The 144,179-nt window shown below is 49.8% G+C and overlaps 4 protein-coding genes and 3 pseudogenes across 5 annotated transcripts; 4 read left to right on the top strand and 3 right to left on the bottom strand.

Annotated features, from left to right (window-relative positions):
• The first annotated feature begins 34,650 nt into the window (after positions 1-34,650).
• LOC147986174 (uncharacterized) lies at positions 34,651-68,733 on the top strand (annotated as a pseudogene).
• Positions 68,734-84,726: 15,993 nt separating this feature from the next.
• On the top strand, positions 84,727-87,583 carry LOC125539101 (protein RETICULATA, chloroplastic-like). The gene is made up of 8 exons (XM_087544529.1): positions 84,727-85,211; positions 85,285-85,383; positions 85,490-85,710; positions 85,916-85,985; positions 86,111-86,190; positions 86,384-86,448; positions 86,842-87,037; positions 87,254-87,583. The coding sequence occupies exons 1-7, from the start codon at positions 84,762-84,764 to the stop codon at positions 87,033-87,035; spliced, it is 1,179 nt and encodes a 392-aa protein (XP_087400655.1). The 5' UTR covers positions 84,727-84,761; the 3' UTR covers positions 87,036-87,037; positions 87,254-87,583.
• A 133-nt stretch (positions 87,584-87,716) lies between these two features.
• Positions 87,717-91,896, top strand: LOC147986173 (wall-associated receptor kinase 1-like; annotated as a pseudogene). The gene is made up of 4 exons (XR_015617073.1): positions 87,717-88,692; positions 88,845-89,315; positions 89,845-89,991; positions 90,112-91,896. The product of XR_015617073.1 is annotated as a wall-associated receptor kinase 1-like (transcript).
• A 1,251-nt stretch (positions 91,897-93,147) lies between these two features.
• Positions 93,148-95,678, top strand: LOC125537466 (uncharacterized; annotated as a pseudogene).
• Positions 95,679-99,951: 4,273 nt separating this feature from the next.
• Positions 99,952-103,406, bottom strand: LOC125533748 (putative metal-nicotianamine transporter YSL13). The gene is made up of 6 exons (XM_048697108.2): positions 102,624-103,406; positions 102,095-102,258; positions 101,885-101,982; positions 101,660-101,794; positions 101,337-101,526; positions 99,952-101,264 (listed from the first exon to the last, which is right to left on the bottom strand). The coding sequence occupies exons 1-6, from the start codon at positions 103,096-103,098 to the stop codon at positions 100,152-100,154; spliced, it is 2,175 nt and encodes a 724-aa protein (XP_048553065.1). The 5' UTR covers positions 103,099-103,406; the 3' UTR covers positions 99,952-100,151.
• A 5,648-nt stretch (positions 103,407-109,054) lies between these two features.
• On the bottom strand, positions 109,055-109,718 carry LOC125539100 (histone H3.2). Its single transcript, XM_048702468.2, has one exon. The coding sequence runs from the start codon at positions 109,623-109,625 to the stop codon at positions 109,215-109,217; it is 411 nt and encodes a 136-aa protein (XP_048558425.1). The 5' UTR covers positions 109,626-109,718; the 3' UTR covers positions 109,055-109,214.
• A 1,862-nt stretch (positions 109,719-111,580) lies between these two features.
• On the bottom strand, positions 111,581-115,745 carry LOC125539099 (putative metal-nicotianamine transporter YSL13). Its single transcript, XM_048702467.2, has 6 exons — positions 115,097-115,745; positions 114,444-114,607; positions 114,266-114,363; positions 114,040-114,174; positions 113,101-113,290; positions 111,581-113,032 (listed from the first exon to the last, which is right to left on the bottom strand). Exons 1-6 carry the CDS (start codon positions 115,545-115,547, stop codon positions 111,920-111,922), a joined length of 2,151 nt encoding a protein of 716 aa, XP_048558424.1. The 5' UTR covers positions 115,548-115,745; the 3' UTR covers positions 111,581-111,919.
• Between the last annotated feature and the right edge of the window lie 28,434 nt (positions 115,746-144,179).

Here is a 144,179-nt window from a genome sequence, read left to right as displayed (position 1 = left end):
CTAAAGTCTACAGTAATGAATTTCACTCTTTCGTCCTTGAGGAAGTTCTTAAAATCCTGGCACTCAACATCGGCATAGCATATGTGGTAGAACAAGCACACATTATGTAAGCAAACCTGGATCACAGCGGGCTTCCTCTTCTCTGCCTCCATTAGAATCTTCTCTCTTTCCAGGACTGTGGTGTACTCAACATCTAGCCCAGTGACCCACTCATCCTTTGAACTGTTGAACATGCATAGGAAGCGAGCAAAGCATGCTTTCACTGTTGCGGATCCACGTGTGTAGATGACGATGAACTCATCACCGGTGATGGCTCTAACTTGGTACTCAGCGGCGACCATGGAGATTTGGGAGGCCATGGATTTTGGAGGAGGGTTAGGAGAATTTGAACTGGTGTAATATGAAAGGACGGGACGACTGGGAGCGAACTGTTGTAAGGTAGTAGTAGAAGACGGGGACGAGTAGGGCGTGCGAACGGTGTGGGGTTGTTGGCTTGCCCGGTGGATAAACGGCTGCAAGCCCCCAAAGAGTTCTTGAGTACTATGCGGGACCCACTAGATGTCATGTCTACTAGACCCATATCATAGGCATGACGGTATAGCTTCTGCCTGTTCGCACGCCATGCCAGCACGTGGATGTAACTTCACTTAATTCCGTCAACCGTCGCGCCTCCCATGACCTTCGCCTCCCTCGCGCGGTCGCGCCCTTTGAGACTTCGACCGGCTATAAATGAGCAATTTTTTTGCCTAGTCCACATGCATCATACTCCCTCTGGTCCTTTTTACTTCCGTCAACCGTTTGCAAAGTGTTTGACCAAATTTATACTAAAAATATCAATATCTACAATACTGATTATAATGAGTATAAGAACTACGTTTCATAATGAGTATAAAAATATTGATTTGACATTGTGAATGTTGATACATTTTTCTATAAGTTTGGTCAAAGTAGAGGTACATTGACTTCAGACAAAACTTAAATGCACAATGCAGACTAGTTCCTCCGTCTAGGTGTGTGCCATGTCCAATCTAGTCATCACAACAAGGTTAGCTATTAGAGTACTACTACCTCCCTTCTACTTTAAAGGGCTCGATTCAAAATTTTCACCTACTCTTACCAAGATAGAGGCGGTGGAATAGTTTTTGTAGTATGCAAAAGTACTCAACTAATGCTGCCATTCTTCACCCCTTCTACTTTAAAGGGCTTGATTCAACATTTTCACCTACTCTTACCAAGATAGAGGCGGTGGAATAGTTTTACTCTAACCACCCTCTCTTCTTTAATTCTTTGCCACATCAGCATGTTTGCTATTTCCGTGTGCATTATACCAGCTAAGATACCACCATTATGGCCAGCCTTAATCATTGCATGCAATAATTTAGTGCACCTTGAAATATGAACATGTGTGGGGCGTGTATGTTTTTAATGACTTGAGACTATACCTAGCCCTGCATGCAAGATGACTTATTATGCACCGTTCCCCATACCTGCAGGAAGCCCATTCGTCTCCAAATCTTTTCCTGTGCATGTGTGAAAACAATATGCCTGATTGACTCTCCTTCTCCCTCCGGCGGTCCCACCACTCCACCTCGTGTGGAAAAAATCTGCATGCATGACTCTCCTTCCCCCGCGCTCGTCCAATCTGTTGTGACCAGCAATATTTCCACCCCTCCCTCCCCCGTAATTTACTCCAACAAATATGCCCACATAGTTGTTACGTTAATCTTGCAACATATCTTATGGGACGCTGCTTCAGTTACTTAACTACAGGTGCATTGGGTCACTGACATATGGGCCCAACAGGGGTCTGGCCCACATGTCAGTGACGCAACTGGACCTGTAGTTAAGTCAGTGCAGCTCAGTCCATATCTCACGTAGGTGTGCCATTGCTCGCTATAAATACTGCGCCTCCCACGACATTCAGAAGAACGCTCACGTTCATCGCTATCTCCTCCCCCTCCCTCTCACGTCGACCACCATGGCATCACCCCTCCCAAGCCCTAGGCGCCCCTCGCCGCACCGCGCGGATGGTCACGCGTCGCCATTCCGTTCCTCGCCGCCACTAGTCGAGGAGGACGCATCGGTGTTCCGCTCCTCACCGCGACGCGTCGAGGTGGACGCGTCAGCATTCCCAATCTCGCCAGCACGCGTGTCAGAGGAAGCGTCGGCTCCCCGCTACGAGGAGAACGCCGCACCGCCCGCCGAGCCCCCCCATCCTTGAGGAGCTTTGGAAAGAAATGGATGTCACCTTGTGGGAGGCTTTGCCTCTGGCAGAGCGCGCCAAAATAGAGGTGGAGAAGAAGGCCGAGGAAGAGAAGTGCGCCGCGGGACAAGCTGCCTAGCAGGCCTATGTCGCGTCTGAGAGAGTCAGGCAATTTGCTCTTTGGCAGAAGGCTCGTGCGAGGGCCGTGAGGGTGGCGGAGGACGCCTATGCCAAAGCCCTGAGTGCAGTCGGGCCCAAGCGCCTCATCTACGCTTAGCGGTATGTGGACCGGGTGCACGCTTCTGAAGGAAATATGCCCTAGAGGCAATAATAAAGTTATTATTTGTTTCCTTATTTCATGATAAATGTTTATTATTGATGCTAGAATTGTATTAACCAGAAACATAATACATGTGTGAATACATAGACAAACGGAATGTCACTAGTATGCCTCTACTTGACTAGCTCATTGGTCAAAGATGGTTATGTTTCCTAACCATAGACATGAGTTGTCATTTGATAAATGGGATCACATCATTAGGAGAATGATGTGATTGACTTGACCCATTCCATTAGCTTAGCACTTGATCGGTTTAGTTTACTGCTATTGCTTTCTTCATGACTTATACATGTTCCTATGACTATGAGATTATGCAACTCCCCATTACCGGAGGAACATTTTGTGTGCTACCAAATGTCAAAATGTAACTGGGTGATTATAAAGGTGCTCTACAGGTGTCTCCAGTGGTACTTGTTTTGTTGGCATAGATCGAGATTAGGATTTGTCACTTCAATTGTCGGAGAGGTATCTCTGGGCCCTGTCGGTAATGCACATCAGTATAAGCCTTGTAAGCAATACAACTAATGAGTTAGTTGACTTGCCGATAATGAGATTAAGCTAGGTATTGAGATACCGACGATCGAATCTCGGGCAAGAACATACCGATGACAAAGGGAACAACATATATTGTTATGTGGTTTGACCGGTAAAGATCTTCGTAGAATATGTAGGACCAATATGAGCATCCAGGTTCCGCTATTGGTTGTTGACCGGAGACGTGTCTCGGTCATGTCTACATAGTTCTCGAACCCGTAGGGTCCGCACGCTTAACGTTCGGTGACGATCGGTATTATGAGTTTATGTGATTTGATGTAACGAAGGTAGTTCGGAGTCCCGGATGTGATCACGGACATGACGAGGAGTCTCGAAATGGTCGAGACATAAAGATTGATATATTGGACGACTATATTCGGATACCGAAAGTGTTCCGGGTGATTTCAGAGAAAACCGGAGTGTCGGAGGGTTACCGGACCACCCCCCCCCCCCCCCCGAGAGAAGTAATGGGCCACATGGGCCTTAGTGGAGAGAGAGAGAGGGTCGTCCAGGGCATGCCGTGTGCGCCCTCCCCCTCTGGTCCAAATTGGACTAGGGAAGGGGGGCAGCGCCCCCCTTTCCTTCTCCCTCTCCTCCTTCCTTTCCCCCTCCTAGTAGGAGTAGGAAAGGGGAGTCCTACTCCTACTAGGAGGAGGCCTCCTCCTCCTGGCGCGCCCTGCAAGGGCCGGCCGGCCTCCCCCTTGCTCCTTTATATACGGGGGCAGAGGGGCACCCTAGGACACACAAGTTGATTGTTCCAAGCCATGTGCGGTGCCCCCCTCCACCATAATCCACCTCGATCATATCGTAGCGGTGCTTAGGCAAAGCCCTGCATCGGTAGCAACATCATCGCCGTCATCACGCCGTCGTGCTAACGGAACTCTCCTGTGAAGCTCTGCTGGATCGAAGTTCATGGGATGTCATCGAGCTGAACATGTGCTGAACTCGGAGGTGTCGTACGTTCGATACTTGGATCGGTCGGATCGTGAAGACGTATGACTACATCACCCGCGTTCTCATAAGGCTTCCGCTTATGGTCTACGAGGGTATGTGGACGATACTCGCCTCTCTCGTTGCTATGCATCACCATGATCTTGCGTGTGCGTAGGAATTTTTTTTGAAATTACTACGTTCCCCAACAGCTTCCAGCGAGGAGGAGTACCTGTTGGCGCCGGATCACCACAACGGTGAGATTGCGCTCGCCCCCGGCAAGCCGCCAATCAGCACCTCGCGAGTTGCGAGGCTGAGGAAGAGGTGTTGTGTCGGTGCGCTAGGAAACAGCCGTGCACCAGGGCACTCGTGGCGCGCCGCAAGCGCTCCTGCGAGCGTCGTGGCTTTTAGTAGGAGTATAATTTAGTTTCGTAAGGCGATCTCATTAGTTTTGGGACGCAAATGATAAATCCCAAATATTTAGGAATTATTATCGTCCATAATTAAGTATGTAAAAGGGAAAGTTTGGAAACCTTGTGTATCCGTACGCATTTTGTAAGTACGTGCATATAGCACAAACTTTACTACTCGTATATACTATCGCACTACACATCTCTCTCTATATATGCTTGCAGACTGTGCTAGTCCCTCCGTCCATGTGAGTAAGTCATCTTTGGTTGTGCACCGTGACCAAGAAGGAGGGAAAACTTATACACCTAGGCGGATGGAGTACTACTATTACTTATGTACGTGCAAATGAACGTTTTAACATTACGATGTGGTTTTTGTAAAAGTAGAAAAATAGCACTAGTCAAGCTTGTGAAACGATTCAATGCAAAACAAATGCAAAAATGCTTGTTTGATTGTTTACCTTTAGCTTCCTTCTCTGTGGTTATTTCTCTGTCGTACTTTGTACGGAGTATCTCACTGGTCGGAAAGGCATGCAAATTCCCAAACCGCTTCCTACACCCTGTATCAAATTTGTTGCCTAACAAGTTGTGCCGTGCAATTGGAATTCCAACTTGAGTACTACTACTAGTAGGAGTACCAGGGGCCAGTTCTTTTAGGCTTCTAGATTAGTAATCCCATAACTACTACCTCCGTCCTGGTTTATTGGTCCCCATTGTAATCTGTGTCAAATTTTGATCATAAATTTAACCAATGAAATGTTAGTGCATGTCACATGCACTAACATTTTATCAGTTAAATCTTTGGTCAAAATTTAGCACAAATTACAATGGTGACGAATAAACCAGGATGGAGGTACTAGTAGTAGTTTAGAGGCCCAAATAAATGAGTGATAGAGGCCCAAATAAATGAGTGAGGTGCCTTAGGGGCTGTTTGTTTCCAGGCACTTTTTGGTGTGGGGACTAGAAAAAGTCCCTCTTAGAGACTTTTTAACCAAACATGAGGGACTACTAGTGACTAAAAGTTGCTTCTTGGGACTAAATGAAGAAGACTCTCAAGGAGAGTCTTTTTTGGGACTTTTTGAGACTTATCCAACAATGCCCCTCCCTGCACCCATTGCCCCGCCAGCCCATGGTGTTGTTTGGTTGTTATTTTTCTGTATACTAGGGGTAACATGGTCATTTAATAACCTCCACGGAGGGACTAGGGACTTTTTAGTCCCTGGAAACAAACATGGAGGGACTTTTTAGGGACTAGGGACTTTTTAGTTGGGACCAGAAAAAGTCCTAGGACTTATGAACCAAACAGGGTCTTAATGTTACTCTCCACTATGACTAGTCTCATGGGAAAAGCCGGGGAAGAGATGACTTATTTTTTAAGCCGCCAAAAGAACTGGCCCTAGGAGTAGTAGCTAGGGATACTAGGAGTAGTAACTAGGGATCGAGTGTGCGAGATGAACTGGAGAAAGTAAATGTAGAGAGATGAAATGCAAAAAAGACGGAGGGATGTGATGGTTGCTTGTCCATTTATTTTACCAGGCCACTTATTACTAGGAGTGGTTGGGTTTCGTGATATGACGGCTTTACTGTTGCACCACGAGCGGGGTGAGACTTGCGTGCAGCGCCGCCCTCTACACTAGTACTACATCGGTCGTGCTTTATTAGTCCCCCATTGAATTTGACTGAAGATTTAACTAACAAAATGTTAGTGCATGTCAACAAAAACTATATCGTTGGATTCGTATTTGAACATAGTTTTCAATGATATAATTTTAGGTGACATGCATCAGCATTTATCATACTATATATAATGTTAGTTCCATTTTTGGTCGTACTAATCTATAGTAAGGTGCCCGTGCGTTGCACGGAACAGTGAAATGCATTGATCGGGGAGTTGTTTATTTTGACAAAGGATGTGGGGGTCATCTCATGTGTAACGGGTATCGATAGGTTTCTTCAGATATTATTTAATCTCTAGAGCTCACAAACATCCGGGTGAAATAGATTAAAAAGTATCTTTTGCAAACAAAAGTGTTCAACTGTCCAACCTGCATCCAAAACTTGTGAAGAAATAACACTTATTGTGCTTTGCAAGAAATGATCTTTAAGAATTAGTTTTTGAGTATCGATTGTTATACATGTTGGCTACAGATGACATGGCACTTTCTTATAGTCAACAGTTGGCTATACTATTAAGTCTTAACCATGCCCTTATACACCTAGACAGAGGGATTAAATCAGGATGACTTGGAAGGGGGCAGAGGAGATGTAATAAATGGTTCATCATAAGTCTTTCACCAGTATTATAGTAAAAAATTCATACATGGAAGATTCTATACTAAACCATAAATGGATACACTTTTATTCATGCGCGATACTCCAACAGAGCAAGATCGTGCATGGAAGTCTCCACATACTTAGACAGCGGATTACATTGAGCGAAGACTAATGATCAACATTTAACTTGGTAATGCATATGTCCAGGTGAACCTCCTTGGAGTCCCCATGCACATTATTGTGGTTCAAATCATGCCATGCGTCTTCCATGTCCACATCGGCGGGAAGGTCCCAGCTCAGCACAGTCCTAGTCAGCTTGATGTAGCCAGTGTCGCCGCCCACGTACCTCCGAGGGGTATTAATAGTGAGCACGCACCCATACATCGGCCTTGTGTCAGTGTCAGTGTCAGCGGCGTCGCCCCTGACGCACACTACATAGACGGGGCGACGGCCTGCGCGGGCCTCGCCGGTGCCCACGATCAAGAGGAAGATGCTGTCGTCCTCCTTCGAGACTAGCAGGCAGCGATGATCCTCCAGCGACTCCGACATTGTGAACGGGTAGCACGTCTCGTACTTGATGTTCTACACCGCGGGCCAGTAGTGGTAGACGGATGCCTGCATGAGGTGATGCACGAGGTCCGCCAGCGAGCCCCAAAACGGCATCGGGCACTCATAGCAGTAGACGAAGGGCTCCTTGGAGGCATCGGCCAGGCCGTCCATGAAACGGGAGTGCTTGTAGGGGACGGTGTGCCAGTTGAATATATGAGCAAGTTACTATGAGATTTAGTCTGAATAAGCACAAAATAAATCATGACGGCTATAACAGAGATTAAACTAATCATGTGGACTAGCATAGTAGATGAACAGATCGAATCTAGGACACAGACTAGAAACATGAATTCTACCACGATTTCGAAGAGGAAGGACAGAAACACATACGGTGCAACGGGAGCAGGACCGTTGGCATTGAGGTTGTTGCCCATGTCGTTGAGGAAGAGGTTGCCTTGGTCGGGGAAGAAGTCATCATCGGTGAAGTCATCGCTGCCAGCAGTCACGAGAATGCGCTCCCCAAATTTCAACAGCGCCCGCCGAATGGATGCAAGAGGGAGTGGCTGTAGGGGACGTTGCGGCCGCCGAATTGAGCATAGGAGTAGCCCACGAAGTAGTAGATGGTGCTCCTCCCTAGTCTCTACAGTGCAAGAGATGAACCTTTATAACAATGAGTCCGTCCGTTGCAACGGATCCAAACTAGAATAATACATATTCACAAATTTGAAAGAAAACAGTTTAGTTTTGATATACATATCACTAAAAATATATTATGTTTCACTCAAAATATATTATTTGGGATGTTTTACTAAAGTAAGGAAGGAATGTGGTTGGTTTCAAGATACTAAGGGGTTTTGTGTAAACTGGAGCAGAGAAGTGGGAATTGTTGCAAAAGGCCACAACTTACATCACAGCCGTTAGATGCAAATCTAATGGTCATAAATGGCGGATGGCAGACACACCATCATCACCAACTGAGTCTTTTATAGGAGTAGGAGTAGAGAAAAAACGAGTTGGTGATGATGGTGTGGCTGCCATCTTATAATATATACTGTCTGATCTATATCTAACGGATAGAAAGCAAATAATGACAATTTTACAAAAGATACCCGCACCTCTCTCGACATTTACAGATAAGTCCTTGCCTCGTTCATCCTTATCTCCCACAACCTCATTGCTGGGCAACTAAAAAAGGAAGTCTCTGGAACAATCTGGCATGGTGGCCGCTGCCGGCACCATCCATCCCCATGCCTCCGCCCAGTTCGACCACCAGTCACCACCACACCCCACTCCTCCTCACCTTATCTATCATCTTTCTCGAGATATCATTTTTTCGATGAAATGGTCGACATACCATTTTCCGATAAAATTCTTAAGATATCATTAGTTTTTACACATGGGATTACTCCTGCATGGGTCAATCACAACAGGTGTTTTGTAAAAAAAATGCATCTTGATGTTCCGTGCAATGCACGGGCATCTTGCTAATTTTTCTGCATATAATTCCAAACACCACGTAGACATAGTCTTTGACCATTTTACAACTATGTTAGTATCATTGTTAGTGGTCAGCCGGTGCAAGTTATAGCCCCGGGTGTTTTAACCTTTTTTTAGTAATGATATCTGGCGATTGTTCGCCACGAGCTCAATCCTGGCAAATCCCATGTAACCGTCAGATTTCCATCCGACGGTGGACTGTTTTTAAGCCATAGTATTTGACAGAACCGCTACCCTTACACATGTACTATAACTGCGTCGCGGGCGTTTGCAACTGCCATATCTCCCAGCGAACGTTTGCTGGGGATTGGAGTTAGCACCGATGGCGGTTCGTAGTTGTTCCACGCTCGGGCATTGAACTTTGTAACTATTTTAGATTAGAATATACTACTCCTCCAGTCCTACCCCACTACTACTCTACTCAAGCAAGTTAGGGCATAGTAGTAGGTACTGTAGGGAGTACCAGTACTGTGATCACTCAAGCAAGTTGTCTGGCATCGATATGACCCTACGCTGCTGGTATGTGTCTCGTAAGTCAAGCGACATGCTCTAGTCATCATCACCTATCCACTTCCAGCAGCACATATTCGCTTCTCCATCTTTGTCCGCACATAATCTCGTCCAATCTTCCATCCCCGCTAAGGTGTCTCCCCCCCCCTCGTCTGAAACCGAAGCACTAACAATGGCAAAACCAAGCAGTGTCCGACGAAAGAGTGGCTGGAGTTCGCTCCCCACAAAGGTAATCAAGCTCATTGTTTTGCGTGTGGACAATCTCAGTACCATGCCGCTCGCCGCGTGCTCGTCGGGGCTATACCGTTTACTCAAAGCCCTCAGGCTGGAGCTTTTTAAGCCAGCTCCTTGCTTGCTGATGCTGCCTGATCTTCAGAAACGGCGTGTCACGCAGCATAACGATCATAGGGTGGCGATCATCAACCCCCTTGACTGCGATCCGATCCCCATCACGCTCAACTACATTAACGGTATGTACGGGGTCGGCATGAACACGTCTTGGATGGTGCTCGTTGGTCGCGGCAGCTGGATGCTCGTGGAGGTCTACACCCGGCGATTGATCCCCCTTCCTTCGATTAACACTGCACTGCTTTGGCACCGCGGCCCAGAATACTCTAAATCTTACAGTAGCCAACATGATACCAAGTTTGATTTCCTCAAGGTTGTAATCTGCCAAGTGGCCACAAGATCTGCGAATTATAAAGACTTCAGGCTAATTGCGTTCTTCAACCGCGGTCTCGCCTATCTGACAGGTCACTGCAGTAAGTGGATAAATCCGCATGTCCATCACAGGATCATACATCATCCATGGTTCTCTGATGCCATTGAACACAAGGGCTTCATTTACACTGTTGACTCCTTCTATGGCTGGACGTATTGCTGGCCTACTCCAGTCATCGCTACAAATGGTTGTTACAGTAGTATGTTACTTTCCTATGATATCATGATGGCCTGCTGATATTACTGTCAATATTTACTGAAAAAATATTCATGCTCACAACATGTTGTTCTTAAGATTGACTACATTAAGAGCCCTTTTTTATTTGACTCCAACTTGATATGATGTTGTAGGCCGCCTGGTGTCCCTACCCTTCCTAATCCTAGAACATTTTAAAGAAAAGCGGCATGGCGGTTGCAGGTGGTTCCTGGCTCGATCAGACGACGGCGAACGATTGATGATCGTTCGCACGTACCGGACGTGTTGTTTCGCGGAATACAATCACAATCACTGCAAGGTCTTTGAGCAGGATCCCCAGCTTCTCTGAGCCTTCGGGAATTTTTGACTGGAGGCTGGTAAGTAGCCTTGGTACACGCTCTCTGTTTCTCGGACTGAATTATCCGATTAACCAGGAGATAACCGACGGCAAGGATCATGATGGCAGCGCGGTTTCATTCATCAGGCAATACTGTGTGTACACAGCGTACCATGCGTCTCTGCATGCACCATACCCTGATATGTGCCACCACGCTCTACAGCCCAAAGTAGGAGAGAGGGGCGCAAGTATCACACTTTGACCTGCTAGCTGCAGTTTCCCCCGTCAGGCACCCATCTGGTTCAAGCCGTCAGCCAATCTCTACAGCTTAATAAATAGTAACATCTAACTGAGCCAATTAGTTAGATGCGTACACTTGGTGTAGTAGGATCTTTATTTAGTTTGATGCATACACTTGTTCTTTTTTGGTAGCCCTTTTGTAGTGATGGCTAATGTTTGAATTGGAACAGAGAGCTGCAGCTTTACCCTTCTGGTCTGCTTACAGCTTATGTTGCACCCCTAGCCTTGGTTGCTGTTGCTGCTATTTTCAATGTACAATCAGTAGTATATTTCGTCTGTTGGTTGAATAAATGTGTTGTTAAATGACAAACACAATGTTTTGGAAGTTGTTGCACGGTCCGATCCTTTAGTGCCCCGTACCATACGTAGAGCATACTACTTTTGGTACGGAACACATTTTCCACTTGTTGATAACATGCAGCCCACTGATGAAGGCCTAATAGAGGAGCCCATAATTAACTGGAAGGGAGGCTCTCACATGAATCCGGCCCAGGTACATGCTCATGTTCCCCTAAACATAAATAAGTAAATAAATAAATAAAGCTGAATGCTCATGCACCAGTTCTTTAAATTCACGATTTAACAGGAGGATGTTATTTCCTATGATAGTGTCGTTACATTCAGTCGATATTATTCTTAGGCAAATATAGCGACCGGTCTTCTTTCTCCCACCATTTTCTTCCTGCAACCAGCGGACCCATACAAATCGTAGTCAACGTCGTAAATAGTTCCGGTCCATTTTTATTTTTCAATAAGAATGTCCAACCCAGCCCAGCACATTGGCGACGGCACTTTACCCTCCGCCTTGGTGCGCTCGCCGCGGCGCCGCCGGCCGGCCCTGTCAACATAGTGAGTCGCGAGAGGACTGTAGTTGTGAGTATGACAGTACGGACCCACCAAGTGCACTCCTGAACACAAGCAAGCGCTTCTTTTACTACTCAGATGCACCCCTCGTTTTTTACTCTAATCCACCCTGCTGATATCTGGGACCCACATCATTTTCAACGTATAGTCAATTAATGACAGAATTGCATAACTTTTTTTTGAGTAGTAATTCGAAGGAGCAGGCTATAAACTGGGTTGTGCGGTCTCTGTGGCCCGTCTAACAACATGACCAACCCAATAGTTTTTTCTTTGGGAAAATAGGTGGTCCAGCATTTCTTTTTGAAGAGTACCCAAACTAGGCCTATTTGTTTTCTTCGACTTACTCGGCTGCAAATCTTTCAAGACGAGGAGGGATGCATTCCGGCCTGGCCAAAGAGTATGGTCAGTGTCTGTTAAAAGTAATATCAAAGGGGTTGAAAATTCCAAAAAAAAAGCAAATGGGAATTAATTTCTTTTTTGTTTTTGTTCTTCACTGATATTTTATACTTCATTGGATTTAACATGACATAGTACTAATTTATTTTTAAATTTGCTTTAGTATGGCTACTAATTTTTGGATTAAGAATATTTTGTTCCCTAGCAAAAATTTGCGAATTTTCAAAATTTTGCACATATTTAGTTCATTTTTTTAACGCTGGTACTGACCAGAAAATGGGCAGCAATTCTAAAAATGAAAAATGGGCTGCAATAAATTCCATATGAATTAGAAAATGAGTAAAAATTATAAAAAATAATAGCAAATGGGCTGTATACGCCACATATTTCGAAGCTGGCTTGTTTACGCAAGGCTTTGTCAGTCAACACACGATTCTAGCAATAGTGACTATTGGATGTCCATCCAACGGCCGACGTGCTTCTTCAATCTCTGATCTTCCTGCTCCAGCCGCCTAAACTAGCGCCGGCGGGACTGCCTGCTCCCACCTCTTGTGGCCTGCTGTGATGTCGCGCAGGCTTCACCGGCCCACCCTACTCCCTCCGCTGGCCTAGCCGCACGCAATCAACTTCCTCCTTATTACGCAAAGAAATGATTCCTCCAACTGACATCTGGGGCACACCGGTTGGGAGGCTGACCTGTGGGCCTACTAAGTTGACGCGTACGTAGGGGTTGTCAACTTAGTCAACAAACGATTCTAGCAGCAGTGACTGTTGGATTTGAATCGGACGGTCCTACTGCTTCTTCAATCGCTGCTCTTCTTGCACCAGTCGCCCAAACCAGCGCCGGCGAGACAGCCTACTCCTGCCTCCCATGGCCGGCTATGCTGCCGCGGAAGCCTCACCGCCCCTACTACTCCCACCGCTGGCCAGGACCTGCGGCGACGGCAGCCTCACACCGCAGCCGAACCAATGAACCCTCGTACTCCTCTCTGCGTGGGCATCCACTGTCGCGTCTTCCCCGGCTCCGCGTTGTCCCCTTCCTAGGCCTCGCCGTCGTCCACTGCCCTGGTGCTCTCGGCGCGGCGTGGTCAACGTGGTCAAGGAACAACTTCCATCGGAAGAGTACTATACATGGAGAGGCTGACAGCTGGGTCCACAGCCGCAGCAAGGAAGTGCCTCCTTATTACGCGGAAAATAATGATTCCTCCACCTGACATCAGGGACCCACCAGACAGGCCACCTTATTTCACGAAAAAAACGTTTCCCCCTGACTGCTGGGACCCACCAGCTACATCTTCACACGCAAGGAAGTGCATCCATATTACGGGCAAAAAAATGAGTCACCCCCTGACTGCTGGGACCCACTAGCTACATCTTCGCACACAAGGAAGTGCCTGATAGTCGGGACCCACCCGGTCGAAGCGTACGTAGCATTGTCATTCTGGTCACGAACGTGTACGTGCATACTGGTCGATGTAGAGGCGCGCACGTGTGGTAGTAGAGGCATGCACGTAGCATGTACACGTACGTACAATGGTCAGGGTGCAAGAAAGTAAATACGGCCACATACGTACATACCGGCGGGGTCTCGAACGCCTACTCATGCATACGTACGACCAGGGCTCGTGTACATGGCTGGGTTGAAATGGAGAAACTGCGTCGTCATCGTGTTCATAGGGAGCCAACCGGCTGGGTGGGAACGGAATGCGTCGTCGTGTTCATCGGGAGCCAACCGGCTTGGATGGAACAGGCGATGGAAATGAGGCCTGGCGTATCGCAGAACGGAGGAAACGGCCTTGTGTTCGACCGGCCGCGGTGGAAACGGGATCCTGTTCATCGGGAGGGGTCTGGCGTACCGCAAAACGGAGGAAACGGACCTCCTACAGTCAAAACAGGGTCCTGTTGATCGGGAGGGGTCTGGCGTACCGCAAAACGAAGGAAACGGACTTGTGTTGGAGCGCTAAGGTCGAAACGAGGGTCCTGTTCATCGGGAGGGGTGTGGCATACCGCAAAACGGGACTCCACGTGATACTGTTCATCTCCACCGTCGACCTCCTCCAGCCTCCACGGGCTACTGTTCATCCACCGTCGACCTCCTCCAGCCTCCACCTGCGACTGTTCATCCATGGGCTCCTGTTCATCCAGCCTCCATCGCGCGCTCCTCCACCGGCTACTGTTCAACCAGCCCTCTCCACAAGGGTCCTGTTCAACCACCACTCCATGGGCTACTGTTCATCCAGCCCTCTACTGGCTACTGTTCAACCAGCCCTCCACCGGCTCCTGTTCAACCAGCCCTCCACGGGGTCCTGTTCATCCACCAGCTCGATCAATCGAGGTACTGTTCATCCAGCGGCAACGGCCTCTTCTACCACGGGTTCCTTTTCATCCAACCCCCATCGGGAACTGTTCATCCAAACCCCCCAACAACGCTCACTGTTCATCCAGAGGCAGCATCGATCGGCTTCAGTTAGCAGCAGTAGCGAAGGAATCACTCGGGTTCAGTTAACAGCAAGGGATCGATCGATCGCTCGGGTTCAGTGTAACGCGTAACCTGCAGTGCAATCGCTCAGCTTCAGTTAGAGCCTAACGCCTCACTCGGGTTCAGTTAGAGCCCAATGCCTCGCACCCACGCGCGTACGTGTACGAGAGAAACGCGCATGGCTCGGCCCCCGACCACCCACCGTAACCGGGAACTACCCGATATTTTCGCGCCCTCGCTTCTACCACGGTTTTTTCCATCATGGACGGCCCAAAGAATGTCATGCAGCTCCGTCTCCTGCCCGCCCAGGACGAAAAGCCCATTTCTTTGTCATAGAAGTAGGACCCCACCACATCTATGATGATACCGGGTTTTGTCACAATTATCGTCACAGAAATGTCATAAGTATGACAAAAAAATTCGTTCGTCCCAAAATGTCACGGATGTGTTTTTTTTTTTGTAGTGTTGGTGATAGTGACTAGAGAACTCTATCAATCACTATCTTATTTGGAAGATTAACTCCTACTTGATTCAAGCGATTGTACTACTCAGACATTCTTGAGTACACGCTCATTGGCTGAGCCATTCTCCTCCATCTTGTAGGAAAAGTACTTGTCTTAGGTATCATACCTCTCGATATGGGCATGAGTCTGAAATACCAATTTCAACTCTTGGAACATCTTATATGCTACGTGGCGTTCAAAACATTTTTGAAGTCGCGGTTCTAAGATTTAAAGCATGGTGCACTAAACTATCAAGTAGTCATCATACCGAGCTTGTCAAACGTTCATAATGTCTGCATCTGCTCCTGCAATAGGTCTGTCACCTAGTGGTGCATCAAGGACATAATTCTTCTATGCAGCAACGAGGATAATCCTCATATCACGGACCCAGTCTGCATCATTGCTACTGTCATCTTTCAACTTAGTTTTCTCTAGGAACATATCAAAAATTCAAAGGAACGGAAGCACATGCCATTGATCTACAACATAGATATGCAAAAACTATCAGGACTAAGTTCATGATAAATTAAGTTCGATTAATCATATTCCTTAAGAACTCCCACTTAGATAGACATCCCTCGAGTCATCTAAATGATCACGCGATCTATATCAACTAAACCATGTCCGATCATCACGTGAGATGGAGTAGTTTTCAATGGTGAACATCTCTATCTTGATCATATCTACTATATGATTCATGTTCGACCTTTCGGTCTTTGGTGTTCTGAGGCCATGTCTGTACATGCTAGGCTCGTCAAGTTTAACCCGAGTATTCCACATGTGCAAAACTGTCTTGCAGCCGTTGTATGTGAACGTAGAGCTTATCACACCCGATCATCACGTGGTGTCTCGGCACGATGAACTGTCGCAACGGCGGATACTTAGGGAGAACACTTATACCTTGAAATTTTAGTGAGGGGTCATCTTATAATGCTACCATCGTACTAAGAAAAATAAGATGCATAAAAGATAAACATCACATGCAATCAAAATATATGACATGATATGGCCATCATCATCTTGTGCCTTTGATCTCCATCTCCAAAGCACCGCCATGATCTCCATCATCACCAGCTTGACACTTTGATCTCCATCGTAGCATCATGGTCGTCTCGCAAACTATTGCTTCTACAACTATCGCTAACACATAGTGATAAAGTAAAGCAATTACAAGGCGTTTGCATTTCATACAATAAAGCGACAACCATAAGGCTCCTGCCAGTTGCCGATAAAATTTACAAAACATGATCATCTCATACAATAACGTATATCACATCATGTCCTGACCATATCACATCACAACATGCCCTGCAAAAACAAGTTAGACGTCCTCTACTTTGTTGTTGCAAGTTTTACGTGGCTGCTACGGGCTTCTAGTAAGAACCGTTCTTCCCTACGCATCAAAACCACAATGGTGATTTATCAAGTTTGCTGTTTTAACCTTCAACAAGGACCGTCCGCAGTCAAATCCAATTCAACTAAAGTTGAAGAAACAGACACCCGCCAGCCACCTTTATGCAAAACTAGTTGCATGTTTGTCGGTGGAACCGGTCCCATGAACGTGGTCATGTAAGGTTGGTCCGGGCCGCTTCATCCAACAATACCGTTGAATCAAAATAAGACATTGGTGGTAAGCAGTATGACGATCACCGCCCACAGCTCTTGATGTTCTACTTGTGCACATCATCTACGCATAGACCTGGCTCGGATGCCACTGTTGCGAAATGTAGCATGCAATTTCAAAAAAAAACCCTATGCTCATGCAAGATCTATCTAGGAGATGCATAGAAACAAGAGGAGGAGAATGGGTCCATGTACCCTCGTAGACCGAAATCGGAAGTGTTTGACAATGCGGTTGTTGTAGTCGAACTTCTTCTCGTTCCGACCGATCAAGCAACGAACGTACGACACCTCCCAGTTCTGCACGTGTTCAACTCGATGACGTCCCTCGAAATCTTGATCTAGCAAAGTGTCGAGGGAGAGTTTCGTCAGCACGACAGCGTGGTGACGGTGATGGTGAAGTGATTTGCGCAGGGCTTCGCCTAAGAACTACGACAATATGACCGGAGACGTAAACTGTGGAGGGGGGCGCCACACACGGCTAACAATGTTTGTTCTGTGTTCTAGCGGTGCTCCACCCACATATATATATATAGGTTGGAGGGGAGGAGAGGAAGCCAAGGGGGCGCCCCAAGTAGGAGGAATCCTAGTTGGGGTCCTCCCAATTCGACCTCCCCCTTTCCTATTCATATTCGGAGTAGGAAGGGAAGAGGGGAAAGGGGGAATCCTATTCCCTTTTTCCTTTCCTCCTTACCCTTTCCTTCTCCAATTTGGCCAGCCCATATGGGGGGGCACACCAGCCCCTTTGTGGCTGGTGTGTTTCCCTTCTTGGCCCATAAGGCCCATATCTTTTGACGGGGGTGCCCGGAACCCCTTCCGGTGACCCGATAAGCACCCGGTGCATCCCAAAACACTTCCGGTGTTCGAATACCATCGTCCTATATATCAATATTTACCTATCGACCATTTCGAGACTCCCCATCATGTTCGCGATCTCATCCAGGACTCCGGACGACATTCGGTCACCAATTCACATAACTCATATAATACTAAACCGTCACCGAACGTTAAGCGTGCGGACCCTATGGGTTTGAGAACTATGTAGACATGACCGAGACACCTCTCCGATCAATAACCAATAGCGGAACCTGGATGCTCATATTGGCTCCTACATATTCTACGAAGATCTTTATCGGTCAAACCGTTATGACAACATACGTTATTCCCTTTGTCATCGGTATGTTACTTACCCGAGATTCGATCGTCTTCATACCTAGTTCAATCTCGTTACCTGTCGGGGTAATTGACCACGGGTACCCCGAAGATGGCGAGACAATAATTCAAGACATCGGGGCTAGCAAAGCCCCTCGGTCCGACTGCCCAGCCACTCCTGTCGGCTCCCCGTCCAACTGCGCCAACCAGCCGGCTGCCCGAAATCAACTACAGCCCGGTCGCTCCTGTCGACTCCTTGTCCGACTGCTCCACCTGGCCGGCTGCCGACTGCGCCAACCAGTTGGCTGCCTGAAGCCAACTGCAGCCCGACGCGGCCCCGACGAGACGGCCGTATCCGGCACTATGCACGCATCACCCCAGGCATCATGTACTGTGTCACTTGTCCCTGGGCACTATTTATGAAGTGACCTAGGGGACAAGCATGACACTCCCACCATGCCTCTAGCTAGCTAGCTACCATGCCTACATAGCTTACTTCCTAAGCTACCCCAAGCCTATATAAGCTAGCCATCCATCCATCCAAGGAGGAGGGCTCACGCATGCACACATGCTCATGCCCAGCCACAAACCCATTCGGTCACTAGAGCCTGCATGCTCATCCAGCCACCCGCATATATACGAGATCAGATGCCCGTGGCACTGATCTCAGATATAGCTCCAGGAGCACTATGTACTACAGATATACCACATACATACAGACATGCAGGAGGAGGGGTATTATCTCTCCAGAGAGCCCCAAACCTGGGTAAACTAGCGTGTGCTACTCGCATACCCATCCCTGGGTATTCCGGCAGCAGTCTTGCCCTCACACTCAAGCCACCTTGTGGCATCTGTCGTCCTGCACCCCCCCTGAGAATACCACGACAATTGGCGCCCACCATGGGACAAGTTGCTGCTGGTTTCGCAGTCCGGGCAGGACCATCTTCGTCTTCACCACCGCGGCGTCGTGCCGTCGCTCAGATAGCGGTCGAGGGCTCGACATCGACATGCCCTCTGAGTGGTCGCAAGAGGCGGTGCGCCCTCGTCGTCGGCCTCGCCATCTTCATCATCACCACGACGACGACGCCGTCTCTCCGGCACCGGTCGGGGGCTCAACATCAGCATGCCCCTGGCGTGACCGTGCTGCACGGCGTGTCGTCATCATCGTCTACCCTCGGTCTGCGCACTCGCAGCTCCTCTCTGCTTCGCGGCTGTCCCGAGCACCTCCGATCTCTTTGCATGCACGCGTTCGTGCATAGCTAGCTAGCTAGCGAACCCAATGGATTCGGCAGTAGCAGGCATGCGTACTAGCTTCGCTAGCTTGCTCAGTTCATGTGCGCGCATGTGACCCGCCGGATGCGTGAGCCTCGCCGTCGCTCCGGCTGGCGACTCTATCGCTGCGCTGTTTCCGCTGCTACCTACCACCTCCTGAACACTAACCATGCCATAGCCAAACCATCGCCCATACACTGCCAGTACATCGGTTGGATGCAAGCAAGACATGCCCAATACGCAGCCCATATGCATTATTGCTAGCCAATGGCTGTAAAACCATTCCATACACTTCTCTGATGTCATACAATGGTCGGACACCGCCCGTACACTGCTCGTATTGTGGTCAGACGACGCACGCGTGCACCCATGCATGTAGGCCCTGCTGGCACACTGCTCTGCACGTCCGCGTGCGCCCCGTCGTTGTCGGCCTTCGGCTCCCGACCGACTTCAGGCTCTGCGCCCCGTCGTCCGGCTTCACGCGCCGATTCTCGCTCCCCTGCCTCACCATCTCCAAACATGCAGCTCCGGCCCGCATTGCCGCCTGCTCCACGCCGACTTCGTGCCCGCTAGCCCCGAGCCGACTGTGGCCCCGGCCCCCGCTGCCTGCGCTGCTCCCACACCCGGCCGCGCCTCCTCGTGTCGTTAGGCCACCCCCGCTGCACCGCTCTGCCTCCCCATGGCCGCCGGCTCCGCTACACCACCTCGCGTCCGCGTGCCCGCGCGCTTGCCGGCTCTGCCTGGACTTTTTTTTGGAACGAAGGCTCAAGAAGAGCCCGACTTTGAATTAACAAAGCCATCAACCGGTCAGTATTACAGAACTGTCACTTACAACAAGAAAACAAAGAGCGGAAATAAAGACACATTGTGCTCGGTAGAACAACTCAAAGGCATAGAACTATGTCATCAAACGCCGGTATGCCGAAACTAGCTAACCTGCTAAGGCTATGGGAGGAAGGCACCACCGTGCATGTTTTGTGTCACTGACTGCCACCAGAGGGAAAACATGGGCAACACATGACCTGACTCCGCCTCCGCAAAGGGCCTCCACCCTTTCACCCAGGCTCGACGGGTGCCACACCGGCGGCCTGCAGAGTGGTTCACCCTAGAACCCAGATCAGAATTCCCAAGCAGCCAAAGGAGAGGCACCAGGAACAAACCCACGTGAAACGGGGAGCCGAACACCCAGTCACCATTGCCGGCAGCAGCAAGGCAGAGCACCGGACAAGAGTTGTCGAAACGAAGGCACTGAAAAAACCCGGAGAAGGCCAAGAGTATGCAGCACCACGCAGCGGTCAAGGATAGGATTCCCATAGCCCATGGCACGAGAGAGGGATCCCGATCCCCTCGCACCAGCGGCTGAAGCCCTCCACACCTGGACCCGAGCAAGCTGCCGAAGATGAAGATCAGACCAATACAATCCGCCGTCGAACCACCACCGACTCCACCACCACATGAGCACTTCCCTGACGACGCCTTCAGGAAGGATCACGCCACCAAGGTGTCGTCGTCACCATGAATCGAGGAACTGAGGCTTTCACCTGAGCTGCTTGGTGGGGTGGGAGGTGCAGGAAGCCCATCGAAGCCTTCAGCAAGGAAAATGATGCCCAAAGGCGACGCCTTCAATGTGGCAGCCGCGCCAGCCAGGGGTTTCCCCCGGATCCGCACCCAACCACCAGATCTGCACATCCGCCATCCAGAAAACAGCGACCGGAGCCACCAGGGATAGGGGGCAGCGCGGATCGGAGCAGATTGAGGTTGTGGACGCCGATTCTCCAAGGTACAACCGATCTACAGGAAGCTACTGTAGCCGCCGACGCCCGCCGCCTCCATGCCGCCCACGCGACCGGGAAGGCGACCCACCTGCACCCTGCGGCGCCACCCGCCGCACAAGCCACGCCGTTGGCCGCCGCCCCGGATGCCAAGGCTCTCCACGCAGGGTAGATCCGCCGAGGTCCCCGCCGCCACCTTCATGGGTGCCGAGCGGCCGCGCCACTGGCCACCTCTGGCGGCAGCGGAGGGAGGGAGACGGGGGGACTAGGTGGTGACGGCTAGGGTTGGCCCCCCGAGTCGCCTCGGAGGAGACGACGCGGGGGAGGGGGAGCACTCTGCCTGGACTCTCTTGCCCTCACGCCGGGTCCGCGGGCGTCGGCTCTTTCGTTTGCGCCGCTCCCGCGCCTGTCCGCCGGGTCGCCGGGGGCCGGCCTCTGCATCCGGTGTCCACGCCGGCTCTTGCCGCGTGCTCCCCCAAGACGGCTGCTCCCGCCGCATCCTTGCCGCCTGTCTGTGACGCCCCCGATTCAATCATACACGCAAACGTGTACGATCAAGATCAGGGACTCACGGGAAGATATCACAACACAACTCTACAAATAAAATAAGTCATACAAGCATCATATTACAAGCCAGGGGCCTCGAGGGCCCGAATACAAGAGCTCGATCATAGACAAGTCAGCGGAAGCAACAATATCTGAGTACAGACATAAGTAAACAAGTTTGCCTTAAGAAGGCTAGCACAAACTGGGATACAGATTGAAAGAGGCGCAGGCCTCCTGCCTGGGATCCTCCTAAACTACTCCTGGTCGTCGTCAACGGGCTGCACATAGTAGTAGGCACCTCCCGAGTAGTAGTAGTCGTCATCGACAGTGGTGTCTGGCTCCTGGGCTCCATCGTCTGGTCGCAGCAATCGGGTATAGAAAGGGGGAAAAGAGGGAGCAAAGCAACCGTGAGTACTCATCCGAAGTACTCGCAAGCAAGGAGCTACACTACATATGTATGCATTAGTATCAAATGGAATAAGGGTATCATATGTGGACTGAACTGCAGAATGCCAGAATAGGAGGGGGATAGCTAGTCCTATCGAAGACTACGCTTCTGGTCACCTCCATCTTGCAGCATGTAGAAGAGAGCAGAAGGTAAGTCCACCAAGTAGCATCTCATGGCATAATCCTACCCCGCGATCCTCCCCTCGTCTCCCTGTTAGAGAGCGATCACCGGGTTGTATCTGTCACTTGGAAGGGTGTGTTTTATTAAGTATCCGGTTCTAGTTGTCATAAGGTCAAGGTACAACTCCAAGTTGTCCTGTTACCGAAGTCACGACTATTCGAATAGATTAACTTCCCTGCAGGGGTGCACCACATTTCCCAACACGCTCGATCCCCTTTGTCTGGACACACTTGTCTGGGTCATGCCCGGCCTTGGAAGATCAACACGTCGCAGCCCTACCTAAGCACAACAGAGAGGTCAGCACGCCGGTCTAAATCCTATGGCGCATGGGTCTGGGCCAATCGCCCATTGCACACCTGCATGTTGCGTACGCGGCCGGTGAGCAGACCTAGCCTCCCTTATACAAGAGCAGGCGTTCCAGTCCAACCCGGCGCACACCGCTCAGTCGCTGGCGTCACGAAGACTTCGGCTGATACCATGACGTCGAGTGCCCATAACTGTCCCCGCGTAGTTGGTTAGTGCGTATAGGCCAGTGGCCAGACTCAGATCAAATACCAAGATCTCGTTAAACGTGTTATCTTGAAGTAACCGCGAACGCCGACCAGGGCCAGGCCCACCTCTCTCCTAGGTGGTCTCAACCTGCCCTGTCGCTTCGCCACAAAGATCCAGACAGAGGGCTGTCGGGAAAGTATGTCCTTCCAGCCCCCAATTCGTGAATCAACCGCGGGTACTCAACGAGCCGACCCGACTTTAGTCACAACATATATCATGTGTAATATGTATAGTATATACCCGTGATCAACACCCGACGTGATCACGACCCGATAGTATAGCATGGCAGACAGACAAGAATGTAGGGCCACTGATGATAAACTAGCATCCTATACTAAGCATTTAGGATTGCGGGTAAGGTATCAACAGCTGGAGCAACAATGACAGGCTATGCATCAGAATAGGATTAACGGAAAGCAGTAACATGCTACACTACTCTAATACAAGCAGTAGAGAGAAGAGTAGGCGATATCTGGTGATCAAAGGGGGGGCTTGCCTGGTTGCTCTGGCAAGAGAGAGGGGTCGTCAACACTATAGTCGTACTGGGTAGCAGCGGCATCGATCTTGGTGTCTAGCGAGAGAAGATGGGGAAGAAACAATAAATATAATGCAAACAAATGCATGACGATGCATGACATGACAAAGCGTGATGCTAGGTGTGCCCTAACGCAGTATGAGGTGGTACCGATGAAGGGGGGAAACATCCGGGAAAATATCCCCGGTGTTTCACGTTTTCGGACAGATGAACCGGAGGGGGAAAGTTGTGTGTTTGCTATGGTAGGAATGTGTGGCGGACGAACGGGTTGCGTAGCCGGATTCGTCTCATCGTTCTGAGCAACTTTCATGTACAGAGTATTTTCATCTGAGTTACAGATTATTTTCTATGAATTAACGAAGTTTATTGCATTTTTAGAATTTGTTTTAATTTGATTTTAAAAGGAAATTGCTAAGTGCACACAGCAGCAGCTTAGCTACAATGACTTACAAGTGGGTCCAGTGGCTGGGTTGACCCAGTCAACATTTGACTGGTCAACATGTGAACAATAGAAGTGGGTCCAACATGTCATAGGCTTATATATTTTTATTTGTTTTAACCTTTAATTATCAGCATGGTCCACATGTCATTTGGCCATACTTAATCACTAATTAGTCTAACCAGACTAAACTAATAAGCCGGCCACCACACGGCCATGTGCAAAGGCACTAGGCCATGGCCACGGTACATGAGGCCTGAATGTGCTTGCGGCCTCAACCAACAGCAGCAATAGCGATGGCAACAGAAGCAATGACGTGGCAAGTGCAGAGCAGCAGCTATCGGGAGAAGTAGCATGCAGGAAGCATCAGCAAAGCAACACCAACGGCGGTAGCAACTACAGGCAGCAGCAGCGACGCAATACTAGGTAGAGGCAGCAGCAGGAAAGGGCAGCAGCAACAGCAGTAGCAGAACAACGGCGGCAGCGGCAAGTGCGCGTGGGGGTAGCGCGGGCGGTGGCGCACGCACGAAGATGCAGGGGCGCGGCGGGGCGCAGGGGCGCAAGCATGGTTGGTTGGCCAGGAGCAGGCGCGTGCGTACACAGGAGCTCGAGCGCGACCATGGACGACGACGACCGAGATCGGGGACGGCGGCAAACGACGATGAATCGAAGGAAAAAAAGGGGAATCGGTAGAAGAGCTCACCACGGAGCTCGTGGACGTGATTAGAGAGCGCGGGAGTCGTCGGATGCGTTGCGCTCGTCGATGAGCGGTGGCGGCCGTGGCGAAAAACCGGCTAGATCCCGAGCGCACAACGCGGCCCAGCTCGAATCAGCGGAGGTAGGTGAAGGAGTCGTCGACGAGGGAGCTCCCGGGCATCTTCCCGTGCGTCGGGGAGGCCTATGGCCGCGATGGTGACTATGGCGTGATGATGGAAGCTTCGGCTCCTCTTCCAGATCGAGTGCGAGGGGGAAACGAGGGAACTGGGGGTCTAGGGTTTGTCCTCGGGCTTGGAGATGGCCTTATATGTTGGAAATATGAGAAAATTACTACGAGATTTAATCCGAATAAACAGAAGATAAATCATGACTACAGCAACAGAGATTAAACTAAACATGTGAACTAGCATAGCAGATGAACAGATCACATCTAGGGCACATACTAGAAACATGAATTCTACCACGATCTCGAACAGGAAGGATAGAATCACATACGGTGCAGCGGGAGCAACACCGCCGGCGTTGAGTTGTCACCCATGTCATCGAGGACGAGGTTGCCGAGGTCGGCGAAGAAGTCGTCGTTCGTGAATTCGTCACTTCCAGCAGTCGCGTGAGTGCGCTCCCCAAAAACCTGATCGCCCCTCTCCCGTACAGGATCACGAGAGGCGGGGTTCCGGAGGCCTGTTGTCCCTTCTCCCGGTGCACGCCGAAAGGAGGGATGGAGAAGACTTGCTTGGCGGCGCAATGATCTGGAACGGTGGTGAGAAACCATACGAACCGGCGGCGGCTATGGTAGACGTCTGCCTGACTATATAGTGCGGGCCGGGTAGGTCGTGGGAATAAACCCCACGTCCGAGTCGTCTCGATCCAAAAGAATCGGAATCGGTTCAGTAATTAACGCATCCGTTAATTATTAATTAATGACTCATTAATTTTCCCGAGCAGCAAAAATACAGACAACGTGCATAGCTCTGTCCTTGGCTCGGCTCAATCCCGCAACCCGCGGCCCGCCGTGACGAGGCGAGGCGTGGCGTGGCGAGGCGAGCGAGGAGGAGGAGCGCGCGTGTAGGTCTTCTCTTCTCATGCTCATACAAGTGGTAGAAGAGCTCACCTTATAAAGAGGTGCAACTCTCTCTCAACTTCCAGGGTGGGACTAAACTTTAGCCTCACTCACTCCACTCACATGTGTGCATGAATGGGCCAAGAGAATTTCAGAATTTTAGTTGGGCTTTGGGCCAAAGGCCTATTAGCAAAATTCCAACAATCCCTCACAAAGTCTCATTGGCACATCTCATCATTTAGTTCCAAAATATTGTTTATATACCAGTGCTTAGTGGAGACTGTGAAGTTGAACTTCCACTTAGAGATTTATGTTACACTAGATCACAACTTGAATAGTGGACTATGCCTTAAACTACAAGTTTTCTGCGAGACTAGTTTCACACAAATTCTTGACCGATACTTGGCTGCCGCAAGGCTTCCCCGCGGGTGGAGCGTATACGTCATACTCCAGGGCCTTTTCATGAATTTATTAGAGAACACCCAATTCTCACAGACTGTGACGTTAACAGTCAAATTCATATAGGTGTATTCCTCAGAAGATGTTCTGCAGGACAACATCTCTGCTTACCTGAATAAGCCACTTGGAACGCATTAAGATAAGTATCAACCTGCCATGCAGATCAGGAGAGTATTGCATCTTCACGGAGTGGGATAGTTAATATAGGGATACTCTCCTCCCAGCTGACCAACAGCTTGTCTCCCACTTCTACTTCACGGGATCTCTGATCACATAGAGTGGGTTACCACTATGGACAACTCATGTGGTGGGTCTCAAACCCATCTCCATCGACGCATTATCTATCACATTACGTGATAGACCCTTTGTGAAGGGATCTGCCAAGTTTTTCGACGTCTGGATATAATCCAACGTATTAACTCCAGAGTTCCTCAATTTTCTGACAGATTTTAGTCTCCTCTTCACATGTCTTGAGGACTTCATATTGTCCTTCGAACTGTTTATGTTGATGATCACAGTTTGATTATCACAGTTCATCAGGATAGGGGGTATTGGTTTTTCAACCATAGGTAAGTCCATCAAGAGTTCACGAAGCCACTCTGCTTCAACAGTGGCAGCGTCCAATGCTGTGAGTTCTGCTTCCATAGTTGACCTCGTTAAGATGGTCTGCTTGCAAGACTTCCAGGAAACAGCGCCACCACCAAGTGTAAAAACATAACCACTTGTGGCCTTTATCTCATCAGCATCAGAAATCCAGTTTGAGTCACTATAACCCTCTAGTACCGTTGGATACCCGGTGTAGTGAATCCCATAGCTCGCGGTGCCTTTCAAATAGTGCATAACTCTCTCAAGCGCATGCCAATGATCATCTCCCGGTTTTGACACAAACCGACTCAGCTTGCTCACAGCAAAAGAGATGTCAGGCCTCGTGGCACTCGCCAAATACATAAGCGAACCAATAATCTGAGAATACCTCAGTTGATCTCTAGCAATCTGTCGATTCTTTCGAAGCAACACACTAGCATCATATGGAGTTGGAGAAGGTGTGCAGTCGCTATACCCAAAACGACTCAAGACCTTTTCCACATAGTGAGACTGAAGCAGTGTGATCCCACCATTCTCATCTCTCAACAGCTTGATGTTTAAGATAACATCAGCTACTCCTAGATCCTTCATCTCAAAACAGCGAGATAAGAAATCCCTAACCTCCTTGATTAAATCAAGTTTGGTCCAAATATCAATATTTCGTCGACATACAGACAAAGAATAACTCCTTCGCCCCCACCATAGCGATAGTACACGCACTTGTCACCATCGTTTACTACAAAGCCGGCAGCAGTTAATGTTCTTTCGAACTTCTCATGCCACTCCTTAGGAGCTTGTTTAAGGCCATATAAAGACTTTAATAACTTGCACACCTTTCCTTCCTGACCAGGTACTACAAAACCATCTGGCTGATCCATGTAAATTTCCTCCTTCAACTCTCCATTGAGGAAAGCTATCTTAACGTCCATTTGATGAACGAGAAGACCATGTGAGGCAGCCAGTGATAGTACACCCGAATTGTGGTCAGTCTAGCCACGGGTGAGTAAGTATCAAAGAAGTCTTCACCTTCTTTTTGGGTATAACCCTTGGCCACAAGCCGTGCCTTGTACTTTTCAATCGTACCATCAGGTCTAAGCTTCTTCTTGAACACCCACTTACATCCTACAGGTTTGCACCCATAAGGACAGTCAGTGATCTCCCAGGTACCGTTAGCTAAGATGGAATCCATCTCGCTACGTACAGCTTCCTTCCAGTAGTCAGCATCAGGAGATGCATAGGCTTCTGAAATAGTCCTGGGTGTGTCATCCACGAGGTACACAATGAAATCATCACCAAAAGACTTTGCAGTCCTCTATCTCTTACTCCTCATAGGATTTCCATTGTTACCCTCAACAGGATTCTCAACGTGTTCCATCGCAATGGCGGGTTCAGGAATTACAGTAAATTCCTCACTAGATGGAGTAGGTATCTCCTGATTTGATGAACTCGACATATCCTTCATAGGAAATATGTCCTCAAAGAAAGTTGCATCATTTGATTCCATAATCGTACCAACATGCATGTAGGATACCTCAGATTTTATTATCAAAAATCTATAGCTGATGCTATAAAAAGCATAGCCCAGAAGAACACAATCCACGGTTTTTGGTCCAAGCTTGAGCTTCTTGGGAATTGGTATATTGACTTTCGCCAAACAACCCCAAGTACGTAGGTAAGAGAGTTTCAACCTTTTCCTTTCCCATTCCTCAAATGGAGTCATGGTCTTATGCTTTGTGGGAACTCGGTTTAGGACATGACACACAGTCATTAGCGCCTCCCCCCACCATTCCTTGGATAGACCCGAAGTGTCTAACATGGTGTTAACCATATCAGTTAGAGTTCGGTTCTTTCTTTCGGCTACCCCATTTGACTGGGGTGAGTAGGGAGGCGTCCTCTCATGGATTATACCATGTTCCGCACAAAACAGATCAAATTCATTGGACAAATACTCTCCACCACGATCGAACCTAAGCCGTTTAATTTTTCGATCAAGTTGGTTCTCTGCCTCAGCTTTATAGTTTTTGAAGAAAGTCAAAGCCTCATCTTTTGATTTCAGAAGATACACATAACAATATCTAGTGGAGTCATCAATCAACGTCATGAAGTATCTCTTTCCACCTTTTGTCAACACGCCATTCATCTCACAAAGATCAGAATGTATAAGCTCTAGTGGCGCCAAGTCTCTTGCCTCTGCAGTCTTATGGGACTTGCGAGGTTGCTTAGCTTGCACACATACTTGGCACTTAGAGCCCTTGACAGGAGAGATTTTCGGAATTAAATTCATATTGGCTAGCCGCGTCATGCATCCAAAGTTAATATGACAAAGTCGTGAATGCCAAATATCAGACTCATTATTGTGGCAAAAATTATTAATAACTTTAGTGCAAATATCTGACAAAGATAGGCGGAACAAGCCTCCGCACTCCTAGCCTTTTCCAAAAAATTGTCCACACTTAGAAATTACAACTTTATTGGATTCGAAAACTAACTTAAAACCATCTCGACATAAACGGGAACCGCTAACAAGATTTTTATTGATGGACGGCACATGATGAACGTTCTTTAGACGCACGGTCTGCCCCGAAGTAAACTTCAGATCGACCGTACCAACACCTCGAACGATGGCATGTGACCCGTTCCCCATCAGCACGGGAGAAGTCCCAGTGGCCTGGTAAGAAGAAAACATGGAGGCGTTAGCACAAACATGTACATTGGCACCGGTGTCAATTAACCAATCAGGGGATTGAAATACTGAAAGGATGGTAGGAAAAATACCATACCCTGATTCCTTCATATCAGTATCACCGATGACGACATTAGCGGACTTGCTGCTCTTCTCATGTTCGCGCTCCTCAAAGCAGTTAGGACACTTCGGAGCCGAGTGATTAGGATCACCGCAGACATGGCAAAGTCCCTTCCCCTTCTTATGAGAATTCTTCTTGAAGTTGGTAGAATGTGATGGCTTGTTCTTTGTATCAAACTTGCCTTTGCCCTGAGTTTTGTTCTTGTTATTTTTGAACTTGTTGGGCTGGAAGTTCTTCTTCTGTACCATGTGGGCACTAGAACCTCCCTCAGCAACTCGAGCACGTGTGTCCTTTGCTCTCGCCTTCTCTTCAACATCAAGAGTACCAATGAGATCCGCAACGGAAAACTCCTATCTCTTGTGTTTCAGGGAAGTAGCAAAATTGTTCCACGAAGGTGGAAGCTTGGCAATGATGCCCCCGGCAACAAATTTGTCCGACAACACACACTTGAAGTACTCCAGTTCTTTTGCGAGCGACTGTATCTCATGAGCCTGCTGTACAACAGCGCGCTCACCAGTCATCTTGTAGTCATAGAATTGCTCCATGATGTACAACTCGCTGCCGACGTCCGAGGCACCAAACTTGGCCTCGAGCGCAGCCCACATGTCCTTGCTGTTGTCAAACGACATATACGAATCCACAATTGAGTCATCAAGAACACTCAGAAGAGCGCCTTTAAAGAGGGTATCGATCTTCTCAAAAGCTTCCAGCTATGCTGGATTAAGATCGCCCTCAGGCTTGCCCTTGGTGGCCTCATAGCAGCCCATGGTCTGAAACTAGTAGACTGCTCTCATGCGCCACCTCTTATATTCCGCCCCCTTAAAGGCAGGCGGCTTCATATGCGCAGCAAAACCACTCGGAGTAAATTGCCTATAATCAGGTTTTTGGATTGTTGGAAATATGAGCAAATTACTACGAGATTTAATCCGAATAAACAGAAGATAAATCATGACTACAGCAACAGAGATTAAACTAAACATGTGAACTAGCATAGCAGATGAACAAATCACATCTAGGGCACATACTAGAAACATGAATTCTACCACGATCTCGAACAGGAAGGATAGAATCACATACGGTGCAGCGGGATCAACACCGCCGGCATTGACGTTGTCACCCATGTCGTTGAGGACGAGGTTGCCGAGGTCGGGGAAGAAGTCATCATTCGCGAAGTCGTCGCTGCCAGCAGTCACGCGAGTGCGCTCCCCAAAAACCTGATCGCCCCTCTCCCATACAGGATCACGAGAGGCGGGGTTCCGGAGGCCTGCTGTCCCTTCTCCCGGTGCACGCCGAAAGGAGGGATGGAGAAGACTTGCTTGGCGGCGCAATGATCTGGAACGGTGGTGAGAAACCATACGAACCGGCGGCGGCTAGGGTAGACGTCTGCCTGACTATATAGTGCGGGCCGGGTAGGTCGTGGGAATAAACCCCACGTCTGAGTCGTCACGATCCAAAAGAAACGGAAATGGTTCAGTAATTAACGCGTCCATTAATTATTAATTAATGACTCATTAATTTTCCCGAGCAGCAAAAATATAGACAACATGCATAGCTCTATCCTCGGCTCGGCTCAATCCCGCAACCCGCGGCGCGTCGTGGCATGGCGGGGCGAGCGAGGAGGAGGAGCGCGCGTGTAGGTCTTCTCTTCTCATGCTCATACAAGTGGTAGAAGAGCTCACCTTATAAAGAGGTGCAACTCTCTCTCAACTTCCGGGGTGGGATTAAACTTTAGCCTCACTCACTCCACTCACATGTGTGCATGAATGGGCCAAGAGAATTTCAGAATTTTAGTTGGGCTTTGGGCCAAAGGCCTACTAGCAAAATTCCAACATTATACACCTCGGAGGCTCGCCGGATGGTCGACACGGCGGCCATGGAGGCGTGGATGTGCGCCACGCACAGGTCTCTGTCTCCTGTACAGAGGAAGATGGAGAAGGCCGTGGTGGGCTGGGTTGTGTTACTGCAGCCACTTATGGCCCATTAGTACCCTAGGTCTTTAGCATTTTCTTTCTTTTTTTCAATTTTTGCCACTGTTTTCTAATTGAATGAGTGTCCAAACAATTTTTTGCTAAATATTAAACTTGGTACATAAATTCTTTGGAATATTCTGAGGTTGCTCAAAAAGTTTGAGGCCAACTGGAAAAGTTTATAATTGCGTTTGCATTTAATTGGACCACTTTAAATGATGTTGGTACATTCTACGATTAGTTAGGGGCATTTGAGAAACTCTCTCAGGTGGGGTTTCTTCATGAAAAATATCAGTGGATTATTTGAAATATTATGAACACTTCTGTTTTGCAGTCTGAAGAAATGATTTATTTGATTTTACTTTAAAATTTGAATCTGAAATCGGTTTGGACCAAGGTGTGGTTTGGCAAATTAATTGTGATGACATGGCACCATTTGTGTGTGGTTACTGTAGCTTAACTACCGGGGTGTTACACTGTCGGCTCCCCCGTCGGGCTCTACGCGCATCGGCTGTTGGCCCGACCGCCTGCCGTCGCCGAGTGCTCCGTCCCACACCGCCACGGCCGAGCCCCCGTGTGCTGGCTGTCGCCCGGCTCCGCGCCGGCTCCGGTTCACGGACGTGTCCGGTTCCCTGCCGCTGCAGCCACCTGCGTCGGCCGAGCGCGCATTGATGGAAGAGGCCGGTCAGCTGATAGAACGAAATAAAAAGAGAGATCCGGTTGGAGACCGGAATAAGAAAGAAAAAAAATGGAAGAGGAGTTCGGGAGAAAAGTCAAGGGGCCGACTGATATAAAACAAAGAAGAAGAATCCGGCTACTACGGCTGGCTGAAAAAAGAGAACGCCGCGTCCAGCTGGAAGAAAAGAGATGCCGGGTGCTAGAAGAAAGAAAAAGAGGTGGGCCGACTGCCCAAAGAAAAGTCAAGCCGGCTGCTCGTTTCCAGACGGCCGACTGCCCAGCCGGGTGAAAAAGAAATGTATGTCCGGCCGCCCACGACCGGACAAAGAGAAGAAGAAAAAAGCACACCCAGCAGGCGCGCTGACGCGCCCCGTGAAGAAGACGACAAAGTAGTTGCCGGGAAATCCGGCCCGACTGCTCAGCAGCCGGCCCGAATCTCAGGGGCTACACCCAGCGGGTGCGTTGACGCGCCCCTATGAAGAAGAAGACAAAGTAGTTGCCGGGAGATCAATCTCGGGGGCTACACCCAGTGGTGCGCTGACGCACCCCTGCAAAGAAGAAGAAAAGGTAGTTACCGGGAGATCCGGCCCGACTGCTTAGCAGCCGACCCAAATCTCGAGGGCTACACCCAGCGGGTGCACTGACGCGCCCCCGCGAAGAAGAAAAAGTAGTTGCCGGGAGATCCGTCCCGACTACTCTGCAGTCCACCGGAATCTCGGGGGCTACATCCAGTGGGTGCGCTGGCGCGCCCCCACGGAAGATTGCAAGAAACAAAAACAAGAGACAAAAGAAGAGTTTTGTCCGGCTGCCAGCAGCCGGCAGAAGAGAAGAAAGAAGAAAAAGGGCGCTGCCAGACACCTCGCCACCTGGTCGGCTGTGCCAAGCTGGCTCGGTCGCGTCCCACTCGCCGCCTGACCGTTCAAGCCCGACCGGATGGACCCTCCTCGAGCGCCCGGAGGCTCGAGGGCTACACCCAGCGGGTGTGCCGGCGCGCTCCGAGAGCGCCGAGCCGCGCCGGCTGTCTTCAGCAACCTCCGCATTGACTACACGAAAATCAATGTGAGCTCATCACCCGTATATTTTTGCACCGCAAAAACACGGATAACCTCGAGCCATGCTCGGGGGGCTATCTCCGCATTTTATTACAGTTGCATCACTTTTTGCCCCGGCGCTAGCCAGAGTTAGCCCGGGGGCTCGCCGCTTGGCCTGAGACGTTTGTTCCCACAGATGGCTTAGTAGCGTGCGCGGTACCAAAGGCTCACTCTTAGTCACAGACCGCGGAGCGGCTGCCCGGCTAGAAACAGTGAACGCGGGAGGCCACCCACACGAAAAACGTCCGGGAAGAAAAATGGTTCGGGCGACCCGGTCGTTTCCTTTACGAGTATCTGCTCGGTCGAATATGCTCCCAGAGTCTGAGTACTGTACAATCCACTTCGCGGCCCACTCTTAGCCACAGACCACAAAGCGGCTGTCCGGCAAGCGAGAGCACAAGCCAAAGAGCAGAGGGAACACGAAAAAGATTGAAGGGGGCTCGGACGAAACCGAGTCAGCACCCTCCGCATAAAACTTGCAATGCTAAAAGCAATCATTTAATATATCTGTGTGGACTAACTTTGTCTTTTGCATGATCATTTCCGCGGGGAACCCCCCCCCCCTCCTCGCTCGGAGGCTACACCTAGCGGGCGCGCTTGCGCACCCCCGCCGGAAGCAAGCCGCGCCGACTGCGGTCCACAGCCGGCCGTCATTGACATCTTCTACGTCAACACCCGCTGTCGGTGTCAAAACCGGAGGATCTCGGGTAGGGGGTCCCAAATTGTGCGTCTAAGATCGATGGTAACAGGAGACGGGGGACAGAATGTTTACCCAGGTTCGGGCCCTCTCTATGGAGGTAATACCCTATGTCTTGCTTGATTGATCTTGATGAATATGAGCATTATAAGAGTTGATCTACCACAAGATCGTAATGGCTAAACCCTAGAGGTCTAGCTTGTATGGCTATGATAATGAATCTCTCCCTCTCCGGACTAAGTCCTCTGGTTTATATAAACACCAGGAGGATCTAGGGTTACATGAGGTCGGTTACAAAGAAAGAATCTACATATTTGATCGCCAAGCTTACCTTCCACGCCAAGGTGAGTCCTATCTGGACACAAGTGCAGTCTTCGGTCTTCGTGTCTTCACAGCCCATCATTCCGGCCCATGGCTAACAGGCCGGACGCCAAGGACCCCTTAGTCCAGGACTCCCTCAATATCCCTTGAACCTGGCTTCAATGACAAGGTATCCGGCGCGTAGATCTGTCTTCGGCATTGCAAGGCGGGTTCATCCTTCTGAACTCCAAGATAGTCTTCGGGCGTATTGAATGTGTCCGGACCTATAACACACGCACCATACACAACCGCAGAGGGAATATAATATTCTACGAGTCCAATCTGCTGACAACTTTTTGTAACATGACATTACGTTTGCCCGGTCATAATTTCAAACCGTTTTTCGTCTGCCGCTCCATGTTTCGAGACGCGGTTTCCATTGGCACATCTTGTTAAAGTAGAGATCGTGTCCCCTTATTGCGGGATTTTCATCAATTCGGGCGTCGGTAACCCAACCATGCCTGTTTACACAGCCCTTGGGCATAGGCGAGTCTTAAGGCGAGTGGGGAGGCGTTCGATATTCACTGCCTTTATAAGGGGATAAGGATTCCCCCCTTCTTCTCCCACGCCTTCTCTCTTCCTCTGCCCATCCATTCTCGAGCTCCAGCGCCCAAGCTCTAGCTTTCCCCGTCCGAGAAAGCACTGCAATTATGTCCGAATCCGGAGGCAAGTGGATGGCCTCCTCCGTCAAGGAGAAGGGCATCAAGGAGCTCTGGGAGGTCGGATACCTCGCCAAGGGGATCGTTCACCGTCTCCCGGCCATGGGACAAATCGTCCCTATTGTCGGGGATATACCCCGTGGTATGACCCGGCTGGGCCTTGGTAAACCGGCGGATGGTAAACCGACGGAGAGTTAAGACAGAGAGTCAAGACAGATGGCTAAGAAAGACGGTAAACCGGCGAGTGTTAAACCGGCCGAGTTAAGACAGATTGTAGCACCGACAGGTGTTAACTCAATCATAACCCGGCAGAGACAATGTTAAACCGGCAGACGTTAAGAAGCCCATGAAGAGAAGTCATAATAGTTAAGTCTTAAGTTCGAGTTGGACTCTACATGTAACCCATCCCTTCAACATATATAAGGAGGGGCAGGGCTCCCCAAAGAGGGAGGAGGGAGAGGGAAATAATCTTAGGGCTAGACACAAAGAGGAGAACCGGTTTACGCCGACTCCCTCGTGATGATAATGAGACCTAGCCTCAAATAGCATGTAGGGTTGTTACCGGATGATGTTTTCCGGGGCCCGAAGCTGTCTAAATCCCTGTCTTGTGTGTTGATCCGTTGCACGTCTCTCGATTCCGCTCAACCTCTCTCAATCTACCACATAGATGCGTTGGCCTCACGACTAAGTCCTCACACTAGGACATCTGCCGTGACAATTCCACGACAGTTGGCGCCCACCGTGGGGCTCGCGCACGGTGGTGTTGCGTTCTTGAAGGGATTTTTCACAGGTTTCGAGAAGTTCGTAATTTTCAGATGAAACGAGCCGGATTGCATCTATGTGCACCGTCAAACGCAGCCAGGCGATCCGTTGTGGCCGGATCACTTTCCGTTGCATCGTTGCGAGAAGCCAAGCGCACAAAGGGGATTTCATCAATACGGATTATGATCATCAAATTACTGTTGTTTTTGTCTGATTCGCCGAGTCGCAGTCACCATCGCACGTGAAGCTTCAAGACATCAAGTGGAGTACCACTTTGACTCAAATCGGACTCCTGGCTCAAAAGGAAAGAAAAAAAGGGTTACTAGGACACGAGATATATATCAGGAGGAATATTCCTTAATTTATGAGACACTTGAGCTAAAAGTTAAAAGTGAGCCGATCTGATTCTAGTACGATTCAGATTTTTCATTCCGTCTGCGACCGAGAGCAGGTATCCAAGTCAATCGGGAAGAGTTCAAGTACTACTACGGGATCATCAACAGGGAGAAAAAGCGCATACGGCCAACACATGACCTAGCACTGCAAATCTCAAGACCACAGCCTCAGGCGCCACGCTTCACGAACAGGCTGCGCATGCATGTGTTGAAGCGTTTTGCAGTTTAGCAATATAAAAAAATAAAGGAGGACCACGACCCGGACGGGCGTGGGTTATCCACGGCCACTACAATTGGGTCAAACCCGCCTGGGTCGACCGGGCCGCTCCCCCGCTGCTGCAGCTCTATCATGGCCGACGAGTCGCCCACGCCTCTGCCTCCTACTGCCGCTCCGCTGCGGCTCCGCCTCGTTCCGCCGGCCTCGTCAAGCCGCCCCTGCCGGAGCCTCTGCTACAGGATGGTATCAATGAGCTGAGCTACTACCGCGGCCGCAACCTGACGCCAATCCGAGTCATTGCCTTGAGTCGCCTTCGACAAGTCGCTGGCGGGTCGCCCCCAGCCACGCTCCCAACTTAAAGCGCCATCCTCCTCTAGCTCTACGCGCCGCGCTGAACCGGCCATGGTCGCGCCCATGAACCGTCATCGGACGGCCTCGTTTTCTTCGCTGCGACTCACTCACTGGGATACTTCAACAGCTCGCCTCCACTGCATTGCTTCAACCGGAACGCTTCTAACCCGCCGGCCTTGCTTCTCGTTCAGCTTTAAACCACCGCCATCTCTGCCTCATTGATTTATCAGTACAAGCACGGCTCGGAGGAAGACTGGGCTCTTTTCCCCCCGAGCGCCAAAATCACAACTCGCCGGCTATTGTCTAAACCACCGTTCCCACGGCCTCATCTCTGCCGCCGGCTACCGACGTACCTGTCCGCCCGCCGCCGGCTCGCAGGTCGCCCTGATTAAATCGCCTCGCTGCAAGAACGGATCAATTTCTAGTTTCCAAAGCTACAAGGCAAAAGTTGCGGAGTGCTCAGCGCCGGCAAGCCGGGGACTCAGTCTCCGTTTCCATCCCCAAGTCGTCACCGCAGCTTTGCTCCCTCTCCACGGAGTCATCGTCCTCCAACGCCCGCACCTGCTTCGCCGGGCTATACCCGCGCCTGCTCTGGTCGTCGAGCGCCCGCCGGCCATTAGCTCGAGACTTGTCATCTGGATCAAGATATGACCACCGCAAGTCGCCGGCTGCGGTTGTGCCTAGGTTGCCTGCTGAACCGGGTCAAACCGGCCCCCGCCTCTGCGCCATGGCTCACTTCGTCGAGCCACCTCCGAGTCGTTTCAAGCTGCTGCATCGCTCGGACCCGGACTCTGCTTTGTTGACAAGTCACCCGCAGTGCACAAACCGCCGTTGCCTGAGCCGCCTTCTGAAGATGTCTTGCCGGGTCAATTGTACTCCGAGCCGCCGCCTCTTGCGATTTAGGCCTCTACCTCACCACTTACGCTGAACCGACCATGGCCTCCTGTTTCCAACCCGCTGTTGCAGGCGCGCGTTGAGCCGCCGCCGCTCGACTTCTGTCACCGGTCGATCCCGTTGGAAATACAAATTACTACGAGATTTAATCCGAATAAACAGAAGATAAATCATGACCACAGCAGCAGAGATTAAACTAATCATACGAACTAGCACAGCAGATGAACATATCACATCTAGGGCACATACTAGAAGCATGAATTCTACCATGATCTCGAACAGGAAGGATAGAATCACATACGGTGCAGCGGGTGCAGCACCGCCGGCGTTGACGTTGTCGCCCATGTCGTTGAGGACGAGGTTGCCGAGGTCGCGAAAGAAGTCGTCGTTAGCGAAGTCGTCGCTGCCAGCAGTCGCGCGAGTGCGCTCCCCAAAAATCTGATCGCCCCTCTTCCGTACAGGATCACGAGAGGCGGGGTTCCGGAAGCCTGCTGTCCCTTCTCGCGGTGCACGCCGAAATGAGGGATGGAGAAGACTTGCTTAGCGGCGCAATGATCTGGAACGGTGGTGAGAAACCATACGAAGCGACGGCGGCTAGGGTAGACGTCTGCCTGACTATATAGTGCGGGCCGGGTAGGTCGTGGGAGTAAACCCCAAGTCCGAGTCGTCACGATCCAAAAGAATCGGAAGCGGTTCAGTAATTAACGCGTCCGTTAATTAAATATAGACAACGTGCATAGCTCTGTCCTCGGCTCGGCTCAATCCCGCAACCCGTGGCGCGTCGTGACGAGGCGAGGCGTGGCGAGGCGAGCGAGGAGGAGGAGCGCGCGTGTAGGTCTCTTCTTCTCATGCTCATACAAGTGGAAGAAGAGCTCACCATATAAAGAGGTGCAACTCTCTCTCAACTTCCGGGGTGGGACTAAACTTTAGCCTCACTCACTCCACTCACATGTGTGCATGAATGGGCCAAGAAAATTTCAGAATTTTAGTTAGGCTTTGGGCCAAAGGCCTACTAGCAAAATTCCAACAATCCCCCACAAAGTCTCATTGGCACATCTCATCATTTAGTTCCAAAACATTGTTTTATATATCGGTGCTTAGTGAAGACTGTGAAGTTGAACTTCCACTTAGAAATTTATGCTACACTAGATCACAACTTGAATAGTGGACTATACCTTGAACTATAAGTTTTCTGTGAAACTAGTTTCACACAAATTCTTAACCGATACTGGGCTGCCGCATGGCTTCCCCGCGGGTGGAGCGTATACGTCATACTCCAGGGCCTTTCATGAATTTATTAGAGAACACCCAATTCTCACAGACTGCGATGTTAACAGTCAAATTCATATAGGTGTGTTCCTCAGAAGATGTTCTGTAGGACAACATCTCTGCTTACCCGAATAAGCCACTTGGAACACATTAAGATAAGTATCAACCTGCCATGCAGATCAGGAGAGTATTGCATCTTCACGGAGTGGGATAATTAATATAGGGATACTCTCCTCCCAGCTGACCAACAGCTTGTCTCCCACTTCTACTTCACGGGATCTCCGATCACATAGAGTGGTTTACCACTATGGACAACTCATGCGGTGGGTCTCAAACCCATCTCCATCGATGCATTATCTATCACATTACGTGATAGACCCTTTGTGAAGGGATATGTCAAGTTTTTCGACGTTTGGATATAATCCAACGTAATAACTCCGTAGTTCCTCAATTTTCTGACAGATTTTAGTCTCCTCTTCACATGCCTTGAGGACTTCATATTGTCCTTAGAACTGTTTATCTTGACGATCACAGTTTGATTATCACAGTTCATCAGGATAGGGGGTATCGGTTTTTCAACCATAGGTAAGTCCATCAAGAGTTCACGAAGCCACTCTGCTTCAACAGTGGCAGTGTCTAATGCTGTGAGTTCTGCTTCCATAGTTGACCTCGTTAAGATGGTCTGCTTGCAAGACTTCCAGGAAACAGCGCCACCACCAAGTGTAAAAACATAACCACTTGTGGCCTTAATCTCATCAGCATCAGATATCCAGTTTGAATCACTATAACCCTCCAGTACCCTTGGATACCCGGTGTAGTGAATCCCGTAGCTCGCGGTGCCTTTCAAATAGCGCATAACTCTCTCAAGCGCATGCCAATGGTCATCTCCCGGTTTTGACACAAACCGACTCAGCTTGCTCACGGCAAAAGAGATGTCAGGCCTCGTGGCACTCACCAAATACATAAGCGAGCCAATAATCTGAGAATACCTCAGTTGATCTCTAGCAATCTGTCGATTCTTTCGAAGCAACACACTAGCATCATATGGAGTTGGAGAAGGTGTGCAGTCGCTATACCCAAAACGACTCAAGACTTTTTCCACATAGTGAGACTGAAGCAGTGTGATCCCACCATTCTCATCTCTCAACAGCTTGATGTTTAAGATAACATCAGCTACTCCTAGATCCTTCATCTCAAAACAGCGAGATAAGAAATCCTTAACCTCCTTGATTAAATCAAGTTTGGTTCCAAATATCAATATGTCGTCGACATACAGACAAAGAATAACTCCTTCGCCCCCACCATAGCGATAGTACACGCACTTGTCACCATCGTTTACTACAAAGCCGGCAGCAGTTAATGTTCTTTCGAACTTCTCATGCCACTCCTTAGGAGCTTGTTTAAGGCCATATAAAGACTTTAATAACTTGCACACCTTTCCTTCCTGACCAGGTACTACAAAACCATCTGGCTGATCCATGTAAATTTCCTCCTTCAACTCTCCATTGAGGAAAGCTGTCTTAACGTCCATTTGATGAACGAGAAGACCATGTGAGGCAGCCAGTGATAGTACACCCGAATTGTGGTCAGTCTAGCCACGGGTGAGTAAGTATCAAAGAAGTCTTCACCTTCTTTTTGGGTATAACCCTTGGCCACAAGCCGTGCCTTGTACTTTTCAATCGTACCATCAGGTCTAAGCTTCTTCTTGAACACCCACTTACATCCTACAGGTTTGCACCCATAAGGACAGTCAGTGATCTCCCAGGTACCGTTAGCTAAGATGGAATCCATCTCGCTACGTACAGCTTCCTTCCAGTAGTCAGCATCAGGAGATGCATAGGCTTCTGAAATAGTCCTGGGTGTGTCATCCACGAGGTACACAATGAAATCATCACCAAAAGACTTTGCAGTCCTCTATCTCTTACTCCTCATAGGATTTCCATTGTTACCCTCAACAGGATTCTCAACGTGTTCCATCGCAATGGCGGGTTCAGGAATTACAGTAAATTCCTCACTAGATGGAGTAGGTATCTCCTGATTTGATGAACTCGACATATCCTTCATAGGAAATATGTCCTCAAAGAAAGTTGCATCATTTGATTCCATAATCGTACCAACATGCATGTAGGATACCTCAGATTTTATTATCAAAAATCTATAGCTGATGCTATAAAAAGCATAGCCCAGAAGAACACAATCCACGGTTTTTGGTCCAAGCTTGAGCTTCTTGGGAATTGGTATATTGACTTTCGCCAAACAACCCCAAGTACGTAGGTAAGAGAGTTTCAACCTTTTCCTTTCCCATTCCTCAAATGGAGTCATGGTCTTATGCTTTGTGGGAACTCGGTTTAGGACATGACACGCAGTCATTAGCGCCTCCCCCCACCATTCCTTGGATAGACCCGAAGTGTCTAACATGGTGTTAACCATATCAGTTAGAGTTCGGTTCTTTCTTTCGGCTACCCCATTTGACTGGGGTGAGTAGGGAGGCGTCCTCTCATGGATTATACCATGTTCCGCACAAAACAGATCAAATTCATTGGACAAATACTCTCCACCACGATCGAACCTAAGCCGTTTAATTTTTCGATCAAGTTGGTTCTCTGCCTCAGCTTTATAGTTTTTAAAGAAAGTCAAAGCCTCATCTTTTGATTTCAGAAGATACACATAACAATATCTAGTGGGGTCATCAATCAACGTCATGAAGTATCTCTTTCCACCTTTTGTCAACACGCCATTCATCTCACAAAGATCAGAATGTATAAGCTCTAGTGGCGCCAAGTCTCTTGCCTCTGCAGTCTTATGGGACTTGCGAGGTTGCTTAGCTTGCACGCATACTTGGCACTTGGAGCCTTTGACAGTAGAGATTTTCGGAATTAAATTCATATTGGCTAACCGCGTCATGCAACCAAAGTTAATATGACAGAGTCGTGAATGCCAAATACCAGACTCATTATTATGGCAAACATTATTAATAACTTTAGTGCAAATATCTGACAAAGATAGGCGGAACAAGCCCCCGCACTCATAGCCTTTTCCAACAAATTGTCCACACTTAGAAATTACAACTTTATTGGATTCGAAAACCAACTTAAAACCATCTCGACATAAACGGGAACCGCTAACGGGATTTGTGTTGATGGACGGCACATGATGAACGTTCTTTAGACGCACAGTCTTCCCCGAAGTAAACTTCAGATCGACCGTACCAACACCTCAAACGATGGCATGTGACCCGTTCCCCATCAGCACCGGTGAAGTCCCTGTTGCCTGGTAAGAAGAAAACATGGAGGCGTCGGCACAAACATGTACATTGGCACTAGTGTCAATTAACCAATCAGGGGATTGAAATACTGAAAGGATGGTAGGAAAAATACCGTACCCTGATTCCTTCATATTAGTATCACCGATGACAACATTAGCGGACTTGCCGCTCTTCTCATGTTCGCGCTCCTCAAAGCGGTTAGGACGCTTCGGAGCCGAGTGATTAGGATCACCGCAGACATGGCAAAGTCCCTTCCCCTTCTTATGAGAATTCTTCTTGAAGTTGGTAGAATGTGATGGCTTGTTCTTTGTATCAAACTTGCCTTTGCCCTGAGTTTTGTTCTTATTGTTTTTGAACTTGTTGGGCTGGGAGTTCTTCTTCTGTACCATGTGGGCACTAGAACCTCCCTCAGCAACTCGAGCACGTGTGTCCTTTGCTCTCGCCTTCTCTTCAACATAAAGAGTACCAATGAGATCCGCAACGGAAAACTCCTGTCTCTTGTGTTTCACGGAAGTAGCAAAATTGTTCCACGAAGGTGGAAGCTTGGCAATGATGCCTCTAGCAACAAATTTGTCCGGCAACACACACTTGAAGTACTCAAGTTCTTTTGCGAGCGACTGTATCTCATGAGCCTGTTGTACAACAGGGCGCTCATCAGTCATCTTGTAGTCATAGAATTGCTCCATGACGTACAACTCGCTGCCGGCGTCCGAGGCACCAAACTTGGCCTCGAGCGCAGCCCACATGTCCTTGCCGTTGTCAAACGACATATACGAATCCACAGTGGAGTCATCAAGAACACTCAGAAGAGCGCCATTAAAGAGGGTATCGATCTTCTCAAAAGCTTGAAGCTATGCTGGATTAAGATCGCCCTCAGGCTTGCCCTTGGTGGCATCATAGCATCCCATGGTCTGAAACCAGTAGACTGCTCTCGTGCGCCACCTCTTATATTGCGCCCCCTTAAAGGCAGGCGGCTTCAGATGCGCAGCAAAACCACTCGGAGTAAATTGCCTATAATCAGGTTTTTGGATTGTTGGAAATATGAGCAAATTACTACGAGATTTAATCCGAATAAACAGAAGATAAATCATGACCACAGCAGCAGAGATTAAACTAATCATGCGAACTAGCATAGCAGATGAACATATCACATCTAGGGCACATACTAGAAGCATGAATTCTACCACGATCTCGAACAGGAAGGATAGAATCACATACGGTGCAGCGGGTGCAGCACCGCCGGTGTTGACGTTGTTGCCCATGTCGTCGAGGACGAGGTTGCTGAGGTCGGGGAAGAAGTCGTCGTTAGCGAAGTCGTCGCTGCCAGCAGTCGCGCGAGTGCGCTCCCCAAAAACCTGATCGCCCCTCTCCCGTACAGGATCACAAGAGGCGGGGTTCCGGAGGCCTGCTGTCCCTTCTCGCGGTGCACGCCGGAAGGAGGGATGGAGAAGACTTGCTTGGCAGCGCAATGATTTGGAACGGTGGTGAGAAACCATACGAAGCGGCGGCGGCTAGGGTAGACGTCTGCCTGACTATATAGTGCGGGCCGGGTAGGTCGTGGGAGTAAACCCCACGTCCGAGTCGTCACGATCCAAAAGAATCGGAAACGGTTCAGTAATTAACGCGTCCGTTAATTATTAATTAATGACTCATTAATTTTCCCATGCAGCAAAAATATAGACAACGTGCATAGCTCTGTCCTCGGCTCGGCTCAACCCGCAACCCGCGGCGCGGCGCGGCGCGTCGTGACGAGGCGTGGTGTGGCGTGGCGTGGCGTGGCGCGCGTGTAGGTCTCCTCTTCTCATGCTCATACAAGTGGTAGAAGAGCTCACCTTATAAAGAGGTGCAACTCTCTCTCAACTTCCAGGGTGGGACTAAACTTTAGCCTCACTCACTCCACTCACATGTGTGCATGAATGGGCCAAGAGAATTTCAGAATTTTAGTTGGGCTTTGGGCCAAAGGCCTACTAGCAAAATTCCAACAGATCCCGCCCTGTTTCCATGGCGGTTGAGCCGCCTCTGCCGTCGCCTCATCAAGCCCGCCTTGAGCCGTGGCCGTCACTTGCTTCGTCAAGCCCGCCTCGATTTGGTTGAAGGACAGACCCGCCTTGAGCTACAACCATCACTCGCCTCAGTGGCCTACAGTAACCCGCCGCGGCCTCGACCCGGCTGCGCCGTCGCCTCTAACTCGCCAGAGCCTCCTGGCACCTCCCTATGGCCTCGGAGCGACACGCCCCTTATTTAAGCCATGAATCACCGCCGCTGAGCCGGCCAGCTTGTCAAATCACGTACCAAAGCGCCGTTGCCCAACTACATCGCCACAAAACCGCCAACACAGCAAGTCGCCGCTCCACCTCCGACTGCGTGTGTGCCGCCCCACTCGCTGGTCGGCTACCGCTTTCACCTCAACTCGCCCCGAGCCACCTCGAATCGCCGGTTCTCCTCCGTAGTCTTGATGCACTATGCACCTTCAAGCCATTGCTCCCGGCGTCAAGTCACCCCGTGCCTCCGCTGCAGGGCTGCACTTCTGTTATGTTCCGGGTTATTTCCACCCCGAATCCATCAGTGGTGCCTGATTACTAGTTCACTGTGCCTGACTCTCTCCAGATGCATCTTATGGTTGAGTTGGTTGCCCCATTGGAGGAAAAGTAGAGTACGAAAAAAAGGAAAAAACAATCTGATGACTACTGGCGAGTTACACGCACGGTTGTAGACTGTGGTTATTGTTGACCAATCAAACACAACTGCAATATTTATCAAAAGCTCAGCAAGATATCAAGGATGAGAACTGTGGCAGCATTTGGCAAGGTCCTTGAGGTGATCAGTACAAATTCCTTCGGATGCATATAAGGATCAAACGGGATTCGGCAACAGTACTAAAAGGCTATTTACGGATGCCACATACAGATCATTTGTTGTATGAACAAACCAGGTAAGATTATTGTTATGCTGCGGGTATAAAGCATGCACTGGCAACGTTCTACAAAACGGTGTTTTTTCCTCCGTGTCACATTACCTGATGAACGGACGGACGGTTCACGCGTCCGAACCGATTTACAACACGGAGGACAACTAGCCCGTCCGCACCGGCCTATAATATCGCGGCTGACTCATCTGTCTGCTCCTACGGCGGATTCACCCATGATTGGTTTCCGCTTCACCATGGTGGACATCAACTCCGTGGTGGATAACTACTGGCCTGGCGTATCAGGTGAAATCCATCCAGTATATTTTTATATTATATATTGCTTTCTTTAAAAGAGTAGCTACTCCGGCTTGCAAAGTTATCTAATGCAGGACCCTACACCGCCATATTGGTGCAAATTTAAAGGCCATCAGAAAAATTTCCGGCTTAAAAAGAAGGACTCCGATTTAAAATCCGGCTCAAGGCAAAACTGTCTACCACAAAGCTTTGAAGCTCTCAGTATCCAGTTTAACAATTTCCGGTTCAACAAAGAGTAAATCTCTCGCAAGTTCGAGTTTTCAGGAAAAATTAAAGGGACCAAAGAGAGCCTGCTGCACCGCACAGCTCAAACATAGGCACCCCTTGAGCACAGCTCACAGTATCATTTGGGGGCTTGGTCGTATTCGAACCATAGCTACACCTCTTGATCCGGCTATCAAGCCAATATTATCATAAGAGCAAAGCTCTGGTTATTTACGTAATCCGGCTATCAAGCCAATATATCATAAGGGGCCAAAGAGAGTCTGTTGCACAACACAACTCAAACATGGGTATCCCATGAGCACAGCTCACAATATCACTTGGGGGCTATGTTCGAACCATAGTCACACCTCTTGATAGGCTTAAGGCCACCAGGGAAATCACTTGAGGGCTTTGGTCGTATCCGAACCATAGCTTATACCCTCTTGATAAGCATAAGGGCACCAGGGAAATCATTTGGGGGCTTGGTCGTATCCGAACCATAGCTACACCTCTTGATAGGCATAAGGCCACCAAGGAAGTCACTTGGGGGCTATGGGTTCGAACCATAGTTACACCTCTTGATAGGCATAAGGGCACCAGGGAAATCACTTGGGGGCTTGGTCGTATTCGAACCATAGCTACACCTCTTGATCGGCGCAATGCCACAATTATGACTACATGGGGGCTCTGGTCGTATCCGAACCATAGCTTAAACCCTCTTGATCATACATATACATCATCATATATCATCATTACGTCATCATAGCATGTATCATATGTGCATGGATATACCGGTTTATATGGCAGGAATCGGTTTGTAAACCAGGTTATATTATTCAAAATCTTTAATAGCCAACACGGCTGGATTTTAATTATGGTTATCAATAACCAGTATTATGATTAAGGTTTTCAAAGTCGCTTTAGCGCAATGGCTATCATATTATCAATGGATATGATTTATTCTACAATGGAAGGAATAGTCCCGAGTCGCTGCAGGCTTACGACCCGGCACTTGGGGGCTACATTATTCAAGTTGGGACTGCATCAAATACACAAGTCTCATGTCACTGCAAGCATGCACCATGACACTTGGGGGCTAATGCAAAGTCATTGTTTGCTCACCTTATTGAAGACCCGACTCATCACATCGTAATGAGCCGGCCCTTGGGGGCTACCAATTGCTCCTATCAACAATTCAAGGTACAAAGCTTTTAATCCATTATATTGAAGGGTCCACTGCTCAGTTGGTAAAGCACAAGGCTCTTAACCTTGTGGACGTGGATTCAAGCCCCATGGTGGGGGTTACATCATATGATGTTATTTTCATTGAAGAATATATCAAGTCCCAGCTCAATATTATCTTATTGAGCTGGCCCTTGGGGGCTACACATTGCTGCTCAAGTTTACATGATCATATTTACAAAGTCCCTGCTCATTATTGCATAATAACCAGGCCCTTGGGGGCTACACTGGTTGAAGTTTTTATGAGCATAAGGCAATTTCAAGTCCCAGGTTGCTGCAAGCATGACAACCCGGCACTTGGGGGCTACATATGTGGAATACTCAGTTCTGACGGGTGATTAAGATGAACAACCTGGATTTCTTCAAGCTTGTGACATTCATATTGAAGCAAGTCTTAAGCTGTTGCAATGCTACCTTCTTAAGACTTGGGGGCTACAAGTGATAGGCATATAAGAGGTATATTTTCAAGCTTGATGTTAACTACAATTATGACCCGATGCCATCAATATTTGTAAACCGGTAATGATAAACTGACAAGCTCAAGTCTTAAACCGGCAAGTTCTACATTCTTAAACCGGCTGAAGATCAAATGAGTATTTCAAAGGCCAATATTTTTATTAAGCATTGGGAGCTAAAGTCAAAGGAGTTATTCTTCACAATATTTCTCTGTGACAAACCAATGTCAGCAAATTGATTATGAAGCTGGTCCATTGACTCGGATTTTATAGAAGAGGGAAGTGACAAGGACTTAAGGATGCTCAGGATCAGTTTAACATGGATAAATCCAAATTAAACTGGGGGCTAATGTCGGGGATATACCCCGTGGTATGACCCGGCTGGGCCTTGGTAAACCGGCGGAGAGTTAAGACAGAAAGTCAAGACAGATGGCTAAGAAAGACGGTAAACCGGCCGAGTTAAGACAGATGGTAGCACCGACAGGTGTTAAGTCAATCATAACCTGGCAGACAATGTTAAACCGGCAGACAATGTTAAACCGGCAGACGTTAAGAAGCCCATGAAGAGAAGTCATAATAGTTAAGTCTTAAGTTCGAGTTGGACTCTACATGTAACCCGCCCCTTCAACATATATAAGGAGGGGCAGGGCTCCCCAAAGAGGGAGGAGGGAGAGGGAAACAATCTTAGGGCTAGACACAAAGAGGAGAGCCGGTTTACGGCGACTCCCTCGTGATGATGATGAGACCTAGCCTCAAACAGCATGTAGGGTTGTTACCGGATGATGTTTCCCGGGGCCCGAAACTGTCTAAATCCCTGTCTTGTGTGTTGATCCGTTGCACGTCTCTCGATTCCGCTCAACCTCTCTCAAGCTACCACATAGATGCGTTGGCCTCACGACTAAGTCCTCACACTAGGACATCTGCCGTGACAATTCCACGACACCTACCCTGGGGCCCCGTGAGAGGGTTGTGTTTCTCACGCATTTCGTCCATGGGCTGGGATTCCCGCTCCACTCATTTGTCCGCAGACTGATGTTTTACTACGGGCTGGACTTCCATGATCTAGCCCCCAACTCTATCCTCAACATCTCGGCATTTATTGTCGTGTGCGAGGCCTTTCTCTGCATCCCACCCCACTTCAGCCTATGGTTGAAGACCTTCAATGTGAAGCCGAAGGTGGTGAGCGGACAACAAGTAGAGTGCGGAGGCGCCATGGTGGGCAAGATGCCCAATGTCACCTGGCCTGAAGGCTCCTTTATGGAAATGGTGAAGGGGTGGCAGCCGGGGTGGTTCTACATCACCGAGCCACGCGACACCAGCGGCGCTGCGGCCCCCGAGTTCCGATCCGGAGTTCCGATGCGGCTCACCTCCCGGTAAGAGAAGGGCCTAACCTGGGGGTCCTCAAACGAGCTGACTGGGCTCCAGACGTGCTTCCAGAACATGATAACCAAGAGAATCAAACTTGTCAACGTGATCCAGGTTATGCTCATTCGCCGGATCCTTCCGTGCCAATGCCGGACTTGCTATTTGTCAGAGTTCGATCCGGCCAAGCACCAAACGCTACTAGAGCTCTTCGGCACGACACACGAAGACATCTGGAAAGTGCTCTTCAAGGCCGGCGAGACACCACCGCTCACGACCGAGGATCGCGGGCTTAGCTTAAAGCACCAGGCGAATCCGGTAAGTTCTTTCGTGTTTTTAAGGTATACCCTTTACTGGCATATTTTGAGGAAGGAGTCTAAGCATTCCTATCAATTTTTCAGGCCTGGATCGACATAGCGGGGCGGATTAACTGTCTGCCTCCGCTACCCAAAGACCAAGAATCCCCACTTCTAACAAAGATGTTGTTTCCGGCGCCTTATGATGTGCCGGAAAAGAAGGCCAAGAAAACGGCCAAGGGGGCCAGGAGTGGCCCTCGCCGAAAAAGTGCTTCGGACATGACGTCTAAAGACGAGACTCACTCTTCGGCCACCGAAGATGACGACGAGGAGGAGGAAGAAAGCGACTCCCCTCCTGAGAGGGGAAGGAAGAAAAAGGGGGGCCTCCACAAATTTGGAGGTGAAGGTGCCCAAGAGGGGGAAGGGCTCCCTCGCGGACAACTCCGCGTGGGATGTCGATAGCAGTCCGGAGCGACTGCCCCGGACCAAGTCCGGAGGTCGTCAGGGTGGCGTTAAAAGATGACTCCTCAGCCGCCGGACACATGGGGGAAAAAGCCCCCATGGGGACTGGTGATGAGGGCCAAGTTCAATTCGGCCCCCAGCCGGATACCGTTCCGGAGACCTACACGGCTCCGGAGTCAGGCGAGCAGCCTTCCCCAAAAGGAGGTGGTGTGCCTGTTCCGCCGGTGACCTCTGTCCAATCAGAGGCACCGGATAATCTGCTGGAAGCGCTGCGAGGCGCTTCCATTGTGGATGAACACCGTATCCTTATGGGCATGATGATCGAGAAGGTTCGGTCCGCCGAAAGTGGACTGACCGAAGCCTGCGCTAGCCTTCTAACAGGCTTTGAGGTAAGTAATGTAATTGTAGAAAGAATATCACAGTGTAGATAGTAGCCCCTGATGCTCTGTTCAGTGTTCGGAAAGAAAAAACCGAACAGAGGATCAAAATAATTTTCGTAGGAGTCTAACATAAGATGTCTATGTGAATAAGCAGGCATCGCTGCTGGCTGCTGCCGCTCATACTGTGGAGGTCTCCGGATTGAAGCAGAACCTGGAGTGGGTCGAGGAAGAGCTCGGCCTCATGAAGAAGCAGCTGGAGGACAGCCAAGGTATGCAGTAACCTGCGTGTATATTTGGGAAGGATGAATGGTTCGTGCTGACTGAAGTGTCATGAACCTTATTAGGGGCCACGACCGAGGTGGCGGCCCTCAAGAAGGTGTTGGCCGAGGCCGAGAACAAAACGGTTGAGGAACGCGCCGTGTGCAAGAAGCACGAGGCCCGGGTCAGCGAGGTCCAGCAAGAGCTCCAGGACACCGTCAAGAAGTACGAGTCCTTGGAGCGTGATGTTAAGACGCAAGGGTCCGAACTTGCGAAGGCCCGCCAGAACGCACAAGATGCCGGCCGAAGCCCAGAGCGCCCTCCAAGAAATCCAGGCGGCCAAGAAGATCGCGGCGGGTAAGGCTTTCATTATGCAAAGCAAGTCTGCGAAGGAAACGTTCCTTTTACATACCCGAATTTGGAGCTCTCTAGGGGTGTTTACGGATTTGCCACGCAGCGTATTAGATGCTGTCGAGTGGTATCGAGCCAAAGAAGGGAGTTCTACGGAGAAGCTATTCTGGTCTCAATACCTTGGACCAGAACATTCGGTGCCCTTCAGCGACCAGCTGAAATAGCTGGTCGAGCTGCACAAGGCGGCTGAGGTAGCCATGAAGGACCTAATAGTCCGGCTATGGCCTACTGAGCCCATGCTCAGTAGCTACTTCGGACTTGTGAAGCAGCTTGTGAGTGCCCGCCCACGGTTTGAAATCGTGAAGCGGTCGGTCTGCATTGAAGGTGCATGGATGGCTTTTGCCCACGTCAAGATGCACTCGGCGAAGATGGATGCTAAGAAGCTGATGACCGAGGGGCCGCCTGAGGGCAAGGAGCACCGCCGACCCGAGCTATATTTTGATAGTGTCCTGGAGGGATCCCGCCTTGTGGCGGAGCAATGTGCGAAGGATGTTATATTCCTATGAAAATATTCATATTATCCTGTCCTGTAATAGGAAACAATGTCGTTATGTAATATAATGCTTGCGATTTTTAAAATTTTACCTCCTGCGTGGCCGTTTATGAAATCTGAGGGTTGGCCAGTCGTCGGCTTCTGCCCCCACGTAGATTGTACGGGGGTGTTCGGGATAAATCTAAACACTCTTTACTCCACATTCTGGTCCTTAAAGGAGGTGTTTAGCGCAATGAACAAGGCAATCAGACTATACAGCCTTTATCACCCTCACTTAGCCATAGGAGTTTGACAATGAGAATTTTGAGAATCCCCTAGTAGTTGGAAGGCCGAACTAGGGGCGCTATGCACCTGATCGGATAAAAACCGACTCCTCGCATAAAGTGGAAAAAATCTCTAAGTATTTGAAACCTCTCGAACAGCTGACAAACTCTCGCTGCATCATGACAGTCAGTTTTCGGCTTTCTCTACTGAGGTGCTCGTCCAGAAGAACTGGGACATAATCGCAGTAGTTCTCCCTTTACTACCCTAGCCGATATAGCGGAACGTAAGGTAGTAAGCACAGGAGCCGGGCAACCCAACTATTGACCAAAGACATGATTCAGAGCCGATGCATATAATGCTATAAGTTCGGGGTGCTGAACTGTACTGTAAAAAGTGTTCAGACTTTGTTGCCATATTGCGGGGCGCGATGAAGCCCCTGGCGAAGTAATACATACCAGAGTGTACGGGTGCGATGAGTAATAAATACAGAGGTAAGGAAAAAAATCAAGGAATAAGCTGACGCTGCCAAATATTTTTTATTGTAATTTGATTAATACGCCGAGGTGTACTTGTGCAAGCAATGCGATAAGCAAGTAAGGCTATTTAACATGCCATGACCAAGAGCGAGCTACGTGCGGGTATGTAAAACAGGTATAGCAATCGTTAGCAGAGACCACCTGGGGATTCCCTTGTACGTCAAAGCTCCTTGCCTCCTTGGTGTATCCGTCCCGTGATCGGTCCGATGATCAGGTTACTAGAAAAATCCTCGAGAAGAGAAAAACCCGAAATGAAAAAGAAAAAGTGAAGGTGTGCGGATCCAGGGTCAGTCGAGCCGCACCTTGGATCACGGGCTAGCTATGCCTCCATTGATGCCCATGGAATTTTGAGTGCGTAGTTATGTACGCGCGGTACGAATGCCGTCTTTTGATTGGGACTGGGACGGAGGACAAATTGCTAGTTAAGATCTTGACGAGCCGGGCTGTCTTGTTGCAGAATAGTCCAGACTCTCTTAATGGTGTCCGAGGGCTCGGCCGCCGAATTAAGGTTCTGCTGGAAAAGGCCACGCTGTACTTCTGCTGCTAAGGACGTGGTATGCTCCTCGATACGGAGGGAGCGTTCCATATTTCCATTGACTGTTATGACACCACGTGGTCCGAGCATCTTGATCTTGAGATAAGCGTAGTGAGGTACCACATTGAATCGAGCAAATGCGGTTCGTCCAAGCAGTGTGTGATAGCCGCTGCGAAAGGGGACGATGTCGAAGATTAACTCCTCGCTTCGAAAGTTGTCTGGAGAACCAAAGACAACCTCTAGTGTGATTGAGCCCGTACAGCGGGCCTCTACGCATGGTATGACTCCTTTAAAGGTAGTCCTTGTGGGCTTGATCCGTGATGTGTTAATGCCCATTTTGCGCATTGTATCCTGATAGAGCAGATTGAGGCTGCTGCCACCGTCCATGAGGACTCGTGTCAGGTGGAATCCATCAATGATTGGGTCTAGGACTAGTGCAGCTGATCCGCCATACTGGATACTGGTCGGATGATCCCGACGATCAAAAGTGATCGGGCACGATGACCGTGGATTGAATTTTGGGGCGACTGGCTCTACGCATAGACGTCCCTGAGTGCGCGTTTGTGCTCCCTCTTGGGGATGTGTGTAGCATATATCATGTTCACCGTTTTGACCTAAGGGGGAAACTTCTTCTGTCCCCTGTGTTTGGCTGCAGGGGCTCCTCGTCATCGTTCTTGCTCTGCGATTCCTTTTCCTTGTTCTCGGCATTTAACTTGACAGCTTGCTTAAAAACCCAGCAATCTCTGTTGGTATGGTTAGCTGGTTTGTATGGGGTGCCATGGATTTGGCACGGTCAGTCGAGTATGCGGTCCATGCTGGACAGTCCCTGATTGTTTCTTTTATACAGCTTTTTCCGCTGACCGGACTTGGAGCCATTGAATCCAGCGTTGACAGTAGTGTCATCGGTGTTATCGCCATTGCTTCGGCGTTTGTGTCTGCTGCGTCGGAGCTTGCCGTTGTTGTTTTTGGCCTCGGAAGGGCCTGCGTCGCTGGCCGTATTTGTACTACGAGCCAGCCAGCTATCCTCACCCACACAAAAGCGGGTCATAAGTGCCGTGAGGGCTGTCATAGATTTCGGATTTTCTTGGCCAAGGTGGCGGGCGAGCCATTCGTCGCGGATGCTAGGTTTAAAGGCCGCTAGAGCTTCGGCATCCGGACAGTCGATGATCTGGTTCTTTTTGGTTAGGAACCTAGTCCAAAGTTTCCTGGCTGACTCTCCAGGTTGTTGGACTATGTGGCTTAAGTCATCGGCGTCTGGTGGTCGGACATATGTACCTTGGAAGTTGTCGAGGAAGGCTTCTTCCAAGTCCTCCCAGCTGCCGATAGAGTTTTCAGGCAGGCTATTTAACCAATGCCGAGCTGGCGCTTTGAGCTTTAGTGGGAGGCATTTGATAGCGTGGAGGTCATCTCCATGGGCCATGTGGATATGGAGAATAAAATCCTCAATCCATACCACGGGATCGGTTGTTCCGTCGTATGATTCAATGTTAACGGGTTTGAACCCTTCGGGGAATTCGTGATCCATTACTTCATCGGTGAAGCAAAGAGGGTGTGTGGCGCCTCTGTATCGGGCCACATCGCGACGTAGCTCCGATGGAGTCCGTCTGCGGTTGTCGGCTCGGGTGTGACTAGGTTTGTCGCGACCGAATAGGTAGCCATCATCACATGTCGAGGAACGTCCTTGCGATCCGTAAATCGATCGGGTATATCCTGCTCTATTATCCAGGGTCTGCCGGAGGTCGTGTGTATGAGCCCAAACTATTTTGTCTCTGTTTTTTCATGGGGGCGGGGCGGGCTGCTGTTCGGCTTGAGTTGCCGCTCTATCCCGACCACGAGGTGGTCGGTCCGCCGCACTATCCCGACCACGTAGTGTTCGGTCGGCCGCATTACGTGAGGGGAGTATGGGCTCCAGCGCCTCTTCATCGAACTGAGGTAGCAACCTTCGCTTTGGGTAACTCTTGGCTGGGCGTCTAAGGTCGTATTCTTCGGCTGCCAGAACTACAGTCCACCTATCGACGAGCAGATCTTGGTTAGCTTGAAGCTGCTGCTGCTTCTTTTTCAGGCTCCTTGCGGTGGCTATTAGCTGGCGCTTGAAGCGCTCCTGCTTGAGAGGTTCCTCAAGCATGATGAAATCTTTGTTGCTAAGGCTTTCCTCGTCCTTAGAGAGCGGATGATAACTACCGTCCTCCGAGTCATTGGGCCTGGCCTGTTTGTCGGGGATGGCTTGCCTGTTTTCTTGCTCTTCCTGTTCGGATGTTACCTCAGCAAGGTCTTCATTGTTTTCGGCATCGTCCGGAGTATTGTCTTCTCCGGTGCTGGTATTGCTGTCCTTTGAACGACGTGACTTAGAGCGGCGCCGAGGACACCGGCGTTTTTGCTGTGTCTCAGGAGGTTTATTCTCAACTGGATTTTCTTTGTCATCGTCGTTGGTTGTTTTGGATGTGTCCACCATGTACACATCGTACGAAGAGGTGGTCGTCCAGCGTTCAGTGAATGGCGGACTTTGATTTTGCTCCTCATCAGCATCATCGCCAATACTGTCAATTTCTTCGTAGTCGCAATCAAGTGTGTCAGTTAAATCCTAGACTGTGGCTATGAAGTGGGTGGCGGGTGGGAAGCAAGATTCTCCATCGTCAGCCCCTAGTTCGAACCGAACATAGTTCGGCTGTGAGTCCCCTGCCAAGGACAGGTTCTTTAATGAGCTTAGCACATCGCCCAAGGGTGAGTGCTGGAAGATGTCTGCGGCGCTGAACTCGAAGATTGATAAACTATCAAGTTTGGCATCCGTGGACTCACATGGTTCAGAACTTACACCCAAAGACGAGTCCGGGTTTCCGGTGACACAAATATTGTGTGAGTTTAAGTCCATGTGCGGCTCCAACACCGGGGAATCTATGGCCTCCATGGTGGGGTTGAACCTCCAGTCCTCAGATGACGCCGTATGCTCCGGATCTAAGGCCAGAGCAGTTACATGAGCTATCTCCTGAATGTGGTCCGATGACAGATTTAGGTCATGTTCATCGAGGTGACCAGGAGCGATCGCCGCGGCCTCGAATCCAGCGAAGATCAAATCTCCGCGGATGTCCGTGACGTAGTTCAAGCTCCCAAATCTGACATGATGGCCAGGGTGTAGCTATCGATCTGCTCCAGATGGCCAAATGAGTTGGCCCACAGTGCGAAGCCGCCGAACACGAAAATTTGTCCAGGGAGGAAGGTTTCTCCTTGGACAGCGTCATTGTTGACGATTGGAGGGGGCATCAAACTTCTTGAGGACGGCACAGTGGAACTCTCAATGAAAGCACCAATGTCGGTGTCAAAACCGGCGGACCTCGGGTAGGGGGTCCCAAACTGTGCATCTAAGGTCGATGGTAACAGGAGACATGTGACACGATGTTCACCCAGGTTCGGGCCCTCTCTATGGAGGTAATACCCTATGTCTTGCTTGATTGATCTTGATGAATATGAGTATTAAAAGAGTTGATCTACCACGAGATCGTAATGGCTAAACCCTAGAGGTCTAGCTTGTATGTCTATGATAATGAATCTCTCCCTCTCTGGACTAAGTACTCTGGTTTATATAAACACCAGGAGGATCTAGGGTTACATGAGGTCGGTTACAAAGAAAGGAATCTACATATTTGATCGCCAAGCTTGCCTTCCACGCCAAGGTGAGTCCTATCCGGACACAAGTGCAGTCTTCGGTCTTCGTGTCTTCATAGCCCATTAGTCCGGCCCCATGGCTAGCAGGCCGGACGCCCGAGGACCCCTTAGTCCAGGACTCCCTCACCCGCTAAAAAACCTCCGCCCAACTTTGCCAAGTTGCCCGGAGGCTCGGGGGCTACTGTCGGGGTAATTGACCACGGGTACCCCAAAGATGGCGAGACAATAATTCAAGACATCGGGGCTAGCAAAGCCCCTCAGTCCGACTACCCGGCCACTCATGTCGGCTCCCCGTCCGACTGCGCCAACCAGCCGGCTACCCGAAGTCAACTGCAGCCCAATCGCTCTTGCCGGCTCCTCGTCCGACTGCTCCACCCGGCCGGCAGCCGGCTGCCAACAGTGCCAACCAGCCGGCTGCACGAAATCAACTGCAGCCCGATGAGAACCCGACGAGACGGCCATACACGGCACTGTGCACGCATCACCCCAGCCATCATGTATAGTGCCACTTGCCCTTGGGCACTATTTATGAAGTGACCCAGGGGACAAGCATGACAGTCCCACCATGCCTCTAGGTAGCTAGCTATCATGCCTACATAGGTTACTTCCTAAGCTACCCCAAGCCTATATAAGCTAGCCATCCATCCAGGGAGGAGGGCTCACGCATGCACACATGCTCATGCCCAGCCACAAACTCATTCGGCCACTAGAGCTTGCATGCTCATCCGGCCACCCGTATATATACGAGATTAGATGCCCGTGGCACTGATCTCAGATACAGCTCCAAGAGCACTCTGTACTGCAGATATACCACATACATACAGACATGCATGAGTAGGGGTATTATCTCTCCGGAGAACCCCGAACCTGGGTAAACTAGCGCGTGCTACTCGCATACCCGTCCCTGGATATTCCGGCAGCGGTCTTGCCCTCACACTCAAGCCACCTTGTGGCATCTGTCGTCTTGCACCCCCCACCTGTGAGAATACCACGACATTACCAGCAAGTCTCTTTACTCGTTACATAATACATCATCCCATAACTAACTCATTAGTCACATTGCTTGCAAGGCTTATCATGATGTGTATTACCGACAGGGCCCAGAGATACCTCTCTGATATTCGGAGTGACAAATCCTAATCTCAATCTATGCCAGCCCAACAAACACCTTCGGAGATACCTGTAGAGCATCTTTATAATCACCCAGTTACGTTGTGACGTTTGATAGCACACAAGGTATTCCTCCGGTATCCGGGGGTTGCATAATCTCATAGTCGAAGGAATATGTATTTGACATGAAGAAAGCAATAGCAATAAAACTGAACGATCAACAAGCTAAGCTAATGGATGGGTCTTGTCCATCACATCATTCTCCTAATGATGCGATCCCGTTGTGGGAGTCCTGGATTAGGGGGTCTCCGGACAGCCGGACTACATCGATTGGCCGGACTGTTAGACTATGAAGATACAAGATTGAAGACTTCGTCTCGTGTCCGGATGGGACTCTACTTGGCGTGGAAGACAAGCTAGGCAATACGTATATGGATATCTCCTCTTTTGTAACCGACCCTTGTGTAACCCTAACCCTCTCCGGTGTCTATATAAAGCGAAGGGTTTTAGTCCGTAGGACAACAATCACAACATACAATCATACCATAGGCTAGCTTCTAGGGTTTAGCCTCTCTGATCTCGTGGTAGATCTACTCTTGTAATACCCATATCTTCAATATTAATCAAGCAGGACGTAGGGTTTTACCTCCATCAAGAGGGCCCGAACCTGGGTAAAACTTCGTGTCCCTTGCCTCGTGTTACCATCCGGCCTAGACGCATAGTTCGGGACCCCCTACCCGAGATCCGCCGGTTTTGACACCGACATTGGTGCTTTCATTGAGAGTTCCTCTGTGTCGTCGCCGTTAGGCTTGATGGCTCCTACTATCATCGATAGTGATGCGGTCCAGGGTGAGACTTTTCTCCCCGGACAGATCCTCGTATTCGGCGGCTTTGCACTGCGGGCTAATTCGCTTGGCCATCTGGAGCAGATTGAAAGCTACGCCCCTGGCCATCAGGTCAGATTTGGAAGTTTGAATTACACGGCCAACATCTGTGGGGACTTGATCTTCGACGGATTCGAGCCACGGCCGGGCGCGCCGCACAATCGCGATGGGTATGACCTAGCTCTACCGTCGGACGGTACCCCAGAGGCCGTGCCCGCATCAGCTCCGACCCTTAGCTCGGAGCCAACTGCGCCAATCGAGGACGGGTGGCTAGACACCGCCTCAGGGGCTACAGTCTCGACGGCGATCGAGCCAAACACCAGCATAATCCTCCGCACAGCCCGTGACTCCAAGGTGCCGGATTCTCTTCCGGACCCCGAACCATCCGCGCCCCTGCCAATCGAATCCGAGTGGGCGCCGATCATGGAATTCACCGCCGTGGATATCTTTCAGCACTCGCCCTTCGGTGACGTTCTGAATTCACTAAGGTCTCTTTCTTTGTCAGGAGAGCCCTGGCCGGATTATGGCCAACAGGATTGGGATACGGACGACGAAGAAATTCAACGCGCACCCACCACCCACTTTGTAGCCACTGTTGATGATTCGACCGACATGCTCGACTTCGACTCTGCAGACATCAACGGTATGGACAACGATGCGGGAGGCGAAGATGAACCACCGCCCACAGGGCGCTGGACGTCCACTTCATCATATGACGTATACATGGTGGACACACCAAAAGAAGACGATGATGAGGAACGGAAGGACGCACCGAAGGCTTGTTCCCTCGAGAAGCAGTCAAAGCGGCGGCGCAAGCGCCGTCCCAAATCCCGCCTCACCAGAAATAACGATCACACAGACCCAGCGTTGGAGCAGGGCGAATCATTGCTGGACCGTGGCAATACGGAGAATCAAACCAAACAAACCAATTCTGTCAAAGATAATAGTCCGGACGACACAACGCCGGACAGGCACCCGGAGTAGCAGAATGCCCGTCAAAGGCTTGTTGCCACCACAAGGAGCCTAAAAAAGTAGAAGCAAAGGCTCAAGGCTGCGCAGGACACACTCCAAATCAGATGGAGTAAAGTACTCAACACGGCAGCGAAGTACGGCGACAATCGGCCCACCAAGAGCTACCCAAAGCGGAAGTTGCTACCTGAATTCGATGAGGAGGCCTCAGACCCCTCACAACCAAAAATCAAAATAGCCACCTGGCCAGATAGACGACCTCACGGCCAACATAGAGCGGCAAACAATGCCACTCACAAGACAATACGCGATTCACGCGGGGGCTTGCACCAAAAGGACAATGCAGCCAGATCAATCTATGGACCACGCAAGCACGCCCCAGCATACGATATAACATCCGAACAACGCGGTACACCCAGATACAGGGGCGCCACACACACCCTATGTTTCACCGATGAGGTGCTGGATCATGAATTTCCAGAGGGATTCAAACCTGTAAACATAGAGGCATACGACGGAACAACAGACCCTGGGGTCTGGATCGAGGACTATATCCTCTACATCCATATGGCTCGAGGAGATGATCTCCACGCCATCAAGTACTTACCACTCAAACTCAAAGGGCCAGCCTGTCACTGGCTCAAAGGCCTCCTTGAAAACTCCATTGGAAGCTGGGCAGAGCTCGAAGACGCTTTTCGGGCAAACTTTCAAGGGACTTATGTCCGACCTCTGGACGCGGATGATTTGAGTCATATAACTCAACAGCCCGGAGAGTCAGCCCGAAAGCTTTGGAACAGGTTTCTTACTAAAAATAACCAAATTGTCGACTGTCCGGACGCCGAAGCCTTGGCAGCTTTTAAGCACAGTGTCCGTGACGAATGGCTTGCCCGACACCTCGGCCAAGAAAAGCCGAGAACAATGGCAGCATTAACAAGCCTCATGACCCGCTTTTGCGCGGATGAGGACAGCTGGCTAGCCAGATGCAGCACCAGCGACCCCAGTACATCCGAAGTTAAAGATGGAAATGGGAAATCATGGCGCAACAGCAATAACAAACGCCGGAACAAAGGAGACAGCACGAAGAACACGGCAGTAAACGCCGGATTCAAAAGCTCTCGGCCAGGTCAGAAGCCGCCCTCTAAAGGCGCCAGAGACGAACTGTCCAGCCTGAATAAAATTCTGGACCAAATATGTCAGGTCCATAGCACCCCTGGCAAACCAGCCAATCATACCCACAGAGAATGTTGGGTCTTCAAGCAGTCCGGCAAGCTCAACACTGTACACAAGGGGGAGGATACACCAAGCGAAGATGAGGATGAGCCTCTCAAGGGAGACGCTGGGGAACAAAAGAAATTTCCACCCGAAGTCAAAACAGTAAACGTGTTGCACGTGATTAATGGAAGAAACAAAACGGCACTCCCAAAAAAATACACCCGAAGGCCTGTCACCGCGGAGTCCTGCCACTGGTCGTCTCAACCGACCACTTTCGACCATCGTGATTACTCAGCAAGTATCCGGCGTGCAGGATGGGCTGCCCTGGTATTAGACCCAATAATTGACGGATACCGCTTCGCACGAGTCCTGATGGACAGTGGTAGCAGTCTAAATCTGATATACCAGGATACAATCCGCGAAATGGGGATAGACCCAACAAAAATTCACCATAGCAACATTAACTTTAAAGGAGTAACGCTAGGCCAAGGGGCTCATTGCACGGGCTCCTGCTACTAAAAGTTATATTCGGCTTCCCCGATAACTTCCGTGGCAAACATCTAACCTTCCAAATCGCTCCATTCCAAAGTGGCTATCAAGCACTACTCGGAAGCGAAGCTTTCGCTCGCTTTAATGCAATACCACACTACGCTTCCCTCACACTCAAGATGCCCGGTCCATGTGGCATCATTACAGTGAACGGAAATATTAAGCGATTTCTACGCGCCGAAGAGCGTGCGGCTGCCTTGACAGCCGCACACTAAAAACGGCCTCACCAACTAAAACATTTAGCAGGTCGTCACGACCTCGGACATGGTTAGACAAGTCCAGTGCAGCTATATGCAATTTATACCAGATCAATGATCACACCCCTATTACAAATACAAGGGGCTCAGCGTGCGCAGACAAGTGGCAATTCTTACTCACCTTGAATTATACATGGTTTATTTAAAAACTATCTTTTTGCATGACAGCTTTTTTACCTAAGCTCCTCTCTTTTACAGATAATCATCGTGCTACACCCGTCCAGGATACGGCACAACGGAGACACAGGCGCAGACGTGCAGCAGGGACCCGCTCCAAGGATTCTTTTTAGATTAAGACCCTGCGTAAACCTTTTTTACTGTCTCTTGTTGATACATATCCACCAAATTCTCAGCACAATTGAGAAGGATGCTGATGTCTTGGCATCTGGCCACGTCAGAATAATGCACATACCTGGACACAAGGGGCTTCTTACAAGCGGCACTATTTCGGCCCGGTTTTTACCATAAAGACCGAATACCTTAGGGAGTGTTCGGCGTCGCGAGTTCGGCCTTATATGCATCAGCTCCGAATCATTGTCTTTGGTCAAATGTTGGTTTGCCCGGCTCCTGTGTTTTGGTGCCTTACGTTCCGCTTTACCGGCTAAGGTAGCACCAGGAGAACTACTGCGATTGTGCCCTGGTTCATCCGGACGAGCGCCTCGGTAGAGAAAGCCGAAAACTGACTGTCATGATATAGCGTGAGACTCGTCAACCACTCGATGACCTATCAGAATGTTAGAATTCCTCCGCCTTAATGAAGGGCCGTTTTCCGGCTAGGCATATACGCACCCCGCGATCAGGAGAGTGCGGAGCCACCAGGGGCTATCTAGTAGCCCCACTGTCAAACTCCTATGGCTAAGTGAAAGTGTTAAAGCATTATAGTCCGGTTGCCTCGCTCGCTGCGCTATCACCTCCTTATCAGGACCAAGACGTTGGGTTAAGTGTGAACACGCATTTTTTGCGAGCACCTCCGCATTATATGCATGGGGGTTGAAGCCGACGGCTGCAATCTTTCAGGTTATACACATGTATACATAAACAGCCGCACAGGAGGCATCATACTACTTTCAGGCAAAAGTATAAACATAGCCTTATAAAAACTTCATAAAAGCATTATGTTTACAATGAGAATACATATCACTCAAACATAATATTTTTCGAGCACTGGGCCTCTATCAAACGAGCACCCTCGAGAACTTCCTCGAAATAGTGTTCGGCAGCCACACGGCCTACGGCCGAACCCTGCGCCGCAATAGTAGTAGCGTCCATCTCCGCCCAGTATGCTTTAACACGGGCAAGGGCCATCCGCGAGCCTTCTATGCACGCCGACCTCTTCATCGCATTAATGCGCGGCACCGCATCAAGGAACTGCTGCACTAAGCTAAAATAGCTGTTCGGCTTAGGCCCTTCCGGCCATAGCTGATCCATAACAGACCTCATGGTGAGTCCGGACAACCTATTCAGTTCGGCCCATTCGGCTAGCTGGTCAGTCAATGAAAATGGACGCTCTGGAACGTGGAATTGCGTCCAGAACAGCTTGTCCACTTCACGAGTTGTCTGACCTTGGAAGTACTTGGCCGCATCGGCAGCGCTCGTCGCCAAATCCATATACGCATCTGCCGAGCTCCACAGACGATCCAGAGGGGCATACTGTGGATCTCCGAACTTCCTCCGTAACATGAAGGGTTTCCCAGCCGCAATATCCCCGGCTTCCCGCAGCTCATCCTTCTTCGCTCTCATAGCAGAACGGGTGTCTTTGTCTACCGCCGCGGCCTTCTCAAGGTCCGTTGCCTTCGCTCGATTTTCTTTCTCAAGGACCCGGCAACGGTCGATAGTGTATTTTAACTCTACGGCCATCTTGGCCATCTTCTCCTGGCTCCCGCAATGTGCGGCCTTCTCGGCTTTCAACTCTTCGGCTGCCTTCAAAACAGCCGCATTACTAATCCTCGTTTGTTCCTTGGCTCGGGCAAGTTCCGCCCACAAGGCTTCCACGGTGGCAGCTCCATCTGCAGTCACAACATATTAAGGATACTGGCATTATGCTGCTCTTACTATGTGGCATTCACCGGATGATAACACTTACCCTGTGCCTCGTCAAGCCTCTTGTTAACAAGCTCGATGTCGGCGTCTGCCGCATCCAGTTGCCGTTTTAATTGGGCAAACTCATTAGTCCGGCTAGCCACCGGAGCTTCTACCACCTGCACATAGAGGCAGTCTGGTTATTGCCTGGGAATACGATCCTCTGTTCGCCACCGTTCTCGACGACAACCAGAGTCTCAGGGGCTACTATCTACACAGGGCACACCTAACATGTGCAGTACTATCACATATTATCTCGGGCGTGTCTAGTGGGCGGCCGGATGCCCACTAGTGCAACCGAGCGGCCGGCTGAAAAAGGAAACCCCCTGTCCCCACAAAACAGAAAAGGAAGGGGCTCATCAAACAGACCGATCGACCGGCCACCAAAAAAACCGATCGAGCCCCCACGTAGCTAGCTGTCCCTAGCTCGCACCCACGCCCCCGCTCGCCCCCACGCCTCAGCCCCTCCCACACTGCCTTTTTCTTCTTCTCCATGCCAGAAGCAGATCCAACAGAAATCGCCCCCAACCCTTCTTCCTCCTCGTACACAGCCGCCATGGGAGCCCCAAAGTAGAAGGAGCTGCTTCAAGATCTAAAGGGCAGGGTGGTCAGAGCCATACCAGGCAGTAAGATCAAGCAGGTAAGCCCCCTCTGCACCTCTTCACTTCCCCCTTTCTTTTACTGCATAGGCATATGTAAACCCCCTTCTCCATGGATCCATGGAGAATCTGCTCCAAAAAAGAGGTGAATCTGGCACATCACACCAGCCTACTTGATGTTACTGCTGGATGTGTTAAACATGCCAAAAACTACTTGATGCATGCCAGACAAGTTTCTACCACCTGCATGTGTTAAACAAGCCAACTAAAAATGAGTTCTCTGGCCAATTAAAACATGATTAAAGCCAACTCAACAAAGCATTGTAACCAAAAACTAAACATGCATTCTACAAACTTGTAGTTATTGTTTGCAAAATGAACAAAAAATTGACTGCCCAATAGATATGTGCAACGAAAAATTCATAAATGTGCAACTAAACATGCATCCCAGCCAACTGAACCTATATTCTGGCAACTCGGCATGCATGCTAGCCAAAACTAAAACATGCATTGTACCCCACGTGTTATCTGGCCAACTAAAAAACATGTATCCTGGCCAACTAAACATGTATCCTGGCCAAGTAAACATGTATATTTCGCAATACATGTTTGTGAGTGAACACTTTGGGAAAACTGTAGTATATGTGCAAATAAAAAACATGTTTTCTGGCCAACTAAACATGCATGTTGTCAAAAAACTAAGAAAATGTATCCTGGCCAACTGAGACATCTATTCTAGCCAACTGAATGCATTAACTATCCAACTGAACATGCATGTTGGCCAAAAACTGAAATAAATGCAACCTGGCCAGCTGAGACATCTATTCTAGCCAACTAAAAACATTTAATGTCCAACTGGATATGTATGCTGGCCAAGTGCAAAGATGCATCCTGGCAATTGAGACGTCTATTCTAGCGAAAACCAGAAATCTGTAGTGCAACAGGAAAAGCACAAGAACTTTTGTCCATGGCTAATGAAGCCACAAACCATATTAACATATTCACACATATAATCTTGTCCCACGCATATATTCTGGTCCCACACCTATTGCAAACCATATTAATATGTTCAAATATACCAGAACTAGAAACATAAACGAAGGTGAAAAACATATAACTATAATCTGTCCTCCAATTCTTCTTTCTTCTTTCACCTGGATTTTCCTTCTCAAATGTAGCATCCAATTATGTGCAGAAAAATCTGAAAAGAGCTCCTTGCGAAACGGAAACCTACAAATCATTACAACAAAACAAAAAGGAAAGTCAAAAAAACTTTGTAGCAAAAAGAAGTCATGCTTTTGCCAGTTATTTACTGCAAACTGTGCAACTAACATAACAAATCTGTGCAAACAAAAAATTTCATAACTGTTATAATAAAAGATTATGTTACGGTCATGTTGTTTTTGGAACTAAGATTATCACAAAATGGTGTGCAACTGCCTATTTACTAAGTTTTTAGGTTGTTTGAAACACTCTTTTTTTGTGGTTACCAACTGATGACATCAATTTCTTCTTTTTATATATGTGCAGGGAGTGTGTGGCAGCATCCAAGAACAAGGGAAAAAATGCTTGATCTCAATGAGTTGCCTCCAGATCTCAATGAGCTTCCTCATGATATGGATCAGCAACAACCCAGCATACAACAAGGAAATTGGACAGAAAATGGTCGATCTGTTTACTACACGCAGGTAAGTCGTGATGGTAACCCTACGAGCCATGACAATGTGGCAGGCCAGTCATCAGCCCGTGGTGCCCCTGTAGTGGTGTCTTTGCAGTCAGAAAGCCATACTCTTGATGACACAGGAACCGAGCCAAATGTTCCTGGTCCAACCAGGACTGAGCTAGAAGCTGGGGCTGTTGACAGAGCTGTGCAAGTAGAAGAAGGAGAGGATGAGGCTGGTTCTCAACCTATGGAACCCTATGTTGGCATGAGGTTTGACAGCCTTCAAATTGCTAAGGATCACTACAATAGCTACGCACTACGGATGGGTTTCTCTATCAAGATGAACACCTCTAGACGGACAGCCCGCACCAATGAATTGATAAAACAATAGTTTTGCTGCAACAAGTTCAAGAAGCCCAAAGCTGATGATGGAGGAGCTGAAGCTCCTCCTGTCCTGGACCCTATTCCAGATCCAAAATATGTTAACAGTGATGAGGAGGTGGAAGAAGAACCTCCAATATTTGCTGAAGAGGAGGCTGGTACTAGTAAGAAGAAGAAAGAAGCGCAAACGCGAGACAATAAAGCAGACTGAATGCAAGGCGAAAATGTTGGTGAAGCTGATAGATGGGCGATGGGAGGTGACGCACTTTGTTCGTGACCACAATCATCCGCTTGTGAACAAACCGTCATTGTCCAAATACTTGAGATCCCACCAAGGCATCTCACTTGATGAAAAGGAGTTTCTGCGCATCTTGTATAACTGCAACTTGACTACAGGTGTGGTGTTTTTCTATATCCCTTGAAGAATTAAGTTTCCCTCTAGGCAGTCCAGTGTGCAACTGTTATGGTACTACTGTGCAACTGAAATGGCTTAACTGTGCAACTGGTGTCCAACTTCCCATGCTTTTTGTATATCACTTTTGGTGCTTCTTGTGCACCTAGATTGTCTTTACTGTGCAACTACACAATGTCCTGTCTGCAAAAACTGCAAAGTGTTTTTAAAAAGGTGCAGCTAGGTGTCCATTTCCTACAATTATCTTCTGTGCCAACACGTGTCCTATTACTGTGCAGCTGGATGTGCCATTTGTGCAACTAAAAAAGGATATAATGTTTGTTTTTGTATTATGCAGGACGAATGATGCATGTAATGGCAGAGTTCTATGGATCTGAGATGATGGTGCTGTTCGGACCAAAGGCAATAACAAATCTTTGTACAAGTTTCCGTAGAGATGACACAAAGGAGGGTGATCTGATTGAGACAATTGCGCACTTCAAGGATATACAAAAAACCGATCCAAACTTCTTCTATAAGGTGAAATATGATGAAGAGGACAGAGTTGTCAACATATTTTGGGTGGACGGCTTAGCTCGAAAAGCTTATGCGGAGGCGTACCACGATTGCATATCGTTTGACACCACCTACATGACCAACTTGTACAATATGCCATTCGCGCCCTTCATAGGAATAAACCGACATGGCCAATCTTTCATGCTGGGTTGCGCGTTTGTGAGGCAGGAGTTGGCATCGAGCTTTGATTGGGTCTTTGGAGCATTCCTAGAGGCTATGGATGGCAAACCTCCTGACAACTTCATCACCGATCAGGATGGTGCGATGAGGCAGTCAATACAAAGCATCTTTCCAACCACCGTGCACCGCTGTTGTCGATGGCACATGATGAAAAAGGCTCAGGAAAAGGTTGGTTGGCTGCTGTGCCGGAATCCAAGACTCTCTGATGATTTCAACAAGTGTGTTGACTTCAGCTTCACTATAGAAGAGTTTGAGCAGAATTGGGCTGGGTTAATGATGAAGTATGAGGCTATGCCACACACGCACTTTGAGAAGTTGTACGAATACAGGTCAACTTGGGTGCCGTGCTACTTCAAACACAGGTTCTTCCCCTTCCTCCAGTCTACACAGCGTAGTGAGGGGTTCAACGCCGTCCTGAAAAGATATGTGAACCCACACAACTCAATGCTGAACTTCGTCAAGCAATATGAAAAAATCCAGAACCACATCCTTGCCAAGGATGGCTGCAATGATTACAGGACAGAACACCTTGAGATTGAGTTGTGGTCCAACTTCCCAATAGAGAAGCAAGCTTACAAAACCTATACTAGAGACCTTTACCGCAAGTTCAGAGAAGAGTTTGAGCTGATTGGACGTTATAATGCATTCCAAGTTGGTGCTGATGTGTTTGAGCTCAGACCGAACCAGGAATTTGTTGCGAAATATGGTTCTCGAAACTACTTGGTGCAGGCAAGGGTGGAGGAGGGTTCCTATTTGTGTGAGTGCTGTAAAATGGACAAGGACGGCATCCTCTGTTGCCACATCCTCAAGGTGCTCACCCATGTTGGCGTTGATGTCATACCGGAAAGGTACCTGCTAAGACGGTGGACACCTACTGTTGTACCTAGTGCGCCAGGGACTGGTTATGAGCAACCGGATGAAATGCCTCCTCAATCAAAGAAGTAGATAAGGGAGAGGAACATGATATACGATTTTCGGAAACTAGCAAAGTTTGCGAGTGGTTCTGATCCAGCACAAGCTATTGTATACAAGCATATGTGTGCAGCACGTACCGAGATCGGCCACCTGAACAAGTCCAAGAAAAAGAAAAAACCGACTGCTGCAACGGGGCCATTAGATGATGGCAACCCTCGAGGACCTCCTCCACCTCCAGGCAGCAATCAGGGGGCTCATCATCCAGGTAATTACCTGCCCCAACTCCTAATCTAACTAGGTGTGTAACTTCAGTTGCACACATCATTGTGCCCAGTTGCACACACCATGGTAGCCACTTGGACAGAACATACTGCCTAGTTGCGCACGCTGTGTTAGTTCAAGCATCAAGATAACACAGCTAACTTATTTTTCCAGTTCTGGATATAGGTGATGTCAACCCTCAAGGACCTCCTCCCCCTCCTGGCTGTACACGGCATCCTCCGCCACCTCCTCCCCCGCGTGCTCCTCCCAATGGCCCTATAGGCAGCACTCAGGGGGCTCGTCGTCCAGGTAATTACCTGCCCCCAACTCCCCATCAAACTAGGTCTGTAACTCCAGTTGCACACATCATGGTGCTCAGTTGCACCGAACAGGCTACCTAGTTGCGCACGCTGTGTTAGTTCGAGCATCAAAAAGATAAACACAACTAACTTGTTTGTCCCGTTCTGCCTATAGGTGATGCCAACCCTCAAAGACCTCCTCCCCCGCCAGGCCCAACTAGCAGTGCCCTTTGTGCTACTCCCAATGGACCTACAGGCAGGACTCAGGGGGCTCATCACCCAGGTTAGTACCTTCACCGACTCCAAAACAAAAACTAGGGTGAGTGACTTTAGTTGCACATATCATAGTGCCCAGTTGAACAGAACATGCTGCCTAGTTGCGTGCGCTGTGTTAGTTTGAGGATCAAGCTAAAAATCTAACTTGTTTTTCATGTTCTGCCCATAGGCGACTACAATCCAAGTACCATGACAGGCCGTGCTACTGCAGGTGTTTTTTTCAACTTAACTTGCACACAGCAACCAGTTAGTTGCACAAAATGTACTGTGTGGTTGCACAGAACATCATTGCTGGTTGCATAATAACAAAAATACTAAACTTTTTATATGATTATTACACAGGTGATCGTGATGGTCCTACTGCCCCGTTGGAGGCTGCATCCCTTGCACAAGCTTCTGATGATTTTGTGCCCAGGGATCCTCCAAGGTCTACTACAAAGGGTAGGGCAAAGAGTCGACGGTACAAATCGGCGTTGGAGCTACACCCAAAGAAGAAAAACAAATGCAGCAAGTGCCAATCTACAGAGCACACTGCTGGTGTGTGTCCACAGAGGCTCCTGTGATTCTGTTTCCTCATTTGTACCTTTGGAACAAAAAAGGAAAATAATGATGTCTTTTTTAGCAATGTTGGGACCAAGTGGACACATTCAGCATCTATGATTCCTCTTTATCTAATTTATGCTGCTTGAATTAGTTCATGCACTATGTAAAAAAAGTTGCTATTTGTGCCTTTGTTGGCAACTGGTTAAATATTTAGTTGTTGAACAATTGTATATCCAGTGCTCCTAATGTATCAACAAAAGTGATGATATTGAGTTGCAAACGCAATTACTAGTAGTGTGCAACTACAAAATCTGCTTAATAAAATTGTACAAACCAGCAACTTCCTCCATGGAGCAGAAAAAAAGAAAAAATAGTACTGACCTACTCCTTGTCGTATCTCAGCAACTTCCTCCATGGGGCGGTGTTGTGCACGCTGGTGACCCAATCATATGCCAGCTTCTTCCTGATATTGAGTACTTCCTTGGGGTCGTAGTTGGGCAGTTGGCTACCATTCCACTCAGTGGCGTTAAGCAGTGCGAATAACCCACACTCATTACTACAAAATGGGCAAAAAAAATTTGTCACATAAAATTAAAACCAAATAAAGATAATGCACTCTGTGCAACTGCTTCTGTTCTACTGTGCAACTGCTTATGTCCTACTATGCAACTGCTTGTGTTCTATTGCAACTCATTATGTGCCACTGTGCAACTGCTTACGTGCCAGTGTGCAACTACTTATGCGCCACTCTGCAACTAGCTAGATAATCCATTAGAAACTCATAAAAGTGATAAAACAGTTTGAAGACTAGTACTGTGTCTTAAAAATACTAAAGATTGCACATGTAGAAAAATTTAAAAACTACAAAATGATGGTATATGATTGAGAAGGAATGAAATGCTTATTGTCTTACTTGCCGAGCTGCTTCGGTACGTCAATGTCAATAATCTGGAAGTGCTCGATGCTGAACTTTGGGTAATGCTTCCTCCATAGCTGGCGTACTGCCCCCGCGATGGTAGAGGCGGTGTTCATCAGCTCAATGTTGTCCAGCGTCCTGCTTGAATCAAGAACTTCGAAGCGTCCGTCCCTCAAGTTGACACTGAAGACCCAATAATGCCTCCCTCCATCCTTATCGGTTACATCTGCGCACTCGAGCACTGGCAGCATGACCTGCAAGTGTGAACGATTTCAGACACAAATACAAGCTGTAGCTAAGAAAAACAGTAAAAGACTTGGTCAAGTTAAAAACAGGTTGCAACAAGTATCTGCCAACTAACAGATGTGTCATGTGCAACTGGACATGCTGTGGGTGCCAACTAAAAAAAGATTGATCATGTGGGCACAACACTCACCAAGTCTTTATTGTCAAGACGGTTCTTGTAATCAAACTTCTTGTTTATCTCATTCACATTATGGATCCCTTGCTGTAATTTTATCTGCATAGATTATAAAACATGGCTCAAAACTCCTTAGTAGGTGAAAGGCCTCCCTCAAATGGTCAACGAAAAAAGTGCTACAGAACAAAGATGAGGGTAAAAAGAAGGTTTTGGAAAAACTTACAGAAAACCTCAGTGGCATAACAACCTTCTTTGACCCTTCTGGTAAGTTATCCATGATGTGTAAGATTCCAGTCTCAATAACAATTTTTGACAACCATTGAACCGGCTTCATCGAATCAACTAACTCCTTTAAAGAAATGTAGAAAGCACCATACCTGATTATCTCAAGGCTGATTATTTTTTGAAAGCAATAAAAAGACAAGTTAGCTCGAAGGGTCACAGCGGCAAAAAAAATGTGCATGAAATTGAAAACAGAACAGTGTGCAACTAAAAGCCCTATTCTGTGCAACATGCTATGCTTTCTGTGCAACTAAGTGGTTGGTCCTATGCAACTGAAAAAGATATGTATGTAGGCTGTGGGGAGTTAGTTTACCTGGTAGCTCCATCATCTGCTCCTTTGTGATGCCTGACCCAATACAAGAGGGCAGCGTAAAGCTTGTTCACTACCTTATTGGCGCTGAAAGTCTTCTTCTTGTTGTAGTCGATGAATGGAGACCTTTGAGATGCTACGGGCCTTATTACCCTCCTCTGTCTTCGTGTAATAGGTGGTCCCGAAGAACTGCTCATGCCAGCTTCTGGTTCTGCGCATATCGGGGTGTGGCAATTCTCTGGTGAACCAACATCTAGCTCTTGAGCTATTGCCTTGCCAGCATCAGCAGCATCACATCCTTCATTCACAGCTGTTGGGTCCTACTCACACTCATCAATGCAAATCACACCGGCTTCCGCTGTTTCTGTTGCTGGAGCAGGTGCTGGAGCATCACCATCTATGCCGAGGTCAAAAGATGGTGCATCACAGAACCCGTCACCATGATAAGACTTTGATCTTCGTAAGGGTTCAAGGACCAGGGCATCTCCTCGCGACACAAACACGGGTGCATCGTTCACTGACTTGGTTCGCAATAGTGTTGTAGTTGGCGGCCTTGCAGGCTTGCACCTACTTATAATGTTGAACACCTCCTCTTGTGTTAATGGTTGCTGAAAGTCAGCTCTTTGGGACGGCACTTTGATAGTTGGATCACCTCCTTTTGTGTTTGGCATTGAAGCATCTCTATGAGTAGGCACCTTGGGGCTTGCAGTTGCAGTGGTGCCTTCCTGACCAGCTGTGGTGGTTTTGACTGTGACCATGCTGCTAACTGACACATCAGTTGGCACACTGGTATCTGTAGTTGGCATCTTTCCAGTCTGAGTTGGCAGCAACCTAGCAGAACTTGGCACCCCTGCATCAATGGCTGCGGCTTGCAGTTCTCTCTCGTCTCTGAACCCCAAACCTTTTGTGGCATGTTCCCCCTTTGTGCCCCTGGCAAACTTGACAATCTTCTCCTTAGGTGGTTTTGGTGGAACTGTTGAAAGGGGAGTCTTCCCCTTGATCTGTTGAACTTCTGTGACATTGGTTGGCTCTCTGCTCACTACAGTTGGCATATCAGTTTGAAGCACAGATTCCTTGACCATATTTACTTCAGCATCTGCACTCACCATCTTCTCCTTGGTTTGAGGCAACTGCAGATTCTTCTTCATTGAAACTGCTTTACGCTTCTGGACCACGTGAGGGTTTGCCATGGATGTTGCCTTGCTCTTCCTGGAGCTTAGGTCTGGGAGCTGCTTTAAATATTCCTTGTATTTTTCCTTTGAATGAACCCAGTCAAGACCATTTCCTGCTTCCTCCATGTCAATTTGATTCTTTTCAGCATCACTTGATAAGAACAGGCTCTTGTTAATGGCAAAGTTGATCTTCTCACACATATCTTTGTCGCTGAAATCTGGCACGGGAAAGGTGGTTGGCAAAGCTGGCTTCAAGTTGCAGAGCTTGAACATATCAATGCTGCCCTGAGACTCTGCTTCGTCATTTTTCTTTGACTTCGGCAAATCCTTGTCTTTCCAGCAAGTTTTGTCAATCAACATCTGTAGTGTGCTCCTGCTACTCAATGAATTGCTGCTGCTCGCAGGGGTGGCATAAGTGCTAGTCCTCCTGGATGTGTTGCCACCTGTACCACCAGAACCAGGGGCGTTGTCATCATCATCGTCATCGCTGCTGTCGCTGCCTCCATTGGATCCCCCTTTATCATCACCATAACCATCCTCGTCTTCTTCAGCATCGTCTTCTTCCCTCTCACTACCATCAGCTGCTGCGCCTTTGTCTTCTCCCCTCTCACTGCCATCAACTGCTGCCCCTTTGTCCCCGTCCCCCTCTTTGGCATCACCTTCTTCTTCCTCCTCCTCTGCATCACTATCTTCTTCCTTGTCCTCCTCCTCTCCTTTGTCCTCTTCTTGTTTTTCCTCCTCCTCATCATCATCATCCTCCTCCTCCTCTGCATCTTCTTCATTGTCATCCTCATCCTTGTCCTCCTCCTCTGACTCATCCGCATCTGTGTCCTCATCGTCGTCATCATCTATCGCTACTTCCATTTCCTCATCTTCTTCTGACTCATCCTCAACAAACTCGTCTTCTTCTTGTATAGTTGACCGTCATCTCTTTCTTTTTGGAGCACGGCGTGACGCCCCAGTTTGCATTGATGGCTGATGTACGTAAGGATCAATATCTGGTTCCTCGTCATCGATCTTGGCAACTGCTTCAATGAAGGTGCCAACCTGTTCAGTTACAGCCTTGCACAGCTCATTGACCACTTTCGCAATCTTTGCCTTTTTCTGCATCAACACAAAAAAGATTCAGTACTGATTCAGTTAGAAAAAATAATAAAAAGTAAAAATGTCTATAACTGACCATGATGTGATAAGCAAAAACGACTAATACACACTTTCTGGCCAACTAAAAACATGATTCTAGCTAACTACACATGCACTGTGGCACAAACTAAAAAACATGCATTCTGCCAAAAGTTGATGACAATGGTTGTAAATGAACACTTTGACTGTCCAAAAGAACATGTGCAACTACAAAAGCTTATATGTGCAACTGAACATACATCACAGCCAACTAAATTCTGTATTCTCGCAACTACAAAAGTTATACATGTCCATCTGAACATACATCCCAGCCAATAGAAAAATATTGGTAAGTGATACAAGTTTCTGTATGCAAAACACTAACCTGCGGATTGTATGTTATTGGTAACTTGGATGCAACAAATGCTTCAGCTTGCAAAATTCCACCAAACAGTGGTGTCTGCTCCGTGCCTCTATACTCCTCTTTAAGATGATGTGAGAAAAAAGAGAAATAGAAAATAACAAGGTTATCAAAATAGATTTGTGTGTTGAATGAAACCACACATTACAACATGTGCAACTACAACAAGATACTGGGGTAGACAAATTCAACTATACATATATGCAACTGAACAAAGACACAAAAACTGTGCAACACACATGGCACCTAAAAAAAGTTTCTACCAACTGATGCAACACATCTGTGCAACAAGATTAGTAAAATTGTGCAACTTAAAAAAGATGGTGTGCCGATTTAAAATGAACATGTGTGCAGATTGCCAAACTGAAAGCTACAATCTGTGCAACTACATGCATTGTTGTGCCAGCTGATGACAGTTTTCTGTGCAATTTCCAAAAAGAGTGACCAGACATCAAAAGAACATAGAAGGAAGAAACTGTTGGAAAAAAAACAAAAAAGAACTCACTTGTAATTTGCCGAACACACCAGGAGAGATAGTATCCTTCTTGATCACCTTGGCAATTAGAGTACTATCCCATGCATTCGATCGTATCGCGCGGTTGCTTACTAAGATGTCATGTACGAGCGCATCAAGGTATAGTATCTGCACCAGACCCAAACAAAAGAAAAGGCCAAGTTCAGTTATTGTTATGAGAATTTTAGCAAACTATAACTGCACAGAAAGAACAGGAACAGATGGAAAAAAGTGGTCGTTTTCACTAACCATCAAGTGATACAAGCAGCAGCAGACAGTTTGCTTCTCCTGGTATGTTCCGGAAAGCTTCGTTAATCTGTTCTGCTACAAAGAGGCAGATGTTTGTATTCTTTAGCATTTGATGATCTAGCACAAGTCCATAACACTTTGGGTTGAGCTTCAAGGCCGTGGTTGGTGCTAGAAAAGTGCTGAAGGCAACCGCAAGCCAGGCCATAAAGATTGTGTCATCCGTTCTTTCAGCCATATCCTGAATCATCTTGAGCCATGTAGTGATCTGGGGATGAGAATTTCCAGTTATGTTGAAAGCCTGTCTGAATCTCCTAGTGGCATCCTTGTCAACTAAATATCTGACTTTTGGACCCTTGTTTGGGAGATCAAATACCCTCTGAACACTGTCAGCATCGACACGGATCCTTCCCCTTCCTGGGAAAACCATTTCAGAGGTCTGTGGCTGGTAGGACTACACCAGGAACTTAGTGAGGTCCGCTGGAAGTGTGTCTGATAAGTTCAATAGCCCCCCGACCGACCTTGAAACTAGCTCTGATTTCTGTAGTTGGGTTAGAGAGGCGTTGAAATTTGCAAAGCGCGCTGGTGATGCCGTTATCCTGCCTGCTTGTGATGGTCGCTCCACATCTTCCCTTGGAGCCACCTCAACTCCTTCACCGCTGCCCTGTTGATTAGAAAATGAAAGCATTACACAAACATTAAACACAAGAGAAAAAACAAGAATGAAAAAACTAGCAATCATCATTTGGATCAGTATTAGAATGAGCTATATATTCATAAAATGGATCATGCCAACTAATATGATGTATTTGTGCAACTAATAAAGCTCATGAGGACAACTGCAAGACTGCCAGTGTGCAACTGAATGTGCAACAATAAAATAGTAAATAAAAAAAGAACGAGACCTGGCAGCTACAAAAAGTTCTAGTGGATGTGCAACAATAAGAAATGATACTGCAACATAAGAAAAACAGTAACTAAAAAAAGGTTTGCAAAGAACTATTCAAATAGCTCATAAACACACAAAAAAACCCACATACCTCAGCATCTGCTGCGGAAGATGCGACAGCTTCTCCAGCAACTGCTGCCTGCACAAAAAAATGACCACTGATGTCAACTATGAAAAGATGCCAACTAGTGAACTACAAGATGCCAACTAATGCCAACTAATGTCAACTGTATTTAAATCAATATGACTAGAGATGTCAACTACAAAAGGTTGTTATTGAAAGACTAAAAACAAAAATAGTGGTCCGAACTGCTGCATAATTTCATCACTATCTAAAAAAGGCAAGAAAAACACTTATATTTGAGATTTTACTTACCCTAGAAGATGACTCAGCTCCCTTGCCAAGTGTTGCACGTCTAGTCCGCTTTACAACACGGAACTGATCAGCATCCTAAGAAAAAAAATAAAAAACATGAGCATGGGAAAAAATGTTATATGACCCAAACAAAACCAAAAAATGGACTTGTGTCATCAGCATGCCACTTACCTCAACATCCTCTCCCTGCTCAACACTCTGCGCAGGTCGTGGCTGGCGATTAGCAGGACGCTTCGAGTTCCGGCGAAGCAGCTGACTTCCAGAACGCTGATTAAGCAACCAAAAGAAAACATGAAAAAAAGACATTAGCATACATGCATAAGTTGAAAACAACTCAAAAACAAAAGAAAAAAAGTGAAAAAAATACATCTCCTTCATTGCCATCCGCATCTCCTCCTATTATAACCATTTTTGCCCTGCGGCAGGAAATACAACAAAAAAACATAGTTAGAAGATGTGGACAACCAACTACTACAATGATGCAGCCAACTGGGCAGTAAACCTTGTGCAAACTGGACATCAAATAAGCCAACTAACTTTTTTCTGCCTAGTTATTACTTGCCAACTGTGACAAGTAATACCTAGGCAGAAAAAAGTTAAGTAAAGGCAACAAGCTCAGTGAGATAACTTATTCTGAAAAAAGCGTCCCTAGTTGAACATGAGGGGAGACACATGAAAACAACCATATCCACAACAAAAAGACTTGCACATTGAGAAAAATTAAAAATGGAAAATTGGCAAGCATTGGTACTAATTTGCACAAATCAAGGGGTCCTAGTTGCACAAAGCACGAGAATAACACATAAACCACCACAGCCACCACAACGCTGGTGGATTGGGTAGATTATATTGGAAAACTGGCAAGTATTGGTGCTAAAATTGCACAAACAAGAGTCCCTAGTTGCACACAGCAGAGGGGGAAACAGCCAACTCATGCGCAAAATGAGTTAGAAGATGCGCAAAATGAAGTACAGAACCAACTAGTACATGGATGCAGCCAACTAATCAGGCAACTTGTGCAACTGAACGACGCGTAGACAGACAACCTAGCACAAAATAGCAAGCAAACTAAGCAGGGCAACTAGTGTCCATTGTAAAACACATGGACAACCAACTTGACCACGAAAGCAGAGCAACTTGTGCAACACAAAACAGTATATATATACAACCAATTAGTATATGGATGCGTCCATTTAATTGTGCAAATGAACAACATATAGACGGTCGACCTAGTGCAAAACAGCAAACCAACTAAGCGGGACAAACTAGTGCAGGTGTAGAACATATGGACAGCCAACTAGTAAAAGTGATGTAGCCAACTGAGCAGGCAACTTGTGCAACTGAACAGTATGTAGACACCCAACTAGCAAAAAAATGGTGCAACTGCAGAACATAGGGACAGCCAACTACTATATGAATGAAGCCAACTGGATAGAATTTTGTGCAACTGGAACACAAGTGTCTACCAACTAAAAAGTGGCCCTGATACAAGTTTCACCCTCTTAGTTGGTTTGCACAGGTAATGGTCCCTAATTTGCACAGGTACTAATTTGCACAGGTAATGGTCCCTAATTGCAAACAAGAGGAGAAAAACACATGACCCACGAGAACCACCATAAGGCTGGCAGATTGGCTATATTATCTCAAAAATTGTCTACTACTGCTCCTAATTTGCACGCAAGGGGCGACAGAGTTGCACACCGTGGGGGAAAAACAATCATCAAAAACACCAGATCCACCGCGAGGCTTCAATCCATAGAAGAGGCTCTATCGCCGCGAACCACTCATCCTCCCCGAACCACTCGTACCGTACGTATATGCACGAGCTCACCCCCTACTGCAACGCAAAAACAACGGGATGAGCACAACCCTAACCCACCCCTGCCAATCCGGCGGTTTCCCAAACGAAGTAGTCCGCTGGGGTGACCTCAACCTCGCCGGAAAATGAGTTCGACCTCCCTAACCCCGACCGCGACCTCGACATCTACCTCGACCTCCCTGACAACGACCGCGACCTCACCGGAAAACGAGTGACCTCACCAGAAAAAGGAGGACGGGCGAGTGGAGAAACAAGCAGGGACGAAGACGAGGAGCGCGCGTAGGAGCAGTACCTGTGCCGCCGTGGACGACGACCCTCGCGGCGCGCCCCGTCGTCGACCACAACTCGGCGGATTTGGAACCGCCTCCGAGCACCAACCAACGGCGAAAGAAAAGGGGGAAAGTGGAGGAATGGGCGGCGAGAGGTGGGGGTGGACGGGGTAATGGCACGAAATTCGAAACTGCCGCCCACTACGCACGACGGCTAAAACGCTGGAGAACTGCCTAATCCTTGATGACATGTGGGTCCCACGGACGATTTATCTCACGCGGCGTGGCACAATCGGACCAGGCGACTGGTCCACACGCGGGTCTGAGCGGCGCGGCCCCACCTCCCGACCAGGGGACACCTGGACACCGTGCGGCGTCGATCGGGACGAGATCGAGCGGCTCTCGTTCGGCCGCTCGTTCTGTCTGTTTAGCGCACGACCACTTTTTAGATTTTAGGTATTATCTCACATACCTCAAAGCCTGTCAGTAGACTCATAAAGGCTTCATGTAATCCGCTTTCAGCGGACGAGATTCTCTCCATCACCGTACCCATCAACATACGATGCTCTTCTGAGATGGTCGCTCACCCCACCAACTCCCTCAGAATGTCCGACCGCACACCATGCGGTGTCGGACTCTTTCGTATGCTCTCTTCGGGAGCCGGACGCTGGGGACTTCTGGGGTCTACGGGACTATCTTCTGGCCTCACCGGATCCGGAGAGGCCCTCCGCGACGACACTTCAGGGTCGCCCGCTTCTGGAGCGGAGGAGTCCGGGGGAGGCGTTTCGCTCTCCATCATCTCCGGAAGAAGATCCCCCGAAGACGAACTCATTTGAGAGGGGCTGAGGCCCGAACTGCAAGATATATGCGGTGGTTGTTTTCTCAGAGGAAAAAGATAGCATACTCTTACTATTAAAATATTTTGGATCACTTACGACTCGTTGGAGGGCTGATCCCGTCGCGGACTTTGTGCAGCAAAAGCACCCCCCGAGGCAGGACCCTCTGTGGGAGACTTCTTCTCCCGTTTGGAGGCTTCGGCTTCCGGATCCTCGGAAGCAGTCCTTTTCCTCCCCCGGTCGTCCTCCTTCATGGAAACGCTCGTTCCCTCGGTCGGAGCGGGTAGCGATGGGGGCCCGCGTTCGCCCGTATTATCCCCCTCGGTATCTTCCTTCAAGGGCTCCGGGCAAGGTGCGACCTCGAGCATCTTCTCCAATATCGGATTTTCCAAACCCTCAGGGAGGGGGGCCAAACACCGAATCATATTCGCCTTCGTTATCCAGTCCTGGTCAAAAGGCGAACTCTCAAAAATAACCTCGAATAAAAGACAGTGTGTTCGGCTAGAGGATTTCTTACTTGTTCGGCGGCGCGGTTACTACTCAAGCCCACGTCCTCGGTGATATCCGGACATTCCACGTGAGGTCCGAAGAATGACTTGTACATCTCCTCGTGCGTCAGGCCGAGGAAACTTTGAATGGCACGTGGTCCCTCTGGGTTGAACTCCCACAAGCACAGGGGTCGACGTTTGCAAGGCTGGACTTGGCGAACCAGCATAACTTGTATTACCACAACCAAATTGAAATCTCCCTCGAAGAGATCTCGGATGCGGCTTTGCAGTATAGGCACGTCCTTGGCTGGACCCCAGCTCAGACCCCTGCTAATCCATGACATCAGTTGTGGTGGGGGGCCCGAGCGGAAAGCGGGGGCAGCCGCCCACTTGGCACTTCTGGGAGCCGTGACATAAAACCACTCCCGTTGCCATAATTCGGGCACCTCTGGAAAGGAACCTCTCGGTCATGGAGCTCCTGCCATCTTGCCTATTGATGCACCTCCGCACGCTGCTTGTTGCCCCTTGATCATCTTCGGCTTTACTTCAAAGGTCTTGAGCCACAGGCCAAAGTGAGGGGTAACGCGGAGGAAGGCCTCACACACGAGAATAAATGCCGTGATGTGGAGAAAGGAGTCCGGGGCTAGATCGTGGAAATCTAACCCGTAATAGAACATCAAGCCCCTGACGAAAGGATCCAGAGTGAGGCCTAGACCTCGGAGGAAGTGGGAGACGAACATAACATTCTCGTTGGGTTCGGGAGTAGGGACGACCTGCCCTCGAGCAGGCAGCCGATGCGAAACCTCGGCGGTCAGATATCTGGCCTCCCTCAACTTCTTAATGTCCTCTTCCGTAACGGAGGAGGGCGTCCATCGGCCTTGAAGGCTGGATCCGGACATGGTTGAAGATCTGGAGCACCTGACCTGGGCTTTGGGTGTTGGAACTCGAGGCAAGGAAAGGGTTTGATTGAGCACGGGAGGGAAAAAGCGAAAACCTTGTCCCCTTATAAAGAGGGTGAATATCAAGCGTCCTCTTCGTAGCCGTTTAGGACTTACCTATAATCTAGGAGTCCTAGACACGGTTGGGTTACCCACGAACCGCATTAATGAGAATCCCATAATTAAGGGAACACGATCTCCGCTTCGGCAAGACGTGTCAAGAAACCGCCTCGCGTTATGTGTGGAGCTGGTTAAAAGAAACGGTTCGAATAATCACCGGGCCATGACGTGACGTCATGTTGCCAAAACAAGCTAGCGGATTAGACCTGCGAGAACATTATTCTCTCTACGGTGAAATGTGGAACTTATTTTGCAGGGTCGGACACTATCCTCATATTCAACTTCTTCTGTCATGTATTCGGAGAGGGAACCCGCCTTGCAATGCCGAAGACAATACTGCGCGCCGGACTCATCGTCATTGAAGCCTGGTTCAGGGGCTACTGTGGGAGTCCTGGATTAGGGGGTCTCCGGACAGCCGGACTACATCGATTGGCCGGACTGTTAGACTATGAAGATACAAGATTGAAGACTTCGTCTCGTGTCCGGATGGGACTCTACTTGGCGTGGAAGACAAGCTAGGCAATACGTATATGGATATCTCCTCTTTTGTAACCGACCTTGTGTAACCCTAACCCTCTCCGGTGTCTATATAAACCGAAGGGTTTTAGTCCGTAGGACAACAATCACAACATACAATCATACCATAGGCTAGCTTCTAGGGTTTAGCCTCTCTGATCTCGTGCTAGATCTACTCTTGTAATACCCATATCTTCAATATTAATCAAGCAGGACGTAGGGTTTTACCTCCATCAAGAGGGCCCGAACCTGGGTAAAACTTCGTGTCCCGTGCCTCCTGTTACCATCCGGCCTAGACGCACAGTTCGGGACCCCCTACCCAAGATCCGCCGGTTTTGACACCGACACCCGTTCATCAAACGACAACACATGTCTATGGTTAGGAAACTTAACCATCTTTGATTAACGAGCTAGTCTAGCAGAGGCTTACTAGGGACATGATGTTTTGCCTATGTATCCACAAATGTATAAGGTTTCCGGTTAATACAATTCTAGCATGAATAATAAACATTTATCATGATATAAGGAAATATAAAATAACAACTTTATTATTGCCTCTAGGGCATATTTCCTTTAGCTTAGGGTTTTGCATATCATTAACACATATGACATTAATAAAACTTATAATAATATCATTCCTATCATGCTTTTCGTTCAAGGAGCTATCGTGAATCACTTCATAAATTTCTTCTTTCAACACTTCATCACAATTTTCAGATTCACGAATTTCAAGCAAAACCTCATAAAGATAATCTAGTGCACTCAACTCACTAGCAATTGGTTCATCATAATTGGATATTTTAAAAAGATTAGCAAGTGGATGAGGATCCATATCAATAGATTTTAGCAAGCAAAGATGCAAGCAAATAGAAGGCACATGGTAACACGAGCAAACAGAAGGACGAACGGAAGAATGGCGAAGAAAAGGGAAAATCTTTTCAAAAATCATCTTAGAAGTGGGGGAGAGGAAAACGAGAGGCGAATGACGAATAATGTAATGTCGGAGATGAGAGTTTATGATGGGTACTTCGTATGTCTTGACTTGGCGTAGATCTCCCCGGCAACAGCGCCAGAAATTGGCAAGTTGACGGGAGACAAATCTTGACTTGACTTGGCATAAATTTCCCCGGCAACGGCGCCAGAAATCCTTCTTGCTACCTCTTGAGCTTGCTTTGGTTTTTCCCTTGAAGAGGAAAGGGTGATGCAGCAAAGTAGAGTAAATATTTCCCTCAGCTTTTGAGAACCAAGGTATCAATCCAGTAGGAGACAACGCAACAAGCCACCGAATACCTGCACAAACAAACACCAACTTGCACCCAACGCGACAAAGGGGTTGTCAATCCCTTCACAGTTATTCGCAAAGTGAGATCTGATATAGATGGATAATCGGTAAAGTAATATTTTTTGGTATTTTTGGTTTATGGAACGGAAAGTAAAAGATTGCAAAGAAAGTAAATAGGAAACTAAAATTGTAGACTGGGAACTTATATGATAGAAAATAGACCCGGGGGGCATAGGTTTCACTAGAGGCCTCTCTCAAGATAGAAAATATTACGATGGGTGAACAAATTACTGCCGAGCAATTGATAGAAAAGCGCAAAGTTATGACGATATCTAAGGCAATGATCATGAATATAGGCATCACGTCCGTATCAAGTAGACCGAAACGATTATGCATCTACTACTATTACTCCACACATCGACCGACTCTTGCCTGCATCTAGAGTATTAAGTTCATAAGAACAGAGTAACGCATTAAGTAAGATGACATGATGTAGTGGGATTAACTCAAGCAATATGATGAAAACCCCATCTTGTTATCCTTGATGGCAACAATACAATACGTGTCGGTTCCCTTTCTGTCACTAGGATCGAGTACTGCAAGATTGAACCCAAAGCTAAGCACTTCTCCCATTGCAAGAAAAACCAATCTAGTTGGCGAAACCAAACCGATAGTTCGAAGAGACTTGCAAAGATACCAAATCATGCATATAAGAATCCAGAGGAGATTCAAATAATATTCATATATAAGCTAATCATAAATCCACAATTCATCGGCAAACACACCACAAAAAGTATTACAATGAATAGATCTCCAAGAACACCGAGGAGAACCTTGTATTGAGAATCAAATAGAGAGAAGAAGCGATCTAGCTACTAGCTATGGACCCGTAGGTCTGTGGTAAACTACTCACACTTCATCGGAGAGGTAATGGTGTTGATGTAGAAGCCCCCTGTGATCGAATCCCCCTCCAGCAGGACGCCGGAAAAGGCCCCTAGATGGTATCTCACGGGTACAGAAGGTTGCAGCGGTGGAAAAATTGTTTCGTGGCTCCATCGGAAGGCTTTGGGGTATTTGAGAATATATAGGCGGAAGAAATAGGTCGGTGGAGTCACGAGGGGCCCACAAGGGTGGGGGCACACCCTCCAACCGTGTGGCCGCCTCGTGGCTTCTCTGACTTGCACTCCAAGTCCTCTAGATGTCTTCTGGTCCAAGAAAAATCATCGCGGAAATTTCATTCCATTTGGACTCCATTTGGTATTCCTTTTCGGCGAAACTCTAAAACAAGGGAAAAAACAGAAACTGGCACTGGGCCCTAGGTTAACAGGTTAGTCCCAAAAATCATATAAAATAGCATATTAATACATATAAAATATCCAAAACAGATAATTTTTTTTGCGGGACCAAGCATGGAACAATAAAAAATTATACATACGTTGAAGACGTATCAGTTCTCTCCACCACTCTAAGTGGTGTGTTGAGAAGAGAAAGGGAAGACCACGCACGCGCGCTCACTCGCCTCGCCTGGCCGGGCCGTGGCGTGGCGTACGTGCGACATGCGCGTGAATGGTCCACTGAAATCCGGTCCGTTGCCTTACAGGAGCGCAACTTCCTTTTGTCGTTTTTTTATGTCTTGGCAGACAAGTTAATGATTTCTTGTCCGGTAAGTATACGACTTAAAAACCAAATTGGTTTGGGATTGTGATCGCGACACAATACCGCCTTGGGTCCTAATATATATACTGCTACCGCCGCGGCCATAGACATACCGAAAGTATCTAGGGTTTTGCCTCGTCTCACAACTTGCGCTGCCACCGTAGTCTACTCTATTCCGAACGCCGACATGCATCGGTGTGCGAGAGAGCGGGTCTTCGGAACCGTTCATCTTTGCGATCTTGCACCGGGAGAGGACGAATTAGGTTTTTGGGAAGCGCTCTGCGCGACTACTCAACTTCATTATCACGGGTCGTCTTCCATCTAAGTCAGGCGGTGCTACTCATCGTCGTCAACAACAGATCGCCGCCAACATCGCCAGCAACACCGTCGCTCCTGCTGCAACTACCGAACAATACATCAATTGTAATTTGTTCATGTCCCTCTCCGAAGTTGCTATTTTCTGGGCGATGCTGTTGTACGTGATTTGATGCTCTTCTAGTTTGCTAGATTGTTGCATGCTAGTTTCTGTCTTAGTCATGAATTATTTACTGGAATTGATCATGAACTTGCCTAATATTCCAACAGCCGGATAGCGGTCGATGAGTGGAGTAATAATAGTAGATGCAGATGGATTTCAGTCTATTTGTCTCGGACGTAAAGGCTATATATTGATCATGCCATGAAGAACCATCATAACTGTGCGCTATTCTATCAATTGCTCAACAGTAATTTATTTACCTACCGTACTATGCTTACGAGAGAGATGTCGGGTCAATTCACTTCATACTTACTAAAACCCTAAAAACATTTCCTCGTTGTTTTTATTTTATTTTTATTTTATACATTTATCACTATAAGATTTAATCCTTGTAATTGGCGAGAACGAAGGAATTGACGAACCCTTTGTTGTCGTTGGGTGCAAAGGTTGGTTTGTGTGTGTGTGCACGTATCGTTTATCTTATATGGGTGACGTCTTCTATTGGTTCGATAAACATTGGTTCTTTACTCATGAAAATACTTTTAGCTACTACATTGCTTTGTCACTCTTCAGGAAATCCCAATGTCTATCATAAATAGCAATGGCCAGATAGTTTCAGAGGTCTTGATGTGTGATAGGGAATTTATTTCGCTGAAGATACGAAGGGAACAAGGCAAATTGATAGATTTACTGGCAAATTACAGAGTGTACTATTACGGTGTGGCTTAACCATAGTTCTTGAGAAAATTGTGGGCCTTGATTGTAACTCTTTAAACTTCGAATAAACTCCATTTTTCCTGCAAAAAAAGACAACCTTTTGTACTCGAATTTAACTGAATTTAGCACTTCTGAACAATTCCTTAAACCTGAACAAAGAGGGAAAATAACTTAAAACCCTTAGCCCCCAATTCATCGTCATGGCCTCCGCCTCTGTTTCCCTCTCCTCCCTCGCTTCCTCCGCCGCCGCCGCCGCCGCGATCTCCTCCTCCCCCGGCTGCCCTCCTTCCAAACCCTTTCACGATCCAAAACCTCTTCACCTTTCCGTCAGACTATTCCCCCGTTTCGCCAAACCTCAGCCGCTCTCCTGCTCTGGGCCGCACGCCCCTCACGCCGCCACCGGCGACGGATCGGGTGCCGGGAACCGTGGGGACGACTCGGGAGGAAACGGAGGAAAAGATGGAGGTGGAAACGATGGCGACGGCGGCGACGACGACTACGAGGAGGCCGAGTTCGGGCCGCTGCTCGGCTTCAGCGAGGTGGCGCGCCTCGCGGCCGCCCGCGGCGTCAAGCTCCCGGCCGACATGATTGAAGCGGCCAGGGACGCCGGCATCCGGGAAGTGATTTTGCTCCGATACTTCGATTTGCAGGTATACCGAATTGCACAGTTCTTTTGCTGAGGCGTAAATCCGGCGGTTTCCTCACCTCTTTCCATCCCCGCAGGCCGCACCGTGGCCACTCGCCGCGATGATCCGGGCCTTCTCAGTGCTCCGCAACAGAATGCTCGCCGATCCGTCATTTCTCTTCAAAGTTGGCATCGAGGTATGTGCGATTCATCGTTGACTATTTTTGTATCAGAACTCAGAATTGATGTTTTTATATTTCAGTCCTATGCTATTTTGAAGTTGGGGTTTCGGACTGAATGCAGGTTGTGATCGACTCCTGCTGTGCAACGCTTGCGGAGGTGCAGAAGAGGGGGGAGGATTTTTGGGCAGAGTTTGAGTTATATGCTGCTGACATTTTGATCGGGATTGTTGTTGATATCGCCCTAGTTGGGATGTTGGCTCCATATGTTAGATTGGGAAAGGCGTCTTCGTCAACGGGGCTGTTGGGGAGGTTCAACCGGATGGCTGGAGCTTTGCCAAGCAGGTGAAATCATATTTTTCACTATAAGTTCCCACCACGATAATATGAGAAGTAAAATAAAGGTGCCCAGTTTGTAGTTTCATTTGTCATGACCATCAGATTCTATCCAAGAAATGGAACGAGATAGTGTGGATGCATTCTGTGTATTCTTCTCAATACAATTTTTTTTCCAGTCCGACATGCTGATTTTATGGCCTCTTACCTGCAGTGTTTTTGAAGCTGAAAGGCCAGGCTGCAGATTTACAGTCCAACAAAGAATTGGGACGTACTTCTATAAGGTAATGAATGAATCTTACATCAAAAGTATTCACTCTGAATGTAGCATCATTATCCGATATTCTGTTTTGAATTGCTGGAGCACCATTACGTTGTTTGAATTGGGTTGTTTTAAATTTTATCCCAGGGTGTTTTGTATGGCTCAGTTGGATTTGTCTGTGGTATTATCGGTCAGGGAATTTGCAATATGATAATGAATGCCAAGAGGTAATGCTTGTGCCTTTTGTGCTTTTGATACATAATAATTTTTTCTCCCATTATACTATCCTTTTGTAAGGTCTTTCTGCAGGATTTCTTTGTTGTTTGTCACCACCTCAGTATTGCCAATGAATATTATTCTCAAATTATGTTTCTCTTATCTTGACTTGTCTGATTTTGCTTGGTTCTGTTCATTTTTCAGGAGTGTCAAAAAAACAGAGGAAGATATTCCTGTTCCACCACTTATTAAAAGTGCTGCTCTTTGGGGTATGTATATTGTGTTTTTTTCTTCATTTTACTACTTGTTTTACTTTGACCACATGTTCAGTAATTGCAAATGTGGGTTTTATGTCCACTAAAGAGATATCTAACAGCTGAGACAGATAGACATATGATATGAGCATACTTTAATGTTTAATGTCAGTTTCGCTTAGTTTCACTAAAATTTCTTGAACATTTCTCTAACTATGTTAATTCAGACATTCTCCGACAGTTGATATATAAATTGATTTCTTCACTTGCTACTCCTGATATATGTCATTTCTTACTGTTTATGTCATTTTTTCTGCAGCGGGCTTCCTGATTTATGCCCCAAACTAGTAGTAGCACATCACATTTCGGTGTTCCATTCCTCAACTGACAAGCAATGTTAACATGTAGGCGTATTCCTTGCTGTATCATCTAATACACGCTATCAGATCATCAATGGCCTGGAGCGAGTAGTTGAGGCATCACCAGTTGCAAAGGGTGCCCCTCCTGTTGCACTGGCTTTCACCGTTGGTGTCCGCTTTGCCAATAACATCTATGGTGGGATGCAGTTTATCGACTGGGCTCGATGGAGTGGTGTCCAGTAATGGTGAGTGATCCTGTTTTAGTTGTTCATCTTGTCATCTTCTCACCAATAGTATGTCATGGAAAATCAATTTTATACACCTATTCGTTGAACAGCAAATGCTTCCAGGTGATGTCCTACCATTATCTTGCATCATTTGGAAGGATGTCAAATCATTCCATTTCTTTAAATGATTCTCGCAGACCCTAAGAAAACATTGAATTTTGTGGTATTCTTCAGGGAGGAATTCAAGCAAGAGATCCGTACGAGCTTCGTTGGCGAATTTCAGCTTTGCTAGAGGCAATCGCAGCCCTGTGGTGAAATTCGATCATCAGTCGGAGAAAAGCGAAGAAGCAGATGATATTGCAACCTTGCAAGGTTGTCAGACATGAGCTATGAACAGTAGTATCTTTTCAATTATTTCATTCCTGTACCAAGTCAAACACTGGTGTAGCGTCGTCGTTTAGTTTAATCACATGAGTAATGCGATGTGAGTTGACTACCCAAAATAATGGTGTGGGAAGTAGGAAGGATGCCTGTTACTATTTGAAAAAAAATTGTCCGCATCTATTTTGTGGGAGGAGGGTCCAAATTGTCGGCTGACTTAAACCTCGCTGGCACACTGGATAATGACGGAAGTACATCTGCCGAAAATGACTTGAGTGATTCATCATACGACTAGTCTTCGAATGAAGAAGTCCTAGCATGACAAATCACAAGTGAAGGCGTGTTGCAGCTTGCCTAGACCATCCAATCTGAACAAGCAATTGGCATACACACGAGGCGAAGCATGTACCAGCAGCACAAGATGGTCCTGACCATGGCGGCTATCGCGCTCCTGCCGCTGCTGGTGACGCTTGTGGCCGCACCAGCCACGGCGGCCGCCGCGCCCGTCCGCCGTTGCCCGACGAGCTGCGGCCTGATCGACTTCTCCTACCCGTTCGGCGTAGGCCCCGGGTGCTCCCTGCCGGGGTTCAACCTCACCTGCGACGCCAACACGTACAGTAAGCGCCTCCTGCTGGGCAGCCCCAGCGTGACGGTGGACTACACGATCTTGGCGACCGGCTTCATTTCCTCGCTCGCCGTCAACATCGTGCGCACGGTGCGCATGAGGACGGTCTCCGCCTCGGCCTCGTGGGACGGCCCCGGCAGGCCGTTCGCCATCTCCGGCGCGTCCAACATGTCGCTGTTCGTCCTCGGCTGCGGCGTCACGGCCACCATGCTCGACCGTGGGGCTGCGGTGGGGAGCTGTTCCGTGGCCTGCGCCGGGGAGGAGGTCATGCGGAGGCTGCCCAACGGGCTCTGCGTCGGCGTGGGCTGCTGCCGCATCGACGTAGGCGTGCACCTCCGGGCGTTCACCCTCAACTTGTCGCGCAACGGCGGGGACGGTGTCAGCCGGGACAAACTGACCTTCTTCGTCACCGGCCGGGACAGGTACACATTCCAGCCCAGCGACCTGGAGCGTGACATTCACCCCGACATGGTCCCTCCGGCTCTGTTGGATTGGGCCATCCCCGGCCAGCCGGACTGCCGGCGCGCCATGGACGACAGGGTGACATATGCCTGTGTCAGTAACCACAGCGAGTGCCGGGACTCGCCGATTGGAGGCTACGTCTGCCTTTGCTCCAGAGGCTTCTCTGGCAACCCCCACGCCGTCGATGGCTGCGTGCCGGACCAAGGTGATCCCCTCCGTCTCTGTCATGACATATGAATGCCAGTTGATAGCTACTCCTTGTAAACTGATCATTTTTTTTCATATGAATGCCAGAGGATGTAGAGTATTTCATGAACAAGTTTTATCTGATCATTTGTTTCATCTTCTGTCCAACAGTTTATGGCTCCACCCAGCCGAAGGCCAACTGTCCAACGATGTGCGGGAACGTGAGCGTTCCATTCCCCTTCGGCACAGAGCTGGGCTGCTTTGCAAGGATCCATCTTTACCTGACATGTAACCCAGGACCCTCTCCTGCCATCCTCCAAATGACCAAGCACTCGCTAGTCACCGACATATCCATCGACGAGGGCGTCTTGAGGATTCAGAAGCGGTCCGACCCGGGTGATTTCTTGGGGGATCGAGACACCACGCTCTACTCATTTTCAGGAGAATCGGGCATGGTAAAATGGGCTGTCGATGACGGAACATGCAGGGAGGCGATGCTGAACAACAAGGAGTACAGATGCTTGAGCGCTCATAGCCACTGCATGGATGTCACCGACGACAGAACAAGCAAGCATGTGGGATACAGGTGCAAATGCTCTTCCGGTTTCCAAGGAAATCCTTACCTCCAAGGTGGATGCACAGGCAAGTTCTTGATCTTTTTTTTTTCGCGAATACGCAAAGCTTGCTTATCTTTCCTTGATAGAAGAAAAGAGAATGAGTACAACAGAGAGTACAACGTACAATACATGACATGAACGCAAGAGGGCATGATCATGGAACCCAGAGCACAGAGACAAGGGATGCTCAGGCCTCATTCGGTTTGAATGAAGGATTTCACAGGCACAATGTAAGAATGAGGATTCTGGAGGAAAGGTTTCTATAGATGCATTCGGTTTGTAGAAATTCCTTAGGAATACTATTCATTTTCTTGTTTTTGAAAGAAACTACACATCCACTCAAAGCTTATTTTTTGCGTAGGAACGAGGCAATTCAATCCCTTAGGATGATGGCAAGTGTCATCCTATCATATTCCTGTACTACTTATAATTTCTATGTTTTGGTTTTCTCCAAACCGAATGAGCCCTTTCTTTTCATTCCCAGGGAATTAGTACTGATCGCAGGAATTCTCTTCTTATGTTTACTTTCTGATGCTGCTTCGTGCCATTTGCAGATATCAACGAGTGCTTGCACCCAGATAAATACACTTGCAATGGAATCTGTCAGAATAGCCTCGGAAGTTTTACTTGCTTTAGTTGCCCGCGCGGGACAGATTTTGACATAATTGCAAGGAAGTGCAAAGCATCAAATGTTATCTTAGGTACGACATTTTGATTTTCAGCAAATTCAGCTAGTTGCACTTTCCAAGATCATCCGAGTCCACTCCTTCTGAAAGTGAATGATTACTAACACGGTGGTAAACCAATGCAATGTGACGCAGGTGTTAGCATTGGACTGAGCACTGGCGCGGGGATTCTGTTTCTTGCCGTGATTACAATCATTATCATCCATAGATGGAAGAAAGGCGTCCAGAAACAGCTCAGGAAGAGGTACTTCCGCAAGAACAAGGGCATCCTCCTTGAACAGCTCGTCTCCTCTGACTCAAGTGCCAGTGACACCACCAAGATATTCTCCCTGGAAGAGCTAGAGAAGGCGACCAACAACTTTGACCACTCACGCGTGGTCGGTCGCGGCGGCCATGGAACTGTCTACAAGGGCATCCTCACGGACCAGCGCATCATCGCCATCAAGAGGGCAAAGCTAGTGGTGAGCACCGAGATCGACCAATTCATCAACGAGGTTGCCATCCTGTCGCAGATCAACCATAGGAACGTCGTGAAGCTCCACGGATCCTGCCTGGAGTCCGAGGTCCCTCTGCTCGTCTATGAGTTCGTCTCCAACGGCACGCTCTACGACCTCTTGAACGGCAAGCAAGATGGTAGGCTTTTGCCGATGCCTTTGGAGGAGCGCCTTAGGATCGCCACCGAGATCGCGGGCGCACTCACGTACCTGCACTCGGCAGCTTCAATGTCGATCCTTCATCGAGACATCAAGTCCATGAACGTGCTCCTGAGCGACAGCCATACGCAAAGGTTTTGGATTTCGGTGCATCGAGGTCGATACCAATTGACCAGACACATTTGGTCACTGCCGTGCAGGGCACCTTTGGCTACTTGGATCCGGAGTACTACCACACGGGCCGATTAACCGAGAAGAGCGATGTCTACAGTTTCAGGGTGATTCTTGTCGAGTTGCTGATGAGAAAGAAGCCGCTCATCGAGAACGAGAGTGGCGAGAAGCAAAACTTGTCCAACTACTTCCTGTGGGCTATGGGGGACAGGCCTCTAGAGGAGATAGTGGATAAGCAGGTTCTGCGGGAAGAAGATATGGAGGCGACCAAGCAGGTGGCTTTCTTGGCGCGAGAGTGCTTGAACCTAAGAGGGCAGAAGAGACCTAGCATGAAGGACGTGGAGATGAGGTTACAATTCCTGAGGGAACGGAAGGTTGCTCCACGAAAGGATGAAGTGGTTCGATCTCACCGTGATGTAGGAGGAGGAGATTGGCGTGGAGGCGTTGTTCCGGTGGCTGGTCACGACGGCACACGCCAGTACAGTCCAGAGCAAGAGTACGCGTCATCCTTGCGCATACCATGATAATTTGCACTCCCTCTGTCTCATAATATAAGACGTTTTTTGACACTACACTGTGTCAAAAAACATCTTATATTATGGGACAGAGGGAGTAGCTTAGAGAGGGCGACACTTGAAACAAAGTTGTTGGTGGTGACAGATGCTTGCATGGCACTTGCACCCTAGTTCCGTCCCTATGCTACTCTTGACTCTTAAACAAGTGATTATCTGATGTCTGGTAGAATTTCAGTTAAGAACTTGTAGTATCACAGAGAATGCTACATTTGATTACGAGATGGTGTGGATGTCTGCTATATCCTAGAAACCTTGAGAACATCTGTGAGGGCTTGTGATTTCATATCCATACGGCGATACAAACAATACAATCCACCAAAGTTGTTAGTAAGATATTACCTCTCTCCGAGGGCCTAAATCTGGACCCACGTAGATCTGCTACGCATATGTTGCCTCATGTTTGTAGGATCAATACATCGACGATGGTACATTTGATTACGAGATGTGGATGTCCGCTATAGTTAAGTGGACCTTTTATGGGATTTAGCGTAATACACTTAGGCCTTGTACAATGGAAGATGCTTAGGGAAGTGCTTAGAAAAATAAACCGAATTTTTTTGAAGCACCGGTGTTTATTTGTACAGGGTAGACGCTTAACTAAGCGTCTCTTCTATAGAGTTATATTTATGGATGCTAGAATTTCATTTGGCACATTGACACTCTGTGTTTGTGGTTAGGGTTAACTGTAACTATAACTTGATAATTAAATATTATGTAAAGTTTGATTAGTAACCATAAAAGATAATCTACCATAAAGGAGAGAATTGGATCTAACCAAGAAGCGTTTATTGTACACTGTTACATGAACCACGATGGGAGAGAGATGCATGTCAGCGAGGTTGAATAGCCTTACAAAGTACTCCCTCCGTAAACTAATAAAGAAACGTTCAAATCACTACTTTAGTAATTTATAAACGTTCTTATATTAGTTTACAGGGGTATCTAAAAGGACGAGAGAAAACAGTAAAGTAGCTTTGTCGGAAAAGCAACAGTGACAACCTCGCTGCCGGTACCCGTTGGATGGTTGATCTACGGTCGAGGAAGGTCGCCCGTTATGAACGATCAGACGACAACGGGTGACTTGAGGAAGCGAAAACAGAGCATCAACAATCGAAGTGCTGCATTCTTCAGTATCTTCAGATAGCAGGGCCTGGCACCTACTGCTGTCGCCCAGTCTGTCTATGCACGATGGCCCTGAACGCGCAGTAGGAACAAAGCCAGGATGACGTCGTTCTAGGCGGCGGCGGCGGCGGCGCCGGGAATGTGAGGTGTCGTAGGAGCACCACGGCACAGCCGTATAGGGTCGGTCAATATCGTGGTTCGTGACTGGCAATGTTCGATTCTCGCGCCTTTCTCTGGCCTGGACATCAAGGATTCATCTGCCGAATTTTCATCCTCGGCGTAGAATATGAGTAGTCCGGCGTCTCTGCTTCATCGCTTGCCATCGATCCCCTCCCAAAGCAAGCTGGCGCAATACTGCTTCAGCGCTCCCGGCCGCCAGAACGGGGCTGCCATGGCAGGCACGGCCGGAGTGGACCATGCAGGTGGCGCCTAGGTGCAGGCTACCCGTGGTCGTCTGCTTGATGGCAGAGTCAGCGAGGTAGAGATGGCGCACGCAAGGTGTTTGATGTAATGTCCACGCCGAGACGAGTAGGACTGAGGCAACCTGGAGCTGCCAGGTCATCGAGCCGAACACACCGCCGTGAACACCACCCCTCCCCACACCGCGCCGCAGGCCGCTCCGGCCGCGGCGGCCACCAAATCCGGCCACTATGGCCGGCAGCTGCGCCTCCAACCTCCCCTTCCCGCCTTGTCGGAGCTCCTCGCCGTCCGCTGGAGTCTCGCTTCGACCCGGCGGCTCCTCGCAGCCCTCCTCCCCGTGGTCAGCGGCCTCGACGGCTACGGCATTAGATCCAGCTTCAACGCCGCGAATCCTGCAACGCGGCGGTCCATCCAAGGTCGGTGCGCGGCTCGGACCGTCGGATCTGGGGGCGTCCTCCGATGGGGGCCGGGCGCGCCTTAAATCCGTGGTTGTTCGCCCCTCCCCCTCGGCCAGTCTTTCCTCTTCGGGCCAGGCCGGCCCGACGGAGGTGGGTTGGACGGTGGTCAAATCCCGGAAGTATGGGAGGGAAGGCTCCCGCTCGGCGGATCGAAGCGGGCGTGCTTCGATCTCGCGCTCGGTCCGGCGCAGATCCTTCAATGCCGCTGCTGGGAGGGAGGCCTTCTTAAGCCAGTTCAGAGGTAAATGTTTCCGCTGCCTCAGTAAGATCCACCGCCGTGTTGACTGCCGGAATCCCCTCCGCTGCATCATTTGCAAGCGCGCTGGGCATTTTGGCAAGGAGTGCCCGCAAAATCCAAGAAACGGCGGCCCAGGTGGGGCTTCCAGTGCTCGCCTGAAGTTCTCGGCGGAGTGCCGAGCTCCGGTCCGCGACCGTGTCGTCTTCCCGCCTCCGCCTCCGCCTCCCCTCCCCCCTGCACCCATGGCAAGCCTTGCCCTCTGCGACCCGGCTCGGCGGCCGCGCGAGAGCCGCAAGGTCGTCGTGGCCTCTCCGGCGTTGGAACTTGAGGAGCACGTCCTGCACCAGCACGCGGTCACCCTGACCGCCGCGGACCGCTCGCACTCTACCACCCCCGCGGCGGTGGGCAAGGTCATCCTCGAGCAGCTCTCCACCCCTCCGCACCTGCTGCGCGTCACCGCCCACCAGCCTGAAGCCTTCCTCGTCCATTTTGACCTCCCTGCGCACCGGGACAACGCCGTGCGCCGCGGCGTCATCAAGGTTGAAGGCTGCAAGTACTTCATCAGAGCCTGGCACGAAGACGACCACGCCGCGCCCCTCAAGTTCCATCATCACGTGCGCGTTGTGGTGGAAGACCTGCCCATGCAGTTTTGGTCGCTGCCGGGTGCGGATGAGGCCTTCGGCGACATCGGCCGCGTCGACCGGCTCGATTCGCGCACCCTGGAGAGGGGGCACACCACGACCTTCGCGTTCTGGCTCTGGGTCTGGGACGTTTCCCACATCCCCACCAGGCACGCGCTCTGGGTGCTCAAGCGGGGTGCGGGCCCGGCGGACGAGATCATCGGCCTCGCCCCCGCGGATCGCCGCATCCCCCCGCCACCCAGCGTCCGGCGCTATGACCTGCTGATCCATGTCGACCTGCTGGAGGATTGGTCACCCCTCTCGCCGCGCTCATCTCACTCCGGCCAGAGCGGGCTGCCCTCCTTGGACGAAGACGACGACCGCCCCTTCCCGCGCATCGAGCCCGGCTCTTGGGTGGCGCATGTCGAAGACGGGTAGGGTGGGGCCCGCAGCAGGGCGCCGCGCGCCGGGGCTGGGGGTTGTGGCCCTGTGCTCGGTGGGGGCGCTCGCGACCACGAGGAGGATAGTGGAGGCGGCGGTTCCGGCGCAAGCCGTTCTTGGAAGGACCACCTGCTCGGTCGCGGCTGCCACTCCAGGGGCTGCGACGGAGACGTGATCACGGACGCGCACCGCCGCCGCAGCAGATCGCCTGCCGGCCGCCGCCACGCGGCTGCCCGTCATGGCCACCCTGCCACTGGGAGGGCATCCGGCACTCCAGTCCCGCGAGCCACCCCGCCACTCCCCCTCCGCTCCCCCCCCCAGCAACGGAGGTTGACCCGGTGGCCCAGTTCTTCTCCTTCTCCGACAACAGACGCGCCCTTTCTCCGCCTTCGCGCACAAACTGCATGCAACTAGAGATGGAGAACGCCATTCAGGAGGCGCTGGTCCCCCCTCTAGCTTTCGAAGACGGTGGCCGCTCGCCTTCTCCGCCCACCGCCAAGCCGGCCGAGCTGGAGAGCCCGGAGATGCTGCCGTGCATCGCCTCCCCTGCAATAGCGACGGTGGGCTTCCAGATGGACGCGGTCATCCAGCAGGTGGGCTCCATGCAGATCGGCAGCAGTCAGGCGCAGGCGGCCGAGCTGTTTGCAGCGGTCCCACCTCCGATCCTCCCAAGCCAGCCTCCTCGTCCTCGCCACTCCGCTCCGCCCAAGTCCAGGGCTACCTCCGCTCCCTCCCGTCGCAATGCTCGACAGGCAGCAGCTGGCATCTCCACCCCGGTGGCGCAGAGGGCGGTGCTGCGCCTAGTCCAGGAGCTTGGTGAGCTCGGCCCCAAGGACAAGATGACTCCGAAAGCGGCTGCGCAGATCATGAAGCGTTTCCAGGAACCCCTCTCCGACGGCGACATCGCTGCAATCGCCAAGCTGACCGGCCTCGACTAGAAAGCTCTCAAGACCGCCGCGGGCATGGCAGAGATCACGGATGCAGAGGAGCTCATGCAAGTCTGATCATGTCTGTAGTATTAGCAGTAGCTAGTCTCCGCCAGCGGCTGGTCCTAAACCAGCTTGAGTTAGGTCTAGTCTTCATGTGTAGTTCTTCGATGTTGTGGTTTGATCGTCGACGACGGGGTTTGGGGGCTATTGGTGGCCGTCGTCGCCCCTGGTGCTGCTGTAAGGTGTCCCCGTTCTGTGTTAGTAAAATCTTCAGTTGGCGGAGAAGATTTAGTTTCTTCGATGTATGACGGCAATTTAGTCTTCATGTCCTGGAACGTCAGAGGTTTGAACTGTCCGGCGAAGCGCACGGTTGTCAGCGACGTAGTTTCTTCTCATCGAGTAGCTGTGTTATGCCTACAGGAAACCAAAATTGATTCTTGGACGACGGCGGTAGCTTGTGAGATAGGCGGCAGTAGATCACAGGGATGTGTAGTGCTGCCTGCGATCGGGACCAGAGGTGGAGCGGCGATTTTCTGGGATAAAGATGTAGTCGACGTAGTTTCTCACTATTTGGGTGGCTTTTCCATCACGGCAAAAGTACGTGAACTGAGCTCGGGGCAGCATTTTTGGATGACCACGGTCTATGGCCCGACAGACGATGCGCAGAAAGAGAATTTTCTTGCGGAAATAGCTGCTGCTGCCCCTCCTTCTGGTGAACCGTGGATGATCAACGGGGATTTCAATATGATCTATCAAGCTAGAGACAAGAGCAATCCAAACATAAACAGGAGAATGATGGGAAAATTCCGCAGAGCCATAGACCAAGCTGGACTTAAGGAGATCAAGTGCAAAAATCGGCGTTTCACATGGAGTAATGAAAGAGAAAACCCTACCCTCTGTAGCATTGACAAAGTGTTCTGCAACGCGGGCTGGGAAGATTTGCACCCCAATCATCTGTTGGTTGCTGCCTCAACATCATTCTCTGACCACTGTCCTCTAGTGCTCGCTGCAGTGGACACGCCAGCACGAAAAGCTAGGTTCAGGTTCAAAAATTTTTGGCCTAAGTTTCCACACTTCTCGGAAACAGTCCATCATGCCTGGCAAAGGCCGGTGCCACACGACTGCCCTTTTGTCTGAATCAAGAAGAAGCTCGAGCGGACTGCGGCTGATCTGAAGATTTGGAGCAAGGCCACTTTTGGAAAAGCGAAAATGCAGCTGCACATCGCAAACGAAGTGATACGCCTGTTAGATGTGGCTCAAGAAAGCAGAAGGCTCACGACTGCAGAGTTTCATCTGAGAAAGCAACTCAAGCTAAAAGTGTTAGGGCTGGCAGCCATTGAAAGGGCCAGGCGAAAACAAGATTCAAGGATTACCTGGTTGCGTGCGGGAGATGCAAACACTCTTTTCCATGCAAAAATGAGAGCCAGAAGAAGAAAAAACTTCATACATTCTCTCAGGGAGGGTGGCTCGGAGATTTTCGACCATGCAGGGAAAGAGAGGATCCTTCATGACCATTTCACCAAGTTTCTGGGCAAGCAAGATGATCGGCAAACCACCCTCAATTGGGAGAGGCTGGCTATCCCCACAATCGACCCGCAAGGCCTAGACTCACCGTTCTCCATGGCGGAGGTTTGGGCAGCTATCATTTCCTCCCCAACAGATAAAGCACCCGGGCCTGACGGTTTCACGGGACAATTTTATCGCTCCTGTTGGCACATCATTCAGGAAGATGTCATGGCTGTTTTCACAAGTTCCATCAGCTGGCAGGGCAAAACTTTGCGGAGATAAACACTGCTGTGATCACGCTGCTCCCAAAGAAGAATGGTGCCTCTGAGGTCAACCACTACCGGCCGATTAGCCTGATACACTCAGTTGCAAAGCTCATCTCTAAAGTTCTTTCTGCAAGGCTTGCGGGGGTTCTAGCTGCAATCATTTCACCGGCACAGACCACTTTCCAGAAAGTCAAATGCATACATGACAGTTATCAGTACGTTCAGAGCTGTGTTAAGATGTTGCACAGAACAAAGAAGAAGGCGCTGTTCTTCAAGTTAGATATAGAGAAGGCCTTTGATTCTGTGTCCTGGGAGTATCTACTCGAGCTCATGCAGAAGATGGGCTTCCCGCCCAGATGGAGAAATTGGATTGCGTTAATCCTCTCATCTGCTTCATCTTACTGCATGCTAAATGGAACGCAAGGCCCAACCATATCTCATGGCTGTGGATTCAGGCAGGGCGACCCGCTCGCTCCCCTGCTTTTCATTTTGGCAATAGATCCATTGCACCGACTCCTAGAGGCTGCTGCAGAGGAGGAAATGATAGCTAATCTGTCGGGCCGTGGCATCAGCATGAGGATTAGTTTGTACGCCGACGATGCTGTCATTTTTGCAAATCCGGTGAAGGAGGAAGTGGACATGCAGCTATACCTGCTCCATAGATTTGGTGAGGCGACGGAACTGAAACTGAATCAAGAGAAATCTTCAGTCATCCCAATAATCTGCGGCGATGTTCAGTTATCGGAAGTTTTGGAAAACTTTGGAGGGCAGCAGTCCAACTTCCCAACCACATATCTGGGGCTCCCAATCTCTCCAAGGAAGCTGAAACTGGTGCATTTTCAGTTCATTATCGACCGGATCCGCTCTAGGCTGGCTGGATGGAAAGGAAAACTGATGAACATGGCCGGTCGGCGTGTACTGATGCGCGCAGTTTTGACAGCCTTGCCGGTTTTTGCTATGACAGTTCTAAAAGTGCCGAAAAAAATCCTGAAAGAGGTGGACAAGGCTCGGAGGCAATTCCTATGGGCTCAAGATGAAAACTTAACTGGCGCCAAGTGCAAGGTAGCCTGGGGAGATGTTTGCCTCCCGCTAGCCAAGGGGGGGCTCGGGCTGCTCGACCTCTGTCGTTTTAGTACTGCTCTCAGGCTGCGCTGGCTGTGGCTTGCTTGGCAGCAGCCGCGGAGACCCTGGATGAGCTTTCCACCCCCATGTGATAATGAAGATCGCGAGCTGTTTTCATCTGCTACCTCGGTGCATTTGGGCAACGGAAAATTGGCGCCCTTCTGGACTAGCAACTGGATTGGATCTTCCACGCTGCACCGTGAGTTCCCGGCTCTGTTCCACCATTCAAGAAGGAAAAACAGGACGGTTGCAGATGCATTGACAGAGGACAAATGGGTGCGAGATCTCCGACATGGAAACACTGCGGAGATTGCCCTGGAGTTCCTGCAAATGTGGAGGAAGATTCAGAGGGCGGGCATCGTGCTTTCCTCCGAGGAGGACAAGCTCAGTTGGGTCGCCGGTGCAGGAGGCGGCTCTTACTCGGCCAGGGCTGCGTACAATCTTCAAATCAGTGACGTCCCTTCCTCGGGGATCAAAGTAGCATGCTGGAAGGCTTGGGCGCCAGGCACAGTGAAAATTTTCGCCTGGCTTCTCCTCAAGGACAGATTATGGCGCAACGATCGCTTGCAACGTCGAGGATGGCCTAATGGGTATTTCAGCACCTGTTGCAACAGAAATTTGGAGAGCTCCACACACCTTTTCTGGGACTGCCCTTTTGCTCGATCAGTCTGGCAGACGATGTCTTCTAGATTTGGCTGTGCAGCACTGAAAGAGGAGCGGGAATCTAACCACAGCTCTCTTAAACACTGGGAACGGATCGTCGCCATGACGCCCAGAGCTGCAGAAAGGGCCTCAAGACAATGTTGCTGTTGATCACTTGGGAGCTGTGGAAAGAGAGGAACGCATGTGTCTTCAGGAAAAAAACTCCACAGAGGGAGGATGTTCTGCGAGCCATCAGGAGCGCGCTGGAGCTCTGGCGGCTTGCTGGAGTAAGATGTCTTGAGCCCCCGTTCGGGGAAGATGTAGCGAGATAATAACCTTAGCTTCTTTTAGTTTGGGTAGCTAGATCTCCCAATTTCTGGTAAACCATGATCACTTGATCACCCTTGTATTTTCCGTTGCTTTCTTCTAAATCAATGAAGCCGGTGACCCCGGATCTTTCAAAAAAAAACGCCGAGACGAGTGGGATGGCACACCGAGGCAGAGAGCTGAGTGACATGGCCACTGGCCGGTGTTCCAGAGAGGGAACTCGTCCGAGCTGCAGTGGATCCGAACTCCTCTTCCCGAGGTACGCACGACTGAGTAAATTTAGTACTACTGACACTCCTTTTTATTTTTAAAATTTTTGTCGGTGAACCTACTGCCACTGTTCAGTTAATTTTTGTTAATGAATTTTGAAACTATTAGTCCGATATTTTCCAGTCTTATATGCAACATTTGAAGCGAATCGACCTAGATAAAATGCCTTGCTGCAACTCCTGCCCCACTATTCATTATACACACACAAGGGAAAATCAAATCGGAAAGGATTCACTAAACAATTAAATTGCAAAAGAGTACAGAATAATCCACTCGCCATTCATCTCTTTGTGCATAGTTTACATCTAGTTATATCGACTAAACTGGCTTATTTTGGGGAATAAATGAACAAATGCAAATTTCATACATGTCTGGCATCAATCTGAATCTTTGATTGACAACAGCGACGAACATTCTATGATAATGTTGCGATGAAAGCATCCACCTTGGCGTTCACCCCTCTTGACAGGAACTTCATGCAGATTGGAGGTTTCACCTTGGCAAGAGCAAGCATTGACTGGGGCAAAACCCACAACCCATCGCCACAAATCAAGCCGGAAGCAACTGCAGGTGCATATGTGTCTGATTTTACTCTGTCCAGCCTTTGCCAGACAAAAAGGATCACTGTCCCGATGAACATATCGATGCCGAAATATGGTCCTAGGTAGAATGGTATCGCCATCGCCATTGGGATTGGCATAAATCTCGATACCTTCTTGGGAACAAGATCTCTTATCAAGTTGACAGCGATTGCTCCAACAAAGAATATGTAGCAAAGAGTGATGCAGTTTTTTGGCAGCGATGAGAAGCCATCGACACCTAGTATTGCCATGCTGCGGAAGATGGCAGCATTTGGTGCAGGGTACTCACTTCCACTGATCCCAACGTCTTCAAAGGCCTTGTAAAAAAGCCAGAAAACACAGGGAGCAATGACGCAACCCATTGCAGTGCCTATGATTTGGCTGATAAACATTGACCTTGGTGAGGCCAGTGTCAGGTATCCTGTTTTGAAGTCCTGCATCAGATCACAAGCGGTAGAAACAATGCTCATCATCACACCGCAGGCAGCCAGACCGGCAAGAACACCTCCATTTGAAGCACCTGTCCACGCACCGAAAGCAAAGATTGCAAGCTTCCCATAAGTTGTAACAAGAGACCAATCAGTGAGGCCAGCTCCATAGGCATTGCAGAAGGCAAGTACCGGTGCTACCATATAGGCTACCAATATTTGGTACCACTTCAGCTGAGGGAATATCTGCGGGACTGTGCCAATAGATACAGCGGCAACAGCAATGTAACCTCCATATGCAATGTACCAGGGTATTTGATCCTTTTGAAATAGTTCTTTGCGCTGCTGCTCATCATATGAGATAGCAGCAGTACCGTCACTTGTTTCATCATCAGAGACAGGAAAAGGACTAGCGCTGCCCGTCTTGAGTCGAGATCTTAATGAGTAGACCGTCAGAATGAGCATCTTGAGAAAGTGATAGAGGCCATCGCCAAGAATCACGGCAATGGCTATGAAGACCTGTCATACCCATCAGAATTTAGTAGGGAAAAAAGGGATAACCCGGGCTTCAAGAAAGAGTGTAATTCTTACCCGGTAACCTTGCATTCCACGGAGACTACTTTCTGGGAGATCGGCAGAGAACCAACTGCCTCTTTTATTGGCTATAAGAGGCCACATTATTCCCCACGAGAGGATGCCTCCCAATAGAATAGATACGTTGACAATATGTGGGCAAATCATTCCAACTCCGACATAGGTAGAAGAGAAGTCAAAGTAAAACCTTGCAAAAAAATAAGTTCGATTAAGGTGAATGTTGGAATGGGTCTGCTTTGCAAATTTGAAGGAATCTTGAAAGTCAGAAGTCGAATGGAGAGATTTGATTGGAGGCATCCTTTGCAGGGTGCAATCTTTACCTGTTGTTGAAAGCTTGCAGCCCTAATGATGGGAATTTCTGGAATCCACATTCATCAGTGGCTGTGTAGAACCACTGAAAGAAACCCCATAAGAAGCTGAGAACCAAGAATTTACCCAGTTTGTTTACTTGCTTCCTGTAAAACGACGCAAACCAAATCAAAGCTGGTAAACTCATTGTGCGGGCATCTGACTAGCACAGAAATGGAAATGGTTGCAGTATTTACTCTGCAATCTTGGCACCCTGGGGTGTGTGAAAGCCGTTTATGAGATAGGCAGTTGCAGTGCCACTTGGATAGGTCAGCTTGTAGTCAATGATCATAATCTGAAGTGCAGTGCTAAGTTAGTTAAACAGGCATCTGACAGGACAGGTTCAGTAAATATCGGAACATTTTTTTCTTGAATACCGAAAATATTGGAACATAAAATCCTTTTACCTTTCTCAGTGGCACAAGGCCGAAGAGCCCAATGAAGCTGACCAGGAAGAGGAAGCCAATTATCCATCCAAGATGCGGATTCTTGATATTTTGAGGGTTATTTGCCTCTGTTGCCTGCGAAGCGATTCTGCCGCTCATGGCCAATAGGTAATTACCAAAGCCCCCTGAAATAAATTTTGAGTTAATCGTGAAATAAGGGTACCCAGCTCGTGCTTTAGTAAGTTTTTACTCTTTCCTAGTATCATTCACGAATAGCTATGTTCCAAAGAATTTTCTCAAATACTTGAAAAAGGCGTCTAGGTGCATGCAGTTGTCATGTATTCAGCTAGAATATTTAGCAAAATTTTAAATTTGCCTGTACGAGTCTGGGTGCAGAGTCTACAATCGATCAAGTTGTGTGTACGAGCATACCAGTAATTATTCGCCAAAAAAAAGAGAGCATGCCAGTAATTATTCGCAAAGAAAAAAAAGAGAGAGCATGCAAGTGATTAAAAACCGAATCGATAAACCAGCGAATGACAAGAATTACCGCTGTAGGGGATGCCGTAGGCGGCGACGACGCAGGTCTGGATGACGGTGTTCTCCTGGCGCGTGAAGGGCTGCTTGAGGAGCCCCATCCTCTCGATGGCCGACGTCCAGAGGCGGACGAAGAAGAAGCCAAGGAGGCCGGCGGAGACGTTGAGCGAGGGGATGATGCCGATGGTGAGGTTGAGCTTCATGACGATGATGTTGAACATGACGGCCAGGAAGAAGCTGGCCACGAAGGCGCGCACCGTGAGCTGCTCACGCCACGACGGCACGCGCTGGTCCGCGAACACGCGCTCCAGGGACGCCGGCTGGTCACCCTGAGCGACGACGCCGCGCTCGCGCCACTCTCCCCAGTCGCCGGGCGGCGACACGCGGTCGCCCGGCCTGGCCCGCCGCCGGATCTCGCTCGCCTCCACCATCTCCACGTCAACCACGGACGAGTCCGAGCCGGCGGTGCGCGGCACAGCGGTGGCCATGTCGCCGGTGGCTGCGACGGACGGAGCAAGAGCGCGCACCGCGGACGCTACCCTTCTGCTCTCAACAAGGTGGCCAGGCGGAGGTGCATGCCAGAGCCCGGGGTCCTTGGGTTATATGCAGTGGTGCTTCCCCTCCGACGACAAGAACGATGGGTCAGGAGGACTCGGGGCAACGATGGACCGCGTGACGGCTGGTGGTTTGACTGTGCCGGTCCTGTGGGCGTTGGCATCCAGTGTATGGCTCTCACAATGGACATGCTACGACGTCCTACTCCGTAAAGGCGCTATTAGTGTCGTTCAGACGGTTTGCATGCAAAGGCGCTATACGGGGGGTAAAATGGGAAGAATCAGGCGTTTCCTCCTAATACGCCCGCTAATTTTTTTATTTATTTTTTGCAGGGAGAAAGGATGTTTTATTCCTCACACCACGGAGAAATCGAGTTCAACCATACGGCAGTACAAGCTTTGGTGCGGCTATAGTGTGCCAATTGATGTGCTGCAATTAGAACGGAGGGAGGAGCAGGCAAGGAAGGTATTAATGGCGCGTAGGGCCGATATACCCCAAACAAGGAAGCAAATAAAACATCATAAAACACAAAATATGGAAATAAATGACAATGAATTAATGGTAATTAATATTGCTATATGATTCCAGTCTGGAAATTATCGTGAAAATTGATTTATCTATATTTTTACATTTATTTAGAAACATACACTCACACGTCTCTAATTGGAGATTCGGATTCATGGAGCTTCAAGATAGATCGAAGTCACTGCATACATCTCGCAATTGACGAGAACATCGTCTCGCACCAAAAAAAATGTTTCTTCCTTATTGAATGTACATCTAGCCCCTTGAGTGTGTTTACCGAATGATGTGTACTTATGATCAAAGGGAATAATTTAACCAACTAATTCTGAGGTGACACGTACTCCCTTAGTCCTGAGTTAGTTGTCTTAGATTTGTCTAGATACGAATGAATCTAGACACATTTTAGTGTCAGGTACATATGCATCTAGACAAATCTAAAACAACTAATTTGGGACGGAGGTAATATGTCCCAACTGATGAGAAGGATGGAGGTGAGAGCCCACCTCAACCACCCATCCATCTAAACCAGTACCGAAAAGGACATGTGTTTCCTCACTGGATGCCCCAGAGCTTTGAGGTCCAGTCACTCGGATCTTTCGGCTCCAAATGGCTTCTCCTCTAGATACCTATCCCCTATCTCCTCTAGATGGGTCGGATCTTCATGGGCCAATTGGCATCTCCTCTTAGGCCAACTCCACCGCGCGACCCTACCTTATTCGGGTGCGTCCGTTTAGGGTAAAACGGACGAATAGCGCGGCCCAACGCGCGGCCTCAAATGGACAAATGTCCGGATTCTGTCCGTTTTGACCCATCCCCGGCCCAAACTTGCGCTCGGTTTGGGGTGAAACGAACGCGCGCGAACGGCTCGACACACGTCCTTGTCCCCCCCTCCCGTGGCCCGCCTGTCGGGGACACTAGCAGTCCCTCCGCTCCCAACGCTTCCACCCTCTCTCCCCGCCCCGCCCCGCCGCTGGCACCGCCGCTTTTCTCCGACCGCCTCCTCACCGCGCGGCCCCCCGGCCGTCCATACCAAACCACGTCTTGACATGGCCGCCACCACGCCCGCGCTTTCGCCGTAGTTTTGGTCGTCGATCGGAGGAGGTTTGGCCGTCGCCGTCTTTGCCGGTGGCAGAGGGGACACGACCGCCGGCGACGTACCACGGCGGCCGCGGCAGATTCCGACAAGAGCTCCAGAGCGGCCAGTAGCCGGCCAGCAACCACCCTTGCTGCGTCGAGGTGATCATCGCGGCCTCTTCGCCACCACGACCGCAAGGTGTTCGACATTTTGCCAACAAAGGTATGGACAGTGGAGACGAGTTTTTCTTCCATCACTTCCTTTGTTCATCGGACGATTCGTCGTCGGATGATGACGATCTTGTGGTGGCTGCACTGGTCGTTCACGACCATATTCAACGGCAGCTTCCTCGATACAGGGGATCAGTCCCTGGCTCTGCTCCCAACCTGAACCGCAACAGGGAGAGAGGCCACGCCCTGCTCTATGCCGATTACTTTTCCAACACCCCGCTCTTTAAGCCGGATAAATTCCGTCGCTGTTTTCGAATGGCAAGGCATGTGTTCAATCGTATATGAGAGGGAGTGGTTGCTCAAGACCCATACTTCGAGTGCAAGACGGATGCCCTTGGCAAGCTTGGATTCTCCTCTTACCAGAAATGCACCGCGGCCATCTGCATGCTTGCATATGGAATTCCAAGCGATCTGGTGGATGAGTATGTGCGTATGAGTGAGACAACATGTCTGATGTCAATGTACAAGTTTTGCCAGGCTGTGATCGAGGTGTTTGGCCCAGAGTACTTGAGGCAGACAACTGCAGCTGATACAGAGAGATTGTTGGCGACCAATGCAGCTAGAGGCTTTCCAGGCATGCTTGGCAGCATAGTTTGTATGCACTGGGAGTGGAAGAACTGTCCATTTGCTTGGCAGGACCAGTACAAGGGGCATGTCAACGCGTGCACTGTCATATTAGAAGCGGTGGCTTCGCAGGATCTTTGGATATGGCATTCTTTCTTCGACATGGCAGGTTCTCACAATGATATCAACGTGCTGCAGCGTTCTCCAGTCTTCGCAAGGCTTGCAGAAGGCCACTCCCCACCTGTCAACTTTGAGATCAACGACCACCAGTACAACAAGGGATACTATCTAGTAGATGGTATATATCCTCAGTGGTCAACTTTTGTGAAGACAATCTCGAAACCTCAAGGTGGAAAGAGAAACAGATTTGCCCAAATGCAAGAGAGTGTTAGAAAGGATGTGGAACGTGCTTTTGGTGTGCTTCAATCCCGGTGGGGCATCATTCGAAACCTTGCACTGTCATGGGATGAAAGGAAGCTTTGGGAGGTGATGACTGCTTGTGTGATCATGCACAACATGATCGTCGAGGACGAGCGTGATGAGAGTATCTTCGACCAAGGATTTGATTATCAAGATGAAAACATTGAGCCCCCGCACCAAGACCCGACCACATTTGAACAGTTTGTCCAATTCCACCGTGAGATACGTGATTGGCACACTCATTTGAATCTTCAAAATGACTTGGTTGAGCGCGTGTGGGATCACATTGGCAACCAATAGACGTATTGGTTCATTTTATGTTCAGTCAAGACAATTTCGATTTGGTTGTATAACTTTTTTATTAAGGACAATTTCAATTGGGTTGTAAAACTATATTAATTTTCAAACAAATATTTGGACATGCAAACTAGTTTTGATGAGAATATGGGCATTTTTGGCCCTGACGGACAGGATGGGGCAAATGGATGCGGCCGCGCGCTGGGCGCACAGCCACCGCATCCCAGGACACGCCCGAACACGACCCCAAATCGCTACCCAAATGGACAGAATCCGGACAAAATGGACGTCCGTTTGGGGTCGCGCGGTGGAGTTGGCCTTACATCATGTGTCTCTCTGCATATGACCCTTGGATCTCCTTACTCAATGCCACCTTTTCTGAATGGGCCGAATCTCCAGGGTACCAAGTGGGTCCTCCTCTAGATGGGTCGGATCTCCGAGTATGTGCTACAAGTGAGAATAACGGTTCGACTTGTAGGGAGCTATAGAAGACACCCTCCTCTACCTCTACACCTAATCCTCCAAATCTGAGTTGCCCCCATAGCTGACCTTGAAAGAGGTCACCCCCATACGACTGATTCCTTCAACCAAACTCCACCAAACGTTCAGGATTCAAAGAGTAATCCTAGATCTACACTTCCACCAAAGTAATGTGTGCCCCTGCTTGTGCTATATCAAACTTGTTACTCATTGGAGCTTTGAGGCTCCTACGTCATAGGAGTCATTCCTAAAAGCTTCATTCGAGAAGAGATCATTAGTGGTGTATGATCAGATAGCTCCCTAGCGAGAGTAGAGACACATTTTCTTAGAACGAAGATGTCGGAGGCATCCGACTTTAAATTAATAAAGTCACAACATGGCAGAGTGACAAGGTTCCGAACACCACATGAATGACATACGATATTCTAGGTTCCACCTAAGGATATTATAGGCAAAAGCCAACCCGAGCACGCAGGCTCATAACACACCAAAATAAGGTGCTACCCTAAGCAACGCTACCGGAGCTCGAGAGATGCTAGTATGTTGCATCGCGGTCTTCAAACCTTCAGAGTCCTGGCGCTTCCCCAATAGACTCCACTACTGCAAAGAGATGGTGCATTTAAGAATACAACCAGCCGGATGAGATGGGAACACACCCTCGATTGTAATTTTGTTGCGCATGTGCCAAAGCAACCATAGCAGCGCCCCAATGCATGTCCACATAACTGTACTAGCCTGGCCTCTCAGGGACACCAAGCACGAAAGGAGATCACCACCGACGAAGGCTTCCAATTAAGCCCACCCGTGGCTCGCACGACACTCCAAGCAAAAAACAAGAAGATGGCATCAAAAAAGGGCATGATTTGCGTCCTCCGAAGCGCCACACACCGAGCAGTTGGCACCGAGTAGACACATGTTGGGGGAAAATGTTCCTCCCAAGCAGGTGACACCAACACTCTATCTAAAAGCTCATAGGTAGAGTTCTCCTGGTTATTGCATCAAGTGTACATCATACCAGAAAGGTTAGATTCCATGAGATCTCCTTGTTCAGTGACAGCATTGAACAGAGGACCCCATCTGTTCAAGCCTCCTGGTTTATTTTTGTCACAGTTCTGTCTAGTCATGCTAAAGTCACCTGCAATGATTATAGGATATGGAGATTTCTTAATGACATGTACCAGTTCAACCAGGAATTTGGCTTTGCCATCTTGCTGGGCATCCCCATAGACCACTACCACGTTCCAAGTGAAATATAGACTTACTACCTAGCAGGCCAGCAGCACCCTGACAAAATAGTCTCCATTTTGTTTACCAAGAACGTCAAAAGAGTCATTATGTATTCCAACCACTCTAGAGGATGGTGTTTTCATCCTGCCGTTGTCAGCCATATCTCAGAGACAATACAGGTAATTTTGGGTAGCACAAATGATACTAGTTAGTATAACTTCAAATGATCAAAATAATGCTAGGCGGATTCAGTGAACTCCGTCATGTATAAACAGCTTGGCCGCGGGCAGGAAAACGCTGCAGGATGAATCGATTGTGTCTACGTCAAAAAATATTCCGTCATGCTCGAGCTGTTCAGGCACCCAGAAGCTCATGGTAAGCTCTGCCAAATCCTGTCTGCCATCGAGTGAGTAGATCAATTGGCTTGGTTCATAACCCTATCTGAAATTACAAGTGTCAATTACTACTGAAACTGGTCGGGTGGTGATTTCAGGGCTGAAGTAGGCTTGATGTGGATACGGTAACGGAGCCAAAACTTTTTAACCCATATGGCCATATGTGCAGTGTGGCACCAGCAAGATTGTAAACAGCAACATTGCAATTGTGACGGTCCTCGGAGACCCGCAGAACTACGTGAGCAAGGATGGAATCCATGCCACAAAAGCTACAAACAGTATCATAGCAACTGCGGTGATGAGTGGCTCATACTCACATCCACCTTCCGATCAATCAAAACTTTGGCAGAAGTAGCCTCATAGGGATCATATCTAAAGTTTAATCTGACATCAAATTATGCATTCTGTCAGTTAACACTAAATTATGCATTCTGTCATTTAACACTAAATTATGCATTCTGTCAGTTAACAGCTTGTTAGACAAAATGGCCGGTGCTCAAAAGAATTAAACAACACACAAACATGTACAAAATTCTGTAATCTCCACAGTAATTGTCGATTGCAAATTTCTGATACACAAACAGAACCATTCCTAGGATGGTACAGAATCATTCACCAGACATAGCATCCAAGCAGAGAATTCAATTCACCAGATCTCTGAAATGAGGATAAAATATATCACATTCACATCCATTGCAATTTCCCAACAGGTAATCAACATCACAGGACCATATCATCGACTAGTAGAACCTAAACAACTCGACGCACAGGTGGACGAAATAAATCCCCTCAGGATCAACCAAGAAGGGACCATGGCGGCAGGAAGCATTCGGAGGCTAGGCGCGCTCCCCGCGGATGCGGCGGGCGAGCTGGATGTCCTTGGGCATGATGGTGACGCGCTTGGCGTGGATGGCGCAGAGGTTGGTGTCCTCGAAGAGCCCGACGAGGTACGCCTCGGCGGCCTCCTGCAGCGCGGACACGGCGGAGCTCTGGAAGCGCAGGTCCGTCTTGAAGTCCTGCGCGATCTCCCGCACCAGCCGCTGGAAGGGGAGCTTGCGGATGAGCAGCTCCGTGCTCTTCTGGTACTTGCGGATCTCGCGCAGCGCGACGGTTCCAGGGCGGAAACGGTGCGGCTTCTTCACGCCGCCGGTGGCCGGGGCGGACTTGCGCGCCGCCTTGGTCGCCAGCTGCTTTCGCGGCGCCTTGCCGCCGGTGGACTTGCGCGCCGTCTGCTTCGTGCGGGCCATCGGAGCTGGAGGTCGGCGGCCTGGGCGGGAGTGCGGTGGTTTCTTGGTGGGAGATTGGGACGGCGGTGTGGGTTCTGATGATCTGCGGTGCAGGTAGATGGTTAAGTAGGGATGGGAATTTGGAGGTTGGCGCGCGGCTTGAAAATTGGGAGCGAAAATTTCGGGCTTTGGACGGGTAATGGCGCCATGAAGGGATCGAGGAGCGCGTCGGGTCGGCTGAGCCGTTGGATCGGGCGTGGGGAATGGGAGACGGTGGAGATGTGTTTGTGTGGGGCTGGCCACGGATCGTGTGATCCGTGATAGCACTTCTCGTTTGTTGAGTGGACTAAGTTGCTGGAAGAATCTATGCTCGTCTGAATTGCTCATATTTTAAAAGAAATCGAAGATATGCTCACATTTCACTTATGAAGATTCATAAAAAAACTTACTATATCAAAAAAACTCTGGCTTGAAGATAGGTTTGTATAATTATTTTGAAAAAATGAAATAAAATTTAATATTAACCTTACTCTTATGTTCGTTTTACAGTCAGCTCTATACAACGTGTTTCAAATTTTGTCACTATAAGAAGAAGAAAAAAATCTTGCCTTTCTCCCCTAACCACCCTAGATGGCTAGGGAAAACTCTCTGCTCCTGCTTTCCCTCTGCCGGCCGCTCCAGCGGCTGGTGGCGGGGAGGGAACCTCGGTGCCTCCGCTCTAATTAGTAGTTTACAATAGAGTGTTTTAGTCCTCGTTGGTGCGGTGTTCAAGCGGATGGCGATGCTTTTTTCTTTGAGTTTTTCTTCCGGACTCTAATTCTCCTCGAGTTTGTTCATCTGGTTATAGTCGACGGAGCTCCAGCGTAGATTCCTGCCATCTTCTTGGGGCGGTAAGGTTAGGCTTTCTCGTCATGTGGCAAAATTTGGCATAAGGTGCTTTAGATCTATGCAAGGTTCAACGGTGACAATTGCGGCTCCAGGGCATTAGTTCTGAGAGGCACATGCATTAAGACTTGTCGGCTATTATTGACAATGTCAAGCTGTCTTCGGTATAGGAGCGACGATAGCGGCGCGTCGACGGCTCATTCTAGCGGCAATAGTGATTGTCCGGTGGTCTCAAAATCTTGATGTGATTTTTATTATGTGTTTAGATGCTTTGTACTTTTGATGAACTTTATAGTAAATTTGATCCTTAAAAAAAAAGTTACGCATGTATTGGCATGTTTCTCATTTTTCTTTCGAAAGGCACGTCTCTCATTTTTTGTCCCATATAGCTTGTGATGTTTTTTCTGTTCCGTATTTCGCCTCATCCTATCTTGGTCAAGGGCGTTGGTTGTGTCGAATTTGTGTAGTTCTTAACACGGTAATTGCCATGTGAGCCTAGACTCATCCGCTCTTGAAGAATAGTAAATTCAAGAAAGATAGCAAAAAAACACAAAAAATGTGAATAAAAATTGGCATGCAAGATGCTTGGGTGCGCAAGATTCGTGCAACATTTGGTGGTGCACTTTTTCGGATTTTACAAACGACTTTTTTTTGGCCGATAGCTCCTCGGATGTCTAGCTTGTCACTTCGTCAGATCAGCAGGACCCTGCCTGACATCGCCGACTACCCGCCGCGCGCCGCCGGCCAGCAAGCAGCGCCGCCGGCCAGCAAGCAGCGCCGCTCTGCCCGGAATACAGGAGTGGTGCGGGAGGGAGGCGCAGCTTCCCGTCCAGGGCAACCGCGCCGCAGCGTCGTGCCGCTGGGCTCCGTCGTGGGGCTCCAGGAGAGGGGTTCGCGGCAGAGGGAGAGGCCGTGGCCTCGTGGGTCGCGAGCGGCCCGCTAGGCGCGCTATCTGATCCGAGCTGCAATGGAACGAACTCCTGTTCCTGAGGTACGCAACGTCTGAGTATATTTTCGTACTAATTGCAAAAGAAGAATATTCATACTTATAATTGCAAAAAACGAGTATGTTTAGTACTACTGGCAATGTTTTCAGTAAATTTTTGGTGATGAATTTAGAAACTACAGTGTTAGCCTGACACTTCTGTTCTTATATGCAGCATTGCAAGCGAATTTATAGATAAATGTACATTGCTGCAACTCCTGCCACACTATTTATATACACACACAGGGGAGCAAATTAATTTGCAAACGAGTAAATTCATTGCTTTGTACATAGTTTCATATCTACTTATATCGACTACACCGGCTTATTGTGCCCATATGTATGTTCTTAATAACAGGACAAATGTAAATTCCACTGTGGCAGGAGTTGGCATCAATCTGAATCTTTGATTCATAACTGTTACTTCTCCTTTTCCCTGAAGATTCTATGATAATGTTGTGATGAAAGCATCCACCTTGTCGTTCACCCCTCTTGACAGAAACTTCATGCAGATAGGAGGTTTCACCTTGGCAAGAGCAAGCACCGACTGAGGCAGAACCCACAATCCATCGCCGCAAATCAAGCCGGAAGCAACTGCCGGTGCAAATGTTTCCGACTTGGCTCTGTCCAGCTTTTGCCAGACAAAAAGAATCACTGTCCCGATGAACATGTCAATGGCGAAATACGATCCTATGTAGAATGGGATTGCCATCGCCATTGGGATTGGTATGAAGTTTGATACCTTCTTGGGAACAAGATCTCTTATCAAGTTGACAACGATTGCTCCAACAAAGAATATGTAGCAGAGAGTAAGGCAGTTCTTTGGTAGCGATGAGAAGCCATCGACACCTAGTATTGCCATGCTGCGGAAGATGGCAGCATTTGGTGCAGGGTACTCACTTCCACTGATCCCAATATTATCAAAGGCCTTGTAAAAAAGCCAGAAAACACAGGGAGCAATGACGCAACCCATTGCAGTGCCTATGACTTGGCTGATGAACATTGACCTTGGTGAGGCCAGTGTCAGGTATCCTGTTTTGAAGTCCTGCATCAGATCAGCAGCAGTAGAAACAATGCTCATCATCACACCACAGGCAGCCAGACCTGCAAGAACACCTCCATGTGAAGCACCTGTCCATGCACCGAAAGCGAAGATTGCGAGCTTTCCATAAGTTGTAACGAGAGACCAATCAGTGAGGCCAGTTCCATAGGCATTGCAGAAGGCAAGTATCGGTGCTACGATATAGGCTACCAATATTTGGTACCACTTCAGCTGAGGGAATATCTGTGGGACAGTGCCAATAGATACGGCGGCAACAGCAGCATAGCCTCCATATGCAATGTACCAGGGGATTTGATCCTTTAGAAAGAGTTCATTGCGTCGCTCCTCATCGTATGATATAGCTGCAGTACCATTACTTGGTTCATCATCAGAGATTGGAAGTGTACTAGCGCTACTCTTCTTGTGTTGAGATCTTAATGACCAGGCTGTGAGAATGAGCATCTTGAGAAAGTTGTAGAGGCCATCACCGAGAATCAAGGCAATGGCTATGAACACCTGTAATATCAATTGGAATTTAGTAGAAGAAAGGATAGCTCAGGCTTCAAGAAAGAGCGTTTTCTTACCCGGTAACCTTGCATTCCGTGAAGACTAGTATCAGCAAGATTGGCAGCGAACCAAATACCCCTTTTCTTGGCTATGAGAGGCCACATTATTCCCCATGACAGGATGCCTCCAAGGAGAACAGATACGTTGACAATATGTGGGCAAATCATTCCAACTCCGACATAGGTCGGAGAGAAGTCAAAGTAAAACCTTGCAAAAAAGAAGTTCGATTAAGGAGATGTTGAAAGAGTTGTGCTCTGCAGATTTGAACGAAACTTCAAAATCAGGAATCAGAGTAAAAATATGATGTAATGACAGTTCGCCTCGCCTAATTAAGTTCTCTCCTGTGTTGGAGAAGGCTGAGGCTAAAGGACTCCAACACGTCAAATTGTCAAAACAGCGTGCACACAATTAGCTAACACGAGCCGTGATTCTATACAAATTATGTAACCTAACTGTTATTTGCAAATTAATTTGCCGTTCTAGGTCGGCAAGTCATATTACTTACCGTAGGGTCCAGGTTCGAGAAGACATAAATAATATCACCTTATGAACAATTGGCTGATTTTGTAGAAAACAATTAACCATATCGTTGCGTATACAAATAATTAATTGATCTGCTTTATAAACAAAACAGTGTTCATTCTAGTGGTCAGAGGCGTCCCTCATTTTCTGTAAGGCCCAGGTTCAGTTTTGTCTGCTTTAGGAAAAAAAACTCCATGTAAATAATTCACCCAATATGCAAGGTACGCCGACGCTGCAGCCACGTGGACGGTTTTTTCTCTTCCGAGTCAGTTTCGGCCTTAACTGAACAAATAAACGAGCTTACTTCCTAAATCGATCACTTCCCGGGTTATTGGCTTAAGGTGTGCAACGAGTTTAAGTTAATGAGCTAATGACGCATCACTCTTTGGAGAAATTTGACTGGAGACGTCCTTTGCAAGGTCTACAATCTTTACCTGTTCTGGAAAGCTTGCAGCCCTAATGATGGGAATTGGTTGAATCCACAAGTATCGGTGGCTGTGTAGAACCACTGAAAGAAACCCCAGAAGAAGCTGAGCACGAAGAATAAGCCCAGTTTCTTTACTTGCTTCCTGTAAAAGCGACGCAAACCAAAGCAAAACTGGTAAGCTCATCATGTACAGATCTGACTAGCTCAAAAATAGAAATGGCTGCAGTATTTACACTGCAATCTTGGCACCATGGGGTGTGTGAAAGCCGTTTATGAGGTAGGCCGTTGCAGTGCCGCTTGGATAGGTCAGCTTGTAGTCAATGATCATGATCTGAACAGTGCTAATTTGGTTAAAATGGTGTGTACATGATTGCTTGAGAAAATAAATATCGGAACATAGAATGATTTTACCTTCCTCAGAGGCACAAGACCAAAGAGCCCAATGAAGCTGACAAGGAGGAGGAAACCAATTATCCATCCAAGATGCGGATTCTTGATATTTTGAGGGTTATTTGCCTCATCTGCCTGGGAAGCAATTCTGTCACTCATGGCCAGTAGGTAGTTACCAAAGCCACCTGAAAGACGTGGGTGAGTTAATCGTGAAATAGGGAGGGATCCTCTCTTTGCTAGTTAATATCATTTATAAAAAAATTCCAGAGAAATCCATTAAAAAAAGGGTTAGTTCCAAAAGAGAAATTCGCAAATAGTTAAGGTGCCTATTGTAGAAATATCTAACAAGCTTGACATATTCATGTAGAAATAACCAACAAGCTCGACATGTATTCATGTGGAAATATCTAACATGCTTTACAATTGCATATTATGGGTTATAGAGTCTGTAATTTGATCGGGCCTTTGGTCTTTTTGCAAGAAAAAAAAACAAGTTTGTAATCTGTCAAGTTGTTTGAAGGGTGACTTAGTATGTACTCGTAATGAACATGTGTTCAAAAAGAAAAAGTATGTATGTGCATGCCAGTATGAAAAATCGATTTTGTTGCTTGTCAGTATCAAAAATCAATGTTTGAGAATCGCGAAAGTGATGGACGTGCTGCCGAAAGAATTACCGCTGAAGGAGATGCCGTAGGCTGCAACGACGCAGGTCTGGATGACGGTGTTCTCCTGGCGCGTGAAGGGCTGGCGGAGGAGGCCGACCTTCTCCATGGCGGCCGTCCAGATGCGGACGAAGAAGAAGCTGAGGAGGCCGGCGGAGACGTTGAGGGAGGGGATGATGCCGACGGTGAGGTTGAGCTTCATGACGATGACGCTGAACATGGTGGCCAGGAAGAAGCTCGCCACGAAGGCCCGCACCGTGAGCTGCTCCCGCCACGACGGCACGCGCTGGTCCGCGAACGCGCGCTCCACGGACGGCGCCTCGTCCTCCTCCTCCGCAGCGGCGACGGCGCCCCCGTCGCCGCGCGGCCTGTTTCGCCGCCGGAGCTCGCTCGCCTCCACCATCTCCACGTCGTCAGCCGCGGCCGCGTTCGAGCCGGCGGCGTGCTGCATGGCGGTGGCCATGTGGCTGCAACCGAGCAGGAGAACGGCGCGCCACAGACGCTGCCTTTGTAGCTCGAGGTGGCCGGACGGAGGTGCACGTCGGAGGCCGGAGCCTTCGGTTGGTTTATATGCAGGGCAGCAGGGGTGCTTCCACAGCTCCACTGAGATGACGAGAACGGCCGGCCAGGCCAGGACAACGATGGCCCGCGTGACCGTAGGCTCGACGCCTTCTGGTTTTGACTTGTACTACGTGCCTCTGTTCCTAAATGTACATTTTTGAATAGAGGGCGTAGTTTGTAAGCATGTGCATCTAGTGTACAGTTTTTCCTCATTTGATAATAGTGCATCTGCTATTTGTTGATGTGTCTGCTTAGGGTTATTCTTTCTGTGTAAGCAACCTTCTCGTCGATATATAGCAAGGTACATTTGGTGAATTTACCAATCTTGAAGCTCCCAGACTCGAGTCCTCGATAGGCATTGCGTAGGTTATGATGTAGACACAGACCTAGGGTAGGGTAATAGGCCTGACCTATACGCCCCACCTAAAGTCTTGTCCTAAGAACTAAGGAGTTCAAGAGTCAGAAGCAGAGGACCAACAAAGGTGTCGAAGCGAAGTCCACTCGACCTATCAATCACTCGGAGACCTCTCTTACTCGGGTCACTCAACCACCAAACCACTCGACATATCAGAAGACCTAAAGCCATTCTGCGCAGCAACGGTCAAGCATTCATTCGCATACTTAATGCTCATTTGTAGCACCTTAATACAGACGTTACCTGTAAGGCCTCCTCTTAATGTATATTGAACCCTGCGTAACGGAGGGGAGCGGGGTCCTGGCGTACTCTATATAACCCACCCCCTCTTCTGGGACAAGGGTTCGCACCCTCTGTAACTCACACACGTATAATCCAGTCGACCGCCTCCGGGCTCTGAGACGTAGGGCTGTTACTTTCTCCGAGAAAGGCCTGAACTCGTAAACCTTGTGTGTACAACTCCTCCATAACTAAGATCTTGCCTCTCCATTCCTACCCCCATATTCTACTGTCAGACTTAGAACCGCGACAGTTGGCGCCCACCTTGGGGCAGGTGTCCTAGCGACTTGTTGGAGAAGTTGCGATTTTTCCGATCCCCTTCATCATGGTTTCGGGCGGAGTTTTGGTGGAGGGCCGCGAGATCCGTCTCGGCGCGCTCGCGTTCATCGCCGACGACTCCGCTTGACTTCAGGAGGCTCCTCTCGACGTCGACGCGCTCCCTGTCCGCGGGGCAACGCACTTTCGCGCGTGCGTCCGCGGCGTCCTCTTGCGGCAGCCGTCGACCCAGTATCAGTCGGCCCCTGTGTCGTCCTCACTCCCTGTTTCCCGCCGACGCAAGCGCTCCGGTCGGTTGAGACTTCAGCGGTGGGTGAGACACGCGGTGGCTCGCCAGTTAGCCACCCCCCAAGTCACGGCGATCGAGCCCGACGAATCTTTCTACGGCCTGTTCGACCTGTCGACTGGCTCCGCAGAGACTGCATCCAAGTGCGACAGCAGTGATCCGGCGGCAGAGGTTCTGATGGTCGATGAACCACGCAGTCCTCCCGGCTTTCCCCGCACCGACGGAGGCGACGGCGGAGGCGGTCCGTCGCATACTCATGAAGAGTATCTCCCCGAGCCCCTTACTTCGCTGCAGAGAGAAGAACTTCGCCGCCGGAACATGGATGCGCTGCACACTCCTATCGTTGGAGAAACCCTCGAGGCCCGTGCCTTAGAGGACGCGCGCTTGGCCAACTTGGCTGAGCGCACTTGACTGGAGAACCTCCAGCGAGCACTCGACGAGCGTGCGCGACAACGGATTCCAACATCCAGTCGACGTCAGCTCTTTCCGCCACCGACTCAGGTATATCGAACTCCGATTCAGAATTTAGCAGTTGCAGCCCGTATAGCAGAGTCGATTCAGCCTTCTCAGTCAGAGGCTGGCAGAGGCTTGTTGCAGATCAGAGCATTGCTCCGGGCGGCAGGAGATCAGAATTCAGCTGTGTCGCAGTCGCGAAATAGGATCCACAGCAGATCCGTCGCTGCAGATACAGTCCAGTCGGCCCACAGCCCAAGATCGCCCCTGAGGCGTGAGGGACGTGGAGACCGGCGCGATCAGAACAGGAACCGTGAGCAGTATGATCACCGACTTGGTCGGGATGATCGACGTCGAGTACCAACCCCTCCCCCGAGGAGTGGATCATACGTGCCTCGACAGCAGGATGACAGACTCCCTCACAGTGTTGGGTGAAGGATTCCAGTCGACCCCAGGGAGCCAGGCTTTGATGCGAGATCCATTCTCATTCAGGGTTTGGTCGACAGGAACAAAGCCCACCGAGAAGGTCGAGACAGAGATGTACCCACCAGCAGTAGAGTACACGTCTCAGGACCGGAGTGCTTCAGTAGAGCCATCAGAGCCGCGGTGATTCCTCCCAACTTCAGGTTGGCGACTGGAGTCAGTAAGTTCACTGGTGAGTCCAAGCCTGATACTTGGCTTGAGGATTACCGAGTGGCTGTTCAGATTGGCTACGGTAACGATGAAGTGGCAATGAAACACCTGCCTCTTATGTTGGAAGGCTTGGCCAGAGCATGGCTGAATCAGTTAGCGCCCAACAACATTTACACTTGGGAAGATCTTGCCCGAGTGTTTGTCAGAACATTTGAAGGAACTTGCAAGCGACCAACAGGGTTGACAGAGCTGCAATCTTGCGTGCAGAAGCCGAATGAAACTTTGAGGGCCTACATCCAGAGATGGATTACATTGCATCACACAGTAGAGAACATATCTGATCACCAAGCAGTCTGTGCCTTCAAGGAAGGCGTTAAGTACAGAGAACTGAACCTGAAATTCGGTCGAACTGGAGACATGTCTCTGAGTCGAATGATGGAGATTGCCACCAAGTATGCCAATGGTGAAGAAGAGGATCGGCTCCGGAGTGGCAAGCACAAGTCAGTCGCCCATGAAACCGGAGGAGGGAACTCCATTCGGAAGCAGAAGCGGAAAGCCGAGCCAGCTTCTCCTGGAGAAGCCTTGGCCGTGACTCAAGGAAAGTTCAAGGGGAAGCCCAAAGGGCCTTGGAACTCCAAGAAGGTGAAAGACCAAGACGGAAATGATGTGTTGGATCCGCCATGTCACATTCACACAAAGAAAGATGAAGAGGGTAAACTCATTTATCCGAAGCATACCACTCGACAGTGCCGGCTCTTGATCCAGCAGTTCCAAGGGAAACAACCCAAAGATAAGAAAAAGGAGTCGGACAAAGTTGAGGACAAGGAAGATAGTGATGATGGGTATCCCCAGGTCAATTCTACCTTGAGGATTTTTGCTGATGTTGAAAGCAAAAGTCGATTGAAAGTTATCAACCGAGAAGTGAATATGGTCGCCCTAGCGACACCCAGTTATTTGAAATGGTCTCAGACTGCCATCACATTCGACCAGTCCGATCACCCGACGCACATAGCCACCCTGGGGAGGCAAGCTTTGGTGGTCGACCCAATTGTTGAAGGCACTCGACTGACCAAGGTTTTGATGGATGGAGGCAGTGGCCTGAATATACTGTATGCAGAGACGTTGAAAGGGATGGGCATTCCGATGTCCAGACTCAGTACCAGCAACATGAGCTTCCATGGGGTCATTCCTGGAAAGAAGGCTGAGTCACTCGGCCAACTTGCTCTTGATGTGGTTTTCGGTGATTCCAAAAATTACCGCAAAGAAAAGTTGACGTTTGAAGTTGTGGACTTCCAGAGCGCTTATCACGCTATTCTAGGCAGGCCAGCTTATGCACGATTCATGGCTCGACCATGTTACGTGTACCTCAAACTGAAGATGCCTGGTCCCAGAGGTGTGATCACTATTACCGGCAATCGAAAGAAAGCGGAAGAGTGCTTTCAGAAAGGCTCAAAGATCGCCGATGCTCAGATGGCAGTGGTAGAGCTGCAGGAATACCAGAAAACTGCAGACCCGAGTGATTTATTGCGAGCCAAGAAGCCCGCTACGGAATCAGCGTTTCAGTCGTCCGATGAGATGAAGCCGATTCATATCCATCCGACCGACCCCAGTGCTGCTCTGACTCATATCTCTACGACACTCGACTCCAAATAGGAAGAAGCGCTCATCCAGTTCCTCCGTGAGAACTGGGACATCTTCGCATGGAAGCCTTCTGACATGCCGGGTGTTCCCAGAGGGCTGGCTAAGCACCGTCTACGAGTCGGCTCAAAAGTGAAACCGGTCAAAGAACATCTTCGACGGTCCGTCGTCCAGAAGAGAAAGGCCATCGGCGAGGAGGTGGCTTGACTCTTAGCAGCAGAGTTTATCCAAGAGATTTACCACTCCGAGTGGCTCGCCAATGTTGTCATGGTCCCCAAGAAGGACAAGTCACTTCGCATGTGCATTGACTTCAAACATATCAATCGGGCCTGCCCGAAAGATCATTTCTCTCTCCCCCGCATCGACCAGATAGTCGACTCGACTGCGGGATGCGAGCGCCTGTCTTTTTTAGACGCCTATTCTAATTACCATCAGATCCGTCTGTATGGTCCCGACGAGATCAAAACAGCTTTCATCACTCCATTCGGGTGCTTCTGTTATGTTACCATGCCATTTGGCCTCAAAAATGCCGGAGCCACGTTCATGAGGATGATTCAGAAGTGTTTGCTCACTCAAATCAGTCGGAATGTGGAAGCATACTTGGATGATATTGTGGTCAAGTCAAGGAAAGGTTCCGACCTGCTGACTGACCTTGCTGAGACATTTGCCAACCTCAGGAGGTATGATTGTTGGAAATATGCCCTAGAGGCAATAATAAATTGGTTATTATTATATTTCCTTGTTCATGATAATCGTTTATTATCCATGCTAGAATTGTATTGGTAGGAAACTCAGATACATGTGTGGATACATAGACAACACCATGTCCCTAGTAAGCCTCTAGTTGACTAGCTCATTGATCAATAAGATGGTTACGGTTTCCTGACCATGGACATTGGATGTCGTTGATAACGGGATCACATCATTAGGAGAATGATGTGATGGACAAGACCCAATCCTAAGCCTAGCATAAAGATCGTGTAGTTCGTTTGCTAAAGCTTTTCTAATGTCAAGTATCATTTCCTTAGACCATGAGATTGTGCAACTCCCGGATACCGTAGGAGTGCTTTGGGTGTGCCAAATGTCACAACGTAACTGGGTGGCTATAAAGGTACACTACAGGTATCTCCGAAAGTGTCTGTTGGGTTGGCACGAATCGAGACTGGGATTTGTCACTCCGTGTAAACAGAGAGGTATCTCTGGGCTCACTCGGTAGGACATCATCATAATGTGCACAATGTGACCAAGGAGTTGATCACGGGATGATGTGTTACGGAACGAGTAAAGAGACTTGCCGGTAACGAGATTGAACAAGGTATCGGATACCGACGATCGAATCTCGGGCAAGTACAATACCGCTGGACAAAGGGAATTGTATACGGGATTGATTGAATCCTCGACATCATGGTTCATCCGATGAGATCATCGTGGAACATGTGGGAGCCAACATGGGTATCCAGATCCCGCTGTTAGTTATTGGCCGGAGAGTTGTCTCGGTCATGTCTGCATGGTTCCCGAACCCGTAGGGTCTACACACTTAAGGTTCGGTGACGCTGGAGTTGTTATGGGAAATAGTATGTGGTTACCGAAGGTTGTTCGGAGTCCCGGATGAGATCCCGGACATGACGAGGAGCTCCGGAATGGTCCGGAGGTGAAGATCGGTATATTGGACGAAGGGTATTGGAGTCCGGAATTGTTCCGGGGGTACCAGGTGATGACCAGCGTGTCCGAAAGGGGTTTCGGAGGCCCCGGCAAGCGTTGGGGGGCCTTATGGGCCAAGGGGAGAGGGAACATCAGCCCACTAAGGGTCTGAGCGCCCCTCCCACCCCATCTCACGTAACCAGGAGAGGTGGGGGCGCCACCCCTAGGGCAGCCGCCCCTCCCGGCTTGGGGGGCAAGTTTCCTAGGGGGTGGGGGCGCCCAAACCCATCTAGGGTTTCCCCTGTGGCCGCCGCCCCTCCCCTAGGGAACCCTAGGGCACCTCCCCCTCCTCCCTTCCCCCTATATATTGTGAGGGAGAGAGAGGGCAGCCCCACCCTTCCCCTGGCGCAGCCCTCTTCCTCCTCCAACACCTCATCCTCCTCCGTAGTGCTTGGCGAAGCCCTGCCGGAGAACCATGAGCTCCATCACCACCACGCCGTCGTGCTGTCGGAGTTTTCCCTCAACTTCTCCTCTCACCTTGCTGGATCAAGAAGGAGGAGATGTCTCCCAACCGTACATGTGTTGAACGCGGAGGTGCCGTCCGTTCGGCGCTAGGATCATCGGTGATTTGGATCACGATGAGTACGACTCCATCAACCCCGTTCACTTGAACGCTTCCGCTTAGCGATCTACAAGGGTATGTAGATGCACTCTCCTTCCCCTCATTGCTAGATTACTCCATAGATTGATCTTGGTGATGCGTAGAAAATTTTGAATTTCTGCTACGATCCCCAACAGTGGCATCATGAGCTAGGTCTATGTGTAGTTTCTATGCATGAGTAGAACACAAGTTGTTGCGGGCGTCGATTTTGTCAATTTACTTGCCGTTACTAGTCTTATCTTGATTCGGCGGCATCGTGGGATGAAGCGGCCCGGACCGACCTTACACGTACTCTTACGTGAGACTGGTTCCACCGACTGACATGCACTAGTTGCATAAGGTGGCTAGCGGGTGTCTGTCTCTCCCACTTTAGTCGGATCGGATTCGATGAAAAGGGTCCTTATGAAGGGTAAATAGAAATTGGCATATCACGTTGTGGTTTTGGCGTAGGTAAGAAACGTTCTTGCTAGAAACCTATAGCAGCCACGTAAAAACTTGCAACAACAATTAGAGGACGTCTAACTTGTTTTTGCAGCATGTGCCGTGTGATGTGATATGGCCAAAAGGATGTGATGAATGATATATGTGATGTATGAGATTGATCATGTTCTTGTAATAGGAATCACGACTTGCATGTCGATGAGTATGACAACCGGCAGGAGCCATAGGAGTTGTCTTAATTTATTTATGACCTGCGTGTCAACTTAAACGTCATGTAATTACTTTACTTTATTGCTAAAGCGTTAGCCATAGTAGTAGAAGTAATAGATGACGAGACAACTTCGAGAAGACACGATGATGGAGATCATGGTGTCATGCTGGTGACAACGATGATCATGGAGCCCCAAAGATGGAGATCATAAGGAGAAAAATGATATTGGCCATATCATGTCACTATTTGATTGCATGTGATGTTTATCATGTTTTACATCTTATTTGCTTAGAATGACGGTAGCTTAAATAAGATGACCCCTCGCAATAATTTCAAGAATTGTGTTCCCCCTAACTGTGCACCGTTGCGAAGGTTCGTTGTTTCGAAGCACCACGTGATGATCGGGTGTGATAGATTCTAACATTCGAATACAACGGGTGTAAGCCAGATTTACACACGCAATACACTTAGGTTGACTTGACGAGCCTAGCATGTACAGACATGGCCTCGGAACACGGAAGACCGAAAGGTCGAGCATGAGTCGTATAGAAGATATGATCAACATGGAGATGTTCACCGATGTTGACTAGTCCGTCTCACGTGATGATCGGACACGACCTAGTTGACTCGGATCATGTTTCACTTAGATGAACAGAGGGATGTCTATCTGAGTGGGAGTTCATTAAATAATTTGATTAGATGAACTTAATTATCATGAACATAGTCTAAATTGTCTTTGCAAATATGTTGTAGATAAATAGCTCACGTTGTAGCTCCGTGTTTCAATACGTTCCTAGAGAAATATTAAGTTGAAAGATATTGTAAGCAATGATGCGGACTAGGTCCGTAGTCCGAGGAGTGTCCTCACCGCTACACAAAAGGCTTACGTCTTTGATGCACCGCTCGATGTGCAAACCCCTACAACGTCGTCTGTGGATGTTGTGAACACCTGACAGACACGTCCTCATGACTACTTGATAGTTTAGTGCACCATACTTCACGGCTTAGAATCGGGATTCCAATGACGTTTTGAACGCCATAGAACATATGAGATGTTCCAAGAGATGAAATTGGGATTTCAGGCTCATGCCCGTGTTGAGAGGTGTGAGACCTCTGACAAGTTCTTTTGCCAACAAGATGGAGGAGAATAGCTCAGCTAGTGAGCATGTGCTCAGAATGTCTGGGTGCTACAATCACTTAAATCAAGTGGGAGTTAAACTTCTGGATAAGATAGTGATTGATAGAGTTCTCTAGCCACTATCACTAAGCTACTAGATCTTCGTGATGAACTATGACATGCAAGGGATGGAGTTGATCCCGGAGCTGTTCGCAGTGCTTAAGACCGCAAAAGGTAGAAATCAAGAAGGAGCATCAAGTGTTGATGGTTTAACAAGACCACTGGTTTCAAGAAGGGCAAGGGCTAGAAGGGAAACTTCATGGATGGCAAACCAGTTGCCGCTCCAGTGAAGGAACCTAAGGTTGAACCCAAACCCGAGACTAAGTGCTTCTATTGTAAGGGGAACGGTCACTGGTAGCGGAATTACCCCAAATACATGGTAGATAAGAAGGCTGTCAACTTCAAAGTATATACGTGTTATTAATGTGTACCTCACTAGTACTCCTGGTAGCACCTGGGTATTGGATACCGGTTCAGTTACTATTATTGGTGACTTGAAGCAAAAGCTACGGACTAAACGGAGACTGGCTAAGGGCGAGGTGACGATGTGTGTTGGAAGTGTTTCCAAAGTTGATGAGATCACCATCGCATGCTCCATCTGCCTTCAGGATTAGTATTGAACCTAGATAAATGTTATCAGGTGTCTACGTTGAGCATAAATATGATTAGATCATGTTCATTGCAATACGGTTATTCATTTAAGTTAGAGAATAATGGTTATTCTGTTTACATGAATGATACCTTTCATGGTCATGCACCCTATACAAATGGTTCATTGAATCTCGGTCGTGGTAATACACATGTTCACGCCAAAAGATGTAGAGTTAATAATGATAGTACCACTTTCTTGTGGCACTGCCGCTTAGGTCATATTGGCGTAAGATGCATGAAGAAACTCCATGACGATGGATGTTTGGAGTCACTTGATTTTGAATCGCTTGACACATGCGAGCCATGCCTCATAGGCAGGATGACTAAGACCCCGTTTTCAGGTACAATGAAACGGGCAAGTGACTTATTGGAAATCATACATGCTGATGCGTGTGATCCAATGAGAATTGAAGCATGCGGTGGATATCGCTATTTTCTCATCTTCACTGACGATTTGAGTAGATATAGGTATATTTACTTAATGAAGCACAAGTCTGAAACGTTTGAAAAGTTCAAGCGATTTCAGAGTGAAGTTAAGAATCATCATAACAAAGAAGATCAAATTCCTACGATCTGATCGATGAGAATTTCTGAGTTATGAGTTTGGCAATCACTTAAGATATTGTGGAATTGTTTCACAGTTGAAGCCACCTGGAACACCACAGTTGTAATGGTGTGTCCAGACGTCGTAATCGAACCTTATGAGATATGGTGCGATCTATGATGTCTCTTACCGATCTACCGTTTTCATTTTGAGGTTATGCATTAGAGACAGCTGCATTCACTTTAGATAGGACACCGTCTAAGTCCGTTGAGACGACGTCGTATGAACATTGGTTTGGCAAGAAACCAAAGTTGTCGTTTCTTAATGTTTGGGGCTGCGATGCTTAAGGCTTCAGCCGGAGAAGCTCGAACCCAAAGCGGACAAACACATCTTCATAGGATACCCGAAGGTGACAGTTGGCTATACCTTCTATCTCAGATCTGAGGGCAAATTGTTTGTCGCTAAGAACGGGTCCTTTCTCGAGAAGGAGTTTCTCTCAAAAGAATTGAGTGGGAGGAAGATAGAACTTGATGAGGTTGTCGAACCTTTACTTCAACCAGAGAGTGATGCAACACAGAAAGATGTTTTCTGTGGCGCCTACGTCTGTTGAATAGGAAGTTAATGATAGTGATCATGAAGCTTCGGATCAAGTTGCTATCGAACCTCGTAGGTCGACAAGGGTATGTACTACTCCTAAGTGGTACGGTAATCCTGTCTTAGATATCATGTTGTTAGACAACAATGAACCTACGAGCTATGGAGAAGCGATGGTGGGCCCGTATTCCGACAAATGGTTAGAAGCCATGAAATCCGAGATAGGATCCATATATCAGAACAAAGTATGGACTTTGGTGGACTTGCCCGTTGATCGGCAAGCCATTGAGATAAATGGATCTTTAAGAAGAAGACGGACGTGGGCGGTAATGTTACCGTCTATGAAGCTCGACTTGTGGGAAAGAGTCTTTTCACAAGTTCAAAGAGCTGACTACGATGAGAATTTCTCACCCGTAGCGATGCTTAAGTCCGTCGGAATCATGTTAGCATTAGCTGTATTTTTCGATTATGAAATCTTACAGATGGATGTCAAAACAAGTTTTCTTACCAGTTTTCGTAAGAAAAGTTGTATGTGATACAATAAAAGGTTTTGTCGATCCTAAGGATGCTAAAAGGTATGCTGGCTCCAGCAATCCTTCTATGGACTAGAGCAAGCATCTCGGAATCGGAATATATGTTTTGATGGAGTGATCAAAGCTTTTAGGTTTATACAATGTTTGCTAGAAACTTGTATTTACAAGAAAGTGAGTGGGAGCACTACAACATTTCTGATAAGTATATGTGGATGACATATTGCTGATTTGAAATAATGTAGAATTTCTGGAAAGCATAAACGGTTTTTTGAAGAGTGTTTTTCAAAGGAAGACCTGGATAAAGCTGCTTACAAATTGGGCATCAAGATCTATAGAGATAGATCAAGACGCCTGATGATACTTTCAAAGAACGCACACCTTGACATGTTTTTGAAGGAGTTCAAAATAGATCAGTCAAAGAAGGGGTTCGTACCTGAGTTGTAAGGTGTGAAGTTGAGTAAGACTCAAAGCTTGACCACGGCAGAAGAAAGAGGAAGGACGAGGGTCGTCCCCTATGCTCTTGTCATAGGCTGTATACGGTATGCCATGCTGAGTACCACACCTGATGTGTGCCTTGCCACATGTCTGGCAAGAGGGTACAAAGGTGATCTAGGACTGGATCACCAGATAGCGGTCAAAATTATCCATAGAATAATAAGGAAATGTTTCTCGGTTATGGAGGTGATAAAGAGTTCGACGTAAAGAGTTATGTCGATGCAAGCTTAACACCTATCCGGATAGCTCTGAGTAGAGATACCGGATACGTATAATGGAGCAACAATTTGGAATAGCTCCAAGTGGAACGTGGTAGCAGCATCTACGATATGACATAAAGTTTTGCGAAATACATAGGGATCTGAATATGGCAAGACCCATTGACTACAACCTTTATCACAAGCATAACATGATTGAGGGAGTCCTGGATTAGGGGGTGTTCGGGTAGCCGGACTATACCTTCAGCCGGACTCCTGGACTATGAAGATACAAGATTGAAGACTTCGTCCCGTGTCCGGATGGGACTTTCCTTGGCGTGGAAGGCAAGCTTGGCGATGCAGATATTTAGGATCTCCTACCATTGTAACCGACTTTATGTAACCCTAACCCTATCCGGTGTCTATATAAACCGGAGGGTTGTAGTCTGTAGGCAATCAACTCCATACACAACAATCATACCATAGGCTAGCTTCTAGGGTTTAGCCTCCTTGATCTTGTGGTAGATCTACTCTTGTACTACCCATATCATCAATATTAATCAAGCAGGAGTAGGGTATTACCTCCATCAAGAGGGCCCGAACCTGGGTAAAAACATCGTGTCCCTTGTCTCCTATTACCATCCGGCCTTGACGCACAGTTCGGGACCCCCTACCCGAGATCCGCCGGTTTTGACACCGACATTGGTGCTTTCATTGAGAGTTCCTCTGTGTCGTCACCTTTAGGCCCGATGGCTCCTTTGATCATCAACAACGATACGGTCCAGGGTGAGACTTTTCTCCCCGGACAGATCTTCGTCTTCGGCGGCTTCGCTCTGCGGGCCAATACGCTCGGCCACCTGGAGCAGATCGAAAGCTACGCCCCTGGCCATCAAGTCAGGTTTGGAAGCTTAAACTACACGTCTGACATCCGCGAAGACTTGATCTTAGACGGGCTCGAGCCACGGCCAAGCGCGCCGCACTATCTCGAGGGGCATGATCTAGCTCTGCCCCCGGACAGTGTCCTGGAGGCCGCACACGCATCGGTTCCGACCCCTAACTCGGAGCCTATTGCGCCAATTGAGGATGAGCGGTTGGACATCACCTCGGGGGCTATGATCCCGAAAGCGATCGAGCCGAATGCTAGCCCCGCACTCTGCACGACCCGTGACTCCGAGGATCCAGACTCCTCCCCGGACTTCGAACCCCCCGCGCCCCTGCCAATCGAATCCGATTGGGCACCGATAATGGAGTTCACCGCCGCAGACATCTTACAGCACTCGCCTTGTGGCGATATCCTGAACTCTCTCAAGTCTCTCTCCCTATCAGGAGAGCCCTGGCCGAACTACGGTCAGCATGGGATACGGACGATGAAGAAATTCAAAGCCCACCCACCACCCACTTGGTAGCCACTGTCGACAATTTAAACGACGTGCTCAACTTCGACTCCGGAGACATCGACAGCATGGATGACGATGCAGGAGATACCGATGAACCAACGCCCATAGGGCATTGGACAGCCACCTCATCTCACAATGTGTACATGGTGGATACCCCTAAAGGAAGCGACAACGAGGAAAAAGGGGATGGGACGGGAGATCGACCCCCCGAAAAGCAATCAAAGCGTCGGCGTAAACGCCGACCCAAGCCCCGCCTCAACAAAAACCCAACCATAGAGCAGGACGAGCCGGTAGACGATGAGCAGGCCTTAGAGCAACCGTCCAAACAGGGCAACACAGATAGAGAAAGCGAACATCCCTCCTCCGGCGAAAACGGCATTCCGGACGACCTCACGCCGAATAAACCTATGGAGCAGAAGAATCTCCATGAGAGGCTCATTGCAACTGCACGCAACCTAAAGAAGCAGAAGCAGAAGCTAAAAACAGCGGAAGACGCACTCCGGATTAGATGGAGCAAAGTAATCAATACCACAGATAAGTACGGCAACAGTCACCGCACTAAAAGCTATCCTAAAAGAAAGCTACTGCCTGAATTCGACAAAGAGGCCCTAGAGCCCTCGCATTCAAAAAATGAAAAAGCCACACGGTCGGGTAGACGACCCCATAAAGCGGCAAGCGGCGCCGCACCTAAATCGGCATGCGACCCACTTAAGGATTCGCATCATGGCCCAGTCAGGTCCATTTATGGGCCAAGAAAGCAAGCTCTCGTAAGCAACGCTATGAAGCCATCATCAGAATCCGGCACACCCAAATACAGGGGCGCCGCACACCCCCTATGTTTCACCGATGAGGTCCTGGACTATGAATTCCCAGAGGGATTCAAACCCGTAAACATAGAGGCATATGATGGAACAACAGACCCTAGAGTCTGGATCGAGGATTATATCCTCCACATACACATGGCTAGAGGAGATGATCTCCACACCATAAAATATCTACCCCTTAAGCTTAAAGGGCCAGCCTGGCATTGGCTTAAAAGCCTTCCCGAGAACACAATTGGAAGCTGGGAAGAGCTCGAGGATGCTTTCCGGGCAAACTTTCAAGGGACCTATGTCCGCCCTCCGGATGCAGACGATCTTAGTCACATAACTCAACAACCCGGAGAATCAGCTCGGCAGTTCTGGAATAGATTCCTCACTAAAAAGAATCAGATAGTCAACTGTCCGGACGCCGAAGCCTTAGCAGCTTTCAGGCATAACGTCCGAGACGAATGGCTCGCCAGACACCTCGGCCAAGAAAAGCCAAGAACATTGGCCGCACTAACAAGCCTCATGACCCGCTTTTGTGCAGGGGAGGACAGCTGGTTGGCAAGGTGCAGCCCCAGCGACCCAAGTACATCCGAAACTAGGGATGGAAATGGAAAACCGCGACGCAACAAGGACCGTCGCTGGACTAAGGACAAAAGTCCGAAGAGCACGACAGTTAATGCCGGATTCAAAGGCTCACGACAAAATCAGGAAAAATCGCCCCCCTAGGATAACAGGGACGATCCATCCAACCTAAGTAAAATCCTGGACAGGATATGTCAGATACACAGTACTCCCGGGAAGCCTGCTAACCATACCCACAGAGACTGTTGGGTTTTCAAACAATCCGGCAGACTCAATGCCGAACACAAGGGGCTCGACACACCAAGCGAGGACGAGGACGAACCCCAAAAGCAGAGCACCAGGAAACAAAAGAACTTCCCACAAGAAGTAAAAACAGTGAACTCACTTCACATAACAAAACGTGCGGCGCCCGTAAAGGCACGCACCACAAGGCCCAAAGGGTCCTGCCACTGGTTGTTAAAACCGATCATCTTCGATCAGCTAGATTATTCTAGGAATATCAAGAATGTAGGCTGGACTGCCTTGATACTCGATCCAATAATTGGCGGACTCCAGTTTTCAAATGTCCTTATGGACGGCGGCAGTGGGCTAAACCTGATATATCATGATACAATCCAGCACATGGGGATAAACCCAGCAAGAATCCGCCGCAGCAAAACCTCCTTTCAAGGGGTAATACCTGGTCCGGACACCCATTGTATGGGTTTTCTCCGGCTCGAAGTCATATTCGGCTCTGCTGATAACCTCCGCCGCGAAAAGCTGACCTTCCATATCGTCCCGTTCTCAAGTCGCTATCAAGCACTACTGGGACGCGAAGCTTTCGCTCGCTTTAACGCAATACCGCATTATGCATCTCTTACGCTTAAGATGCCCGGTCCACGAGGTATCATCTCTTTGAAGGGGAAGCACTAAAGTGCGCCTCCCCAAGCGGAGGACTGTGCGGCTGCTTTGACAGCCCCACAGCAAAATGGCCTCACCGGCCAAAAGAAACTTCGAAATAGGTCATTCAAGACCACGAACGCGGATAGACGAGTTCGGTGCAAAATCATCATTGATGCAGGCCTAGAAGCCATATACCCCCGCACTAGGGGCTCCACGCATATACGATAAGAGACAATAAAAGCTCAATCTTATATATCTTACTTTATACTTTGCTTATTCTAAACTTTTTCGGCATGACCCATTTTCAACTTAGTTCCTCTCTTTTACAGATGAACGTCGTGCGGCGCCCGTCCAGAATACGGCACAACGGAGACACAGGCGCAGACGTGCAGTAGGGACCCGTCCTAAAGGATTCTTTTTAGATTAAGACCCCGCGTAAACCTTTTTTACTGTCTCTTGTTGCTACACATCCCCTGGTTTTTTCTTTCTGATATAACCAAGGAGGAGGCTGGCATCTTGGCATGTGGCCACGTCAGAATTTTTGCACGTACCTGGACATTAGGGGCTTTTTTAATAAAGTGTGTTGTTTCGCCCGCACTCATAAAGACTGAACACCTTAGGGAGTGTTCGGCATCGTGAGTTTTGGCATTATATGCATCAGCTCCGAATCATGTCTTTGGTCAAATGTTGGGTTGCCCGGCTCCTGAGTTCGGCTACCTTATGTTCCGCTCTATCGGCTAAGGTAGCACCAGGAGAACTACTGTGATTGTGCCCCCGGTTCGGCCGGGCGAGCACCTCAGTAGAGAAAGCCGAAAAGTGACTGTCATGATGTAGCGTGAGACTGGTCAGCCACTCGATGACCTATCGGAATCTATCGGATTCCTCCGCTTTAATGAAGGGCCGCTTCTCAGTCAGGCACATATGCGCCCCGAATTCGGACGAGCGCAGTTGCCACCAAGGAGCTACCTAAAGAGTCTCATTGTCAAACTCCTATGGCTAAGTGAAAGTGTTAAAGCATTATAGTCCGGTTGCCTGGCCCGCTGCGCTATCACCTCCTTTGTAGGACCAAGACGTTGGGTTAAGTGTGAAAATGCGTCTTCTGCGAGCACCCCCGCACTATGTGCGTGGGGGCTGAAGCCAGCGACTGCCATCTTTCAGATTCTATATATATATATATATATATATATATATATATATATATATATATATATCTTAAAACGGCCGCACAAGAGGTGTTCCCAATACTTGGAGGCACAAGTATAAAAAAAGGCCACTACAGTTTATCAAAATATTACTTTATAATTACATATGCTATCATAACATAGCATCTTTCGGGCACTGCGTCTCTATTACACGAGCGCCTTCAAGGACTTCCTGAAAATAGTGCTCGGAAGATACTCGGCTTTTGTCTGAATCTCGGGACGCAACAACGATGGTCTCCATCTCTGCCCAGTATGTCTTGACACGGGCAAGAGCCATCCTTGCGCCCTCTATGCATGCTGACCTCTTCATTGCATTAATACGCGGCACCGCGTCAAGGAATTGCTACACCAAGCTGAAATAACTCTTCGGCTCCGATCTCCCCGGCCACAGATGACCCATGACGTACTTCATGGCCAGTCCGGACAACCTATTCAGTTCGGCCCATTGAGCCAAACGATCATCCACTGCCAGTGGACACTCTGGATTGTGAAACTGCGACTAGAAAAGCTTTTCCACTTCGTGATCTTTCTGATCTCGAAAGTGTTCGGTCGCATCAGCAGCACTCGCTGCCAAGTCCAGATAGGTGTCCTCCACACTCCACATCCGGTCCAACGGAGCAAACTTCGGATCACAAAACTTCCTCCGCAGCATAAAGGGCTTTCCAGCCGCAATCTGTTCGGCCTGACGCAGCTCCTCCTTCGCAGCTCTCATCACAGAGCGAGCGTCCTTGGCATCGGCAACGGCCTTCTCTAAGTCCATCTGTCTCGCCCGGTCTTCTTTCTCAAGAAGTTTGCAATGGTCTGCAGCGCTCTTTAACTTCTCGGCCATCTCGGCCATCTCTTCTTTGCTTCGGCAGTGAGTAGCCTGTTCGGCTCTCAGCTCTTCAAGGGCCTTCTCGGCAGCCGCGTCACTTTTTCTGGCTTGCTCCTTAGCTCGGGCAAGTTCTGCCCTAAGATTCTCCATGGCGGCCGTACCATCTGCGTCAAGCACGCACATTGTAAGACACTGGCATGAAGCTCCTCTTACCTGATGCCACCCGAAGAATTATATACCTTGAGCCTCATCAAGCCGCTTGTTGACAAGCGCGATGTCGGCATCTGCCACGTCCAGTTGCCGCTTTAGTTCGGCCACATCATCAGTTCGGTTTGATTCCGGACACCTCGCCACCTACATTCAAAGGCGACATCTTAGACCTGGGATTATGATCCTCTGCGTGCCGTCATTTCTTGACAACGTGCAGAGTCTTAGGGGCTACTATCTACACAGGGCGCATCTTACTTATGCGCAACTGACAAAAGTGTACATTATCTAACGTACCTCAAAACCCATCAGTAAACTTTTGACGGCCTCATGCAATCCGCTTTCTGTGGATGAAATCCTTTCAATCACCGTGCCCATCAATGCACGGTGCTCCTCTGAGATAGAAGCTCGCCCCAGCCAAATCTTTAGATCCTCCGGCCGAGCACCAGACGCTGTCGGACTTGTACTACGGCCTCCTTCGAAGGCCGGACGCGGAGAGCCTTGGGGGGCCACATAGCTATCTTCCGCCCCTGCCGGATTCAGAGAAACCCTCCGCGACGGCACCTCAGGGTCGCCCGCCTCGCTAGGCGGTACGGCAGGGGGAGGCGTCCCGCTCTCCATCATCTCCGGAAGAAGATCCCCCGAGGACGAGCTCTGGTGAGAAGGGCTGAGGTCCGAGCTACAAGGTAAAATTTTGGTTAATCTTCTCAGATATAAATCAAGGATTTCTCTCATCCCTCAAAAGGAAAAACTTCTCTCTACTTATGGCTCGCTGGAGGGCTGATCCCCTTGAGGGCGTAGTCCGGCCGAGGAACTCCCCGGCGTCGGACCCTCTGACGAGGATTTTCTCCCCCGTTTCGAGGCCGTGGTTTCCGGGTCGTCAGAGGCGGCTCTCTTCTTCCCCTTAGGAGAGGAATTGTCGGTTCCTCCCTTCAGAGCAGCCTCCTTTGAGGAGGCCATAGCTTCCTTGTCCTTCCCCTCCAAAGGCATTATCTCCAGCATCCTGACCAGCACGGGATCCGGCCTGGTTTCAGGAAGGGGAGCCGGACACCTGATCAGCTTTGCCTTCGCTATCCACTCCTGTTTAAAAGGACGGCTCTTTTAGGGGAAGTTTATGACAATTATACGGATAGAAGGTCCGGGCACGAGGTTGCTTACTTGAGTATCCGGGCGATTGCAGCTTAGGCCTGCGTCCTCGGTTAAATCCGGACACATCTCTTGTGATCCGAAGAACAGTTTATACATCTCCGCGGGCGTTGCGCCCATGAAATTATGGAGAGCTCGCGGTCCCTCTGGGTTAAACTCCCATAGGCGAAGGGAGCGACGTTTGCCGGGCAATATTCGGCGAATCAACATGACCTGCATCACCTTGACCAGGCTGAGGTCTCCTTCTAGGAGATCCTTAATGCGGCCCTGTAACAAGGGCACGTCTTTGGGGAAACCCCAATCTAACCCTCTGTTGACCCATGACGCTAGCCGTGGTGGGGGACCCGAGCGAAAGGCAGGAGGCGCCACCCACTTGGCGCTCCGGGGAGCGGTGATATAAGACCACTCTCGTTGCCACAAGCCTAGCTCCTCTTGAAAAGAGCCCTCGGGCCATGGAGCATCAGCATTTTTGCTTATAACAGCGCCTCCGCACTCTGCGTGCCGTCCCTTGATCATCTTCGGCTCCACTTTGAAAGTCTTGAGCCATAATCCGAAGTGAGGGGTAACACGGAGGAACGCTTCGCATACAACGATAAACGAGGAGATATGGAGGATGGACTCCGGAGCTAAGTCATGGAATTCCAGCCCGTAATAAAACAGCAGTCCCCTCACAAAGGGATCCATCGGGAAGCCTAACCCCCGAAGGAAGTGAGACACGAACACTACGCTCTCACCGGACTGGAGACTGGGGATAGCCTGCCTTTGAGCAGGCAACCTGTGCGGAATTTCGGCGGTCAAGAACTTAGCCTCTCTCAACTTTAGCACGTCCTCCTCCGTGACGGAGGAGGGCATCCATCGGCCTTGAAGGTCGGAACCGGACATTGTCGAAGGTCTGGGGCGCCCGGAATCTGGAGCCTAAGGTGTTGGAACTCGAGGCGACGGGCGAACTTGTTTTGGGATTGGAGAAAAGGAGTAAGGCCCTGGTCTCTTTATAAGAGGTTGAATACCAGGAGCCCTCCCCGTAACCTTTTGGGACTCTCCTTTAATCGATGTCGAGTGGGTGGTGCGACATATGCCAACGGGTGGCTTATCTTTGTGGGAACCAGTAAGACATCGCCGGTGCCTGGAAGCGGGATGAGGCGAAGACATGCACGCCGACGGATCTTACCCTGCTTCGGGGCTCTCCGAGGAGATAACACCCCTACTGCTGCTCTGCGGGGTCTCCGCATGCTCACTAGATGAATCAAGTAGTTACACGACACTCCTTGAGCTGTTTTTGGGGGGAGGAGGAAGAGAGGGCATGGCTAGCCTGCTTCTTCTCCTTGTATGGTGTCTAGAACTAGCAGGGGGTCGAACCCTTTGCATGGGTGCTCCGGGGGGTTTATATAGGCCTACCCCCGGGGGTACAATGGTAATCCGGCTGGGCGCGGGGCCCAGCCGTCTGTGACTGCCCTCGCCGGCTTCTGCGCCGGCTGCTTGGGCCCGCCGGCTGGTGGGTCCCGCCGGCTGCCAACTCCTTGGTCACTGTGGCTTCATCTTGCTGACGTGAGCTTCATCGTGGTAAGCGCGGCTACAGTACCGCCGCCTGTCGGACGATCGCTGTAGCCTTACCGCGTCTTGTCTCCTTAATGGGGCGTCCTCTTCGAGGGAGGCGGCGAGCCGGCTGCGGGGAACCGGCTCCGTCTTGGGCCGGCTGGTTGGAAGCGTGGCCGCCTTCGGCCGTCTCTCTGCTCTAAGGGGCCCACCGCCTGTGGGCCACGCTGGCGGCCCGTCGTGGGTGACGCCAGGGTCAACATGGCAACAGTGCTGCTCCGGACGGGTCATGCCTACCTCGTACGGCGCATTGTGCCAGGCGTGCCCCGAGATTCGGGGGTGGCAGGCTCTTCAGTAGCCATGCCCCGTCGCACCGCCGTTAGGTGGGTGCAAACTTCGTGGGTACGGTCTTGACTGCTTTACGGGGAGCCGGCTCGAAGGAGTCGGCCTTCTCACAGCCGGCTTCTTGGAGTCGGCCCTCTCATGAGGGTTAAAGTCGGACCGCCTTCCGAAAGCCGGCCTTGATCGCAGCCGGTTAGGGGAAGGCGGCCACATGTCTTGGACTCTTGAGAGCCGGGCGGGCTCGTAACTTTTTCAGAAGTGCCAGGGGAAGCCGGCTAGGCTACCCATGGCTATTTACTCCGACAGTAGTCCCCGAAGCTGATCGAGCTCCGAGGTGAGCAGTGGGGACGAGAAGCTTGGTCAGCTTCCTATCCTGAGGAGCCGGCCTCGCGGGCGTACGCCGACTTCAGATAACCCCGCGTAGGCGGGAGGAGAGGGGACCTGCGTGCTGACCACGGGCCCTCTCGCGGCCACGTGGCGGCAGGATCCTGCGAGCGCACGCGCGCGATGGGACGCCGCCGCAGGCCCGGTCCCGCCACTCGCGAGCCTCGGTCCGGGCGCGGATCTCCCGTGGCCCACAAGGCCGCTCGCCTTCTCAAGGCAGTTTTCGTCTCGCCATTAAGGATCGATAATCGCGGGGCGTGGGAAGTGGGCACGATCGACCCCCACGCTTCCCCACGCCACGCCTCCTCGGCTCCGCCATGTGAGCCTATAAGTAGGGGGAGGAGGGGGAGCGACAGAGGTTCGCGCGCTCCCTCCTACTCCGTCCCTCCTAACTCTCGTCTTCTTCCTCTCGCTGCCGCCGCAGCCTCCCGTCTCAACACCGTCGCGTCTCCACGCCACCTCGCTCCCATGGCATTATCAAGCTCCTGGGACGGCTCCAACGTCCATGAAGATCACGTGGAGTTCCTTCGCCAGACTCGGCGCCTGCCCGACGCCGACCACGTGCAGGTCCGCTTGGCGCCCGCGAGGGAGATCTCGCCAGCGCCGGAGGAGGGCGAGCGGGTCGTCTTCCGCTCGCACTGCCTGCGCGGCTTCGGCCTCCTGGCGAGCGGGTTTCTGCGCTCCTTCCTCGACTTCTACAACCTCCAGCCGCATCACCTCACGCCCAATGCGGTGATGCTGCTGTCGGCCTTCGTCTCCCTCTGCGAAGGCTTCTTGGGGCTGCTCCCCACGCTAGAGCTCTGGGGAGAATTCTTCCAGAGCAAGCTCGGCACAGTCGTCGCCGGCGTGCCCGCCCCCTGCGGAGCTTTCATCGCCATGAGGAGGGCGAGCGAGAACAATCCGTTCCCGCCCATCCCCCTGATCCAGTCGGTAAAGGTCTGGCAGAGATCTTATTTCTATGTGAAGAACGTCGCCGAGCAAGAAGACTGCATCAACTTGCCGGCTTACGTAGCCGGCCCGCCGGCTGGGAGGCAGCCCTCGTGGAGCTTCCGATCCCGGTCGTTGTCTCCGGCCGGGAACGCCGCCATCTCCCGGCTTCGGGTGCTGATTCAGTCGGAAGGCTTGCGCGGGGCCGACTTGGTGGCCGCCTTCGTGGAGCGCCGGATTCTTCCTCTCCAGAGTCGGCCCCACATGATGTGTCAGATGAGCGGCCGCTTCGACCCAAGCCGGCTGAGCACATGGGAGATGCCCCACGCGGAGGTGGCGCTCATGGTCAACTACATTGCCAACTGCAAGCTCAGCGGGGACTGGCAATACGGCAAGGCGCCGTATTCTCGCGCAAATCCTCCACCCGTGGTAAGTTTCTCTCTTTATCTTCTTTTTCGTCATCAGCCGGCTTCGTGTCGGCCGGCTTCTGACCAGTCGGTTCTCTGAGCAGAACCCTCTTCTTGCGCCGCCGGCCGGGGTGGCAGGGATCGAGCGCCAGTACGCCCCCGACCGCACGGTGGATGATGTTGACGACCCGGACTTGGGGGCGGCTGCCATGGAAGACGCCGTCGTGGAGGACAGTGCCGAGCCCGGAGGCTCAAGGTTCACCGCGAGCTTCAAGGACTGGCCGGACGATTTCGAAGCCGAAGTCGCTCCGCATCGCCAGCCGGCGGCCGACCAACAGGGCGCGGGCTCGTCCGTCGCGCCGGCTGCCGGCGGTGCGCAGAAGCGCCGAGCCGCTCTGGGCCTCTTCGGCAGTCGGCCGAAGAAGTCCAAGCCTTCCCCCGCGGCAACAAAGCGGGATGAGGCGGCCGCGAAGGCGGCACGCTTCCGCAAGGCTGTGAAACAGCCCCAGGCGGTCTCGGCGCAAGTCTTCGATCGCTTTGCCGCGCTCGTCGTTGTTCTCTTTTCTTCGAACTTCTTCTTAACTTTTTCTCATTTGCTGGACAGGGCACCGCTTTCCCTTGAGCGGGGCCCGAGTGGCTACATCGTGGGGCCAGCTGGAGGGTCCTCGAGCTCCTGCCGCGTGGACCCCCGCGCCGATCTTAGGGAGGCCACAGAGCGGAACGCCCGCAAAGCGCGGGAGGAGCGCGAGGCGGCGGAGAAGGCGGCCGCCCAGGCGGCGAAGGGGGAGGCCGAAGCGGTAGCCAAGGCCCAGAGGGAGGCGGCTCCCGCAGAGACGGAGGCAGAAAGCTCGCGCAGCCAGCCTCCGCTGCTTGCCGTTCCTCTCCGAGCCGTGGCCCCCGACACCCCGTTGCCCTTGGCGGAGGAGATCATCCAAGAGCCGCCACTGTTGGAGAGGGAGGAGGAGCCCGTGGCCTTGGCCGGGAGAGCGCCGCCTGCGGCGCCAACCGGAGCGGGCCAAGGCGGTCAATCATCAGCGGCGCCAGAGGAGCCGGCCGGAGGTGAGCCGGAGAGCAGGGCCGGCCTCAAGGTGCAGCTGGTGCCGGGCCGGCGAGCTGGAGGAGGCGCCGCTCCGCCGGAGTTGCGCCGAGCTGCGGGCGCAGGCCAGCCGGCTGTAGATCTGGAGGCGGCCAGCACCGCCGTGTCCGAGTGGACTCCCATCGGGGGGACCGGCGAGCTGGATGCGGCGGCTCAAGGGGTCCGGAGCCGGCTACGAGCTCAAGCCGCCCTGCTGCAACAGCTCAACCAAGAGTTCTTGTCAACACGAACCACTGTCCGGGTGAGTCCTTCGCTCTTGTCTTCTTTGCTTTCTTGATTTCTTCCGTGGGGGCGCGTCAGCGCACCCACTGGGTGTAGTCCCCGAGATTCGGGCCGACTGCTGCGCAGTCGGGTCGGATCTTTCTCGACGGCCACCTTACTTTCCTTTCTTTCTAAACTTTCAGGAATACCACAACCTTCGTGCCGCCGCCTTCGACTCCCAGGCTCGAGAGTTGAGCCGGCGGACCGACGACCTGGCCGACAGCCGAAGTAAGTACTTGGTTTTGTTTGTCTCCTGTGGGGGCGCGTCAGCGCACCCACTGGGTGTAGTCCCCGAGATTCGGGCCGACTGCTGCGCAGTCGGGTCGAATCTTTCTTGACGACTCTTTTCTTACTGATTTTTCTTTTTCTTTATCTTCAGGGGCCAACGCCGACTTGAGGAAGGAGCTTGGCGAAGCGAAGGCCGCCCTTTACGCCAAAGAGGCCGAGTGCACCGCCTTGGTCCAGGAACGGGATCGCCTGGCCAAGAAGCTAGCCGACCAAGAGGAAAGCCACAAAGCGGCCCTGCAGGCGGCGCAGGAAAGCGAAGACGCCTTGATGGCGGAGTATGAGATGGCGGCGGCGACCTGGTCTGAGACCCGGCGAGGCCTGGACGAAGGCTTCGGCCGGATCGAAGACTTGATCGACGGTAAGCTGCCTTCCTCGGCCCTCTCCTGCCACTTGCCGCTTGGGTTTTTTGACTTATCTTGAGCTCTTGCTTGTTGTTTCTTGCAGATTACTTCCCAGGCTACTCCGCCTTCGCCGCCCAAAGCATTGAGGCCCATCGCGAGGCGCGCCGACAAGCGGGGGCCGACATCGCGCCGGATGCAAACCGGACCCTTGAGGAGCAGCTTCTGGCTGTCCAGGCACGGCTGCAGCCGGCTCATCGGATGCTTCGCCGGCTCCAACGTGCCGGGGCGCAAGTGCTGGCCGCCCTCTGGCCCGGCGAGACGATCCCCCGCACTCCGAGCCGAACTGCCGACTGGCTGGAAGTCGCAGTTGGTCGCTTCGAGGCTTGGAAAGCGTCAGCGGCCCGCCTCGGAGCCGGGCGGGCGTTGGAATTCGTCCGGGCTTGGTACCCAGGGCTGAGCCTGGACCAGCTGCGCACTTGGCGCATGGAGGCCGACGCGGAGCTGGAGGCGGTGAGGCGGGCTATCGCCCAGCGGGCTTCAACGATCGCCGAGTGCACCGACATCAGCGTTTTCGCACCCGAAATCGATGATGACGGTGTCGCGCAGCCGGAGGAGTGGTTCGGGCTGAACCCGGCGGTGGGCGAGGACTCGGCGGAGGAGATCGCCTCCAGCGACGAGGGCGAAGAAGACGAGGACGACGACGGCGGAGACGTCGAGCCGGCTGGTGGAACAACCAGCCGACCTCAGGCCGGCCGTGCCTCCAGCAACGAGGCGCATGGAAGCGCGCCTTCTGCGGGAGGCGACGACCAAGCCGAAGTTCGTCAGCCGACCGCTCCTTCAGCCGGCACGACCGTTTCCGCCAACCAGTCGGCCGCTCCGCCAGCTTGACCTACCGTCTTTATCTTTCCTGCTTTGTTGTCTTTGAACAATCTTTGGTTATGTTTCGCAGTTCCACCCACTGGGGGTGTATCCAAACTATGTTGAATGCTGGCCTCTTGGAGGTCTTTTTATGTAAATATTATCATGTGCATGTTTGGTTTCCATTCGCATATGCTTGTTTATCCTTAGGCTTTTTCCTTTGCCGCCTTCCCTCTTTGGGGAGGCAAGTACTTGAGCTGTCTTGGATTTAAAGTAAAGTGAATGGAAACCGGCCGGCCGGCTACTCTGGTAGCCGGTCGGCGGTGTGGGAAAACCGGCTTTTGTTATATTAGTCCGTTAGTCCCTAGCCGTTTTTCGTGTGGGCGGTCGTTCCTACCTTTAACTCTTGCCAGCCGGACAGCCGGTTCTTCGAACTGCGACTTTTGGCAAGGGAAGGCTTGAGAGCCGGCACACTACTTGTCTGACTGCGGGTAGGACTTCTAATATAACTTCAGTTGGCCAGTCCCCGAGCCGACTAGTCAAACTCGGTGCCGGACGGAATAAGTAAATGATACGACGAGGTCATGAGCATGATACTTTTCATTCATAAATAAGGGATGGCAGTCCCCGAGCCCTCCTCGGGGAGCCTATTGTCTTGTACTTAATACAAAAGTTAGCGTGATACATACTGCCTTTCAACTGTAAAATCTTCGAAGGAGGTTGGCGTTCCATGGCCGTTCCGACTCCTTGCCGGAGTCGTCTCTCTTGCATGCCTTCGGCTTCTGTGCGTCGATCAGGTAGTAGGAGTCGTTGCCTAGAGCTCTGCTGATGATGAAAGGGCCTTACCAAGGGGCTGAGAGCTTGTGCTGGCCGGCTGTTCGCTGAATCAGCCGGAGCACAAGGTCGCCCTCTTGGAAAGATCTTGGCCTGACCTTCCGGCTGTGGTAGCGGCGCAAACCCTGCTGGTAGATTGCAGACCGGCTGAGAGCTAACAGCCGGCTTTCTTCTAGCAGGTCGACGCCGTCTTCTCGTGCTTCCTTGGCTTCCGCTTCCGTGTACATGGTTACTCGAGGCGAGTCGAATTCGATGTCAGTTGGGATGACCGCCTCGGCACCATACACAAGGAAGAAAGGGGTGAAGCCGGTTGACTTGTTTGGTGTAGTGCGCAGACTCCAGAGGACAGCCGGCAGCTCATCGAGCCAACAGCCGGCCGAGCGCTCCAGAGGTACAACCAGTCGGGGCTTGATGTCGGAGAGGATGAGGCCGTTGGCTCGCTCGACCTGGCCGTTTGACTGCGGGTGGGCGACGGATGCTAAGTCCAGCCAGATACCTTGGGCTGCGCAGAAATGTGCCAAGGCTCCTTTGGCAAAATTCGTGCCATTGTCAGTGATGATGCTGTGCGTCACGCCGTACCGAGTTGTTATGTCCGCGATGAACGTCACGGCAGTCGGCCCATTCAGCTTCTTGATCGGCTTCGCCTCAACCCACTTGGTGAATTTGTCCACAGCGACGAGCAAATGCGTCATGCCGCCGCGCGCCGTCTTGAATGGGCCCACCATGTCCAGTCCCCAAACGGCAAAGGGCCAAGTGAGGGGAATGGTCTTGAGTGCCGAAGCCGGCATGTGTTGCTTGGAGCTGAAGAGCTGGCATCCCTTGCAATGCTTGACTAATTCTTTGGCGTCATCCAAAGCAGTCGGCCAGAAGAAACCATGGCGGAAGGCTTTGGCGACAAGTGATCTTGAGGCCGCATGGTGGCCGCATTCTCCTTGGTGAATGTCTGCGAGGATTGCAATGCCCTTCTCTTGCTCGACGCATCGCTGGAGGACTCCGGTGACGCTGCGCTTGAGTAGTTCTCTGTTGACGATTGTGTATGCTTCGGCTCGACGCTGGACTTGTCTTGCTTCTGTTTCGTTAGCCGACAGGTCTTGGTTTACTAGGAAGTTGAGGATGGACTGAGCCCATGACGGGGCCGCGACTTCTTCTACTGCCAAAGTGGCTACTGCCACCAGGGTGGGCGGGCTGGGCGGTGAGGTGCTGGAGTCAGCCGCCGGCTGTAGTGTTGGTGCAGTCCCCGGGCCGGCTACCGCAGTCCCCGGGCCGGCTACCGCAGTCCCCGGACCGGCTACCGCACTCCCCGAGCCGGCTACCGAAGTCCCCGAGCCAGCTGCCGAAGTCCCCGAGCCGGCTACGGGGGTCTTGGGGTCGGCCACTTGATTCTTCGAGCCGGACCTGGACGCATCGGGGTCAGGCGGCACGAAGATGGAATCGGATTCTGGAGACGGCTTGATGGACGGCTTGAGGAGGCGTTGTAGAGCGACGCCGGTTGGGATTGCTTGCCGAGTGGAGCCTATTCGAGCCAGGGCATCGGCTGGCTCGTTGTCGGCTCGAGGTACGTGGAGGAACTCGCATCCTTCAAAGTATCCGCTGAGTTGTTGGACCAGGAAACGGTAGCTCGCCATATTCGCGTCCTTGGCGTCCCAGTCGCCGGATGACTGCTGGACTACCAGGTCTGAGTCGCCATAACATAGGGTCCGGCGAATGCCAAGTTCTTTGGCAAGCCGGAGCCCATGTAGGAGCGCCTCGTAGTCGGCCACATTGTTGGAGGTGGCAAAGTGGATTTGTAGCATGTATCTGAGCTTGTCGCCTTTGGGAGAGGTAAGGACGATGCCGGCTCCCAAGCCGGTGCGCATCTTGGACCCGTCGAAGTGCATGCGCCAATGGGTGGAGTCGGGAGCCGGCGGCAGGTACTGGGTCTCGGCCCAGTCGATGAGGAAGTCGGCCAGTGCTTGGGACTTGATGGCGGTGTGGGGCTGGTAGAAGATCGTGTAGGGGGCCAGCTCGATTGCCCATTTTGTGACCCGGCCGGATGCGTCCCGGCTGCCTATGATCTCGGCTAGCGGGGCAGTGCATACGACCGTGACGGGATGCTCTTGAAAGTAGGGCTTCAGCTTCTTGGCGGTGAAGTACACGCCGTAACACATCTTTTGGTAGTGCGGGTAGTTCTGCTTCGAGGCGGACAGCACCTCGCTCAAATAGTACACTGGCCTCTGGACCGGCTGGGCTCGACCTTCTTCCGGGCGCTGGACTACGATGACGGTGCTGACCACCCGGCTGGTTGCAGCGATGTAAAGGAGCATGGGCTCTTTCTCGGTCGGCGCCGCGAGGACAGGCGGCATGGCCAGCATCTTCTTCAGCTTGTGAAAAGCTTGGTCGGCCTGGTCGTTCCACTCGAAGTGAGTGCTCTTCTTCATGAGGCGGTAGAGGGGGAGGGCTTTCTCTCCGAGCCGGCTCATGAAGCGGTTCAAGGAGGCCAAGCACCCGGTGAACTTCTGAATGTCTCGAAGCTTGGTAGGGATCGCCATTCTCTCGATGGCCTTGATCTTCGCCGGGTTGCATTCGATGCCGCGTTCGGAGACCAGGAAGCCTAAGAGCTGGCCGGCTGGCACCCCGAACACGCATTTCTCGGGGTTGAGCTTGATTTGGAACCGGCGCAGGTTCTCAAATGTTTCCTTGAGGTCTTCCAGCAAGGTGCCACGCTTCTCCGTCTTCACCACGATGTCGTCCACGTAAACGTGGGCATTCCTGCCGAGCTGCTTGAGGAGGCACTTCTGCATGCAACGCTGAAAGGTGGCACCGGCATTTCTCAAGCCGAATGTCATAGTCAGGTAGCAGAAGGCTCCGAACGGCGTGATGAAGGCGGTCTTCAGGCGGTCATCCGGGTCTAGCTTTATCTGGTGATATCCGGAGTAAGCATCCAAAAAACTCAACAGCTCGCATCCGGCTGTGGAATCTATCACTTGGTCTATCCTTGGTAGGTCAAAAGGATCTTTGGGGCAAGCCTTGTTGAGGCTTGTGTAGTCTATACACATGCGCCACTTGTTATTCTTCTTTAGCACAAGGACCGGGTTGGCGAGCCACTCCGGAAAGAAAACC

Source organism: Triticum urartu, chromosome 2A (genome assembly GCF_056163025.1).
Source record: "Triticum urartu cultivar PI428250 chromosome 2A, HENAU_Tu73, whole genome shotgun sequence".
Lineage (NCBI taxonomy): Eukaryota > Viridiplantae > Streptophyta > Magnoliopsida > Poales > Poaceae > Triticum > Triticum urartu.
This window is presented reverse-complemented; position numbering and strand designations above follow the sequence as displayed.

Excerpts from the sequence above, each read along its gene's own strand:
- LOC125533748 (XM_048697108.2), bottom strand. The coding sequence starts at position 103,098 with ATGGCCACCGCTGTGCCGCGCACCGCCGGCTCGGACTCGTCCGTGGTT. Across the intron at positions 101,795-101,884 it reads CAGGGTGCCAAGATTGCAGA|GAAGCAAGTAAACAAACTGG; the intron begins GTAAATACTGCA and ends GTCGTTTTACAG. Across the intron at positions 101,527-101,659 it reads CTGCAAGCTTTCAACAACAG|GTTTTACTTTGACTTCTCTT; the intron begins GTAAAGATTGCA and ends TTTTTTTGCAAG.
- LOC125539101 (XM_087544529.1), top strand. The coding sequence starts at position 84,762 with ATGGCCTCCGCCTCTGTTTCCCTCTCCTCCCTCGCTTCCTCCGCCGCC. Across the intron at positions 85,384-85,489 it reads TCTTCAAAGTTGGCATCGAG|GTTGTGATCGACTCCTGCTG; the intron begins GTATGTGCGATT and ends GACTGAATGCAG. Across the intron at positions 85,986-86,110 it reads TTGGGACGTACTTCTATAAG|GGTGTTTTGTATGGCTCAGT; the intron begins GTAATGAATGAA and ends ATTTTATCCCAG.
- LOC125539100 (XM_048702468.2), bottom strand. The coding sequence starts at position 109,625 with ATGGCCCGCACGAAGCAGACGGCGCGCAAGTCCACCGGCGGCAAGGCG.
- LOC125539099 (XM_048702467.2), bottom strand. The coding sequence starts at position 115,547 with ATGGCCACCGCCATGCAGCACGCCGCCGGCTCGAACGCGGCCGCGGCT. Across the intron at positions 114,608-115,096 it reads CTACGGCATCTCCTTCAGCG|GTGGCTTTGGTAACTACCTA; the intron begins GTAATTCTTTCG and ends CACGTCTTTCAG. Across the intron at positions 114,175-114,265 it reads CATGGTGCCAAGATTGCAGT|GAAGCAAGTAAAGAAACTGG; the intron begins GTAAATACTGCA and ends TCGCTTTTACAG.